This window comes from Podarcis raffonei, chromosome 8 (assembly GCF_027172205.1).
Source record: "Podarcis raffonei isolate rPodRaf1 chromosome 8, rPodRaf1.pri, whole genome shotgun sequence".
Taxonomy (NCBI): domain Eukaryota; kingdom Metazoa; phylum Chordata; class Lepidosauria; order Squamata; family Lacertidae; genus Podarcis; species Podarcis raffonei.
Window position 1 is genome coordinate 9,019,869 of NC_070609.1, and position 119,803 is coordinate 9,139,671.

The 119,803-nt window shown below is 49.0% G+C and overlaps 3 protein-coding genes across 4 annotated transcripts; 1 reads left to right on the forward strand and 2 right to left on the reverse strand.

Annotated features, from left to right (window-relative positions):
• Positions 1 to 1,054: 1,054 nt before the first annotated feature.
• On the reverse strand, positions 1,055 to 12,510 carry BCKDHA (branched chain keto acid dehydrogenase E1 subunit alpha). Its single transcript, XM_053397789.1, has 9 exons — positions 12,359 to 12,510; positions 7,584 to 7,763; positions 7,339 to 7,425; positions 6,562 to 6,670; positions 5,657 to 5,818; positions 5,037 to 5,243; positions 4,184 to 4,325; positions 3,885 to 4,056; positions 1,055 to 2,221 (listed from the first exon to the last, which is right to left on the reverse strand). Exons 1-9 carry the CDS (start codon positions 12,467 to 12,469, stop codon positions 2,051 to 2,053), a joined length of 1,341 nt encoding a protein of 446 aa, XP_053253764.1. The 5' UTR covers positions 12,470 to 12,510; the 3' UTR covers positions 1,055 to 2,050.
• Positions 12,511 to 14,201: 1,691 nt separating this feature from the next.
• Positions 14,202 to 55,895, forward strand: EXOSC5 (exosome component 5). 2 transcript variants are annotated; one of them, XM_053397791.1, is made up of 6 exons: positions 14,202 to 14,541; positions 17,306 to 17,419; positions 22,207 to 22,328; positions 32,133 to 32,273; positions 37,325 to 37,414; positions 55,314 to 55,895. In XM_053397791.1, exons 1-6 carry the CDS (start codon positions 14,346 to 14,348, stop codon positions 55,404 to 55,406), a joined length of 756 nt encoding a protein of 251 aa, XP_053253766.1. In that variant the 5' UTR covers positions 14,202 to 14,345; the 3' UTR covers positions 55,407 to 55,895. The 2 variants fall into 2 exon arrangements, with proteins under 2 accessions (XP_053253766.1, XP_053253765.1); XM_053397790.1 differs by having other exon boundaries at positions 14,211 to 14,592.
• Positions 55,896 to 63,127: 7,232 nt separating this feature from the next.
• TMEM91 (transmembrane protein 91) lies at positions 63,128 to 90,262 on the reverse strand. The gene is made up of 4 exons (XM_053397793.1): positions 89,680 to 90,262; positions 71,866 to 72,360; positions 65,172 to 65,315; positions 63,128 to 63,916 (listed from the first exon to the last, which is right to left on the reverse strand). Exons 2-4 carry the CDS (start codon positions 72,277 to 72,279, stop codon positions 63,758 to 63,760), a joined length of 717 nt encoding a protein of 238 aa, XP_053253768.1. The 5' UTR covers positions 72,280 to 72,360; positions 89,680 to 90,262; the 3' UTR covers positions 63,128 to 63,757.
• Positions 90,263 to 119,803: the final 29,541 nt, after the last annotated feature.

The window sequence follows — 119,803 nt, forward strand, 5'->3', positions numbered from 1 at the left end:
AGGCTATTAGTTGCTGCCTTTTTGGCTGCTTCTTACACAGAAATTTGAGGAAGGTTCGGATGTTTCCATGTGCTCTATTTAAAGAGCAGGGAAGACTATTTCTCCCACGCTGCAATGATTTACAGATATCATAATAAAATATGCCTCAGGTGCTGTGTATTGGTGATGTGGTTCATGTCTGCCGTGGTTGTAAGTTATACTTGTTGCTGCTCTTTGGAAAGTATTTGCAAGTGCTTTTAAAATAGCAGGCTAGTAATCTAGTGCCAAACTATTATTTTTCAGCAAGGCAGTGATTCCTAAATGATTGTGCAGCAGGGAGGCAAGGTGTTTTCAGTGTTGTGTTTTATAAACCAAAAAGTCTGCCTTTTGGCTGGGGCAAGCAGCCGAGGCAAAAAATGGAAGGGCAACAGGTGGTATCAAAGGGACAGAACGGGGTTGTAGACAGGAAAGCAGATAGCCAAGGAATCTTTATAGTGTCCTTCCACATGATGGCTGACAGGTGGTAAAACAAAGCAGTGATCAAATAACAGGTAAACTAGGAAAATACTCTGATACAAAATTTTAAGGAACGTGCCGTAAGGTGTTGAAGATGATGGATTCTGTACCTAGTACCTGTTTCCAACCAAGTTCTACTCAGACAAGAGCCTCTGAAATTAATAAATCTGCATTAGTCATGGCCATTAACTTCAGTAGGTCTACTCAGAGGAGGGCTGACATTGGATGCGACCCTATGGCGCTGTAGTGCAACTGCAGAATATTCATCGCAGTCAGGGTGAGATGAGATGAAGCAGCTAACTTTGCTCTTCCACAGTTTTAATCATTCTAACATGAATTCATCTAACATGAATCCACAGCCTGCTTCGATTTAGGGTGCAAGCCCTAACTCCTGTGAAGCGAAGGCAGAGTGTCACTGAGCACGTGCAAAGTGCCATTCTTTCCTTCCCAAGTGACTGCCAAACGGGTTCCACCCATTTTGATAACTATCCCAACCAAGGATGTGGCCCCCCTGGCTGCAGATTCTCCCTGGTCAAAAAGCAGATTGCATAGAGGCAAATGCCCATGAAAGTTTTATTAATTCCCCAATGTGCCCCTTTGTTCATACATACATTTGCCTAGACACTTGTTACTCCCAGCAGCTCAAATAGAACCATTGCTTTTCAGTGGTAAGAACTTCTGATTCAAGCGTAACAGACCAAGAGAGCTCCCCCCTCCAGGTGCCAGTTTAGATCGGGGAAAGGGCTCAGGAAAAGAAGGCCAGGCAAGACAGCCGTAACTTCTTCTTTCAGCATTACTCTCCCGGGCCTCTAAAAACCCTCAAAAAAATTAAGATGACAGTTTGAGGTTCACATCCCTTAAAAATGCCATTTATCACCCAAAAGACACTATCCAAAGAGGGCCTGGATTTACTTCCCAGACAGGACACCAGCTGCGGCCTCCCACTCTAGACAACACATCTTGACTTCTAGCGGCAGATTCCACCAAAGTGGTATTCAGTTCCGGAGACATTTATGACGGCATTAGGGATCCGTTTGACAAAAATGCTTGCCCCCCCCCCACAGGGGAAACCAAGGTGCTGCCTGCTAGCTTATGCCCAATTTCTGGCTGAATGACAGAATCGTGGAGGGAAAGGGTACCGGGAGCAGGAGAAGAGTTGGGGAAGCAGCAGATCTAAGGCAATTCACATCCACAGCAGGAGAGCCGTGGATGTTTCGTGTGCTTTGAACAGGCTCTGTGCAACTAGCAGATTCTAAAAACGGGGGCAAAGTAACAGTCTGGGCTGCTACCACAAGCTAGTTTGAAGCCCCTGGGTGGGGCCCAATGACACAGCTTACAGGTGCCAGCCCCTCAACCCCAAAGTATCCAAAAGGGATCCCCCAGTGCGGAGTCTCTTAGCAACTGATCCTTCCTTTTCACACGATCGCCACTGTGACAAGGAAGGGGTTGGCCAGAACACGAAACCTCTCTCTCTCTCTCTCTCTGCACGCTGGTTTGAGCCAGATCTCCTGCACATCCCAGCTGCTGGAGGGCAGAGAGGCGAGGGGAAGATGGTTCACTTCTCGTACTGGCCCAGCGGGTAGTGCTCGCCGTACTGCTTGAGGTGGCGTTCCAGGGATTCCTGCTGCTTCTGGATGTGCCAGGGCATCTCGCAGTAGACGTCGGAGAAGAGGAACTGAGGGCTGGGCTTCAACTTGCGCTCCGCCTCTTCAAAGGCCTCCATCACCTGAGGAACACAAAAGGAAAGCAGAGATGGGAGTCACCTTTCCGGACCTGCGATTTTTGCTTTACAATCCTGTGCGGAAGAAAAGGAGGGTGGGGCAGGTGCCTGGCTTCTCTGAAAAGGAGCACCTCAGCCAGGATGTTTCTATTTATCACAAAGCAGTGGTTCTATTTTAGAAAGCTGATCGGAGGAGCACTGGGATTTCCCTGTGGCAGGGCTGGTTTGGCTGCAGTTCAGCACAGAAACTCAGAGATGAGCAGTAAAGTTGATTCTTTATTCAGAGAGACAAAACACAATGGCGAACTTCACAGGCAGGACTAACCTGATGATGAAGTAGTAGTAGTAGTAATTTATTTATACCCATCTGACTGGGTTTCCCCAGCCACTCTGGGCAGCTCCCAACAGAATATTAAAAACATGATAAAACATCAAACATTAAAAGCTTCCCTAAACAGGGCTGCCTTCAGATGTTTTCTAAAAGTCAGGTAGTTGTTTATTTCCTTGACATCTGATGGGAGGGTGTTCCACACGGCGGGTACCACTACCAAGAAGGCCCTCTGCCTGGTTCCCTGTAACCTCATTCCTCCCAATGAGGGAACCTCTAGAAGGCCCTCGGAGCTGGACCTTGGTGTCTGGGCTGAAGGATGGGGGTGGAGACGCTCCTTCAGGTATACTGGGCCGGAACAGGGGATCTGAGCCTCCCACTTCCTTCCAAGGCTCCTCTGCAGCTGGCTGCCTTCGCAACAGTCTCAAACTCTTTCGAGGAGGGGCTCTCTGTGCCTTTTGCTCTGTTACAGGTAACACCCTTCTCGTTCTTGGGGACAGAAGAGGAGGGGAGGAGGAGACAGTGGAACTGGCAGGGGGCTGGCAATCTGCTGCAGCCTCAGCCTCCTCCTCAGCTGCCTCACTCTCACTTAAACCTACTGCTTGCTCAGCCTCCATCCCATCTGCCCCCCCACTTCCTCTGACTTGTCTTCTGCGCCCCACCACCAATCTCCTGGCTCAGAGCCTTCCCACTCTGATGCTTCGGGGGGGGGGGGTTCTCCAGCTGTAGCCTCCCACCATTCCTCCTTGCCTAGCCAGTCCCTGACACCCTGTGGAAGTCACCATTCATGTTCCTCCTTTTCAAAAGGGGTATGTACTTCTGTACCTAGGGCATGGGCAGATGGAAGGAGCATCCTGCTAAATAACGAAGAGGCAGCTGAAGAGTAGGGCATTGACACTAAGCTAGAGGGAGCAATGTTCTGGCTCAGCATTAAAGCTGCTCCCTATGTTCTTCCTAGGAGACTTCAATATTGTTGGCCTTTGCTCATATTTTGCATTGTTCTGTACATTTGCCTATTTATCGCAAGCAGGCACCCACAGAAACACAGCCAAGACGGAGAAGAGTTTGGATTTGATATCCCGCTTTATCACTCCCCTTCAGGAGTCTCAAAGCAGCTAACATTCTCCTTTCCCTTCCTCCCCCACAACAACCACTCTGTGAGGTGAGTGGGGCTGAGAGATTTCAAAGAAGTGTGACTAGCCCAAGGTCACCCAGCAGCTGCGTGTGAAAGAGCAGAGATGCGAACCCAGTTCACCAGATTACGAGTCTACCGCTCTTAACCACTACACCACACTGGCTCTCAGGAGGTTAATGTGGACACCATACATCCAAGCCACTCACCCTTTTGCGGGATTTCTTCCGCCACGTCTTCTCCTGGTCCTCATCCCACCAGCCTCTGCCCACCATGTAGTGACGGAGACGAGAGATAGGGTGGTCTTGCTTGTCCCAATAGTTGACTTCGTCCACCGATCGGTAGGCGGAGCTGTCGTCACTTGTGCTGTGGTGCCCAATCCTGAGAGGGAAACGGGCAGCTCATTATTTAGGGGGATTCTTTGGTCCCGCCCCCCCCATCAGGTCACTTCCTTCTCAGGCTATGGGACTTGTGCTCCATTGACTCCCCCCGCTCGCTCCACACCTACCTGTAGGTCATGGCTTCAATCAGGAAGGGCTGGTTCTCGGCAACAGCCCGGCGACGGGCCTCCCTGGTGGCATTGTACACGGCAAAGACGTCGTTGCCATCCACCCGGATAGACTGGATGCCGTAGCCGGGACCACGTGCGGCTGTGGGAAGGAAGCAAAGGATAAGCGCTCTGAGAATAGGGAGTGTTGGACTGTCCAACTTTCAAATTCCAAAAATGAGAGGTGCTAAAAAGTCGTAACATTGATTTGGGAATTCAAAAGATATTTGGTTAAATAAATTTAATTTAGTTTTATTTAGTACAGGTAAAATGTGTGCAAAACTGCCTAGAAATAATTAAAAATGATTGTCAAGAACATGCAGTTATATTATTATTCTTTAGCGTTACCTGACATTTTCAGAAGTTAATATTAAAATTCATGGGTTTCCCGAAAGCAGTTTACATGTTTCTTCATCAAATGCAGACTTACAGAGCTAAATGTTGTCTGATCACAAAAATAATAGCAGATTTGAATTCCTCACACCCCGAAAACATGATTTTAAGACCCCTAACTGAGGAAATTTGCAAAAAATAACTTTTACTCCCAATATGATACGCCCTACTCTGGGAAGTCACGCTTCACATTGCAGCAGGTGCTTCCAGGACAGTTGTTGAAACAATGCCAAAATAAAGATGAAAAAAGGCACGTATATTTCTGTGCTCGTTATGCAGCAGTGGCTGGTGACAGCAGAGCCTTCCAAAGTGGACTTTCTATGTTATACTTGCTTTACCCAGAATCTGGGGCAGGAGGGTAAGGTCATGTAGCCTCAGAGCATTCTCCACCCCACCCACACCCTGGCCTGACCCCCCTCACCTATTCCGTCGCCCCGGTACTGCTCAGACGTCGGGGTGGAGATGGCATAGCCATTGTTGCGGCAGAAGAAAATGATGGGGCACTCAAGGGTGGCGGCAAAGTTGAAGCCTGCGTGGGCATCGCCCTCACTGGCCGCACCCTCCCCAAAGTAGCAGATGACAATCCGGTTGGTGTTCTCCCTCTTGATGGCGTAGGCGGAGCCAACAGCTGCCAGATGGGGAGGGGAGAGAGGGAATGAGAACAGGGAAAGGAAAGAGATGGGTACACAGGCCATTCACTGTGACTGTGTCTTCAAACAAAGGATTGCTTTGTTGTAACGAACCCTTGTCATTAATAAAGCAGAGGATCTGTCCATACTAAGCAGTGCCGTGACCCGCTCAGCTCCCAGACCCCTTTGGCAACGACCCCAAAGGGGGATTTGCCAGCCTGGGGTGTCTCACACCTCCTGACTCTGCCAGAGGGAAAGAGGATCAGATGCTATGTTTACTTGAAGCTACCACAGATCAAGCTAAACCACCGATTCAGCCTGAACATACCCAGTTCCCTCAACTGTTCCTCATAAGGCCTGGTTTCCAGACCCTTTATCATCTTGGAAATTTTCAACTCCATTTTCGCCTCACCTTGTGGGATCTGCGTAGCTAGTGGGGATGATATGGTGACAAAGTGCAAATCTTTGCAGCCGTAGTGAACGGGCATTTGACGGCCTTTCCCAGTGTCGCTGGCATTGCCGTAGCACTGTGCCATGAAGAGGTCCAGAGGGTACCCTCTGTGCATCAGTACACCTAGGAGGAGCAAGAGGAACATGACATTAACCGGAAGCACCTTTTATCAGAGTGAGAAGCCAGTAATGGTATTAACAGCGCACTAGTTGATGCACAGAGTTCAGGAGCAATGCTTCTTCCACAGAGGGGGGTCATTTGATGGACGAGAGGAGAGCATTTGGGGGTGGGGAACCATCGCAGTCAAGGTTCAAAAGCCTACTATAAAATAAATTCTAGATTACACTGCAGAAAAGGAGGCCTATTAAGAACACCTATTGCAGTGGCTGCTATTATGGAATATAAAAATAGATCAATCATCCTTTAAAGCAGTGTTTCCCAACCTTTGGTCTCTAGCTGTTTTCGGACTACATTTCCCACCATCCCTGACCACTGGTACTGCTAGCTAGGGATGATGGGAGTTGTAGTCCAAAAGCAGCTGGAGACCCAAGGTTGGGAAACACTGCTTTAAAGCACATGGTACTATGTGCCTGTCTAATCAGCTCCTTTAATTGTTTATAAACAGTCACACGGTGTGCAGAACTAACCAGCCCAAGAGACAGTGTATCCTAAGGGAAAATAGGAACAAATGATTAAAAAATGGAATAACAGGAAAGAAGTATTGTTGGGGTGAGAGCTGAGGATGCAAACATGCCTAATGCTGTTAAGAGCAATGCAGTGTTGAGCTGTCATGTGCTGCCACCCAGTGGCTGAGCAGCTAGTAGCACACCACACTTTAGCAGGAGGGAGAGTGAATTGTCCCTTACCTGCTTCACGGTACTGTCCAAAGACCAGATCGGTGTCACTAAGAGCGGCTGCGCTGCCCACGTGGGTGCCTTCCTCCCCGTAGTTGGTCATGTAGAAGGAGATCCGACCCTAAGGAAAACAAACTGAACTTAGTCATGGAAGGAGGAAGGGATAGCTCAGTCAGGAGAGCAAAAGACTTTTATCTTCTGGGTTGTGGGTTCGAGACCCATGTTGGGCAAGATTCCTGCATTGCAGGGGGTTGGACTAGAGGATTCACATGGTCCCTTCCAACTCTACAATTTTATGATTCTAAGGAAGATGAAGGCCTCTAGGCCCAGCTTTGTGTGCATGTTACTCTGTCTGTTCATTAGATCAGGCTGTCCAACTTCCAAGAGACTGCGATCTACAACCACTATAAAAAAAACTGGCAGTGATCTTCTCAGAGTTGTTGAGCTTTTTTGGGGGTGGGGCACGATCAACCATGATTGACAAGGGGCATCCCACGAATGACCAGTAGATCGCAATCGACCTGTCGGACAGTCCTACATTAGATCAACCTTCCCCAACCTGCTGTAAGCCAGGTGTTTTGGACTACAATTCCCATCAGCCCCAGCTAGCAGGGCCAGCGCTCAGGGGTGATGGAAGTCCAGCCAAGACATCAGGTTGGAGAAGGCCAGGCTACATCCACACCCCCAAGTCAGGAGATACTTTGTGTGACCCTCCCAATAGGACAATTTGTTTTTTGAATGAGGGGGGCAGAATCTTATAGCATGTGTGCATGTGAAATGCGGCCATACCTGCCTCTGGGACTCGTAGAGAATCCGATCCATGGTGTTGAGAAGCGTCATGCTCTTGTAGAATTTCAGCACCTGCTCTTGGGGAAGCTGCAATAGAGGGAGAAATGCCGCTGGACGAAAAATATTTGAACAGGGCCGAAAGAAAGTATTTCAAAATTCCTTGGCTCCTGCAAGAACCTCTTGGTTTATTTTTTTCTTCGGAACTGCACTGAACTGGACAATCTGACAAGGCCCTTCTGTCTTACCTCAGGGTCCTCGCTGGGGTTGGTGATCTGCCCCTGTCGGTCCATAACTCGGTAGATGGGAATCCCTGAAATGACATTAGGCTGGATGAATTCTAGCTTGTCTACGAACTCGGCCGAGGCACCGGGGAATTGCGGCTTCTCCTCCAAAGAGGTAAACTCTTCCTGCTGTTGAAGGCATACCTGGGACAGATAAAGAGAGAACAACACACCTGTGAAAAGGTGAACAGAGTTGCATCATGCCATACAGCGACGAGGCAACTGAAATGCTATGTATTTGATTTCAGTAGAAATAATAAATAAATAACAATTATCCAGTAGCACCTTAGAGACCAACTAAGTTTGTTCTTGGTATGAGCTTTCGTGAGCATGCACTCTTCTTCAGATACGCACAGATACTGAAAAAGTGTGCATGCGCACGAAAGCTCATACCAAGAACAAACTTAGTTGGTCTCTAAGGTGCTACTGGAATATGAATACACACACACACACACACACACACACACACACACACTGCATCAGACCAACACAGCTACCTATTTGATTTCAGTTACACTTGTCATTCTGCAAAGCTATCACCACATAGGTATTTCCCCCCCACCCCCGGCTTCCATATCACAGCAGCGAGCGATGTGCCTTGGCTTTTCAAAAGGTGGTCCCACCAACCCTCTAACCCCCTTTGCTTTGCATCCCCAATGGCGATGTAGAAGGTGGCGTGTACTGCCAAGATCCCAGGGTGTGCTTGTGCATGCAGTGCGCCTCCCCTCCCAGTGGACTGCCTCTCTGCTAGGATGGGGTTGCCAGGGGTGGTAGGTAAAGTCCAGCCCTGTGTGAAACACCGTCAGCAGCTACGGGAGCTCTTCTGTAGGCTGGGCTTCGTAGGATAGAAACACAGCGATAAAACATGGTCGCCAGATGCAATGTTTTAGCGTAAGGGTATCCGGTGGGAGCAGGGGCTAAATCTGCTCCCTGCCCCAGGCTGAAGAACTGAGCACATCCCTAACATGATATCCCCATCCTCAGTTCAATTTATTATGTGCTTACTGCAATTACACCTTTTTCTCCAAGGAGCTCTGGGTGACATACACTGCTCCCCCTCTCATTCAATCCCCACAACACCCCCATAAGGAAGGGAATGCTGAGAGATTTTAAGTGGCCCAAGGTCACCCAGTGAGCTTCATAACTGAGTGGGGATTTGCACCCTGGTCTGAAACTCTACCCTAGAGGTCGGCAACCTTATCTGAGGATGGGCCGGTCGACGCTCCGTCCATCAGAGGACGGGCCGGAGCGTGTGCGCACGCATGGTCCTCCGGGTTGGAGGAGCGCCCGTGCGTGAGCGCACACGCTATTTCTGGCACTCCTGCAACTCAGAAGTGCACCGGAAATAGTGTGTGCACATGCGCACGGGTGCTTCTCCGTTCCGCATGTGTGCGCACATGCTATTTCCAGCGCACATCCAGGTCAGATGAGTGCCCATGCGCACAGGTGCCATCAACCCAAAAATTGGTCCCTGTGCCGTGCCGCACCAGTAAGAGCAGGCAGCGGGGGTGGCAGCAGGGGGCGCTATGGGCCGGTTAGGCAAGCCTCATGGGCTGCTACTGCTTAGGTTGCCGACCCCTGCTCTACCCCCTCCCCCCACCACACTGGCTCTCATTTCTTGGTGAAAAGAGTGTGACAAAATGGTGGGGGGCAGGCCTGGCTTCTACAGGGTTGTGGGTCTTTTTGGTAAAACAAAATGCAAAATGTCTCCACCCCCATCGTTCTGCCTGGACGCTGAGGTCCAGCGCTGAGGGCCTTCTGGCGGTTCCCTCACTGCGAGAAGCAAAGCTACAGGGAACCAGGCAGAGGGCCTTCTCAGTGGTGGCACCCACCCTGTGGAACACCCTCCCACCAGATGTCAAAGAGAACAACTACCTGACATTTAGAAGAAGAAGGCATTATTATTATTATTATTATTATTATTATTATTATTATTATTAAGTTGCAAATCTAGGCCTGTAACATATTACTGGGTGGAAGAACCAGAGAAAGTGTCTCTTGGATTACACACTTTAGAGGCCGTCCCTGTATGGTTCAACAACATCTGGAGAGATCAGGTTCCCTATTCAGGCTATATGAGCTGTCGAAAACAACAGTGGAATAAGCCTTTAAATCCAGGACGGACATGTTTGTTAAACAAATACCACGTCCTTGCCTGCTGCCAGGGAGAGAAGGAAAATTATCTCCACAGATCTTGGGACCTGTAAAGCTGTGACAAGAAAGCTAATTGACTTCAGTAAATCAACACTGGGGAAAGGGTGAGGGAAACTGGATGCGGTCCCAAAAGAAAGAGAAACACACGCCCCTTGAGGCGGCCCAATCAGGCAGGAGAAAGTTGCAGGGGAGACGGATTCTCTCCCTCCCTTTCTGAAAGAAAGTGTTTTCCAAGTGCTGAAAACACACAGGGTGACCTGCCACAAACACACACACACCAACCAACCACATGTGACGATGCCTTTTAAAAGACTGGTTCCCTGCTGAATGCTTTGGAAAATAGATATTTACAGCATTTCTAACACAAGCCTCCCACCTTCCATCAGGGCACAATGCAATCAACTCGCTCTCACAGCCTCATCTGCTCTGCACATGTTTACTTGGGAGTTAAATCCCACCGGGGGGGGGGGGGGGGAAGTACCGTATTTTTTGCTCTATAAGACTCACCTTTTCCCTCCTAAAAAGTAAGGGGAAATGTGTGTGCGTCTTATGGAGCGAATGCAGGCTGCGCAGCTATCCCAGAAGCCAGAACAGCAAGAGGGATTGCTGCTTTCACTGCACAGCGATCCCTCTTGCTGTTCTGGCTTCTGAGATTCAGAATATTTTTTTTCTTGTTTTCCTCCTCCAAAAACTAGGTGCGTCTTGTGGTCTGGTGCATCTTATAGAGCGAAAAATACGGTAAGTCCTACCGAATTCAATGGGGCATACTCCTAATTTAAGAGTTGGAAAGGGACCCTGATGGCCATCTAGTCCAACCCCCTGCAATGCAGGAATCTCAAGTAAACCATCCCTGCCAGGTGGCTATCCAACCTCTGCTTAAAAGCCTCTGGTGAAGGAAAGCCCACCTCTCCTTGCGAACAGCAGTGCAAAGCAGCCAGTTGTATGAACTTTTGGCTAGCATTATGAGCGTCTATGTGTTTGTGTTTGGCCACAAGGCAACAGACCACTCAAGTTCATAAGATGCAGGGAAGTTGTGGTCTTCTAGATTTTGCCGAACAACAATAATAATAATAAATTTTATTTATACCCAGCCCTCCCCAGCCAAGACCGGGCTCAGGGTGGCTAACACCAGGTACAGTGGTACCTCGGGTTAAGTACTTAATTCGTTCTGGGGGTCCATTCTTAACCTGAAACTGTTCTTAACCTGAAGCACCACTTTAGCTAATGGGGTCTCCTGCTGCCGCTGCGCCGCCGGAGCCCGATTTCTGTTCTTATCCTGAAGCAAAGTTCTTAACCTGAAGCACTATTTCTGGGTTAGCGGAGTGTGTAACCTGAAGCGTATGTTACCTGAAGCGTATGTAACCCGAGGTACCACTGTATCAAAACAATTGATTAGAATGCAACTTAAAAACAAGATGAAAATACAACATTAAAATGCAGCCTCATTTCAGTAGAAACTCAAACTCAACACACACACACACACCCTCCGCCATCATCCCATTTGAGTGAGCCAAATTAATAGCCGCAGGAATGTATGAAGACCCTTCTGGATCCGGCCAACGGCCCATCTGATCCAGCATCCTCTTCCCACAGTGGCCAACCACATGCTTGTGGCAAAGCCGCAAGCAGGATTCGGGCGTAAGAGCAACTCTCCAACGCCCCCTCCAAGCAGTTTCCAGCAACTGGTATTCAGAAGGATTATTGTGTCTGACCTTGGCACAGCCATCAAGGCCAGTAGCCATCGATACAGCCAGTCCTCCATGAATATGTCCAATCCTTTAAAAAAAACAAAAAAAACAAAACCCCACCTGCGTTATAAAAACCGGTTTTAAAAAATCAAATCAAATCCATTTAAAAACCATCTGGGCTACTGGCCGTCACTTCCTCCTGCAGCAGCAGCGAGTTCCGCAGTTTAACAATGTGCACTATTATAAGGACCCATGTCATTATTTGGGCAGAGCTCACTCAGAAGCAGTTCACATAAAGAACACAACAAATACATACATACATACATGATCAACAACAATAACAACCCCCAATAGACCAGCATGAACGATGATTTCAGGAAACATATGCCAGTTAAAAATCCCTGCAGGACACCCATTTCTGAGAAGACGGATATAGCATTTTCAACAAGGATAGATGGACCCGCAATATAAAATGCTCCACTCCTCCCCCCCCGCAAAGTTTGCACCCATACACGTGCAAAGTAGCACGTGGGGATATGCAACTTCCACATTCCCTCCCTCCCCCATCCAGCCTTTGCCTCCCAAACCCTAAAGAAGTTGGGTTTCTGTGATTTGTTTTGGTTTTTTAGGGTTGGGGGGGGCGGGAAGAGATCTGGAGGGTAGGGGGAGAGATATTACCCCACCTTTAGACCCCCAGCGAAGGGGGTCCCACCCCTATTTGAGACCCCACCCCCCAGCAAAAGAAACCCCCACGGCTAAGTGGGGCACAAGGACCTCCTTTCTCGCTGAGAGGGGAAAAACCCCCCACGTCGATCCAACCCTCCCTTTAAATGGGGCCCAAATATCCGGGTCGTGACTGCGGGAGGGGGGGCAGGGAGGCCGCCTCGGGAGACTCACTCCTGCGCGGAGCCCCCTCGCCGGCAGCCGCCCGGGGTGCGAGGGGCGTCCCAGCAGCAGGCGCCTCAGGGAGCGCAGCCCCGCGCAAGGGAGCCTCGCCGACGCCGCCATTTTGGGCGGCTGGGAAGCGCGAGGCGGGCGCCGGGCACTAGGCCTCGCCTCCTCCTCCTCCGTCGAGGGAGGCGGGAAAGACGCCGCCGCCCTCGCTCCTCCCTCGAACCTGCTTCGGAATATAACGCGGCCCTGGGAATAGAGCCCAGGAATGGGTCGTGATTTTTCGTGTGTATTGACGTATTTCAAACCATATCCTGGCAGAAAAGTTGTAGAGATGGGCAAGATGGAATACGACAAAATAAAATTAAAAAATGCCGTTTTTGAGGTGTCTCAGCGGGGAATGTCACGCGCCCGGGTTTTCCCGGACGAGCGGACGTCCCCCCGCCGGTGTTGTTCGGTGTCCGGGAAAATCCGGACCCCGCAGCAGCCCCTGATCCTCAGACAGGGAAGTGTTATGAATGTAATGAGTAATCATCTAATGTTTATGGGATGGATTTCCCCCCTAAATTGATTTTTGAATTCTGAATTTATTGTTATTCACGTTCTATGCTGTATTTTATGCTGTTTTTTTGTTGCGTCAATTAAGTGTTTTAAATTTGTTGTTAGCCGCCCTGAGCCCGGTTTTCTGAACCGGGAAGGGCAGGGTATAAATAAAAAATAATTATTATTTATTATTAATCATCATCCTAACCATCCCGATGGATGAGTCCTTCTCCCCTCCTCTGGATTTTTTCTCCCTCCCACTAGGACCCCGTTCCGTCGCTTCTACCTCACACAACGACCCTGTGAGGTAGATTTAGGCAGAGAGGGAGAGGGAAATAAGTCGCCAGCCCCAAGTGACTCGGGGTATGGATGTGGAAGCATGACCTCTATTAAGTTGTGGGTGAACATATCAGACGACACAGCAATTCTTCAAACAGCTCTTGTTTATTCACAGGCCAGAACTGAACTGAAGGGTTCAGCCAGCCTGCTTATATAGAGCTCCACTGGAATGCAACAGTAACCATTTTCTGTAACTGTCCAATCACTGAACGTCACTTTCGATCCCTTATTTGCATATATGGTACCTGAGTGAAAACTATCTACAGTATCCCCCTGCTGGCCCAGGGTGAGAACTTCAGTACATAACAACCCCTGTTTTATCCTCGCAGCAAAACCTGATCAACCTGGTCAGGGATGGACTGTGCCAATAGGCCTTCCTCGGCAAGGATGAGGTTTGGCGCCCACACCTAAATATTTCTTATTTTCACAATGATTCCCCTGGGTGCAGTTGCTTTTTTATAGATATTTTCAGCAGGCAACTGCGCAAATATAGGCTGTTGTTGTTATTTTGAGCCCCCTCTGCTCAGCGACCCCTAAACCCAGAGAGTGGGCCTTCTCCCCAATTTTTTATTTTTATTTTAAAATTTTCTTTGGTTCTGTTTATGAATAGCTTCCCCGTCTTCAAGGGACATTAAAAAATAAAATAAAGGTTTTTCCACAGAAGGACAATAAGCACAAACGAAACGAAACTTAGGCTACGGTTTGTCAGTCACATTTGGAATAGTTAAAGCGGAACAAAATGTTAATTCGTTGCTGAATTGTTTATTTTATTTATTTGATTACAACAACCCTGTGAGGTAGCAATTTGTAAGGAAGTAGGGGGGAATGCTGGGAAATCAACCCCCTCTCCCAAATTATGACCCCCCCACTCATCCACACTCTGATTCTAGGACACCCCAAATTCCCCCCTTCCTGAACCATTTTTTTCTAATTCATGAAGCTCTCTCTGTGTTTGTGTGTGTGCGAACTCTTAAAGCACATTTGAGGCACATCCTTTCCCTCAAAGGATTCTGGGCCTTGTAGTTTACCCCTCACAGAGCTCCTGTTCCCAGCATCCCTTAGCAAACTGCAGCACCCAGAATTCTTTGCGGGGAAGGCTGTGCTTTTTTGAATGTGCTTGAAAGACTTAAGAAGGTTTGGTGTGGCTTGTTGCTTTAAAAAGGAGGCGTCGGCTCCCGTAGCTCCGCCCCGTCAAACCCCGGATCCGGAAGCATCAAGGGGGAAACCACGTGGGTGGATCGGAGCGATGGAGACCGAACAGAAGCGCTTCGATTCTGGGGATCTCCCTGCGCTGCGCCGGATCCTGTGTGAGCAGGGACTGCTGTCCCGTCCTGATGGCTCTGCCTCCTGGATGCAGGGTCAGCCGTGGCTTCCTTTCCTCCACCCCCCCTTCCTGCTCCTCCATCTCTGGGTTATATCCTCTTAACCAGCGCTATTGATACTCCGTAGGTGTGGGGTCCAGACGGGCGTTTCTCAGGTCTCCCCTTCCAAGCTGAGAGCTTTTAAGGTTCTCTTTGGCTCGGGGTCTTTCTTCCTTCGATATCGCCCTGTTGCTCCTGCTTCCAGTCTGGAACTCTGTTTGGGATGGGTGTCTGGTCTTTAGTCTCATATCTCCCCGGCTCCTTTCTTAGCCCGAGTACCAGATGCTTAATACTTAATACCCTTTGCTTTCCTAACCCCCCCTCCAAAACAGAGCTTATAGATCATAGAACTGCAAAGTTGGAAGGGGCCCCAAGGGTGAAATCTAGTCCAACCCCCTGCAAATTCTAGGAATCTCAGCTAAAACATCCATGACAGATGGCCACCCAACCTCTGCTCCAGTGAAATAGAATCCAGAACCTCCCAAGGGAGTCCATTCTACTGAGCAACAACCCCTACTGTCAGAAAGTTTTCCCTGATACTTAGTCAGAATCGCCTTTATTGTAACTTGAATCCATTGGTTCGGGTCCTACCCTCTACAGCAGGATAAAAGAAGCTTGATCCATACTCCATGCTGATTTAAATTGAGTGAGGGAACCCCGGCTCTCCCCGTAAGTCAACCCTGGTAGGTTATGGTTAAATTACAGAGTTTGCTACCCCATGGTTTGGTGGTAGACAACCAACTTGTATGGTTTAAAAAGGGAATTAGGCACATTCAGGATGGATAGGGTATTGTTGGGACGCGGGTGGCGCTGTGGGTTAAACCACAGAGCCTAGGGCTTGCTGATCAGAAGGTCGGTGGTTCGAATCCCCACAACGGGGTGAGCTCCCGTTGCTCGGTCCCTGCTCCTGCCAACCTAGCAGTTCAAAAGCATGTCAAAGTGCAAGTAGATAAATGGGTACCGCTCCGGCGGGAAGGTAAAGGGCGTTTCCATGCGCTGCTCTGGTTCGCCAGAAGCGGTTTAGTCATGCTGGCCACATGACCCGGAAGCTGTACGCCGGCTCCCTCAGCCAATAAAGCGAGATGAGCGCCGCAACCCCAGAGTTGGTCACGACTGGACCTAAAGGTCAGGGGTCCCTTTCTCTTTAGGGTATCGCTGGCTGCTTGTCATGTTGGCCTTGTGTATCAAAGGCAGTGTGTCTCTGTATGCAATTTGCCAGGGATCACAAGCAGGAGAGCGCTGTTACTCCCATTTCTTGCTTGCAGGATTTCCATGGGCATCTGTCCCTAGTGGCTGGTGCCCATTGAGAAGGATAGGGTGGAAGGCAGAGAACCCAGCAGTCGGTGCTGCCAATGACAAGCACAGCCAACTAAAGCTAGTTTGGCCCCCGTCCACGTCCTTAACTGAGTTCTGTAATGGCAAAGCCAAAACTAAGGGGGAGGATCAAGGGTCTTGAAACCAAGTCTTATGAGGAACGGCTGAGTGAGATGGGTATGTTCAGCCTGGAAAAGAGGAGACTGAGAGGAGATAGGATAGCCATTTTCAAATATGTGAAGGCCTCTCACTTGGAAGATGGAGCAAGCTTCCTTTCTCTTGCTCTGGACCATGGGGAGGCAAACTAAGGCCCGGGGGCCGGATCCAGCCCAATCACCTTCTAAATCCGGCCCACGGACGGTCCGGGAATCAGCGCGTTTTTACATGAGTAGAATGTGTCCTTTTATTTAAAATGCATCTCTGGGTTATTTGTGGGGCCTGCCTGGTGTTTTTACATGAGTAGAATGTGTGCTTTTATTTGAAATGCATCTCTGGGTTATTTGTGGGGCCTGCCTGGTGTTTTTACATGAGTAGAATGTGTGCTTTTATTTAAAATGCATCTCTAGGTTATTTGTGGGCCATAGGAATTCATTCATTCCCCCCCCCCAAAAAGAATAGTCCGGCCCCCCACAAGATCTGAGGGACAGTGGACTGGCCCCCTGCTGAAAAAGTTTGTTGACCTCCTCTGGATGGTAGGACCGAAAGCAAATGGATTCAAGTTACAAGAAAGGAGATTTGGACTAAAAATCATGAAGAACTTTCTGACAGTAAGAGCAGTTTGATAGTGGAGCAAACTCCCTTAGGAGGTGGTGGACTCTACTTTCTTGGAGGAATTTAAGCAGAGGTTGGATCTGCCATGTGTGCTTACTAGTTGAGATTCCTGCATTGCAGGGGGTTGGGCTAGATGACCCCCTGGGGTCCCTTCTATGAAACTGGGAGGCAGTGCTATGGCCAGAACTGCCTGTTAATAAGAAAGCAGGCTGGGTAAGGGCATAGCTGTCAACGTTTCCCTTTTTTAAAGGGAAATTCCCTTATTCCAAATAGAATTCCTTGCAAGAAAATGGAAAAGTTGCCAGTTATGGGTAAGGGCAGACTGCAGTTGCTGAGGCAGGGCCTCATTTGCCCTAATGAACCACCTTGTGCTGGAAAAAAGAAATAAACAGAATGGAAAAGGCAACTTGTTTGGTTAAAAAAAAAAGCTGTGACTGCTTCTTTTCCCTCCCCTCAGGGCAGCTGGATAGTGAACTGTTCCTCAGACGACTTCTCTCCTCCCTTCAAGGGCAAGAGGGTCCGTCTGCTGCTTCTGTGGTAGCAGTTAGGGGAGCTGGATGGTGACTGTTTCATCACCAAATTAGGCCAAATTGTTCATGCCCCCCCTTCCCCTGTTTTTTCCCAGGGGACACTTCAGTACTAGTTGGAGTGTACGGGCCAACTGAAGTCAAGGTCAGCAAAGAGATCTATGATAAAGCTACCCTGGAAGTTCTTCTGAGGCCCAAAGTGGGTCTACCAGGTGAGAGGAGTATTGCAAACCAACTCATATATCCCCTTTTGGGGGTTCCTTTGACCCAGGTGCTTGCCCCTAGAATTTGTATAGTCAGGGCAAAGTTGGGGCATGCAGGCCTACTCGCTAATGTGGTTGTTCGTTTAAATGAATAGGTGTCGCGTTCTAATACTGTATCTGCATGCCGCGATTTGGGAATTTCTTTTGTGGAGGGAGTTAAAAAGACAAAAGGAGGGGCCGAGTGAAAGCATTTGTGGGGGGCACAGGGCTATATGGGCTCGCTATAATATTGACAGGCAGGGTAGTTGTTCCCTTGCACTAATTGCATGTTCAATGAGAGACCCCCATGTTTATACCAACTCCATGCTAGGGGAGGTCCTCAGCCAATGCACGTTTGTATATTGGTATGCATGCTGAACTACCGTATTTTTCGCACTATAGGACGCACTTTTCCCCCTCCAAAAATGAAGGGGAAATGTGTGTGCGTCCTATGGTGCGAATGCAGGCTTTCGCTGAAGCCTGGAGAGCGAGAGGGGTCGGTGCGCACCGACCCCTCTCGCTCTCCAGGCTTCAGGAGAGCCCCACTGCCAGCCCCACAAGCTCGGGGGACAGCGGGGAGGCAGAACGCCGCCATCCCGCTGTCCCCCGACTTGGCTAGAAGGCTGGCGACTGGGAGAAGCCTGCTCCTCCCCGTCGCCAGCCCCGCAAACTCGGGAGACAGCGGGAGAGGCGCAGCGCGCCCTTCCCGCTGTCCCCCGACTTGGCTAGAAGGCTGGCGGGGGGGGAGAGGCCTGCTCCTCCCCGTCGCCAGCCCCGCAAACTCGGGAGACAGTGGGAGAGGCGCAGCGCGCCCTTCCCGCTGTCCCCCGACTTGGCTAGAAGGCTGGCGGGGGGGAGAGGCCTGCTCCTCCCCGTCGCCAGCCCCGCAAACTCGGGAGACAGCGGGAGAGGCGCAGCGCGCCATCCCGCTGTCCCCCGACTTGGCTAGAAGGCTGGCGGGGGGGGAGAAGCCTGCTCCTCCCCGTCGCCAGCCCCGCAAACTCGGGGGACAGCGGGAGAGGCGCAGCGCGCCATCCCGCTGTCTCCCGACATGGTTTGGAGGCTGGCGGAGGGCTTCCTCCTCCCCCAGCCCCGCAAGCTCCCAGAGCGATGCCAAAGCTGCGCGCAGCTACGGCATGGCTCTGGGTCCCGTTCTGGGGGAGGGGGAAGCTCGGGCTTCCCCCGCCCCAGCCCCGCGCCTGGGGGGGGGGAATAATTTCTCCCCCCTTTATTTTCCCCCTCAAATCTAGGTGCGTCCTATGGACCGGTGCGTCCTATAGTGCGAAAAATACGGTAATTCATTTGTGAAATGCATAGCTGGTGGGGTTTGTGACCAGCAGGTGGAGCTAGTTTGCACAGCCCTATGATGCCCCCCACCCCATCCCTGTTCACCTAAATAAGGCATAGGCAAACTCTGCCCCGCCCCCAGATGTTTGGGACTACAATTCCCATCATCCCTGACCACTTGTCCTGTTAGCTAGGGATGATGGGAATTGTAGTCTCAAACATCTGGACCTAAATCTGCCATCGTGTAAACCATCCTCGATCTGAGAACAAAGGTGGAATGGGATGGGAATTCAGTTAATCAATTGTTACTGGGTTGGCATTGTCCAGAAGGGTGGACACAACTGATTACTCGCAGTGTCTGGGTGCAAGGTACAGTTAACTGTATTTCTAACCCAGTAAGACAGTCATAGGTGCTTGATTTCCCAGCTCTGCTGCTGAGATCCTTCACCAGAAGATGAAAGTGTTTACCTTCTGTATTCAACAAGCTACAGTGAGCCTTGGGTGGCGCGGGTCATACACTCCCTCCTCCTCTCTCCACTGGTGTGACCCCAAGGAAGAGATTAGAAACTTCTGATTTCACTTGATCACAATTTAGTGTGTCGCTTAAACCTGTCTTCCACTGCCTCCCACAGTTTGGTCAGACTCATGCTGGTAGCTTCGAGAACACTGTCCCACCATCTCATCCTCTGTCGTCCCCTTCTCCTTGCGCCCTCCATCTTTCCCAACATCAGGGTCTTTTCCAGGGAGTCTTCTCTTCTCATGAGGTGGCCAAAGTACTGGAGCCTCAGCTTCAGGATCTGTCCTTCCAGTGAGCACTCAGGGCTGTTTACCTTCAGAATGGATACGTTTGATCTTCCTGCAGTCCATGAGACTCTCAAGAGTCTCCTCCAGCACCAGAATTCAAAAGCATCAATTCTTTGGTGATCAGCCTTCTTGATGGTCCAGCTCTCACTTCCATACATCACTACTGTGGTTAAATGTCCACTATGGCTTGTTTAAAGAAGCAAGCTTCATAAAACCTGCTTTGAAGATGGCACGGTTCAAACCCAACTCATCATCTGCATTAATGACAGCTTGTTGGTTCAGACCAGTGGTGGGTAATCAAAATGGAAGTGAACGTGTTCTCCTTGTGGTCATGCCGGAAGGGTTTGGGGAATGCTTGGGGGAATGACTTGCTTTTGTCACAATAAACTATGCCTTAGTGTGATGTCATTGAGTTAAAACTGCTCTGCATGTCCCCTGAGTGGGACGCTCGGCGTGTGTCACCTTTGTTAAATCTTTCATTATATCCATTTCCAAAATGTCTCTGCATGGCAGCGTTAGCAAGTGAAAACTCAAAACTCGTCCCCGTGTTGTTCTAATTTAAATTTAGCATGTGTGCTCACCATTCATCTCCTGCCCCCACCCCCAGGAACTAGCATAATCAAAAGGTGAGATGAGCTGTTATCTTCATAACCAACTGGGCCATCTGGTATCCTGCAGTGATACCATCTGGATATCTTGTTCCCTCCACAGGGAGCTCACAAAAGAAAATTGCTGGCATCAGAGGGGAAAAAAGAATTTCTCCCTTCCTTTTTTCCCCACCCGCTGAGACTTTCAGTGCATGTGAAACCTCCAGAGGGGGCTGGCTTTGCTGTGAATAATTAAATTAAGAAACAAAAGAATTTGTTTCCTTTTCTGTGGAAACAGAAGAGCTTTTAAAAAAAATTAAATTCTGCTGATCCTATTTGCAGACTTGACGGTATTAATGGTAAAAGGAGGAAGAGAAGTGTGTCTGGACATGTGCGTGCCTTTAGGTCCTGCGTACTTAAAGAGAGTAGCTTCTGATGTGCAAGATTTTGAGTTTCACAGAAATCTTTGTTGGGCATGAAAGGTTCTGTGGAACCTGAAAGCCTGTATGGGAACATAAGAAGCTACCTTATACAGAGTCACACCACTAGGTCCATCTAGCTCACTGTTATCTACACACTGACTGACATCTCTCTCCAGGATTTCAGACAGACAGCCTCTCCCAGAAACAACCCAGAGAGGCTGGGGATTAAACTGGGAACATTCTGCATGCAAACAGATACTCTGCCAATAAGCTGGGGTCCTTCCCAGGCTCCTGACTTTACCTGAAACTATTCACCTTGCCAACAAAGGTCCGTATAGCAAAAGCTATGGTTTTCCCAGTAGTGATGTATGGAAGTGAGAGCTGGACCATAAAGAAGGCTGATCGCCAAAGAATTGATGCTTTTGAATTATGGTGCTAGATGAGACTCTTGAGTGTCCCGTGGACTGCAAGAAGATCAAACCTATCCATTCTGAAGGAAATCAGCCCTGAGTGCTCACTGGAAGGACAGATCCTGAAGCTGAGGCTCCAATACTCTGGCCACCTCATGAGAAGAGAAGACTCCCTGGAAAAGACCCTGATGTTGGGAAAGATGGAGGGCACAAGGAGAAGGGGACGACAGAGGACGAGATGGTTGGACTGTGTTCTTGAAGCTACCAGCATGAGTTTGACCAAACTGCGGGAGGCAGTGGAAGACAGGAGTGCCTGGCGTGCTCTGGTCCAGGGGGTCACAAAGAGTCGGACACGACTAAACGACTAAACAACAACAAAGCATCCAATAAAAAATAGAATTTTATCTGCATATGTACCTGCCCTTTGGGATCAAGACAATAGCCACTAATAGAATTTGTGATGTGGGCGGCTGTTTCTTCAAGTGATATGTGTCGTACTGTAGGCTCTAGGGTGGGGTCTGTGTGGTGGAATTTCCTGGATTTAACCATTTCAGGTGACAGAATGCATGTCTCAACATTTGCAGGGCTGCTTCATACAGTGCCTAGTTAAAACTGTGGAACTCACTCCCACAGGAGCCACCAATGTGGACATTTAAAAGTGGATTGGGGGAGAGGATTGGACATGGGAGATATTGTCAGTGACTGCCAGCCATAATGACTGCGCTCTGGTTCCATAGTCGGAGGCAGTAATGCATCTGAGTGCTATTCTTTTGTTGTAGAGCATTTAGGCAGGTCACCAGCACCTGCCAGCTGAAGGAAAAGCTTTCCTACTGCGTTCTGCTGAATGTATAAACCCCACTTAAGACTCCCTGTTGCTCAGGGCTAATATAAGCCTTAAGGCACAGCAGAACGTAATGCTTTGAATTCCTAGCCCCATGGACACTGGAGAATTTTCCAGCTTCCCTCAAAAATGGTGCATCATGGATAAATAGAACCTCCATATGCAGTGGCAGTGTGCAGCCGAGGTCACACAACAAGGTAAAAGGCCATCATTTTCCATAACCTGCTGCGTTGCCTAGAAACATCCAGCGAGCTGCTGTTAGGGAATTGGATGAATATTAGTCTGATCCGACAAGGCAGCCCCGGCGCTTGAGCCTCAGCAGTGTGACCTTTCAGAAGATGATTGCTTTGAGCCTCGTGTTTCGCTGGGGCTCACCTGCAGCGCTCTTTGCTTTCCTCCCGCCCAGGTGTCTATGAGAGAAGCCGAGAGCAGATGATCAAGAAGACGTGCGAGGCAGTGGTCCTGGGAACTCTTCATCCCCGTTCCTCTATTACGGTTGTGCTTCAGGTAGTCACAGATGCCGGCTCTGTATCCTTTCTGTGTATTATTATTATTATTATTACTATAACCTGCCCTTCACCCAGAGGTCCCAAGGACAGTGATAACAGCTAGATTGCTGGCTGGGATTCCCTTGAGATCACATGCAACCCCAGTTTTAAAACATCTGTACCAGTTGCCGGTTCATTTCTAGGCCCAGTTCAAGGTGCTCATATTAGTGTTTAAAGCTGTAAATGACTCAGTCTCCAAATACCTGAAAAGCCACCTCCTTAGGTGATGAGATCAACCATGGGTAGGCAAACTAAGGCCCGGGGGCAGGATCCGGCCCAATCACCTTCTAAATCCGGCCCGCGGACGGTCTGGGAATCAGCGTGTTTTTACACAAGTAGAATGTGTCCTTTTATTTAAAATCATCTCTGGGTTATTTGTGGGGGGCATAGGAATTTGTTCACACCCTCGCCCGTCAAAATATAGCCTGGCCCCCCACATGGTCTGAGGGACAGTGGACCAGCCCCCTGTTGAAAATGTCTCCTGACCCCTGAGATTGACAGAGAGGGCCCTTTTGTTTGTTGGAGGGTGGCGCCCCCTAAGTTGTGGGACTCCCGCCCCGCAGAGGTGCATCTGACACCTTCATTACAATACAGCTTTCAGCAAATGCTGAAGACCCACCTCTTAGCTCTGGCCTTTAACACGGAAGATGCATGTTTTCAGGATCCATCATATATCTGTGATGGCAAGTCGCTTCCAACTGTTTTTAATGTTGTGTAATACTGTGCAGGATATTAATATTGTGTTGCAACTCACTTTGAGGCCTTAGACGGGCAATATAATAATAGTAAATGACCCTAACAATAGTAATTTAAAATACAACTTTGAAAACGGTTTGAAGCAACCTGAAATTACCAAAATATGGTGGCTCCTAAAAATACAGTGGTACCTCGGGTTACATACACTTCAGGTTACATACACTTCAGGTTACAGACTCCGGTAACGCAGAAATAGTACCTCGGATTAAGAACTTTGCTTCAGGATGAGAACAGAAATCGTGCGGCAGCGGGAGGCCCCATTAGCTAAAGTGGTGCTTCAGGTTAAGAACAGTTTCAGGTTAAGAATGGACCTCCGGAACGAATTAAGTTCTTAACCTGAGGTACCACTGTATGCAATTCAGGTGTCAGAGGCACCTTCAGCGTTTGACCGAAACAGGATAGCGAAGGTGCTGGATCCACTTCTGTGGGAAAGAAGTTCCACAACTTAAGAGGGCATTCTCTATGGCAGCCCCAGCCAAGAGGCAAGAGTCCCTCTCATGAAAATGACCAAAGAGGCAGAATGGTGCACTTTTGCTTTGCATTGTCTGTCTGTCTGTCTGTCTGTCTGTCTGTCTCTGACACACACATGCACACCTCTGCTCAGGCTCCCATCTGACGGCGATTAAAGATAGACTTCGTACCGGGGCACCTTGTCAGATTGTTCTAGCAGTTACGGAGGTAATGAGTGCAAATTGCTGCGAGCGATCAGGAAGTCTTTATTGCTAAAGCGTCTGAGATACAGATGGCCTCAGATGCTGGATTGTTTTTCAGTCGTGGGGGTAGAGAAGCGGTTCCTGGGGAAGAAAGTCCTGAAGCAACGATTCCAGGGCAGTTGCCCTTCAGCAGAGACGTGCCAATATTGCACCTCTGAGTCAAACCGGGCCAAGGTGTCCTTGAACTTGCAATTACTGTTTCTGAGATGATTGCCAACTGCACCACAATGTGATCTTTGATGGACTTCCCACCTTCTCCTTAGTCCTGTGTCTATAAAATATGGGTTCCCCTGGGGCCTTTCCCTGCGCAAGACCTCCTCATCGGTTTTGGGAAAATCTCATCTTCTGGTGTGTAGCATTCTGGCCAGCGAAACGGTGAATGAGGCTTAGGGCAGGATCCAACCTCCGGCCTGCCTGAGGGGAAGGATTTTAAGGCAGTGGCAGGGACAGTGCTGATTCTTTCAGCCACTCATACGTTGGAGGAAGCGTGAAGTGGTTTAAGTCCTGTGCTGCTCCTTAGAAGCATTTTTCCTCTTGTGGAGGAACCTAGCTCTTCCCCGCTGTCCGAAAGCCCTTCGCCAGATGTCCAACAACATCTGGAGGGCGCTAGGTTGGCGAAGGCACTTTGCAAGGGTTAGCGCTGGTGAGGGAAATAAAAGTAAACATGCAGATGTTAAGGCCAGCAGGTGGCAGAAGCACTTAAAAAAAAAGAAGTATTATTGAAACACGGCTGTTTTAGGCTATGCAGCTCAGTTCTTAGGAAGCTCATTTCTCTGCGAAGGGCAGGGGTTGGCCAATTAACAATTCTGGGGCCAAAGGTTCCTCAGCATCCACAGATTCCTCCCCACTGACCTGCAGCCATATTCATGCAAAATTCTGTAATGTCAACATCCTGGTCAGCAACTAATTTTGCAAGCATCCAACTTGAAAGCGGGTTGGTGGTGGGAGATGCAGTTCCCTCTTTCTCCCAAACTGCTGTATCCAAGGAAGAAAGAGATGATTTAGGAATTGGGGGGGGGGGGGGAATCCACCCTTCTCTTCTTTGAAAGCCCGTTTTGAAAATGGGTGGGGTGGGGTGGGGGTTGTGGAGAGCTGTTCAGCTTGCTTGGATGCTCCCCGTTCCTCTTCTTCTTCACCCGTCGCATCCATCTACCCATTTTATGGGTGGATTGGAGGAAGACTGAGAGTGAATAACAAGGAGGACGGTGGTCGGATCTAGCCCAGGATTGCCGAGAGCCAGTGTGGTGTAGTTGTTAAGAGTGGTAGACTTGTAATCTGGTGAACCGGGTTTGCATCTCTGCTCCTCCACATGCAGCTGCTGGGTGACCTTCAGATAGTCACACTTCTCTGAAGTCTCTCAGCCCCACTCACCTCACAGAGTGTTTGTTGTGGGGGAGGAAGGGAAAGGAGAATGTTAGCCACTTTGAGACTCCTTCGGGTAGTGATAAAGCGGGATATCAAATCCAAACTCCTCTTCTTCTTCACAGATGATGGTATTTTTGGGGAGCAAAAGTAAATAAATATTATGATATTGCACATTCTACCGTATAATTACAAGTATGGTGGTACCTTGGGTTACATACGCTTCAGGTTACAGACTCAGAAATAGTACCTTGGGTTAAGAACTTTGCTTCAGGATGAGAACAGAAATCGTGCTCTGGCAGCACAGCAGCAGCAGCAGCAGGAAGCCCCATTAGCTAAAGTGGTGCTTCAGGTTAAGAACAGTTTCAGGTTAAGAACGGTTAAGTACTTAACCCGAGGTACCACCGTAATCTTTTCCCCAGCTCAGTTTAAACAAAAATCTACGTCTCAGATGCCATTAACTTAAGTGGAGTCTCTGGCTGAGGTGGTTCCTCGTGCTAATCTGCTTCTGGCATAATCGGGATGGTGAATGTGGACAAAAACTGCAATTAAGCAGACAATGGAAGTCATAGGGGCCAGGCAGAAATGGGTTAAGGAAGGAATGACATTAAATTGGTTGTCTTTGCTGGATGCACCTGCCAACTGGGTTTGTGGCTGTCGCTGGTGTTCAGTCTAATAGCATTCCAGCCAACCCAGAGCCATTAATAAAAGCTTGAGGGAGGGAGAGAAATATTAGCTTCTGCCAGGTGTTCTGCGGAAAGGAGAAATGGGGCTGTTTTCTGGCTGATCGCAGCAATTCTTCTTGGGATGCAGGCATTCTGAATTAGGGAGCGAGTGTGGGTTTTGGCCAAATGCAGGAACATCTTTCAGTCTCTCCCCCCCCCCAGCCCAAAAATAAAAATAAAAATCCCTATGGCATATATAACAGCATTTGCTTCAACACCTTTTCCTGACACTCCTGCCTCCGCTTAATCGTCTTATACAGCTCAAACCTAGCCCACTTTAAAAATCTTGGATTTTAATTTTTGCAAAATCTTGTGACATCGATAGGATGCCCTTTCTTTACATAGTTACATAAAAAAAATCCAAAGGTCCAGAAAGTTCTGTTGGAAGTAGGTTAAGAAGGGGGGTTGCTGTGATTTGGGGGCTTGTTCTTCCCCCCACCCAAGTTTCATAATTTATATCCTGCCTTGAGAACCAGGAAGTCGTCCCAGCTCTGCAGAGAAGTAATCCTGATCAGTAAACCTATCTGGCTGCTTGCTGCTGTGTCAGATATTTGAGGGATATCTAGGATTCAGTCTAGGATTATCAGCTGCACCCCAGCTATCAGTGTCCCAGGGCAGCTAGGCCACGGGGTCGTAATTGGCAGATTTCCACCCGTTTCCAAAGTGGCGCAGTTTATCTGTTTGTTTCTTCCGGTGACAAATGACAGCGCTGCCGTTTCTGACGGAGCCTCAAATGTGGTGCGGGAGAGATTAACTCCGGGTGCCGCGGTGTTTTATCAAATCTGAATATACAGGGGCTCGGAGGGAATTAATGCAGTTTCGTTTGGAGAGCGGCACGCTCTTTCATTTCGCCTGCGCCGAGGTTGCTTGCCTGGCTTCATGGCCCCTCCAGCCTGGCAGTGGTGGGGTGGAGAAACACAGAACCTTCTTCCCTGCAAACTTAATCAGGTTTCATTCCCGTATTTTTTGCTCTATAAGACTCACTTTTTCCCTCCTAAAAAGTAAGGGGAAATGTGTGTGTGTCTTATGGAGCGAATGCAGGCTGCACAGCTATCCCAGAAGCCAGACCAGCAAGAGGGATTGCTGCTTTCACTGCGCAGCGATCCCTCTTGCTGTTCTGGCTTCTGGGATTCAGAATATTTTTTTTCTTGTTTTCCTCCTCCAAAAACTAGGTGCGTCTTATAGAGCGAAAAATGCGGTGATTAAGATTCCCGACTGGCTCTGTGCCCTAATATTCGAGATGGAGGCTAATTTCCTCATCTCATTGGCTTTGAGAAATCCCGTGAGGCAGGAGGGGAGCCCTGGGAAGCGGGACTTGTGAGGAAGGCTGACTTGCCCCAGGCCATCCTGCGGCGAAGATGGAAGTTGAGCAAAGCACAGAGATGTCTGATTCTCTGTCCTTGGGGTTGCAGTAACTCTGTAGGGTATCTCTGAGGTCTCCAGAGTCTTGCCAGAAACTGCTTGCCAGATAACCCTCTTGTAAACGTCCTGCCGCAGATGCGCAAAACAACGTTACGCGCATGCGCAGAAGTGACGAATCGCGACCTGCGCAGAAGTGGATTGCGTTCCTTTCAGGTTGTGAACGGGCCTCCGGAACGGATCCCATTCTCAACCAGAGGTACCACTGTATAGTGGTACCTCGGGTTAAGAACTTAATTCGTTCTGGAGGTCCGTTCTTAACCTGAAACTGTTCTTAACCTGAAGCACCACTTTAGCTAATGGGGCCTCCTGCTGCCGCTGCACGATTTCTGTTCTCATCCTGAAGCAAAGTTCTTAACCCGAGGTACTATTTCTGGGTTAGTGGAGTCTGTAACCTGAAGTGTATGTAACCTGAAGCGTATGTAACCCGAGGCACCACTGTATATAAATCAAATAAATAGATAAATAAGTCTGGAGGGCTGCAGGTGAGCCAACTTCGAGGTAGATCTTTGGTGTGATCCAGCAAGACACTTCTGACACAGGATAGGCAATATCCCCCAGGGAGTAGGTTGGTTTGCCCCATGGCTTAATGGGACAATTCTGTGTGGCCTGTGCTTGTGTCCTCCTCCCCCCCCCCCCGCACGGCGGGTAGCTATTTCGAGAGCCCGGCCTTGCAGCCCCCTCCTTTCTCCTCCCCGAGCTCCCAGATCCGGCCTCTGATTAGTCTCTTTCCTCCCAAGGCTTTTGCCATCTCAGTTAGTCAGCGCCGGATAACAAGAGCTGCCAGCCCTCGTTTCCATCTGCCACTGAGCATCCCATACCATGCTGGCTGATTAACCTGGAAATGCAGGATGCCAGGAGTGAGAGATGCTTTGGACTTCCCCCATGGCTCAGCTATTAAAAAAAGAGAGAGGCAAAAACACACAAAAAACCACCACTGTTCGTTGGGGAGGATAACCTTGTGACCTTGCAGGGAGGATAATATTGCAGAAAGGCACCTCCATCCTTTGCAGCCTGGATTAAGCCATCATTTGGTTTCTAGGGGGAGGAGAAAACTAAAGGAGCTACCTAGCCTGGGCCCAGCTGAAAATGGGGTTGGGGAAAGGCAGAAGCAGGAAACAGATGGAAGCAGTTACTGGTTACTTGGGCACCCTGTGCAAAATCCAGTCTGGCGCTAAGGAGATCATTAGGTCAGCATGAGGATTTCAGCCTGCGCAGTGGAAAATTCTCCCCCTCTGAACCTGTCCTAGGGGTTCTCCTAACCCTTCGGAGCAGATTTGGGGGGAGGAGGAAAGGCCTGTTGTGCAGGTGTATATCCTTGTGTCAGCGGGACACAGCAGGAAAATTCCTCCTGGTCTATCTCTACCCTTTTCCGCAGCCAAGAAGCTGAGTGTTGGAACCAGGTTGCGATCAGCAGGCATTTATGAAACCAAACGGGCCTTAGAGGTCACGAAATGTTTTCTACCACCCGCAAGCACACGTGTAATGCTGAAATGTGCATCTGAGACCCTGCTTACCCTGAAACTAGGACAGAGGCGGTGGTAGGATGTGCTTTCGTTGCTCCCACCATGCTTGACTGGGCTTGGGGAGTTGACATTTTCTGCATTCTTCCAAGCAGCTTCGCCTCCCTCCACCCCAGCCTTGTTAGGTCCAGAAATAAGAAACTTGAATACAATCAATCATTGTGTTCAACTGCTTTATCCGCGCTTCTTCTCCATGCTGGTGGAATATTCTGTCTCAGGTTTCATAGAATTGGAGCTTGCTTTCCATGAGGCCTGTGCCTTCCTCAATTTCTTAGCAGTGCCTTTCCCAAACTTTTGCCCTCCAGATGTTTGCTGGCTGGGTTAGTTAGAGTGATACTTCAGAACATCTGGAAGGCACCCAGCTACAGAAGAAGGCTTGCCCTAGCAATTGGTGAAAAATATTCACTGCTGATACCGTAATGCCATTATACAGATCTATGGTGCAAGTGCATTTGGAATACTGTGTGCAGTTCTGGTTGCCTCAGAATGGAAACTGCAGAGTTGGAAAAGGTTCAGGGAAAAATTGACCGAAATGATCAAGGGGATGAAGCGACTCTCCTATGTGGAAAGGTTGTAGCATATGGGTCTTTTCAGTTTATAGAAAAGGCAAGTGAGAGCTGACATGATAAAAGGTAAAGGTAAAGGGACCCCTGACCATTAGGTCCAGTCATGACCGACTCTGGGGTTGCGGCGCTCATCTCGCTTTATTGGCCGAGGGAGCCGGCGTACAGCTTCCGGGTCATGTGGCCAGCATGACTAAGCCGCTTCTGGCGAACCAGAGCAGTGCACGGAAACGCCGTTTACCTTCCCGCCGGAGCGGTACCTATTTATCTACTTGCACTTTGACGTGCTTTCAAACTGCTAGGTTGGCAGGAGGTGGAAATGAACAACGGGGGATTCGAACTGTCAACCTGATCAGCAAGTCCTAGGTTTTGTGGTTAACCCACAGTGAAGCTTATAATATTATGCACAGGGTGGAGAAATCGGATAGAGGAAAGTTGTTTCTCTCTCTCCCCCAATAATTTTTATTATTTTTTTCCAAATATCTTAAACACAATACAGCTTAACAATATTATTCTCCTTTAAATCTATATCTTATCTGAATTAACTTCCCTCCACCCCTCTTCTGGCTTCTTTGCATTGCTCTTACTTAAGCGTGTTTACTATATATAAAAAGGTACCCCTGCCCGTACGGGCCAGTCTTGCCAGACTCTAGGGTTGTGCGCTCATCTCACTCTATAGGCCGGGAGCCAGCGCTGTCCACAGACACTTCCGGGTCACGTGGCCAGCGTGACAAGCTGCATCTGGCGAGCCAGCGCAGCACACGGAACGCTGTTTACCTTCCCGCTGGTAAGCGGTCCCTATTTATCTACTTGCACCTGAAGGTGCTTTCGAACTGCTAGGTTGGCAGGCGCTGGGACCGAGCAACGGGAGCGCACCCCGCCGCGGGGATTCGAACCTCCGACCTTTCGATCAGCAAGTCCTAGGTGCTGAGGCTTTAACCCACAGCGCCACCCGCGTCCCTGTTTACTATATATATACATTCTATAAATGTCTATAATTCCTTACTAAATTTTTGTATTATACTTTAAACATACATTCCTTATTATATTACAGCATTATGTCTTGTGGTCTAACCAAACGTTTACAATAAACGTTGAGTTTTATTTCAGTCCTGTGAGTGTCTTTATTGATGTACAGTTTTCTTTAAGTATACCATAAATTTGGACCATTCCTTTTGGAATTCCTCATCATCCTGCTGTTGGATTCTTCCAGTTAGTCTTGCTATTTCCGCATACCCTAATACTTTCTGTTACCATTCTTCAGTTGTCAGAATATCCTGTTGTTTCCATCTCTGTGCAAAGAGTAGTCTTCCTGGTGTTTGTTTCTCTCTCTCTCCTAACAGAAGGATTCGGGGACATAGAATGAAGCTGAATGCTGGAAGATTCAAGGCATACAAAAGGATATATTCTTAATGCAGTGCATCATTAAACTGTTGAACTTGCTTCTCCAGGAGGCAGTGATGGCCACTGATGTACCGTATTTTTCGCTCTATAGGACACACCTTTTCCTCTCCCAAAATGAAGGGGAAATGTGTGTGCGTCCTATGGAGCGAATGCAGGCTTTCGCTGAAGCCTGGAGAGTGAGAGGGGTCGGTGCTCACTGACCCCTCTCGCTCTCCAGGCTTCGGGCAGCTATCCGCAAGCCTTCGGAGCCCGGCAGGAGTTCCCGTCGGGCTCCGAAGGCTTGCGGATAGCAGCCTGAAGCCCGGGGAGTGCAGTGCCAACTCCCACTGTGCTCCCCGGGCTTCAGGCGGGGGGGGGGGGAATAATTTCCCCCCCTTTATTTCCCCCCCCAAAAAAAACTAGGTGCGCCGTATGGAGCGCCCTAGTGCGCCCTGTGGAGCGAAAAATACGGTATGTGGCTTTAAAAGAGGATTGGACTGATTCAGGGTGAAGGCTGTTGATGGCTTCTAGCCATGATGGCTGTTCTCTGCTTCCGCAGGTGGAGACAGAAACACTTTGGAATATCAGTTTCTGGAAAGCAAAGGAGAGGATAAGAGGCTCTTGTTTATATATAATTTTTTTATTAGTTCTTTAACATATCATTTTCAACAGTAATTAAACATACTTTTACATCTTATTCAATTTTTGTTTTGACTTCCATCAATCCTGTCTGAAAATTTTCCAATCTAATCTCTCAGTATGCATTTCTTATCTTCCCTATTACATTTCAAACTCATAACCAATATCTCTCTTTTTCTACTTTGTAACGCTTCGTATATTTCTCCTTACAAAACTTCTTGTAGTCCTACTAGCATAATTTGTTGATTACAGTTGCTGTTCAAATAATTCATATACTTCTTCCAATCTTCTGTAAATCTCTGGTCCCGCAGGTTTCGAATCCTTCCTGTCATTTTGTCCAATTCTGCGTAGTCCGTTAATTTTGTCTGCCATTCTTCTTTCTTCGGAATTTCTTCTTGTTTCCATTTCTGGGCTAACAATACTCTTGCCGCAGTTGTCTCATATAAAAACAATTTAACAGCTTGCCTATTAATGTCCTGACCTATAATACCAAGTAAAAATGCTTCTGGTTTTTTAAAAAATGTATATTTCAACATCTTTTTCGTCTCATTATATATCATTTCCCTGAAGTTCTTTACTTTTTTACATTCCTGCCCTTCTTACGTTCTTCTGTGTTGTGATGTGTGCCATTGCTGATGCAGGCTTGTTCCTGCCTCCTAAGGGACTTATTTTTTTCTTTAACGAAACCTCTTCCGCTGCAGCTGCTAGCAAGCTGCTTGAATGCCACCTGCGTGGGTCTGATGGACGCAGGCCTACCCATGAAGTCCTTGTTCTGCGGAGTGACGTGTGCTTTGGACGCGGACGGCAACATCACCCTGGACCCCACAGCGAAGCAGGAAAAGGTGGGTATCATGATGTCCCAGCAAGGGGGTGGAATGCCTTTGCTCTTTCTGGTGGCAGGGAGTTCCAGAGATCAACGGTGCACTGATTTGAGGAGAGGTGGGAGGAGGAAACATGCCTTTTTGTGCCCTTCAGCTTGAAAAAAAGAAGGCGGAATTCACTGGGTTTAGTCATCTTATCCTGGCAGGATTCAGTTCAGTCTAGTAAAAATGATGGCCCAATGCTATCTGCGTGTGGGTTCCTGCATTAATTGCATAGAAGAGGAGGTTTTTGATAGATGCATCTTTTCAAGCGCCTGTCATAGCTGTCAACTTACAGATTTGAAAATAAGGGACCAGTAGCCTCTAAAATAAGGGATCAGCAGCCAAAATAAGGGATTTTCAGAGCACAGGGAGGTTCGACTTCTGAGCCCCTCCGAGCCAGAGGCAGAAAGCCCAGCCAGCAGCCAAACGAAGCCTCAAGCAGTGGTACCCACAGCGCAGCAACCCGGCAAAGGGGATGCAGCAAGGAAAACCACTGTCACTCTCTGCTGGGAAGCAATGAGCAAAGGCGAGTCCCCAGGCAACGCAGCCGATTTGATCAGCACAAGGCATGCAAGCTCCACCCCCCAGTCGTTCTTCGACTCCTTATTGGGTGAGCGATGCAGCCGAGCAACGCAGCTGGAGCCTCCCTGGCTGGCAGGGAGGGAGGGAGAGGAGCTGCTTCCTTTGAAACCTTGTAAATTTAAGGGACATCATCAATAAGGGACAGCAGCGGGACACAGCGCTGGGATAAGGGACTTTCCCACCAAATAAGGGACGGTTGACAGCTATGGCGCCTGTATTGCAGCAGTGCAACAAGTCGCCCCTTTGAAAGATCAGGGGAAGGACGTAACTCAGTGGCAGAGCAGCTGCCTTGCAGGCAGGAGGCCCCCTAGGGATCAATACTGGGAGAGATTCCTACCTGGAACTGGAGAGCTGATTCCAGCTGGTGTAGACCATACTGAGCTGGATGGACCAATGGTCTGGTTCAGTATAAGGCAGTTTTCTCTGCTCCCGAAATTGGCCTGGATGGTAGGTGGGGACTGTATGCATTTGACTGACGCCTGGGCCAAAGCATCCCTCCAGGTGAGTGCTGGCTACTAAGGTGAAGGAGGACTGTGGGCTCCCACAGGTGGGTTCAGTACTTGTGGGCAGCTGGTTCCAAGCACGTTCTGGAGATCAAGCCAGGCAGCTGGTGCCCTTGCACCTCCCCTTTGGGGAAGAGAGTTTTGAGACTTACCTTCGCGTGTCATGGCATAAGATAGCTTAATGCTCTGGCTGGGGCTAATGGGAGAGGGAACCCAGTTGGGGAGAGACAGAAAAACAGAGCACCTACGTTTCTTTGTAATAATAATAATATTTTTTTAATTTGTATCCCGCCCTCCCTGGCCAAGGCCGAGCTCAGAGCGGCTAACATCATAAAAACAACACAATATGCATAAAAACGTACACAGGTGGTGCTGTGTGTTAAACCACAGAGCCTAGGACTTGCTGATCAGAAGGTCGGCGGTTCGAATCCCCACAACGGGGTGAGCTCCCATTGTTCGGTCCTTGCTCCTGTCAACCTAGCAGTTCGAAAGCACCTCAAAGTGCAAGTAGATAAATAGGTACCACTCTGGCGGGAAGGTAAACGGCGTTTCCGTGCGCTGCTCTGGTTTGCCAGAAGCGGCTTAGTCATGCTGGCCACATGACCCGGAAGCTGTACGCCGGCTCCCTCGGCCAATAAAGCGAGATGAGCGCCGCAACCCCAGAGTCGGCCACGACTGGACCTAATGGTCAGGGGTCCCTTTACCTTTACCTTTATGCATAAAAACAGACATCAATTAACTAAAATACACCTTAAAATTAATTCAGACAAGTTAAAATCTGGGCAGGTGGCAATTATCAGGTTGGAATTGAGAGTGGTTTTAGAAAGGGGGAATGCAGAAGCCATGAGAGCCAGACGTTTTGGGATCCGGTTTCCCCACCATTGTCAGGGAGATGAAGTTAGCCGTGAAGTCTCTAACCCTGGGGGCTTCTGGGATCCCACCCGCATCGGTGGCAGGGGAGAAGGTCCCAGGTCGTTGGGGATCTCTGGCTTTTGGCTAGGCTCCCATTCACCCAGGTTGCCTTCGCTCCCCGCTTGCCATCCAGCAGGCGCACAGTTGGCCCGGTGCCACGTGCCACAGAAGGGATGCAGACCTATCGTTCGCTCCTTTATCTGCTCGGGTGGGTAATTGCTTATGGTGACTTGACAGGTCAATAGCTCTCTTTCTCTCTCTCTCTGCCTCCCTGCCCCCTGCCGCCTGGCCCTCGCTGCCTTTCCTAATGGCTTTGCTCCTTTTTATCGGCCAGCGGATTCAATCCATCGCCAGCTGCCTTCTCTACCCAGGGCTCCCCTTAATCAACTGCAGTTTGGCTCTGCCTGCTGCCTGCTCTCTCTTGAAAGCTTTCCCCAGAAAGATCGGGGCTGGCCCCCAATTCTTAACATAGCACGTAATTTAGTTCTGTGCATTGCCAGCCCAAAGATGGCCTGTTTGGTTTGGAGACGGTTAAGAGCAGGGAGGAGGTATGCAGATCCAAGTACCGTAGCCTTCTCTGCCTGGATGAATCATGCAAGCCATTTTTTTAAAAAACGCACCTTCCAGTTTTCTGCCGTATAACCAAAGGACATTTTCTCCATTTCTCATTCCATTAATGCCTTGGGGGAAATTCAGAAGGTGAAGCCAATTAGGTGCAAGAATAATTTAATGAATAATTCCCAGTGTGTTTCAAATATCTTTATCAGGGGAAATTTATTCCACATTTAAATAGATGCAAAGTTGCATCTCCTTCTAGAATTTCGTTTGCAGGGGGAAGAATGTCTCCAGGCAGAACTGATGACCAATCCAGTCTTGAAACTGCTGTGTCTCACACAGCATCTGCAGAAGATTATATTTTTATATTCTGCAGTAATCCAGAACAGCACCCTAAGTTTATCCCCAGGCAAGCACTGAATGTTTGTTCTTTTTAAGGGGGGAAAATCCCATCCTCTGTCACCCTAATTCTGAGGACAACCAGATGGTTAACTGACCCAGATTATGCTTTGTTATTTTCTTCACTTCTCCACCATTGTATATCTGTAAATTGACTAGCACTAAAAGTTGGTTACAAATTATAAGCAGTCACAAAAACAATTCACATAAGTAAATCAATTCAGCAGTAGAAACTTAACTGAATTAAATTGCCGAACATTTAAACAACAGCAGGAAAACAGCAAAACTTAAATAGGCCAGGTCTGATTTAATCAGCCAGATTCAGACAGCAGAACATTGAACAGAAAGCTCAAGAGAATTAAAATAGCCTTCCTAGTTGCCTTAACAGTAACAACTAAGTCACCAAGTGGACATTTTTGTACAGTCACAGTTGCTACCGCAGAAAATGCTGTATCTCAAAAATGGCTTGAGATTGAGAGGTAGAAAATTAAATTTTTAAAAGTCATATATTCAGTTGCCCATCACACTTCTCAAATCTAGAGAAGCACCTTTGGCTCTGATCCTATCAGGTGGGGAATTTTCATACGCTTGAAGGGCCAAGGGAGAGGGGAAACCTTTTTTGAAAGCCTTGTACAGCTTTCTACAACTTTTATGACAGGTCCATGCTTGTCCCAGGAGCCTATGTTGGTCTGTCCCCACCCTCAGGAATACTCTTAAGTAACGGAGTAATTGGGCCAGTTGCCAATGCAGACTGAGCTGTATTTCGGCCAGCAAATCTTGGAGACTAGACTTTTGCAATCACACGCAGAGGTGGTTGTTGTAGGTAAGAAAATAATTAAGTTGTTTATGGTACAAATACATAACTTGGATAGGAAAGTTTCTAGTTCTAGTCTAGCTAGTCTAGAGAAGAGCAAGGCAGACATGCTTGCTCCTTTGTCCTCTCAGAGGATAGTTAAAAGATGACCACTCATCTTGCGGTCTGAAAGAGGAGGAGGAAGTTGTGAAACAGGATGCAACCTAAGGCATAATCAGTCTGGTTAGAGTGTGGTGCTGACAACGCCAAGGTTGCAGGTTCGAACCCCATAAGGGACAGCTGCATATTCCTGCATTGCAGGGGGTTGGACCTTCCAACCTGTGATTCTATGCAATGAACAACAAAGAGAGAGAGAGAGAGAGAGAGAGAGAGAGAGAGAGAGAGAGGTCAGCTCAAGAGGTTAAAGATACAGGGATGGTCTAGCAATCTGGAGGTCCTTAATGCTCTCTTCCAACCCCCAAGCTTCCAACACAAAGTCCCTCCTGAGTTACAATACTGTATTTCATTGTTATTATTTTTAACAAGGCTCTTTCAAAAAAGAAAAGAAAAGAAATATCTCGGGAAATGTGCAGGTAGGATTCGGTGCAACTACTTCCAAAGACATAGTAATTATGCCAGTTTAAAGTGCCTGCATTTAGGTTCTGGATGTTGTACAGCTATTCCTTACCCTCTCAGATCCCTTAACCACAAAATTTCTGACTGGGGCCCTGAGCCCAATTTACCACCTTCTAGAGCTGGTTATGGGTCACGGTAAAGGTAAAGGTAAAGGGACCCCTGACCATTAGGTCCAGTCGTGGCCGACTCTGGGGTTGCGGCGCTCATCTCTCTCTATTGGCTGAGGGAGCCGGCGTACAGCTTCCAGGTCATGTGGCCAGCATGACTAAGCCGCTTCTGGAGAACCAGAGCAGCACACGGAAACGCCGTTTACCTTCCTGCTGGAGCGGTACCTATTGATCTACTTGCACTTTGACGTGCTTTCGAACTGCTAGGTTGGCAGGAGCTGGGACCGAGCAACGGGAGCTCACCCCATCGCGGGGATTCGAACCGCCAACCTTCCAATCGGCAAGTCCTAGGCTCTGTGGTTTAACCCACAGCACCACCCGGGTATATTGTGGCTCTTATCACATCTAACCACTGGCCATGTAGGCAAAGACCGCTGGTCCTGCAATACTTGGAGAGTCAGTTGGGTTTACCCATCCTGGCTTACAGCCTCTGGATCTTGATTGTATATCTGCAAACTTCAGGGCCTTTTTTTCTTCTTGCAGGAAGCCCAGTCGGTCCTGACATTTGCCATTGACAGCACTGAGAAGAAGGTGTTGATGTCGAGCACGAAGGGGACGTGTTCAGTGGAGCAGGTGAGTCTATAATGGACCTGGCCAGGTGCAGGTGTATTTACCTGTGGCATCTGTTTGTCAGAGTCCACTTTGAATAATCTTTCAGGAGCATTCACTGCAGTTGCAAACATACAAGGAGCAATTTAAGCAGGATACACGTGCATTTGCTGCCCGCCTCTGAATGGCAGTTGCTGTGAATCGCAGGTGGGCAGAACACAATTTAAGAAGGGTGTTGATAAGCTGGAACATGGGTAGGCAAACTAAGGCTCGGGGGCTGGATGCGGCCCAATTGCATTCTAAATCCGGCCCGCGGACGGTTCAGAAATCAGCGTGTTTTTACATGAGTAATATGTGTCCTTTTATTTAAAATGAACCTCTGGGTTATTTGTGGGGCATAGGAATTTGTGTGTTTTTTTCTTCCAAAATATAGTCCGGCCCTGCACAAGGTCTGAGGGACAGTGGACTGGCCCCCTGTTGAAAAAGTTGTATGACCCCTGAGCTGGAATGTGTGCAGAGGAGGGCAACCAAGATGATTGTTGTTGTTTAGTCGTTTAGTCGGGTCCGACTCTTTGTGACCCCCTGGACCAGAGCACGCCAGGCACTCCTGTCTTCCACTGCCTTCCGCAGTTTGGTCAAACTCATGCTGGTAGCTTCGAGAACACTGTCCAACCATCTCGTCCTCTGTTGTCCCCTTCTCCTTGTGCCCTCCATCTTTCCCAACATCAGGGTCTTTTCTAGGGAGTCTTCTCTTCTCATGAGGTGGCCAAAGTAGGGGTCTGGAAACTAAGCCTTACGAGGAGCGCTTGAAGGGTATGTTTAGCCTGGAAAAGACGAGAATGAGAGGAGATATGACAGCCATCTTCAAATATCTTAAGGGCTGTCAGATGGAAGAAGGAGCATGCTTGTTTTCTCCTGCTCTGGAGGGTAGGACTCAAGTAGGCTTCAAGTTGCAAGAAGGGAGTTTCCGGCTAAACATCAGGACACTAAGAGCTGTCCAACAATGGAACAGTCTCTCAGTGGTGGACTCTCCTTCCTTGAAGGTTTTTCAGCAGAGGTTGGATGGCCATCTGTCATGGATTATTCAGTTGAGATTCCTGCATTGGGAATTCCCTTGGGGGTCCCTCTATGATTCTTTGACCTGCTTTCGGGCATCTGATTGGCTCCTGTGAGACCAGGATGCTAGCCTAGGTAGGCATCCTTTAAGGGCCTGGCCTGGGCTCTTCTTAACATCCTTCTGAAAGCAACAGCTTGGCTGATTTGCCCTCAGATGATAAAAGCAAAGCAAAACCCCGAAGTACTGTATTTTTTGCTCTGTAAGACTCACTTTTCCCCTCCTTAAAAGTAAGGGGAAATGTGTGTGCGTCTTATGGAGCGAATGCAGGCTGCGCAGCTATCCCAGAAGCCAGACCAGCAAGAGGAATTGCTGCTTTCACTGCGCAGCGATCCCTCTTGCTGTTCTGGCTTCTGAGATTCAGAATATTTTTTTTCTTGTTTTCCTCCTCCAAAAACTAGGTGCGTCTTGTGGTCTGGTGCGTCTTATAGAGCGAAAAATACGGTAAATAATAGGAATTGTAGTTCAAAGCAGGGGGTTCAGGTTGAGGGGGGCTGCCTTTAAACTTTTAAGACTGGTCTACCAGGACAACAAGTTGCCTCTCTGGGCTGCAGACAAGCAGGCTTTCTGTGCGGAATTGCTTTGCCAAGGCTTTCAGGTGACCTCTCTGCTGTAAATGGCTTCTCGCTTCTATTCCCATTCGTTCTTGGTTCAGAGTTAATTTCTCATTCTTCTGCCTTCTTTGATGCAACCCTGATTATGCTGCTTTATTTATCCTGCGCTCTTAGGCACTTGCAGAAATATTTTTAGCATCTGCTTGCTTGGGGGGTGATATTGATGGATTGCATTTATATACTGCTTTTCAGATAAGGCACCCAAGGCAACTTAAAAAATAAAATGCTGGTGTGTGTGTGTGTGTGTGTGCATTTCAAGAGCTGATGGCATGAGAACCAAAACTTGGACTGTCCTCTTCTGCCTCCTCTCAGGACACATTGAGCAGACCTGAGTTTATGGGATTCTGCTGCTATCCTGCAGTGGGAGCACTTAGCAGCCTGGGATACTACACTTGGCAGTACCTTTTCAGTGCCAGGTAAAGACTTAAAAGAAGGGGGGGAAAGAGATCACCCTGGCCTGTTTAATTGTGGCTCTAGTTAAACCTTGGTGCCCTTTCTCTCTTTGTTAAGCTGTCTTCTCTATACAGTTGCTCTGGCTCAAAATAACAAGCGGGGAGAGAGATAGAGAGAGACTGTGCTGCCTAATGGTTAGAGCATGGGTAGGCAAACTAAGGCCTGGGGGCCGGATCCGGCCCAATCGCCTTCTAAATCCAGCCCATGGATGGTCCGGGAATCAGTGTGTTTTTACATGAGTAGAATGTGTCCTTTTATTTAAAATGCACCTCTGGGTTATTTGTGGGGCATAGGAATTCGTTTATTCCCCCCCAAAAAAATATAGTCTGGCCCCCCACAAGGTCTGAGGGACAATGGACCGGCCCCCTGCTGAAAAAGTTTGCTGACCCCTGGGTTAGAGTTTTGGGCTAGCACCTGGGAGAGCAGGGTTCGAGTCCCTCCTCCGCCATGAAGCTCACTGGGTGACTTTGAGCTAGTCACCATCTCTTAGCCTAACCTACTTCACAGTGCTGTTTTGAGGATGAAATGATGATGAGGAGGAGAAGCATGTACAGTACCACCTCAAGATCCTTGGAATATAAAGGCATTTTTTAAATATAATAAATAAAACAAGGCATTAAGTTAAAACCACCAGACCCCGAAGAGCCCCATTCTGATTGTTCGTGGGACTCTGGCCATCGCTTGGCCTGGATTCTGTACACTGGGTTGATAATAATAATAATAATTTATTATTATTACAGTCGGAGACCAGCTTACACTGGATTGACGTTTGACTGCTTTCTCCTCGCAGCCCTTGGGTGCCGTTCTGTTCTTTGCTCATTAACATTCGGGCGATGGCTTTGCCGTGCCTCACCTTGTGGCGGGGTGTGTGTGTATGTGTCCATGGCACACTCAGGATGGAGGTGGTCAGTTACCATGGAAACTGTGGCTCAGGTGATATATTGCCTGGAGTCCCGGGCCCTGCTTCCCTCTCGCCCCTTTGCCGTGCCGTTTTTGCCAGTTGCTCTCTGTGGGGTTTTGCGGTGCTTCAAAAGGGAAAAATGCAGCCTGCGGGACTTATGGCGGCAAATGGCTGCTTCCCTTGGAAATTATCATATTTTTCTCTCCATAAGATGTACCTGACCATAAGACGCACCTAGTTTTTAGAGGAGGGGGAAAAAATATTCTGAACGAAACAGTGGATGTATGATTTTTGTGGTTCATGCTGTGGCCACAGACATGATATGTGATTTGACGGTGAGTTTGGGGTAGCCCAATGCAAAAATCCTGAGAATCCATGTGGATCCATGCTTTATAACCACGTTTTTGCGTCATTGCGGCCCCACGAAACAGTGGATGCGTGATTTTTTTTGGTGCAGGCTGTGGCCGTGGACATGCTATGTGATCTGATGGTGAATTTGGGGTGACCCAATGCAAAAATCCTGAGGATCCATGTGCTTTTACCTCCCCCTCCCAGGCAGCCTCCTTTATCTCTAGAGTCCTTTATCTCCCTCCCAATTGCTTGCCGATCCGCCCCCTTCCCTCTTTCTAAAAAAAAAAGCAAAAAAAGCACAATTTGCTTTTTGCCCCTGGGCAGTTCGGCTCCAGGGACCACGCATTCGCTCCATAAGACACACAGACATTTCCCCTTACTTTTTAGGAGGAAAAAAGTGCGTCTTATGGAGCGAAAAATACGGTAATGGCTGCTGTGGTAGTAAGAAAGAATATCAGTGCCACTGCCGAGGCTAGAACTGGTTCTCTCGTTGCTCTTTATTGTGTCTGAATTCATTTCAGGATCGTGCTCTCTCATTTTGGGGTGTATGGGGTTGCAGCTGCCCTTAGGTCTTGGCCGCTGAAGGCCAGCGGACCGCAGGCACGGAGCCCATTTGAATAGGCCGGCGGCCGGGCGCTGCCTCAGTCGCCGAACATCTGGAGCTCCTGCTCCAGTCTCCTTAAATCGCTCTTGACAGCCTGTTTTGGCGGGAGCCTTGGAAAGCCGTCCGCCAGTCACGTTTATTGGATGTATCCGTCTGAATTGGCCGGGCCATCTGTCCCTCCTCATCCATCACCTCTTGTTTGCTCTCCCAAGGCAGAAAAGTGAGGGGAGGGGGATTTATTCATGAAGGGGACGACGACGATACAGGTATCTGCGTCAGGTAGGCAGGGCCTGCAAAGCGGGGCCTGTGTGAATTGCTTCCTCTCTTCCTCCCCTCAAAAGACATTTAGGGAAGCCGCTTAGTATTCTGGTCGTGGGCCGCGGAGTCGTTTCTCATTACTGTTGCCGCGGCCCTGCCAAACGGCTTGGAACGCCAGCCCGTCCTGCTCTAAAGGAACAATTATGAACGCTAATGTGCTATTGAACGGAGGTGGCAGCCAGGCGCCATTAATTAGACAAGTGTTTCTGTCGAGAGAAGGGGGGGGGAGCAGAAATTGCTTTTGTTTTGGGGTGAATTCTAATCAGTTTAGTGCTTTTTTAAAAAAAAGAGAGAGGAAGATGCTGAAACAGAAAAATGCAAACTGTTATTTCCTTCTCTCTGAGGTTCATCTAACATATTGTGAGGCCTCTTTTATGGCGAGAGTTGAGGAAGCGGAAAGTGGTTGCAATGGAGTTCCTTATACATGCCCCCCCCCCTAGAAATTATATCCATATAAGCCACCAGAATAATATTTATTGTTCACAAGGAACCTTCACCAGGAGGTTCCAAGGCAGGTCAGACCAAAAAACAACTAAAAACAAATGGTGATTGCAACTCGAGATATATAAATATATATAATATCAAAAACTAGGGTAAAGAAATATGTGTTCGGCATTCTCCAAAGGGTGCATAGCAAAGCTGTCAGGTGCACTTCTGTGGGGAAGGAATTCAATAACTTACGGAAGTGATTCTCGGAGTTGTGGCCTGTCACACTGGAGAGGATGGCAAGAGTGGCAGGAAGATTCAAGGATGATCAAAGAAACATTTAAATATTTCAGAGTGGTATGGTATTACTATAAAAGTAATTTTTTTAAAAAATTGCATAATATGGATAGATACCTTTTCAAAACGAGAGCAAGAGCATCAGGTGATACTGAGAACAATCCCAGTTGTGTTTTCCAGTATATTTGCTATCAATAAAAAAATTCTTTTGACGCAAGCAAATATTTATTCTGAAAGTGTGGCCCAGAGCAAAAGGTTTGAGAACCACTGATTTAGGGGCTGCCACAAATAATGGACTTTCCTGGACTGCCACTCTCTCCCAGCTTCTGAGGGTGGCAGAGCTACCAAGAGGGTCACCTCTGCTTATTTTAACACCTGAGAAGACGGTCTCATAGAGTTGGAAGGGACCCCAAGGGTCATCTAGTCCAACCCCCTGCAATGCAGGAATTACAGCTAAAGCATCCTTGACAGGTGGCCACCCAAACTCTGCTTAAAAGCCTCCAATGAACCTTCTGAGGTGGTCCGTTCCCCTGTCAAGCAACTCTTATTGCCAGGAAGTTCTTCCTGTAAAAGAAGAAGAAGTAAAATCGGTTATGGTGCAGTGGGCGAAGGACTTTGGATATAACATACAGATGGCGGAATGGGAAAATTTATGGAGAAGGGAACTGAAATTTACGGCTTGTTTTACTACAAAAGAAAACTTTATGAAGATGCTACATCAGATGGTACATCACCCCCATCAAATTGGCCAAAATGTACAAAACCAACTCAAATTTAGGCTGGAGGTGTAGTGAGCTAGAGGGAACAATGTACCACATGTGGTGGGGTTGCAAAAAATAAATAAATATCTAAATAGCTTTTGGGAACTTGGATATAATGATTTCTAAAAAATGTTTAAAACAACGTTTATCAAAAAACCAGAAGCCTACCTCTTAGGTCAGGGGTCAGCAAGGTTTACCTCACACTGGGCTGGTTCACTCCAGTGGAGACACATCTATGGGCCGGATGCGCATCCGCGATTTCCAGCGCCACAGAAGCGAGTCCCCAAGCCATGCTGTGCCGGTTTAGCGCGGCACGCAGGGACTTGCCGAGTGGGTGGCTTGGGTCAGGGGCGGTTTGTGGGCCAGTTAAATGACCCCATGGGCTGCTTGTGGCCCATGGGCCTTCGGTTGCCTACCCCTGTTTAGGTATTACTGCATCAGCCATTCCAAGAGAGAAAAGGAGGGTTTTTTTGTAGCAACAACAGCAGCGAGGATGCTGGTTGCCAAGGGGTGGAAAGGAGATAAAATCCCATCCCTGGAGAGCTTAGCTGTCAACTTTCAGATTTGAAAATAAGGGATCAGCAGCCTCGAAAATAAGGGATCAGCAGCCTCACCTGTCCCAGGGACAGTCTACGGGATATATAACAATCTGGGAAGCAGCGGGCACTGGAATAAGGGGATTTCCCGCAAAAAAAGGGAAGGTTGACAGCTGTGCTGGAGAGCCAGAGTGGTGTAGTGGTTAAGAGCAGTAGACTCATAATCTGGTGAGCCAGGTTCGATTCCCCGCTCCTCCACATGCAGCTGCTGGGTGGCCTTGGGCTAGTCACACTTCTCTGAAGTCTCTCAGCCCCACTCATCTCACAGAGTGTTTGTTGTTGGGGAGGAAGGGAAAGGAGAATGTTAGCTGCTTTGAGACTGCTTCGGGTAGTGATAAAGCAGGATATTAAATCAAAACTCCTCCTCCTCCTCCTCCTCCTCCTCCTCCTCCTCCTCCTCCTCCTCCTCCTCCTCCTCTTCTTCTTCTTCTTCAAAAGAGGAGTGACAAGTTAAACTGCTTGAATATATGGAACTAGTGAATATGACAGAAAAGATCAGGGATAGATCAACCCAAAAGTTTAAAAAGGAATGGGAGATTTATAGGCAATATTTAAAAGAACATTGTCCCCTATTAAAACTTTAGAGTGCAGCCAATCAGAAGTTGTGGAAGTCGTGTCGGACGTTTGGGTTCCAAAGAACGTACGCAAACTGGAACACTCCCTTCTGGGTTTGCGGCATTCGGGAGCCAAAACGTTTGACTCGCAAGGCGTTCAGGATCCAAGGTACAACTGTGTAGTGACTTGAGGGACAGGGAGGGCCCTCTGGCCCATGGCTTGAATGTGGCCCTCCAAGCCTCACCAGCTGACCGATGGGACTGTGCCCAAGCTGTACCCCATCTCCCTGAGCACCCCTCCTGCGAACCCTTCTGCAACCCTTTACAAGCTTTGGCCTGGCAGGAAGGTGGAGTTGAACTGTGCTCGTTCATGCCTTTTGCTTCCCCAAAAGGGAGAGAAGAGGCGTTTGTAGGAAGCTCTTGCCTTCTGCCGCAAAGAGCCCTATGGTACGAAGAGAGCCGTGATCTCTACGTTACTCCTTCTTCTTCCTGGGAGCCACTCCAGCGCCCCAGCAGCTGGGGTGTCAGCAGCAAACGATACACAGAGCCAGCATCCATCAGCAGCTGCCGAATCCTCTGCTGGGGGAAAGTTTTGCCTCTCGCAAGAGCAACAGGCGGCAAGAGCACAGGCAATAAATAATTATGATTTACCTTCCATCGCCGGCATGAGCTCGGAGACACCAGCCGCATGCTAACGCTGCTGGCTTGGAAACCGTGCTGTGTAGAGGATGGGAAGGAAGGGAGGACAACGTTTCCCATCATTTTCAGCCGCAGCCGAGAGCTGCCTGGTCCCCGCAGTGTTCTTGTTTGCCTCCTCCTTCCCTGCGGCTCCTGAGCCGGGCGGGTTTTGCTTGGCTGGCTTCTGCAGCAGCGCTTTAAATCTACTTCATAGGTGGCTGTCTGGAAAAAAACTGGTCCTCTGCCCACAAAAGGAGAAGGAGGTGATAAGCCCTTAAGCTGTGGCAATGTTTGGGCGCAGGGGGTGAGAGACAGAGAGAGAAAAAGAAAGCAGAACAGTCCACCATCTAGCTTCAAAAAGTCACCCCCCCATTATACTTCATCTTAGTTGTTGTGTTGTATAGCTTTAATTGATGGCTGTTGTCTTCATATTTCTATGTAAATAGCTTTGTGAGGTTGCATTTAATGTGGGGTGTGTGCGTATCTTTTTCTTTTGCAGCCTCTCACATCCATCTTTGGCCATACGCCCCTTCAAGTTCTCTCCATTGTTCTTTGCCATTCTTGGTATAATAATAATAATAATAATAATAATAATAATAATAATAATAATAATAATTTATTTATACCCCGCCCATCTGGCTGGGCTTCCCCAGCCACTCTGGGCAGCTTCCAACAAAATATCAAAATAGCATAATACATCAAACATTAAAAGCTTCCCTAAACAGGGCTGCCTTCAGATGTCTTCCAAAAGTCTGGTAGTTGTTGTTCTCTTTGACATCTGGTGGGAGAGCTTTCCACAGGGTGGGTGCCACTACCGAGAAGGCCCTCTGCCTGGTTCCCTGTAACTTGGCTTCTCGCAGTGAGGGAACCGCCAGAAGTCCCTCGGCGCTGGACCTCAGTGTCTGGGTAGAACGATGGGGGTGGATACGCTCCTTCAGATATACTGGACCGAGGCCATTTAGGGCTTTAAAGGTCAGCACCAGCACATTGAATTGTGCTCGGAAACGTACTGGGAGCCAATGTAGGTCTTTCAAGACCGGTGTTATGTGGTCTCGGCGGCCGCTCCCAATCACCAGTCTAGCTGTCTTGGTAGAGTTGGAAGGGACCCCGAGGGTCATCCAGTCCAACCCCCTGCAATGCAGGAATCTCAGCTAAAGCATCCATGACAGATGGCCACACAACATCTGCTTAAAAACCTCCAGAGGAGGAGAGCCCACCAATGGGAGCCTGTTCCACTGTCAAACAGCTGTTGCCTCCACACAAGCCTTGTTGTTAGTTTTAGATCTCCCACCCATCGCATAGGGTCTTTTGAACTTGTAGGGTCTCCGTGCGAACCCAGCCTTATTCCATCAGCCCACATCACCTCTTGCCACGTCTCCTGCATGTGTCCATTTTAACTTTGTGGCCTTTCCCACTACATACGTAGCTTTCCATCTTGGTCCTATCCGATTATTAGTTTTTCCATCTTCTAATTATATTCCTAGAATTGCACGCTTCGTGGCATGCTGTGATATTCCTAAGCTGTCCTTATTTCTCTCTCTCATGGTCTAGTTCCACTACATATCACAGTGACACATCCCTTAGTTACATTCTGTTTGGATTTCTGTAATGTGCTCTACATGCGACTGCTCAGAAACTTCAGCTGGCTCAGAGAGCTGCAGCCAGAATGTTGACCGGGGCTGGTTATAGGGAGCTGTTACAACAACTCACCTAGACAGCATCTTAAAAAGCAGAGACATCACCTTGCCAACAAAGGTCCGTATAGTTAAAGCTACGGTTTTCCCAATAGTGATGTATGGAAATGAGAGCTGGACCATAAAGAAGACTGATCGCCGAAGAATTGATGCTTTTGAATTATGGTGCTGGAGGAGACTCTTGAGAGTCCCATTGACTGCAAGAAGATCAGACCTCTCAATTCTGAAGGAAATCAGCCCTGAGTGCTCACTGGAAGGACAGATCCTGAAGCTGAGGCTCCAAGACTTTGGCTACCTCATAAGAAGAGAAGACTCCCTGGAGAAGACCCTGATGTTGGGAAAGATGGAGGGCCCAAGGAGAAGGGGACGACGGGATGAGATGGTTGGACAGTGTTCTCAAAGCTACCAGCATGAGTTTGACCAAACTGCGGGAGGCAGTGGAAGACAGGAGTGCCTGTCATGCTCTGGTCCATGGGGTCACGAAGAGGCGGACACGACTAAACAACAACACAACAGCTCAATTAGCTACCAGTTTGTTTCCTTGCACAATTCAGACCTATTAAGCCCTTTACGGGGGCCGTATTCCCTCATATGCACCTGCCTGGGTTCTGAGATCTTCTGGGGAGTCCCTTATCTCGGTCCCACCACCCTCACAGACACACAAGACAGGGCCTTCTTGGTGGTTGCTCCCAGAATTTAGAACTCCCTCCTTGGAAAAGCTAGACTGGCTCCCTCTTTGCTGTCCTTCCACCTTCTTGTTCCAACACAGGCTTTTTTTTTTAAGTTAAAGGACTGGTGCTGTGCTGTTTTTATTATAATTAATGGCATGCCTTTGATTCATTTTTAACCAATTCTGTAAATGTTTAAGTGTTAGCTGGCTAAATAATGGGTGGCTAATCCAGTTTGGAACAACTAGCTCTTTGCGGTTGGCTGTACTGTCTGTGGTCTAGCACAGAGCCATGACTGCATTTCTTCCACCCGTTGAGACTCGGGTGCTTCAGAACGCTCAGCTCAGAGATGCCTGTCAGTCCAGCGGAAGAAGGCCAGGGAGGAAATTAAAACAGCCCCTTTGAACTCTCCTGATAACAGCTGCTGAACGACGCCGTGGCAGATTTCCATCAAATTTCCTTGCATTTTAACAAATGGCACAATAGCTAGATTTGGGGTGGCAGAGCAGGGGTCCAAATGCGTTGGTTGGGTGCCCTGGAAGATTCATCTTTTCATCTCCTGTTGCTCTGATTGCATCACCCTTTCCCTTAAGCACTCATCTCCATCACCCTTTAATAAAACTTTTCATCACTTGGTGTCTGTCTCTGTCACCTATCTTGCTTTTTCACCTTCGCCCTCTGCCCATCAGCTAACCTCTGTGGCGTGCCCCTCTCTCCCGCTATGTTCTCCCCCCTGCTAAGGAAAAGCACTCCTCATCCCCCACCCCATAATTTGAGGGGGACAAGCTCTCGGGGACCCCCATTTTCAGCACAGCTTTCTCTCGGCCCTCCAGTTTCAGCTGGCTAGCAGGCCGTGAGCTTGACCTACCTGGAGGCCTGTCCGGCTACACCTGTCTGAATTTAGACCAGCTCCTGGAAGGAGCACAGTAGCTGAGTGGGAAGAGAGAGGTAGTCTTGGGTGCTGAGGGCAGCGGTTGGAAGGGCACATCTTGTATTGCCTAGTGCAGGGGTCGGCAAGCTTTACCGGCCATGGGCTGGATCACTCCCATGGAGATCCTCTGTGGGCCGGACTGGTGCAGCGTGATGCTGGATATCACATCTGCGCATGTCAGTGGCGCTGGAAATGGCTTCTGCGCATGCCCAGACGCCAAAAATCGTGCCTGAACAGAAGCGATTTTCGGCATCTGGACATGCGCAGATGCGATTTCTGGTATCTGCGCGTGCGCAGACGCCATTTCTGGCGCCACTCGACAAGTCTCCGTGCTGCGCTGCTTTAGTGCAGTGCATGGGGGACTTGCCAAGTGGGCAGCTCGGTTTGCAGGCAGCTTGTGGGCCGGTAAAACGGTCTTTGTGGGCCACATCTGGCCCATGGGCCACACGTTGCCAACTCCTGGCCTAGTGTGAAAAGTTCCCCCTTCCCCGTTTCTTTATAAAGGACCCTTCCCCCATTTCCCCCACTCTTCCACATTCTCAGAATCCACCTTCTCAGAATTGAGCCCTCCCTCCACACTGCAGGGGAAGAAATAAGGAAGTTTCTATTCCTTGCCGTTGTGAAGATCGGCTTGAGAGTATGTGGGCCAATGTCTTGAGATTTCCAGCCATGAATGCCAGTGGGAAACAGGGCTTCAGCATCCAGGCACTGAGCAGAGCAGGAATAAATCGCACAGAATTGTGGAAACTGTGGCAGAAAATGAGAGTGAAGACAAGTCGCGTTATTCGGGTTTCCTTGACATGGGATTCGGGTGGCTTTGACACAGAAGAAGCAGAAGAAGCAGAAGAAGAAGAAGAAGAAGAAGAAGAAGAAGAAGAAGAAGAAGAAGAAGAAGAAGAAGAAGAAGAAGAAGAAGAAGAAGAGGAGGAGGAGGAGTTTGGATTTGATATCCCGCTTTATCACTACCCGAAGGAGTCTCAAAGTGGCTAACATTCTCCTTTCCCTTCCTCCCCCACAACAAACACTCTGTGGGGTGAGTGGGGCTGAGAGACTTCAGAGAAGTGTGACTGGCCCAAGGTCACCCAGCGGCTGCATGTGGAGGAGCGGAGACGCGAACCCGGTTCCCCAGATTACGAGTCCACCTCTCTTAACCACTACACCACACTGGCTCTCTGCTGGATCAGGCTGAAGGCCCTCCTAATCCGGCGCCCTCTTCTCCCAGCGGCCAACCAGGTGCCCGTGGGAAACCCGCAAGCGGGACCCGACCTCAAGAGCAGACTCTCCCCCTCCTGCGGTTTTCGGCAGCTGGTATTGCTGCCTCTGACCGTGGAGGCAGAACATAGCCAACATGGCTGCTGGTTTCCACTCCATTGCTTAAAGCACACCAGACATGGTTTTATAATAATATAATAATAATTTTTATTTATACCCCGCCCTCCCCAGCCAAGGCCGGGCTCAGGGCGGCTTACAAGCAATAATAAAAACAAGTTGAATGATTACAACTTAAAAACAACATTAAAATACAACATTAAAATATTGAAACATTAAAATATTAAAATGTAGCCTCATCGCAGGAGGAGAAGGAAAAGAAAAAAGAAAGAGAGGGAGGGAATCAAATTGGCTCCAAGTCAAAGGCCAGGCGGAACAACTCTGTCTTACAGGCCCTGCGGAAAGAAATCAGATCCTGCAGGGCCCTGGTCTCATGAGGCAGAGCGTTCCACCAGGCCGGGGCCAGTGTTGAAAAGGCCCTGGCTCTGGCTGAAGCTAATCTAACTTCCTTAGGGCCCAGGACCTCTAGGGTGTTGCTATTTATGGACCTTGAGGCTCTCCGTGGGGCATACTGGGAGAGGCGGTCCTGTAGGTACGAGGGTCCTAGGCCGTGAAGGGCTTTAAAGGTCAAAACCAGCACCTTAAACCTGACCCTGTACTCCACCGGGAGCCAGTGCAGCTTGAACAGCTGTGTGAAGGGGAAACTACAGCTTTGGGGATTCCTCTGGGGAAGTTCTTGTGCTTTTAAAACCAGCGCTGAACGTGCATTAAGGGTTTGGCGTGGATCACTGCAGCGTCAAAATGGGCACCATGCATAGTGGGCGAAAGAAGCAAAATGAATTTGTGGGGTGGGGGGGAGAGGCTTCTTTGCGAATCCTTCGCCTCTCCCTCCTCAGGCCTTCCTGGCACTTCGAGGCCTGCCCCTGTGCGTTACCGTGGCAGCCGAGACGCTTCAGAGGAAAGAGCAGGAGGGCGCGCTCACTTCCCTCTCCCAGCGCTGCGCTCCGTGTGGCGAGCGTGCCCGCTTGCGGAACACGCCGGAAGATTGATGTGGCGTCGTATTGAGCGGGAGGGCCGGGCCGGTTCCCTTATTTGTAGCCGTTTGTCCACGTTCCAGCTCGCCGTGTCCGTAAATCACTTGCCAAATGCAGCTGCCTCCCAGCGCACGCCTTTGCCGACAGGCGGGTTAAGATGCCGAAGCAGGAACTGCCGCATGCACCTCTGCCACTGCCACCCTGGCCCTGCCACATGTGTGCCAGGGCTGGTAATTGAGTTGGGAAGTCCTCACGAGGCACCTGACAGTCCTGAGCAGGCAGCTTGTCTGCCGTGTCAAGTAGGGGAAAAGAGGGAGCTGAGATCTCTATCCTTGTTTTTGTGTGTTTTGAGGTTTGGATACTTTCCCCCTTGCATATAAATGGACTAATTAAGACGCAAGGAACGTTGGTGGGGAGCGTGGCGGCGGCGGCTTTTGACCCCCCCATTCTTCACAGAGGTTGCTGGGGCGGCGGCGAAGCAGCACTGAGGTTTAATTGGCCTCAGGGAGCTGGCGGGAGACGGGTAGCGAGGCAGGGTTTTTTCCTTTCTTGCATCTGATTTCTTCTTCTTCTTCTCCCCGCCTTTTGTTGCTCAGCCCTTTGATAGCTCCCTGCCTTTCGTCTCCCTACTGAGATCCTGCCTCTCATTCTCTCTCTGCACCCTTTCTCCCTCGTATAAAAAAACCCCCTCGCTTTCTTCTCAGCGTAACTTTTGTTCTCTTCTTTTCCCGTCTATCCTTGGTTTGCTTTCCATCTGCCTGGAGCTGGAATTGGTAAGCCGGCTGCGGGAAGCCAGTGGTGGGCTTTGCAAGAGCAGGCTTTGATTCATTCTGTCGGGAGCTGGGCCCTGCAGGCTGCCCAGGACCAGTTCCCATCGCTGCAGAGCAGGAGGTAGGCAGAAAAACAGCATGCACAGGTGTCAAGACTCTGCCCTGACAGAGGGAGCCCAGCCCAGCCTGGAGCTGTTGTTGTTGTTGCTTAGTCATTTAGTCATGTCCAACTCTTTGTGACCCCCTGGACCAGAGCACGCCAGGCACTCCTGTCTTCCACTGCCTCCCGCAGTTTGGTCAAACTCATGCTGGTAGCTTCGAGAACACTGTCCAACCATCTCGTCTTCTGTCATCCCCTTCTCCTTGTGCCCTCCATCTTTCCCAACATCAGGGTCTTTTCCAGGGAGTCTTCTCTTCTCATGAGGTGGCCAAAGTCTTGGAGCCTCAGCTTCACGATCTGTCCTTCCAGTGAGCACTCAGGGCTGATTTCCTTCAGAATGGATCGGTTTGATCTTCTGGCAGTCCATGGGGCTCTCAAGAGTCTCCTCCAGCACCAGAATTCAAAAGCATCAATTCTTCGGCGATCAGCCTTCTTTATGATCCAGCTTTCACTTCCATACATCACTACTAGGAAAACCATAGCTTTTACTATACAGACCTTAGCCTGGAGCTATATGTAGATAAAACAGGTGCTAGGACAGGGTTGGTCCTCCAGCATCGCCTGATTGCCAGGGGGATTCCCCTCAAAGTCAAATCTAGTTTCCCTGCTTTTGATCAGCAGTGGCTAGCCTTGGGACGTAATTAGGGCTGGGCAATATATTGATACATCATCACAAACTGGTTTGGGATCTGTATCGTGATCTCAGTTTCATAATTTTTGACCTGGCGTATATTGCAAATCATGATGTGTGTGTGTGTGCTGTGCAGAAATCACAAGGCGGGGAAAACCATGAAGCCAGCCAGTGTTCCTACATGTTGTTGTTGTTTAGTCGTTTAGTCGTGCCCGACTCTTCGTGACCCCATGGACCAGAGCACGCCAGGCACCTCTGTCCTCCACTACCTCCCGCAGTTTGGTCAGACTCATGTTTGTGGCTTCGAGAACACTATCCAACCATCTCATCCTCTGTCGCCCCCTTCTCCTTGTGCCCTCCATCTTTCCCAGCATCAGTGTCTTCTCCAGGGAGTCTTCTCTTCTCATGAGGTGGCCAAAGTACTGGAGCCTCAGCTTCACGATCTGTCCTTCCAGTGAGCACTCAGGGCTGATTTCATTAAGAATGGAAGCGTTTGATCTTCTTGCAGTCCATGGGACTCTCAAGAGTCTTCTCCAGCACCATAATTCAAAAGCATCAATTCTTCGGCGATCAGCCTTCTTTATGGTCCAGCTCTCACTTCCATACATCACTACTGGGAAAACCATGGCTTTAACTATACGGACCTTTGTTGGCAAGGTGACGTCTCTACTTCTCAAGATGCTGTCTAGGCCTGTCATTGCCCTTCTCCCAAGAAGCAGGCGTCTTTTAATTTCGTGGCTGCTGTCACCATCTGCAGTGATCATGGAGCCCAAGAAAGTAAAATCTCTCACTGCCTCCATTTCTTCCCCTTCTATTTGCCAGGAGGTGATGGGACCAGTGGCCATGATCTTCGTTTTTTTGATGTTGAGCCTCAGACCATATTTTGCGCTCTCCTCTTTCACCCTCATTAAAAGGTTCTTTAATTCCTCCTCACTTTCTGCCATCAAGGTTGTGTCATCTGCATATCTGAGGTTGTTGATATTTCTTCCGGCAATATCCTACATAGCTCCATCTATGTTCCTACATAGCTCCATCCTTATTCCAGACATGATATATTGGTATATGGCAGTGATATATCACAATGTTGAAAACCAGATAATCAGCCAGCCCTAGACGCAATTGATGCCTCCCTGGCATGAGGCCAGGCTCAGGGTTCATACCAGGCAGTGTGGGGCAGTGGGTAGAGTGGGGCCACCCATTCAGGTGGCTGCAGCAGATCCGACCAGCCTCTTGGCTCTCCAAATCATCTTTGCATCATTCCAAGCTGCTGGTGTCGCAGTGGGCTTGCTTGTCGAAAGATCCAGGTCCAGATCTTTTTCCTACCATGAAGGTGATAACCATTACTTATATTCACCTGTCAACGAAAGCAACTTACATTAGAAACAAAAAAATAAATATAATCCAGAGGTAACAAAGACAATAAAACCAGGAGTGAGCGAAAGCTAAAACACTCGTCCAAAGTACGTACTTCGGGGAACAAAGCCTGCCTACCCCAGCCTAACCCAGGGGTCAGCAAACTTTTTCAGCAGGGGGCCGGTCCACTGTCCCTCAGACCTTGTGCGGGGCCGGACTATATTTTTTAAAAAAAATATATGAATGACTTCCTGTGCACCACAAATAACCCAGAGATGCATTTTAAATAAAAGGACACATTCTACTCATGTAAAAACACGCTCATTCCCGGACCTTCCACAGGCCGCATTTAGAAGGCGATTGGGCCGGATCCGGCCCCCGGGCCTTAGTTTGCCTACCCATGGCCTAACCCACAGATGGCTACTGTTAATGATGGCTGCACCCTGGCTCCGGGGCCAGAGGCAACATGCCTCTCAAGGCCAGTCGCTGGGGGAGAACAGCGAGAGAAGGCTGCTGTGCTTCTGCCCTTGCTTGCGGGCCCCCTTCAAGGACCTGTGGGAAGGCAGGGGCTGGACCAGATGGGCTTTTGGTCTGGCCCACCAGGGCTCTCCTTCCTTCCTTGCGAAGCTGTGAGTCAGAGGTTGCCGGTCACTCAGGACTCCCTGGGAAAGTGTAGCCATGACGAATAGTTAATGGGCTTACTTGAATTATATCCCCGAAGGTGGGAGGAAGCTTTTAGGCGGATTGATGCATGTCCGAGGACAGCTCCCTGCGATCCTGAGGCTGCAGAAGAGTCTCTTTAGTAACCTGTTCAGGAGCTACTGGTACTCTTTTAAATCTGTGCCTCCGGTGACATCTTTCTGGCCCCAGGTACAGTGGTACCTCGGGTTACATACGCTTCAGGATGAGAACAGAAATCGTGCGGCAGCAGTGGGAGGCCCCATAAGCTAAAGTGGTACCTCAGGTTAAGAACAGTTTCAGGTTAAGAACAGACCTCCAGAACGAATTAAGTTCTTCACCCAAGGTACCACTTTATAGGCTTACCTTCCCACTCCGAGGTGGCACTGTTTGGTTTGTGTGGCTGCTGCATGTTTTTAAATGGGCACAAAACGCTTGGAAACCTTTGGCTAACAAGTCTAATCATAAGTAATAAAGCCATGGCAAGGAACATGGGGCTCTGGTGCATTGCCGCAGGGGAGAGTCTGTGGGAAGCATCAAGGGCAAGCGTTGCCACTCGCCTTGCCACACACACACACACACGTCTGGGAGATGGGCAGGGGTTCTTTTTGCTACTATTTAGTAATTTATCATCAGGCATTATTTCAGCATCTGTTAACTTGAGATGTTTCTTTGGCCTACCAGTGTGGCGTTTAGTTTCACAGCTGTTAATGCATCGTCTTGAAATGTTGTCGTACTTCGTGTTGTGCGTTCTTGTGAGCTGTTTTGAGCACGGTTCTGCCATGGAAAAGCGTCCTACACACAAACTCATGATGATGGTGATGGCCGATTCCAAGGGCAAACCAAAATCGTAGGAGCTGGGGGAGCTGAAACGGACTACAGGTTCCCTCGCAGAGGAGAACTGATTGCCAAAATCTCTGTCGTATGCCACCTTCAACAATGCTGTCGCCCTCGAGTGTGCTACTATGGCTTTTTTGGGGGGGGAGGACCCTTTCCCCCCTCCCCCAGATCTTTAGGGACCCCTTCCCCTTCCCCTTCCAGCATAACCACCTCTCTTCCTCTCCACAGCTCCAGAAATGCATTGCCGCTTCCCAGCTAGCTTCTGACGCCATCTTCCAGTTCTATCGCGATTCAGCTCACAGGAAATACTCCAAGTGGTGACTCTTCACACGCACCCCCAAGTGGAACGAAGCAGAGACTTGACCGCTTAAAAATGACGCTACGTGGCGTTGGCTGGATCAGCACCACCTCCCCAGCCTTCCATCTCGCCCATCCTTTGCTCTGAAAGGAGAGGTGCCGTTTGATCAGGCTGCCATTAACAGAGATTGTGGAACGGGCTGTGGGTTAAGATGGCAGGATCCTGAAAAAGCTGGGCCTTCGTTGCCACGGGCTGAGTGCTGCACGCTGTGGCGCTCCATATTTGCCCTCCCCGAGCACATGGGCTTCCAGCTCTCTCACATTTTGGTAAGCACGTGTCTCCCCCCCACACTCCCCAATGAAAGACATTGTTTCCGCACAGATTGCGAGGTGGCTGTCTCTCAGCTTGGCCTAGTTGTGAAGCCAAGTTCTTCCTTTTGGATCCTCTGCTCTCTGCTTTGCCTAAAATAGTTTTTTTTGTCTGTGTGGACATTAAAGAACATGTTTTCCTTTCCTTTTCTTCCTCCCTGACTGTGCTATAAACTGTCTTTGCCTACCCTAATGAAGCAGCAGATAAAAACCTCTCCTGTTTAAAATCTGCAGGCACCTGTGTTGCCTGCTGTCTGACGTTTCCCTCACGCAGTTCATAGAAAAGTTGGAAGGGGGAAGGGACCACAAGGGGTCATCTATTCCAACCCCCTGCAACACAGAGGCAGGAATCTTTTGCCCAACGTGGGGCTCGAACCCGTGACCTTGAGATTAAGAGCCTCATGCTGTACTGACTGAGCTTGAGCATTCCCTTTTGAGCCAGTGACGAGCAGTGGTTAGAGCATCGGACTCTGGTTCGAATCCCCACTCGGCCACCAAGCTCATGGTCGCACACTTTCTCTGCCTCGCCTACCCAGCGTTTTCCTAGAGCGAGGCTCACCCTTTGCACTCCAGGTGTGCTGACCCCTGCAGTTTCCCCAAATGTGGGAAACTGGACTATATCATTTGTAAGGTAAAGGGACCCCTGACCATTAGGTCCAGTCGTGGCCAACTCTGGGGTTGCGGTGCTCATCTCGCTTTATTGGCCGAGGGAGCCGGCGTACAGCTTCCGGGTCATGTGGCCAGCATGACTAAGCCGCTTCTGGCGAACCAGAGAAGCGCACGGAAAAGCCGTTTACCTTCCCGCCAGAGTGGTACCTATTTATCTACTTGCACTTTGATGTGCTTTCAAACTGCTAGGTTGGCAGGAGCAGGGACCGAGCAATGGGAGCTCAACCCGTCGCGGGGATTCGAACTGCCGACCTTCTGATCGGCAAGTCCTAGGCTCTGTGGTTTAACCCACAGCGCCACCTGCGTCCCTATATCATTTGTGGTCAGTGATAAAATTGGGGCAAGGCGTGTGTGCTGCCGTGAGCATCATTCTTAATTCATAATAATACGAATGGCACTGAAAATGGGAAAACGTAGCCTAGCTGCTTTCAAAGTGCTACAGCTGGGATGAGCAATTGGGGCCTTGGGTGGAGAAAGGAATTGCCACCGATGGCTTCTAGCCATGATGACTATCTGGAGGCAGCCATGCTTCTGAAAACCACCTTCTGCTTCCCTGCATAATGCCCTTGAGGTTTGGGTCTAGAACTCCCCCTTCATTGCAACCGTCTTTCAAACACTCTGTGCACCTCTGTCATTGCCCAAGCCTTGCGGTCTCCGGATTTCATTGCTCCCATCCAGACTGGGATGGTGTCTGTGCGTGAGACAATGCCTGGATTTGCCCCCACCGTTCTCCATTGGATCCTGGCACACCCTTGCTGCTCCCGCTGCGTAATCCATGGGGACAGCCTGCCTTGGATGCCCATCCACATACACCAAGATGCACCCACCCCTTGCCATTCTCATACATGCCTTGGACCTGGCAGATGATGGAGACATAGAGTTCCGCGCTGTCCCCCTGCTCATTAATATTCTGCGGAACCTCCCTGCTTGTTTTTAATTTTGCAGTTTGGCAGCCGCCGGTGGGGAGAGCACAGCCCCTGCCAAATCAGAGCTTGGCAGATACTTTTTCATTGCCTTCCTCTGCCTCGGAACACAGCGACGTTTTGGTTAAGGTTGGGGAGCAGGGGCTGGTTTGGGAAAGGCCTCCTGCCCCCTTCCAAAGGGGATCCTGGGCTCACATCGGTGCTGCAAAAGTAAAGAGAGACTTTCATTGCGGTTCGATAGCCTTCCTGCCCTCAAAGGGTTGTTCCCAAATCTTGGGGCACAGAAGCGTTCTTTATTGGCGTGAACCCAGCCGACCTTTCCTCCCAGAGCTGGCAGATACTGCTTAATAACCATTTTAATATGGCACTTCGTCTTTTAATCACCCCCACTTTGTCCTTGCAAAGAGATTGCAAGGTTACAGCACATTCTTAGGAGAACAGAGTCCCGTGTTGCTGGCTCCTGAACTTTGGAGCTGGGTGTGTGGGTGGGTATTGTGCAGATTTACTTCACAGCTTCTCAGCCAAAATCTGGTTTTCTGGGGAACGGTCAGATCCCACTGCTTGCCACCTCAAGTACCTCTCCCTCATCCTTCCCTTCAGACAACTGGTGAGAGAAGCAGGGGGAGCTGCGGAACATAGAAGGGCAAGAAGAAAAAGCAATTAACGGAAAAAAGTAGGGTGGCTTAGGGAAATTGCAGGCTGGGGTTTGACCTCTCCCTCCCAACCCATCCCTTCAAAATGCCCTGGTTAGCTGAAAACACTGTTTGCAACCATAGCATTACCGTTTGCATCTCATCACATGTGTATGTGTGTGTGTGTATACGTAGGAATGCGGGTGGTGCTGTGGGTTAAACCACAGAGTCTAGGACTTGCCGATCAGAAGGTCAGCAGTTCGATGGGGTGAGCTCCCGTTGCTCGGTCCCTGCTCCTGCCAACCTAGCAGTTCAAAAGCACGTCCAAGGGCAAGTAGATAAATAGATACCACTCCAGCGGGAAGGTAAACGGCGTTTCCGTGCGCTGCTCTGGTTCGCTAGAAGCGGCTTAGTCATGCTGGCCACATGACCCGGAAGCTGTACGCCGGCTCCCTCGGCCAGTATAGCGAGATGAGCACCGCAACCCCAGAGTCGGTCACGACTGGACCTAATGGTCAGGGCTCCCTTTACATATATATATATATATATATATATATATATATATATATATATATATACACACACACACACACACACACACACACGCAGACACACACACATGCACACTGCATGTATAATCAGTGAGGACTAGAAACCTGCCTCTCTTTTTTTTCAAGAGGAGGATTTGGGCTGTTCAGCAATACAGATTGGTTTCCCAGTTATGTGCCTGTGGAACAGAGCCAGCCAACGTGTACTCGCATCGTGTGAGGTGTTGGCTCCTGTGCTTCAGGAGGCAGCTCCCACAGTGTGGCTGCTAAGCCGTATCATCCATCTCCATCAGGTCACTGTAAATGACGAACGATGGGGCTGTCCTTGGGTTAAGTTCCTGGCAAAGCCTGCTACCCCCCTCCCTGGTCTCTCTCCCCAAACTCTTCCCTCCTCCCAGAGATCCAGCCGCTCTCTTAACCTTCACCAGCTGCCCTGGGAAGAGGCAAACGGCCCGCTTTGATTAATGAGCCTAATTGAGTTGATGAAATGATCTTTTTTTTATTTCCCCCACCGGTGCTTTCTGAGGTCTTCATCGTTTCCTTATTTAAACCAGCTGTCCCTCTGGAAAAATCCCCTCTGGCTTCGAAAGGGCAGGATAGCATCACCACGCATGCATGCGCAAGCATCCTCCTCGTGTTTCTCCCCCACTGGCCTAAGCACCCTCAACCACCAACTCCTCCTCTTCCTCCTTCTCCATCTCCTCCTCCTCCTTAAAGGACGGGGCGACCTCATCTCCCCTTTCCCGGTACAAAGCAAGACTCTGTTCCCAACCGCTGCACTCTCTGCCTCCTGCTCTCCGCAATGAATATTCAATCAAGGCTGCGCTATGTATTATTTCCCACTCTTTCTGCCCCACCGCGGCCTCCTTGGGGAAAAAACACTGAGATTTTAATTAGCAGGCTCCGTGGGGCAGGTGTGCAGGGGTGTCTATGTGTGACAGATGGAAGGGATCAAAGTGAGAGCGCTGTCACTCAGCCTTCCTCCATTTGGAGAGAGGCGATGGAGCCCAGACACACGTCCTTCTTTGCTCTCTTTTCAATTAGGCAGCCTTCGTCTGAATTGGTTTCCTCTCTCTCCACCCCCCCCCCAAAGGCTCCCTTGCGCTCTTGGGTTTCGATGCCTTCTGATCTGCCTCTTATTCATTAGGCAGCAAATGCAAGAGCAACCGAAACCACCTCCGGTCTTGCCCGGGCACAGCCACGGCTGCTGCCCCCCCTCACAAAAATGGACATTGGCTTGCCACCCTGTGATCCGGCCTAGAGGCTTGTTACTGCTCGCTCGGCTCCTCCTGACTTCTGGAGCGGGGAAGAGGCTGCGAGCGATAAATTCCACCCACTCTCTTTCAAATCTGCCACATGCTTTGAGTCAGACCGTCGACTGTGCCAGCCCACGGTGGTTCTGTCTCCCAGAGATGCCAGCGTTGCAAGGGGGCACCCCCCCTTGCAGCCTCTGCTGAGGGTGAAATCCTGAGTGCCCGAGTGATTTGGGGGTCCAGCGGAGGATCCAAGCAGTAAATGTATATTTTTTACCTCCTGCAATCTTGGTTACACAGGCCCAGAATCGAGCACCCGGCCGTTTCGGAGAATCCTAGTTTTCCTTTTACCAAAGCAATCGTGTTTCTAGCCCTGGAGTGAGCAGTTGGGGTTCATGGGCCAACGGGCAGTTATCTGGAGGGAATTCATTGGCAAAAAGATGATGGGGTGCTGGCTTTAAGTGGCATTTAGAGACAAATTCAGTAGCGGATGCTCATAACTAGTGGGGTTTGCATCAAAATGTTGCAGCGTTTGGAGTGTTCCTGTTCACTGTGCCGGCCAGCTAGCTAGCTAGCTGACCTTCCTTCAGGATACTCCATTCTGTTCCCCCTACCAGCAAGTTTCTGCCCCTTCCACAATCATAATTCTGCTGCCGCTGAGCACACTCTGTCTCCATTGAGCTGTTTTGCCTCTCCTTACACCCTACTTCAATTTCCCCCCCTAAATATGTTTTTGTGTGTTTCTGCAAAGCTTGTGTTTCCCCAAAAGAAAAGCCCTGCTGGATCAGGCCAAAGGCCCATTGAATCCTGCATCCTGTTTTCACAGAAGCCACCCAAATGCCCTTGGGAATGCTCATCACTACAAAAGCAGCTGGCATACAGAGACACACTGCCTCTGACAGTGGAAAGACCCTTTCAACGGGAGCGCTGTTTTGATGTCATAAGAGGCGATAGGCACACCTGGAAGTCAGGAATCTGGTCAGAATAGCTGATTGGAACCTCCATGTACAGATGCAGTATATCTGTGTCAACAGACAAGGATAAGGAACAGGTGCCTCTAGGTGCCTCAGCAGCGCTGAGGGCAGCAGGTGGCAGCATGCTTTGCTTCTGTGCCAAGAAGGGAAGAAGCGAGGGAGGGGAACCTAAGGGAACATCAATAAATTGGGTAAAAAAAGCTCAACAAATTTTGTGTCCGGATTCTCACTTGTTGAAATATGGCAACCCTGCTCCCTCCTCCTCAGTCTCGGTCTTGCTGCTGGTTAGAACATAGCAGGTAGAAGGGCAAACTGAGGATTAGTTGGCTCTGCAGGTCATTGTCCTCTGGCGCCCCCTACTGCTAGGCTCCCTTCCTTCTGCCCTATCTGTCCCAATGGGCCCTAGCTGCAACTCAGCTACCCCATTGCTGCAGATACAGATCTGCGGGGACGAGGTGAGACATTTGCAGCACAGCCGCCTCTGCATCAGGCTGTCAATAATGGCCTGTAACCAATCCAAAAATCAAGACGCACCCCCCTCCCTTCCTCGCTCGCCTCCTTCCGGCAACTCCTGCACCCCAGGGAGGTTATTTCAGTGCTGGTCGACTTCACCCCTGGAGGCACACTCCATTGTCTCTTGAGACGGACGGATGCCAACAACAGGGATATGGGGTGCTTGTGGCCTTCTAGATGTTGCAAGATCACAATTCCCATCATCCCCGACAGTTGGCTGAGCTGGCTGAGTCTGCTAGGCCGTGTGCCCTTCCTTCCTACGAAATCTCTGCTCCTGACATTTAACAACATGCGCCAGAGTAGGGCCCCAGACCGTCTGAGCTCTTTTCAATTCTTTTTTTTTCCACCTGAGCTGAGCTGGAGATGATGGTTAATGCTTTAGAAAGAAGCAGGCCAGGGACCGCACATAAATATGTGATGGCGCACCAAGCACACTCAATAATTCATGGGCGCTTTGGGGGACAGCGAGAGAGAACAAGGGAAGAAGAAGAGGGAGGGAACGCAATGGATGGAGGGGCGGCAGAGAAAGGACAGGAAAGGGGAGAGGCACAAAAACAGCACCCCCACCCCGTTCTGCAGGCCAAGAGGAGGCTGAAGCTCTTCCCAGACTGTATCTCGGCCTTCATCAACCGGCCTGGTCTAAAACATCTGGTGGCCACCTGGTTAGAGAAGGCTGCTGTAGCATTTGAGGACATGCCGAGGGGTGTGTATCTCCTTTCTCCCCCAAACCTTGAGCGCTTTACCACCTGAACCCAAAGCCTAGCCTTGCTGGGTTGCATGTAGCCCAGTGTCTTGTTTCCAGTGGACAGCCAGGGGCACCCTCCAGGAAGCCCTGCAGGCAAAGTGTGAAGGTCCTCTCGTCCACCTGATATGCAGAGGTAGACTGCCTCTGCAGCTGGAGGTTTCCTTTTGCCCCCATGGCTAATTGCCGTGATTTTTTGTTTTCTTTTTTTTTTTTTGCACGTATGAACAGGGCCTGAGTGAGGCCAGAACAGGACCTTGTAGTGCAGGGACGTCTTGGACTGCAGCTCCCATTAGCCCCAACCAGCGAGACCAACAATCAGGGATGATGGGAGTTGGGAGTCCGAGAGCTCCTGGACGGCTGCAGGTTCCCTATCCCTCCTGTGGCATAAATGAGGGATGACCGGCTCACCAGCCTATAGTCTGGGGCTTCTTGCCCCTGTGGCAAAAGTTGCTTCTCACACTCCACTTCTGACACCGTGTTTCATAGCAAAAGAGCTGGAGCCCATCTGCAAGAGCAGGCGGGACTCAGGGCTGGGAGCCAAGAGTCGCCGCTGGTTGTGGGGAATCTCCACAACCCTGGGGTGACAGTGAGGCCCTCCAGCCATCTCTCGTCTGGCCCCCAACAACTCTTCCCCAAGTACGCCCCTCCTAGGCACTGCTCCGTTCCTTGAGACTGTTTGCCTGGCTGGAATGTGTCCTTGCACTTTAATAATGACGCTTGCCTGCCTGTATAGGGTGTGTGTGCACACATGTGCATGTATGTAGAAAGTCTATTGTACAAACGGTGAAAGTTATGTGTTGCCCCGCCCACTTTTGCCTTTGGCCCCTCCCCTGCTGGAATTTGGCCTTCGGAAGGCTACCCAGGAGGGAAAATGGGCCTTGGGCTGGCAAGGCTTCTCCACGCCTGTGGCGGAAAACGGCGCAGGACTTGGAGGGTAGGGGAGGACATTGGCAGGCCAGTTAAACTCTTCCCTCCCGCTTCCTGGTCGATTTGACTTGACCCACAGAGGCCACTGCCTTATGGGTCATGCCGCCCAAGGTGGGTAGTCGCCTTGGCGCCTCCTTTCACGGGCAAGATGTATTGGCGTTGCCGCAATATAGACCGCGCACGAGTCGTACGGGTGGCTCACGAGGCAGAGGTGCCTTGGCAGTTTATTGAGGGCGGGGTAAGGAGAGCATGACCTTTGGGTGTGGAGGCCAGGGCCTCTGTAGAAAAGGAGAAGTGACCAAGAGACACAGCCAGCTAAGGGAAGCCTGGGTGGGCGTGGGTATGAGAGAGAGGTGCCCCATTGTCCGTAGGTAACCTAATCCCCTCGCCTCCTGTTTCTTGGAAGCAGAAGCTCAAATCCCCTCCCAAATTCTGTCCCAGTCTGGGTGAACGGGCCTGTCTCCTCTTCTCCTGCGATGGGGCTGGTTTCTCCCCAAACTGGCAGGGATGTTGCTTCAATAGCTGCCACCCATCCATCACTCCTGATGCCAGGAGGGGCCCATTGCAGAGACCCTGTTTCCCAGCCTGGGGTTCCTGCTTCTTGCAACCGTATATCCTCTTTGCTCCCAGGGCTTGCTGAGTTGAGAGTTGAAAGGGTGGAGTTCGTCCACACACACCTTTGCTGGGGTGGGTTGGTTGGTTGGTTCACGAAATCAATGTCAGGAAACCGGTGCTCGCCCCATCATGTCGGCACACGCCTTTCCAACTCCCAACTGGGGGCGGAGAGGGGGCGAGGGCGTGGCTTCGGTGGGGCAGGAAGACCTAGGTTGGGGCCTTGTTGGACAGGTAAGCGATGAGCGCCACCACCGCTCCGATGTAGGTGCAGATGCCGAGGATGATGGACAAGACAGCCAAGGCAAAGGTTTGGCGAGAGGCCGTCCACGCTCCCGGGTAGTCACCCTTGGCGGACGCCTTGTTGGTCTGGGGAGAAAAGACAGCGGATTTAGTATCGGGAAAGGTAACTGCAGGGGCTCAAGTTCCTGAGCCTAGAACTTGGCAAAGACTGTAGCTATTGTTTTAAGGTAATGTGGCCTGCGGTACCTTCAGTGTTAGCTGCTATTGGTAAAACCTATTGGTGCTTCGCAATTTTCTGACTAGTTGCAGGACCTTATCCAGACCTAGCAGAGTAAACGCAGAATCCATGGATGCAATTGACGACTTGGCTGCAGACAGGATAGACGAAGTAGGAACCAGGAACTTATAGTTAGGTGTTTATTATATACAGTGGACTATTTACAGGACTAGAACACGGATCTTTAGCTTGCTCTCTCATACACGACTCACAACTCCTACACTGACACAGAACTCTGAACTCGAACACTGAACTCCCAGTTAGTAGGCCATTAATTATCATTCCCTTGAGAGAGCTTGACCAATCAGGGAGCGGTCTCCATGTCTTTGTTATCACCAGGCAGACGTACTCCTTCAGATTGCCTTCTGGCTGTCTGCCAAACCTTAATTGACTCTGTGTGAGTAGCTGCACATACACAGTTTCCCAACAGCTGCATGGGCACCAGGAGTGGTGGTCATGCCGTGCACCCATGGGGGTGGGGAGAGCCCCCTGCTGTGTGCCTTTTTGTCATCCCCTCAGGGATGACACCCAGGGCAGACCGCCCCTGCTGCCCCCCTTCCTACGCTCCTGGATACATGATGCACCAAATGGCATGCACAAACTCTGCAAGCTCTTGACTGCTGCTTCTGGGCTCCTCGCGGCAAGGATCCCATCTCACATTCCCAACACCCCCTTTCCTTCCTTCCTTGCTCTTGTACAATTCAGCGAACTTAGACAAATGACGTCTCTCTAACCAAGCGTTTGGTGGCAAGTCGATTTCTGCAGCTTGCAACCAGCCCTGCTCTCCATCTAATAAATTTTATTAGGGTTTGTAAAGAAAATTGCAAAGAGTGTTGTCGAACGCTGCCTTTTGTCCGAACTAAAACATTAATCCAGAGGCAGAGAGAGAGAGAGAGAAAAGAAGGAAAAGAAAAAGGAAGAGATAAAGAAAAAGGAGTAGAAAAAGAATTGGAGAGAAAAGAGGAGATGTTAAGATGCTAAAGAACTTCCGATTCTTTTGTCTGTCAGCTATATATAAACTTCATTCACTTCATCCACTCCAGTATAGCATCTATCCTAAACCCATCTATCCTAAACCTGCCCCCTTTGCTCAGCAACACCCACCTTTTGGGACAGGTAGAAAGCAGCGATGCCCAGTGGCCAGAAGCAGCACAGCATGGAGAAGACCGCCAGGCCCAGGTAATCTTGCGGCAGCAGCATGGAGAAGCTGCTTTCGCTCTCAGTATCGCTGTCGCTTGAGGAGTCATTCTAGGGAGGGAAGCGGAGAGCAAGCGTTGGCTTCGTTCATTCTGAGGTCTGGTGAAAGAACGCCAAGAATAGAAGAGCCCAGCTGGATCCGGTCAATGGCCGATCCTGCTCTCACGGTGGCCAACCAGGCGCCTCTTCTGGGAAGCCTGCGAGCAACTGCACTCTCCCTGCCATTTTCAGCAATGGGTTGTTAGAACCATTGCTGCTTCCAACTGCTGAGGCCACGCAGTGTGGTTCATAGATGTTGCTTAGCCTCCATGAGGCTGTCTCTAGTGGGAGGGAGTTCCATAGGTTATGTGCTCTGTAAGGGTGTGCTTTGTTTTGTCCACCCGAGCACAATTCAAAGTGTTTAAAGCCCTAAACGGCCTCGGCCCAGTATACCTGAAGGAGCGTCTCAACCCCCATTGTTCAGCCTGGACACTGAGGTCCAGCGCCGAGGGCCTTCTGGCGGTTCCCTCCCTGAAAGAAACCAAGTTACAGGGAACCAGGCAGAGGGCCTTCTCAGTAGTGGCACCCGCCCTGTGGAACGCCCTCCCACCAGATGTCAAGGAAATAAACAACTACCTGACTTTTCGAAGACATCTCAAGGCAACCCTGTTTAGGGAAGTTTTAATGTTTGATGTTTTATCGTTTTGTTTTTTTTTATGGAGTGGACGGAGCAAGCCCCTATTCCATCTGTTTTATCGTGTTTTTAATATTCTGTTGGGAGCCGCCCAGAGTGGTTGTGGAAACCCAGCCAGATGGGCGGGGCATAAATAATATATTACTACAGTGGTACCTCAGGTTACAGACGCTTCAGGTTACAGACTCCGCCAACCTAGAAATAGTACCTCGGGTTAAGAACTTTACCTCAGGATGAGAACAGAAATGGCGCGGCAGCAGCAGGAGGCCCCATTAGCTAAAGTGGTACCTCAGGTTAAGAACAGTTTCAAGTTAAGAATGGACCTCCAGAACGAATTAAGTTCTTAACCTGAGGTACCACTGTACTACTACTACTACTACTACTACTTCAGTTTCATTGGATGTCCACGAATTCTGGTGCTATGAGAGAGGGAGAAAAGGCTTTTCTCCATCTGCTTCCTCCATCATCTTATAAATTCCCATCCTCTAGCTCACTTTTTCTCTACGCTAAAAAGTCCCGAATGCTGCAAAAACTTTCTTCCTAGAGGACTCGCTCCCTCCCTTTGATCATTTCGACTGTCCCTTTCTGAACCTTTCCCAACTCTGCAATGCCCTTTCCGAGGTCAGGCGACCCAGTATTCCAAATGCAGCCGCACCATAGATCTGTTCAATGGCATCGCGGTTTCAGCAGTTTTGTTTTCAATTCCTTTCCTAATGATCCCTAGTGTGGGATCTTTCACAGCTGCTGAGCACTGGGCCAGCATCTTCGACAAGCCATCCACCACAACCCCAAGGTCGGGCATTGCCAGTTCAGAACCCATGAGCGTATATGTGAAATTAAGATTAGATAGATAGATTAGATACCGTATTTTTTGCTGTATAAGACGCACTTTTCCCCTCCTAAAAAGTAAGGGGAAATGTGTGTGCGTCTTAAGGAGCGAATGCAGGCTCCATGGCTTCGCGTTGCTTTCGCTGAAGGCAGGAGAGCGAGAGGGGTCAGTGCGCACCGATCCCTTTTGCTCTCCTGGCTTCACTTCGCTGGAGAGGTGCTGCGCAGCTTTCCCTCTTTGTGCAGCGCCCCTTCAGCGAAGCAGGAGGAGAAATGGAAGGGGTTCTGTTTCTCCTGCTGCTTCGCTGAAGGGGCTCTGTGCAGAGAGGGAGAGAATATTTTTTTTCTTGTTCTCCTCCTCTAAAACTAAGGGACGCAGGTGGTGTTGTGGGTTAAACCACTGAGCCTAGGACTTGCCAATCAGAAGGTTGACGGTTTGAATCCCCGCGATGGGGTGAGCTCCCGTTGCTCGGTCCCTGATCCTGCCCACCTAGCAGTTCAAAAGCGCGTCAAAGTACAAGTAGATAAATAAGTACCGCTCCGGCAGGAAAGTAAACACCGTTTCCGTGTGCTGCTCTGGTTTGCCAGAAGCGGCTTAGTCATGCTGGCCACATGACCCAGAAGCTGTACACTGGCTCCCTCGGCCAATAAAGCGAGATGAGCGCCGCAACCCCAGAGTCGGTCACGACTGGACCTAATGGTCAGGGGTCCCTTTACCTTTACTATTTTGGTCTTTATAGGTTTTTAGTGCCTTTCTAATGACTTTTTAACCTTTTAAACTTCTTGATGGTTTAATGCTGCTTGACGTAACTGCTTATCATTGCCTGCCAACAAACAAAGAATCCAGCTTGTTTGACTCACCGAGTCGCATTTGCCATTTTACTGCCCGCTCGCTCAGTTTGGAGAGATCCTTTCTATAGCGTCTGTAATCCCTTTCGTTTTAATGACTCCGAACTCTTTTCTCGCCATCAGCAAAATCGGCCACTTCTAGCTCTAGATGGCTTATGAAAAAGTCCCAATACCAATCTGAAGGTATTCTACACCCCTCCATTGAGGTAACTGTCCATTTATTCCTACTCTTAACCAGTTGCTGATCCAAATGGATGCATTTGTTCCACACCTGCTCATAACATCCTGCTCTGGCTCTCTGCTTGTGGAGTGGCTACTAAAATCATGTTTGGTGTGCAGAGAATGGACAGAGGGTTTTTTCTCCCTCTCATTATATGAAATGCAATAGGATCCATATTTAATGTAAAGGTAAAGGGACCCCTGACCATTAGGTCCAGTCGTGACCGACTCTGGGGTTGCGGCGCTCATCTCACTTTATTGGCCAAGGGAGCCGGCGTACAGCTTCAGGGTCAATGGCATGTTGCAGAATTTGCCTGCAAAAACAACACCAGTGTAGAGGGGCTTCAAGAATTGTCCAAAAGCGGCATCCTAAAGATTGAGAGGTACGAGCAAGGCGTGATGGCCACATCTCTCAGACTTTATCCTCAGTCCCTGGTACTCAGAGCAGCCATGTCTAATACCATTATTGGACCTAGTCTCCCAGCGTAAAGGTAAAGGAACCCCTGACAATTAGGTCCAGTCGTGGACGACTCTGGGGTTGCTGTGCTCATCTCACGCTAGAGGCCGAGAGAGCCGGCATTTGTCCACAGACAGCTTCTGGGTCATGTGGCCAGCATGACTAAGCCGCTTCTGGCGAACCAGAGCAGTGCACGGAAATGCCGTTTACCTTCCCGCCAGAGCGGTACCTATTTATCTACTTGCACTTTTGACGTGTTTTCGAACTGCTAGGTTGGCAGGAGCAGGGACTGAGCAACGGGAGCTCACCCCCTCGTGGTGATTCGAACCGCCGACCTTCTGATCGGCAAGTCCTAGGCTCTGTGGTTTAACCCACAGTGCCACCCGCGTCCCAGGACCCATATTTAGGAGAGAGTAAAAGGGTGCACTGAAGGAATGAGGTTGATTTTAATGGCAAGTCAAATATTCCCCTTTGGAGATCAGCAATTTCGCATTTCAGCTCTTCACAAACTCTTGGGTGGACACCATTCACATCTGTTGATTTGTTTATTTTTTAACTTGTCAGTTAAAGTCTAGAATGACATTTCTTGCCACCGCTATTTTCCTCAGTTTTTCAGACTCGGGGGGAAAAAAATCAGTCCAGGCACACGTATCTGACCTACATCTTCCATAGCAAGATGCAGAGAATTCATTCAACTCTCCTGTAATCTCCTTATCCTGCTTTCGCACCTTTACCTCTCTTGTCGTCTAACGGTCCAACTTCCCTTCCTAGCTGGTTTGCTGTTTCTGATGCACTTAAATATTTTCCAAAATTAGTTTTGCTGGTTATAATGCTAGCATTTTTGCCCCAATTTCTAATATTCTGTTTGCAATATGGTACCTGTTGGGTCTTTGAACCTATATACTGCCATGTCAGGCTAAATTTTGTTCCCACCAGTAAGCTTAGCAGAACATGACAGGAAAGGTCATCAGACATGTAATGCAAAAATCTGCTGTACAGGTAAGGAAGTATCAGGAAGACAGAATAAAATGTCGCCTGAATGTAGCCTTCATGTTTTAGCAATATGCTCCTGAAATTATTTTTTCGCTTCTCCTATTGCCCATCTGTCTGTCTGTTTCGTGAAAGTTTACGTTCTGTTTTGTTCTCATTTGGATAAAACTTCCATTTTTAGTGAAAGGGTTTAAGGTCACTGAGAAGGAGGAGGATTGGTTTGAGAAGATATTGAATTATTTGGGTAGGTTTGAACAATTTGGGGCAATTAAAATGTTAAAACTTAAATAAACCTTGTGGAGGGAGGAGTGTTAAGGTATATAGAATTGTACATATGGTTGATTTGAATATGTTATTATTGATTATGTATACCCAATGTATCAGCCGCTTGGGGGTTTTCACTGTTTGTGTTTTGGTTATTGGTAAAAAAAAAAAGGAAAATGGAAAAAATGAAAAGAAAAAAAAACTTCCATTTTTTAGAAGGGAGCTCCTTTGCTTCTAACAGATTCCTGGCTCACTCATTAACCTGGCTCACTCATTAACCATCTCGTGTGATTTCGGCGAGATCTTGCGAGATCTCGTTGGAAATCAGTGCCAATGCCTCACCCTACCTAATGGGAGGGCCGGCCCAAGGTGTGGATTTGGTGCTTCCTATGCCCAGCAGCTGAGCTTCTGTTATCGTGGCTGGATGCCCCATACCTTCTCTCAACTTCCCCCTATCTAAAAAAACACCTTGCAAACTTTTTAATAGTAAGCACCGCCAACTGTCCGCTTCTGTTCTGGTCCGAGGGGAGCCAAGTCTACCTTCTTCCTTATAACCTGTCCAGGTGGTGATGATACTTCCCAGCTTCCTTCTCCTTAATTTAGTTTTTATTAAACTGTGTGTGTGTGTGTGTGTGTGTGTGTGTACATATAGCACCTCCACTTTCAATTCCTATAGTCTTTTTCATACATTTGGTATGAGACACTATTGTCATTGTGGGGAAAGAGAGAAGGGAGGGGAAATAAACTTTGGTTCTACAGTGGTACCTCGGGTTAAGTACTTAATTCGTTCCAGAGGTCCAATCTTAACCTGAAACTGTTCTTAACCTGAAGCACCACTTTAGCTAATGGGGCCTCCTTCTGCCGCCACAGCACGATTTCTGTTCTCATCCTGAAGCAAAGTTCTTAACCCAAGGTACTATTTCTGGGTTAGCAGAGTCTGTAACCTGAAGCGTATGTAACCCGAGGTACCACTGTATTGCAAAGTGCTTGTGCAGGGTGTTTGAGTCAGCGTCATGTGGAGAGGTCCTTTGTTTGTTTGTTTGTTTGTTTGTTTGTTTGTTTGTTTGTTTGTTTGTTGGCACCATGGGAGATTGGAGCGTCCAGAATTTGGTCGCCTCAGCGACGCCCTTGCAGAACTTAGCAAGGAATGAGTTGGTTCTGTCTACCTTTGGTTGTGGTTTGTGGCTAAAGTTGGCCCTCCTGCCTTCTGCCCCACCAGTCCCAATGGACACCAGCCAATGCTATCCATACCCAAGCTCTCCTCCTGACACCACCCGCTCAGAGTGCAATGCGCTCTACGTGGGGCTACCTTTGAAGGTGACCCGGAAACTACCACTAATCCAGAATGCGGCAGCTAGACTGGTGACTGGGAGCGGCTGCCAAGACCATATAACCCCGGTCTTGAAAGACCTACACTGGCTCCCAGTACGTTTCCGAGCACAATTCAAGGTGTTGGTGCTGACCTTTAAAGCCCTAAATGGCCTCAAAGGCCCAGTATACCTGAAGGAGCGTCTCCACCCCCATCGTTCTGCCCGGACACTGAGGTCCAGCGCCGAGGGCTTTCTGGTGGTTCCCTCACTGTGAGAAGTGAAGCTACAGGGAACCAGGCAGAGGGCCTTCTCAGTGGTGGCGCCCTCCCTGTGGAATGCCCTCCCATCAGATGTCAAGGAAATAAACAACTGTCTGACTTTTCGAAGACATCTGAAGGCAACCCTGTTTAGGGAAGTTTTAATGTTTGATGTTTTATCGTGTTTCCTCCCTGCGAGAAGTGAAGCTACAGGGAACCAGGCAGGGAGCCTTCTTGGTAGTGGTACCCGCCCTGTGGAACGCCCTCCCGTTAGATGTCAAAGAGATAAACAACTACCAGACTTTTAGAAGACATCTGAAGGCAGCCCTGTTTAGGGAAGCTTTTAATGTTTAATAGACTATTGTATTTTAATATTATGTTGGAAGCCGCCCAGAGTAGCTGGGAAAACCCAGCCAGATGGGTGGGGTATAAATAAATTATTATTATTATTATTATTATTATTATTATTATTATTATTATGGCTTCCCATTGGGGCATCCGATTGGCATAGCTGTCAACGTTTCCCCTTTTTAAAGGGATATTCCTTTATTCCGAATAGGATTCCTCGCAAGAAAAGGGAAAAGCTGACAGCTATGCCAATTGGCCACGGTACAATTTGTGCCTTTTGCTACTGACAGTAGTGGCGATTCAGGAACGGGTCTGACGCCTCCTTCCGCAAGAGGTGAGCCACAAGCTTCTGCTCCCTGCGTTTGAGGCCTCTCGGCCAAGCCCCCCCTCAAACCCCAGCCCTTACCTCAAGGTCCGGAGACTCTGTGTCGCCCACTTCGTAGCAGACGGTGTGGATGTCCTTTTCCACAGGCACCTTCCTGGGCAGCTCCCCAGCCTCCTTGCTGTCTCCAAAGGCGGTTTCGATATAATCTTTCTTCTTCCAGCCTTGGGGGTTGCTGGATTTCCACAGCTCGGGGTACAGGGTGGGTTCCGGGGTGCAGAAGGGCTCGACTGTCCTCTGCAGGCTGCTAGGGTCCAGGAGCTGACTGGGAAGGATGTGGGGTCCGGGCTGGAGCCAGGAGAGGCTCGGGGGCATGTGATGGGACAGGAGTCCGGAGTGGTCCTGGGGAGCGACCCGACTCAGCATTCCGCCCCGGAGGGTGGCTCTCCCGGGGGACTTGGCCAGAAGTGGGTGCTGCAGTTCATGGATGTTCTCCATAGCACTCCTGGGCGGAATGTGCTGGATGCCCTCTTCTCCTTGCTGTCAGTTAAGGCCGAGTGAGTCTCTCGCTTCGGTTAGCTTGGGGAGAAGCAAAAAAACAGCAAAGCGTTTAGCGCCTTTTATATGGGGGAAAATGTACACATCGCTCCACCAAAAAGCTGTCTTAAGAGGCACACTAATAACAGATAGCAGATAGGGATGCGGGTGGCGCTGTGGGTTAAACCACAGAGCATAGGACTTGCCGATCAGAATGTCGGCGGTTTGAATCTCTGCAATGGGGTGAGCTCCCGTTGTTCAGTCCCTGCTCCTGCCAACCTAGCAGTTCGAAAGCATGTCAAAGTGCAAGTAGATAAATAGGTACCACTCCGGCGGGAAAGTAAACGGCGTTTCTGTGCGCTGCTCTGGAAGTGGCTTAGTCATGCTGGCCACATGACCCGGAAGCTGTACGCCGGCTCCCTTGGCCAATAAAGCGAGATGAGCGCCGCAACCCCAGAGTCAGTCACGACTGGACCTAACGGTCAGGGGTCCCTTTACCTTAATAACAGATAAAGCCAAGATCCACAACCCGTTCCCAAACAACTACAGTGGTACCTTGGTTCTCAAACACCTTGGCACTCAAACAACTTGGAACCCAAACACTGCAAACCCAGAAGTGAGTGTTCCAGTTTGCGAACTTTTTTTGGAAGCCGAACGTGCTGCGTATTGAGTGGTACCCTTCCGTTTTGAGTGTTAAGCTTCTGTTTTGAGTGTTACGTCGAGGTCTGTTTTTGCTATTTATTTTGCATTTTAGTTTTTGCGGCTTCTTTCTTTTGTTTTTGTGACTGTGTGGAACCTAGTTCAGCAACTGATTGATTGTGTGACTGCAGTACATTGCTTATTGCTTTCATTTTATGGATCAATGGTCTCGTTAGATAGTAAAATTCATGCTAAATCGCTGTTTTCGGGGTTGTTTTTAAAAGTCTGAAACGGATTAATCCATTTTGCATTACTTTCTATAGGAAAGTGCACTTTGGTTTTGGAACGGACTTCCGGAACGGATTAAGTTTGAGAACTAAGGTACCACTGTATAGTTAAGGGATACCAAACTGTGATCCACATCCTTCGTTCAGGAGGCCTGCATCATGTCTGTGGCTGAAGGCTGGAGAGAAAACATCTGTCTTGTTCAATATTTGTATTGATTTTTAAATTGTATTTTAATTGCTGCTTTTATTTCTTACAGATTGTGTTCTATTGTATTGTGATTTGTATTTGACGGATTCCAAATTGGAATACAATGAATACAACCGATGAGAAACAAAATGAAAGCAGTGAAAAGAAGATTAAGAATCATACAATGTCTAGTGCAGTGTATTACGACTGCTGCAACAGTAATGCAGCAGGGTCTGTTAAGACCCTTAGTGGTTTTCAAGGTGGGGGGGGGATGGTGGGGACATGGGCATAGCCAAGGCGGACCGGTGGGGGCGGGGCAGATCCACTTTTTTTAAAAAAGCATTGAAAGTACTCAATTAACTGAGGTTCTCCCCCCCCTCCCGGAGAAACCTCCCCCCCATCAAAGTCTGCCCCCTGTAATGTCCGCTAATGGGGGGTACAGTCACCCATGATTTTGCCAAAAAAACTCAACAATTTGGAGGGGGGTGATCTCCTAAAGAAAGCTCAACAACTTTGGCTGCCCCGCCCCCAACAAAAATCCTGGTTAGGCTCATGGGTGTTGGGGAGAGAGATTTGGAAACCACTGGCTTGAAACCGTAAAACAAAGATAAAAATCAGTAAAACTTTTAAAACAAATAAGGTACCCCTGACCATTAGGTCCAGTCGTGGCCGACTCTGGGGTTGCAGCGCTCATCTCGCTTTACTGGCCGAGGGAGCCAGCGTACAGCTTCCGGGTCATGTGGCCCGCATGACTAAGCCGCTTCTGGTGAACCAGAGCAGCGCACGGAAACGCTGTTTATCTTCCCGTTGGAGCGGTACCTATTTATCTACTTGCACTTTGACGTGCTTTTGAACTGCTGGGTTGGCAGGAGCAGGGACCGAGCAATGGGAGCTCACCCCGTCGCGGGGATTCGAACCGCCGACCTTCTGATCGGCAAGTCCTAGGCTCTGTGGTTGAACCCACAGCGCCACCCGCGTCCCCTTTAAAACAAATACAGGCAACAAATACAGGCAACTAAATAATGCATCGAGATAGGCTGGCTGAAACAGGTAGGTTTTCATCAGGAGGTGTCTAAAACAATAAGGGAGGATGCACTAATGTCTTAATTATTTCATTTCTATCCCACTTTGTTCTTCAAGCAGTTCAAGGTGGCAAACATAGTTCTCCCCGTCCTTATTTAATCATCACTACCACCCTGTGAGGTAGGCGAGGCCGAAAGGCAGTGACTGGTCCAAGGTCACCCAGTGAGCTTCATGGCTGGGGGGGGGGATTCGAACCCTGGTCTCCCAGGTCCTAGCCTGACACACGAACCACTACACTACACTGGCTTGCAGAAGATGGTTTACATTAAATGCTCTGAAAATTTCAAAATACTGTGCAAAGATCATAGCTGTAGTCGTTGAGGTGAGGTGGAGCAATCTCTCCTTCTCATTCTGCTGTTTTCCAAACCCAAATCAAGCCCCTTGAATTTGTGTGAAACTGAGTCCCTGTAAGTTAGAGAACTTTCTCTTCCACCACCCTGAGGCTTAGGAAATCTCTTTGTTTAGACTCGCATGGGTAGGCAAACTAAGGGATGCGGGTGGCGCTGTGGGTTAACCCACAGAGCCTAGGACTTGCCGATCAGAAGGTGGGCAGTTCGAATCCCCGCGACGGGGTGAGCTCCCATTGCTCGGTCCCTGCTCCTGCCAACCTAGCAGTTCAAAAGCACGTCAAAGTGCAAGTAGATAAATAGGTACCGCTCAGGCGGGAAGGTAAACGGCGTTTCCGTGCGCTGCTCTGGTTCGCCAGAAGCGGCTTAGTCCTGCTGGCCACATGACCCGGAAGCTGTATGCCGGCTCCCTCGGCCAGTAAAGCGAGATGAGCGCTGCAACCCCAGAGTCGGCCACGACTGGACCTAATGGTCAGGGGTCCCTTTACCTTTAGGCAAACTAAGGCCTGAGGGCCGGATGCGGCCCAATCGCCTTCTCAATCCAGCCCGCAGATGGTCCAGGAATCAACGTGGTTTTTACATGAGTAGAATGAGCCCTTTTATTTAAAATGCATCTCTGGGTTATTTGTGGGGCCTGCCTGGTGTTTTTACATGAGTAGAATGTGTCCTTTTATTTAAAATGCATCACTGGGTTATTTGTGGGGCCTTCCTGGTGTTTTTACATGAGTAGAATGTGTGCTTTTATTTAAAATGCATCTCTGGGTTATTTCTGGGGCATGTTCATATTTTCCCCCCAAAATATAGTCTGGCCCCCGCAAGGTCTGAGGGACAGTGGACCAGCCCCCTGATGAAAAAGTTTGCTGACCCCTGGTTTAGAGAGCCAGCCGCTCCTCTCAGCAGCCTACAAGACTCCTTTCCTGCCACAAAACCCACCCCACTCTTTGTGAACCAGTTAGTTGGGACAGAAAACTTGGAGCCAGTCCATTTGTATCTCTATATTTCCAAACCTGTCTCTATAGATATATCTCAGAGGTAGCCAACGCAGTGCTTTGCAGAAGTTGCTGGTTCTGAAAATCTGTTTAAAGTTCCACTTCACTGGCATCTGATATCCCTCAGGCTGAAACCTACATGCAGGCTGATGTGAGATAGTGACTTTTAGAGATGCCAGGCTGTTCCTGCTAATTTTATCTGCATCTTTTGGAATGGATTCACAAGAAGCCTTGTTGAAAGAATTGCTGAATACTACAAAGGGACATTTTGTCAAAGGATGTAGAGATAACACAAAGTTTGGCGACGGCAGAAAAAAATGCTTTATCAGTGTGAAGTGGAATTTAAGATGAATGCTCCAGACTTCCTAGATTGCTTTCATATAGTCCCTTTTATTTATGGATGGGGTTCAGCTCTCATAAACGGAAGCTGAGGCAGTACATAAATTTCTGGGATGTGCCATTTGGATTTTAGGTGGGGTTCACTTGAGTGCTCCGTACGATTATTTTTCAATCCCTGCACATAAAAAAACTAGCCTGTCGCAGTGAAGGTTACCCTAATCTTGCCCCCCTGACACCATCTGTATTCTTAAATGCGCGGATTATATTTTATTTTTGTACAACGTTCTCACATGTCAGCCTGCACCGGCAGTCTGAGATGGCAGCAATTCAGAAACAGCGATATTGTCTCATCTACTGTTTGGGTGAAATAGGCAGGGATGGACTTAGGCAACAGAGAGCTGTTAGCGAATGCGGTGCTAAATTAACGTCACTAAGCAGTATATGAATTGTGCTGGCAGAAAGTTCTCGCTGAAGGAAAAACAGGTACATTGCCCAAGATTGTTGTGCAGCTGATTGCACAGCAAAAACCAGCTGTTGCGCACCAAGAATTGGCTTTTGTGCAACAGACTTCTGCTGGCATAATTTTGTGCTGGATTCCTTTGTCGCCCACCCTTTTAATTCTGTCATCCACTACTGTCATCCAAGTACTGTTTTTGGGGGACAGGAGGTGGGCAGGTGTGGAGGACTCCCTGGTCCTGAATGGGGTAACTGTGCCCCTGAAGGACCAGGTGCGCAGCCTGGGAGTCATTCTGGACTCACAGCTGTCCATGGAGGTGCAGGTCAATTCTGTATCCAGGGCAGCTATTTACCAGCTCCATTTGGTACGCAGGCTGAGACCCTACCTGCCCACAGACTGTCTTGCCAGAGTGGTGCATGGTCTAGTTATCTCCCGCTTGGACTACTGCAACGCGCTCTATGTGGGGCTACCTTTGAAGGTGACCCGGAAACTACAACTAATCCAGAATGCGGCAGCTAGACTGGTGACTGGGAGCGGCCGCCGAGACCACCTAACACCGGTCTTGAAAGACCTACACTGGCTCCCAGTACGTTTCCGAGCACAATTCAAAGTGTTGGTGCTGACCTTTAAAGCCCTAAATGGCCTCAGCCCAGTATACCAGAAGGGGCATCTCCAACCCCATGTTCTGCCCGGACGCTGAGGTCCAGCGCCGAGGGCCTTCTGGCGGTTCCCTCATTGCGAGAAGCACAGCTACAGGGAACCAGGCAGAGGGCCTTCTCGGTAGTGGCGCCCGCCCTGTGGAACGCCCTCCCACCAGATGTCAAAGAGATAAACAACTACCTGACATTCAGACAACATCTGAAGGCAGCCCTGTTCAGGGAAGTTTTTAATGTGTGACATTTTAATGTATTTTTAATCTTTGTTGGAAGCCACCCAGAGTGACTGGGGAAACCCAGCCAGATGGGCGGAGTACAAATAATAAATTATTATTATTATTATTATTATTATTATTATTACTAGCACGCAGATCATTGGATACAGCCCAGTTTCTGGACTTAATGGTCTGAAATGGAGAGCCCCTCTTTTTCAATAGCAATGGGTCTTCCTTTGTTTTCTTTGAGATGTGGGAAGCCAGCCCTGCAGTGTTTGGGGGAGCCCCTGGCTATTCCGCTGAGTGGTGGCCTGGGCCTCTGCCCCCAAAGTCCTGCCCTGAAGGTGCCACTGGAAATAGACCTATACCATCACCTTTGGAAGACAGAGAGCAGGGGGGGAAAGTCTATTGAAAACTTGTTTATGAGCTGCGACGATAAATACCTTGAAGATGTCAATCCATATGCTGTGTTTTTTACCACATTGCACTGGGAGTCTGCTTTATCGACCAAACAATCCACTTTATTGATAAGTTGCCGGGTGAGCATTTTATGTATCGTGTATTGTTTGCAGTTTTACATTTTCCTGGTTTTTTGTTTTAAAAATTGCTTTTATTCGCCACAAGTTGCTTTGAGGCTCTTTCTTTTGTATAAGGCAACCGATAAACGCAATAAATAAGAATGCAGTTTTTAAAAGGTTTAAGTTAATCCCCGAGACTTCAGATGTAGTGGCAGGCAAATTTGGACGGCAAAAAGTGGGAATATTGAAATGGTGATGAGGGATTATTCGTAAGTAACATCGGCTTAAATTGGAGGAGGCTTGGGAAGTATGCAGGCTATATTCCTCTGCTTATTATGGCTCATTAGAATTGGCTGGTGTTTCATCCCTCCACCCCCCCTACCCCCCCATCTGCAACCTTTACACAACCCCTACAGCAGTCGACTGTTCCAGAAAAAGAACAGCGTTTGGCACTTTCCGGTGGCACACTGCCATCACGCAACTGTAGTCGCTGGATGGGAAGGGACATTCAGAGTTTGTCCTTTTTTAATTCCTGTCAGGGCTCCCACCAACTCAGAAATCCACGCAGCGTGAAATCCGGTGCAGGCACATGGGATTTCCGTAGCAGGAACAGATTGCTCAGCCAAACATGCGCAGAGGTTCACGCACTGCACAGATGCGTAATGCAGAACCCCAAAACGATCTTTTAAATGATTGGGAACGAGACAAGCTGCCCGCTCCACACAAAAAAAAACCCTTTACGTGAAAGCGGGATCGTGTAGAACAGGCCCTGATGCCATCAAAGGCACAAATAGCGTTGGTGCTGAACTTTAAAGCCCTAAACAGCTTTGGTCCTGTATACCTGAAGGAGCGTCTCCACCCCCATCGTTCAGCCCGGACACTGGGATCCAACACCGAGGGCCTTCTGGCGGTTCCCTCATTGCGAGAAGTGAGGTTACAGGGAACCAGGCAGAGGGCCTTCTCGGTAGTGGCGCCCGCCCTGTGGAACACCCTCCCTTCAGATGTGAAGGAAATAAGCAGCTATCCTATCTTTAAAAGACATCTGAAGGCAGCCCTGTTCAGGGAAGTTTTTAATATTTAACGCTGTAATGTTTTTAACACTTGATTGGGAGCCGCCCAGAGTGGCTGGGGAAACTCAGCCAGATGGGCGGGGTATAAATAATAAATTATTATTATTATTAAATAACCATGAATGAACGTCTGGAGGGAGCCTTGGTCTTAATAATGTTAAACATTTCCATAGCTGTTTCAGTTGTAATCCTTACAAGAACCCTGTAAGGTAGACCGGTAGTATTATGCCCTATGTTGCCAACTGAGGCTGAGAGAGTTAAGAGTGGCTGGCTTGAAACCACCTACTGCGCACACGACAGAGGCGAGTTTCACACTGAGGGCTTCCTGAATGGTACCTCTGCCTCTTAGGCACTGCACCACAATTCTGGAAATTTGCAGGTAAGCAGAAACGTCGTCCACATGGAAAGGGCATTATCTACACGAGTTTCCGCCTGTTTTGTTTTTGTATGTTTTGGATCCCATCTGAGCTCGGCTCCTCCCATGCGCTTTTGCCTGACAAAGAGCTGTGTGTGACTCAGAAGCTGGCACACTGCTTCGCATCCCCCGACACACACACTCGACCAGATCTGAGCTGCTCTCCACAGCCCTGGCTCCATTAAATGGCATCTTTGGTTTAGGTGACTTGCAGAAACGATGGGTCAAATTTCTCTCGATAATTTGTGTCAGGGTCAGAAGGAAAATGGGCTGATGGGACTGTAGCCTAATCCAGCCAGGACCCTGAGCCCAGACTGTGACTCTCTCTCTCTCTCTCTCTCTCTCTCTCTGTGTGTGTCTGTGTGTGTGTGTGATAGAGAGAGAGAGAGAGAATAAATTGGGGGATAGGGATGGAGTCAGAATTCATTCTGGATTTAAGGAGACCAGACTGGGTCCTTTGTATATCTTCATCCCAACTTACTGACAGAAATACGGACAGTGTACAGAGAGTGACTTACAGAGCAGTGAACTGAAGCAGAATACAGTGGTACCTCGGGTTACAGATGCTTCAGGTTATGTACGCTTCAGGTTACAGACTCCGCTAACCCAGAAATAATACCTCGGGTTAAGAACTTTGCTTCAGGATGAGAACAGAAATCGCGTGGCGGCAGCGGGAGGCTCCATTAGCTAAAGTGGTACCTCAGGTTACGAACAGTTTCAGGTTAAGAACAGACCTCCAGAACAAATTAAGTTCTTAACCAGAGGTACCACTGTACATAATTGTACGGGGTTTTATGAAGCACTGTGCCAAAATTTATTGAATAGTAAATCTGCTTCAGTTGTATGGTTTATAGTCATTATGACGGCTACTGTGAAGCTTGACAAATTACTTTACCTTCTGTTCCTTCAAACTCTCCTGTTGCCTGATTTATCTCCACCTCAGAGTCCCTTGTCTTGTATTCCGTTAAGGGTTTCCTCCCTCATCTGAGGAAATCTTTCTCATTTCACGGGAATCATAGGATGGCACAGTTGCAGGGTCATCCAGCCCAACCCCTCTGCAACGCAGGAATCTTTTGCCCAACATGGTGACTCTGAGATGGGGGATAGATGGGGATCCAGTTTCCTTGTGCTCTCTCAACAACAGGGTTCAAAGCCAGACTTTCTATGAAACTGAGCAGCCTCACTGACTCTTTGTGTGTAAACTTGAACGACCAAGAGTAGCAACTAGGCTAGGATTGGTTCAATTTTAGAGCCACGGCACTTGGATTTATTTTGCATTCTGTTTCGACCTGCCTGCTTTTTCATACAATACAGTGGTACCTCGGGTTAAGTACTTAATTTGTTCTGGAGGTCCGTTCTTAACCTGAAACTGTTCTTAACCTGAAGCACCACTTTAGCTAATGGGGCCTCCTGCTGCTGCTGCGCCGCCAGAGCACGATTTCTGTTTTCATCCTGAAGCAAAGTTCTTAACCTGAAGCACTATTTCTGGGTTAGTGGAGTCTGTAACCTGAAGCGTCTGTAATCTGAAGCGTATGTAACCTGAGGTACCACTGTAATAATAATACAGCGGTACCTCGGTTTCCGAACGTTCCTGTTGACGAACGTTTCGGTTTTTGAACACTGCAAACCCAGAAGTAAACGCTTCCGTTTTCGAACGTGCCTCGGAAGTCAAACGGCTTCCTTTGAGTGTTTGTGTTCTTTTTCTCAATTTTCTTTATTAAATTTGCAGACTGTCCTTTGTGCCTCAGTTTTCGAACGTTTCGGAACTTGAACGTTTCTTCCGGAACGGATTACGTTCGAAAACCGAGGTACCACTGTAATTTAATAATGATTTTATTATTTATACGCTTCCCATCTGACTGGGTTGCCGCAGCCACTCTGGGCAGCTTCCAACAAAATATTAAAATAATACGGGGGGGGGGAATGAACCCTCTACAAGAAAAGATTGCTACAAAGGATGCTGCTGGCTCACTTGTGCAGGGACTGCAGGACTCGGAGACAGTTCCCACATGACACGCAACCCAGGGAATGCCTTCTGAGGGGAGAGAGAGTGTTTCTGAAGAGAGGGAACGAAACCTTTCCCTCAGTGCTCAAACAAGCGCATGTTGGCATCGAAAGATCTCGGCTCTGTTTGGCAACATTGGCTCTGACGTGGGGAACCTGCAGTGCGCCACAGCCTTGCCAAGATCTGTCGAGCTTGTTTGTTTGGTTTCTTTAAAAGTGAAAAGGGAAACCAGGGTGTTAAAAGCCCAGAACTTGCAGGAGTCACTTCCGCCGGAAGGAGGACAGCAGCTCAGTGGCAGAGCACCCAGAAGGTCTGGGTTCAATCCCTGCAGGCTCCAAGTAGGGCTAGACAAAGCTCCTGCCTCAAACACTGAATAGCCGCTGCCGGCCAGTGCAGGCAGTATGGGTGGTCTCTGTGCTCCTGTGTTCTGGTTCTCAGCATCGTCCTAACCCGCGGAGCAGGCAGCATAGGGCAGCTGTCCAGGGCAGTTGTGTTATTGGGCCTCCATCCTAACTGGGAAATCCTTCAAGAGGTTAAAGGAATCTCCCCTTCTCTCTCTTGGGCAACAGAGTCTGATATGGGGGAATTGATCCCACCTGCTCCATTCACTCAGATGGCATCTCCCTGACTCTTTGCTTCCTGCAGGAGAACAGAACGGAAGTCTCCTGTTCACCCGGATGGAGCCGGACAACAAACTTTCCACGTGGAGAAAATAATAATTTTCCCCAGCCACTCTGGGCGGCTCCCAACAGAATAATAATAATAGCAATAAAAGATAAAACATTAAAAACTTCCCTAAACAGGGCTGCCTTCAGATGTCTTCTAAAAGTAAGATACAGTGGACCCTCTGGAGATGAATGTAATTCGTTCCAGGGGTCTGTACATATCCTGAAAAATCCGCAAGTAGAGGCGCTGCTTCTGTGCATGCGCGCGGTGCGATAGAGCACTTCTGCGCATGCGCGCATGGTGAAACATGGAAGAATACACTTCCGGGTTTGCTGCGTTCGCAACCCGAAAGTTACATTACCTGAAGGTAACGTAACCAGAGGGTCCACTGTAGTTGTTTACTTCCTTCACATCTGATGGGAGGGCGTACCACAGGGCGGGTGCCACTACCAAGAAGGCCCTCTGCCTGGTTCCCTGTAACCTCACTTCTCGCAATGAGGGAACCGCCAGAAGGCCCTCGGTGCTGGACCTCAGTGTCCGGACACCCTCCGTCTTCCCAGGCACAACATCACATAAAGGTAAAGGGATCCCTGAATTAGGTCCAGTCGTGGCCGACTCTGGGGTTGCGGCGCTCATCTCGCTCTATAGGCCAAGGGAGCCGGAGTACAGCTTCCAGGTCATGTGGCCAGCATGACTAAGTCGCTTCTGGAGAACCAGAGCAGCACACGGAAACGCCATTTACCTTCCCGCCGGAGTGGTACCTATTTACAGTATCTACTTGCACTTTGATGTGCTTTCAAACTGCTAGGTTGGCAGGAACAGGGACCCAGCAACGGGAGCTCACCCCGTCGCGGGGATTCGAACCGCCGACCTTCTGATTGGCAAGTCCTAGGCTCTGTGGTTTAACCCACAGCACCACCCGCGTCCCACAACATCACATAGTAACTAGCAAATTCATTCATTGTGTTTGTATCCTGCTGCTTTCCATTACGGGACCCCAAGTCACCACACACGTCTGTGTGGTGAAGTGGTTAGAGGACCTGGGAGAGCAGGGTTCGAATCCCCACTCAGCCATGAAGCTCATGGGGTGACCTTTGGGCCAGTCACACTGCCTCTCACCTCAACCTACCTCATAGGGTTGTGGGGGATTGAATGAGGAGGGGGAGAACCATGATTGTTTTGGAGAAAAAGGTGGGTTGTAAAATATAATATCAATGCAGTCTCCATGATGGTCACCTCCCATTTAGGCACGAACCAGACCAACAACCAGGGAGGTGGAAGCCTCATTTTCCTTCAGACCATAACTTGGGACCATATTTTTTTGCGGGGGCTGGGGGAAAAGCAGCCCTGGAAATTAATCTTCTAAAGCAAAATAGTTTGCCTGCTCTGCCACCTCGCCAGCCTCTTAAACGGATCTTCCCTTCCCACTCGCTGGGCTTTGAACCCAAGGCTCCCATCACATGAAGGCCGCCTCTTGCGCTAACCACTGAGCATCCCTTCTCCTCCTAGGAGTTGGAATCGAACTCCCAACCCTGGCCACATTCCTGCTCTGAATCTCCTGCCACACGTCCCGAGTTCCCGGTTAAATTAAATCGGAGTGCCTTCACGCATCTGCACTGCCTCGCTCTCTTGGGAAACCGTACAGCAACGGAAATTATTTTGGGATGGAGAGGAGGAGGAGGATGAAAGCAAGTCCCTGGAGATCTTGGTCTTGACTGTACTTGGATGGCGGTGCCAGCAAATGCCCATGAATCACCGCCGCTTTCCCAAAGCAGAGGCGGCACAGAGAAAGCGAGGAGAAGAGATTCAGCTTTTTATCTTCTTCTCAACTTGGATGGCGGGGGAGAAAATTGGCAGAATGCTCCCCGTCTTCCTAACCCCACACGGGGAGGTAGGCAAGCTACAGTCTCCTGAGCCACACAGCGGGGTCAGGGTCAGGGTCAGGGTCAGGGTAACTGAAACAACAGTTCTGAGGCCTTAAGCATTTGCAGAACATGTTTCCAAGCGCTCCTAGGAAGGGCCGAAGAGCCCGGCTAGGTTTCACTTAAGCATCCAGCGAAGCCCCAGTGTCCTGTTTCCAACAGAGGGCAGCCACAAGCTTTCTGGGAAGCCCAGAAGCAAGGGTGTGAAAGCCTCGCTCAGCAGCAGGGCACATGCTTTTGGGGACAGAAGAGTCCCGGCAGGTTCAGCCCTGGTAAAGGTAAAGGGACCCCTGATCATTAGGTGCAGTCGTGGACAACTCTGGGGTTGCGGCGCTCATCTCGCTTTATTGGCCGAGGGAGCTGGCGTACAGCTTCCGGGTCATGTGGCCAGCATGACTAAGCCGCTTCTGGCGAACCAGAGCAGCACATGGAAACGCCGTTTACCTTCCCGCTGGAAGGTATTTATCTACTTGCACTTTGACGTGCTTTCGAACTGCTAGGTTGGCAGGAGCAGGGACAGAGCAACGGGAGCTCACCCCGTCGCGGGGATTCGAACCACCGACCTTCTGATTGGCAAGTCCTAGGCTCTGTGGTTTAACCCACAGCACCACCTGCGTCCTGGTACCTCCACTTAAATAACAGGGAACAGGGTCCACGTGAAAGGGAGGTTTCTGCTGGAGAGCAGTTGCCAGCCCAAGTTGGCAATGTTGGACTAGATGGAGCAAGACTTTGACTCAGTGTAAGGGAGGTTATACCAAGGCTGGGTGGCCTTTGACCCTCCAGATATTGATGGACTACAAGTCCCATCATCCCTGATCATTGGTCATGCTGGATGGGTTAGGAATCCGAAAATGTCTGGCGGTTACGGCTAGGGCCGGTGAGAGAAGGCATCCAAAAAGAGCCCTGGTTTATTCAGTCATGAGAGTTACAGCCCTACAGCCCTCGTTTGTCCCCAACGTCTGGTAAATCACAGGTAGAGTGCCTCTGAAGAGAGAGGCTCCATTTAGCCGCTAGCTTCCACCAAGTCATTAACCTGCATTATATCAAGCTGCTCAATAAAGGAGGCTGGCATTGTTTTACGACCTCCACCCCAAAGTGCAGCTCAGTGGGGCAGACAGTGGAGAAGCTGAGGGAATAGGTGTTTGCCTAACTTTGGGGCTGAGCCTAAAGTGAGGTTTAATCTGAGGTCTTCCCACCTCTTCCCCACGCTGGCTCTCACACCGAAGTTTGGACCTTAGGCTCTGTGTGTGAAATACCTGTGCCCCTCCAGATATCTGCTAGACTCGGTCTCTCATCCTTACTATAATTTATTGCTTTTATATCCCTCCTTTTTCTCCCAGGAGCTCAAGGTGGTGTTCTCCCCTCATTTAATCCCCACAACAAACCCTCTGAGGTAGGTGAGGCTGAGAGGCAGCGATTGGCCCTAGATCACCCCGTGAGCTACATGGCTGAGTGGCAGCAATAGAATCCCGGCCTCCCAGGTCCTAGTCCAACATTCTAACCATTGCACTGTACTGCCGTGAGCACTTCCTGACCATTGGCCTTGCTGGCCGGGTCTTCTGGGAGCCAGGAGGACCACAGGTCTCTCACCACTGCCTTAGGCTGCATCAGAGTTCACCAGGATTTTGCCCCAGAACCTGTTTTCTACCCAAGGCGTATAAACCGAACCCTGATGCCATGAAGCAAGCAAATATTCCTATAAAACATTTAGACTGTCAGTCTTCCCCAGCCCAACCAGGAAAGTGCAAGGGATGGAATTTAGAAGATTGTGCATGGAAATCATGTGCTCTGTTGCTGAGCTGTGGCATCTGAGCATGTGCAGAGTGCCTTCCCTTTGCTGCTGAATAATCGGACATAGCTCCTATGTCCCTTAGAATTTTGGCAAAAGGCTTCGGGTCACAGGGCAACTATTATAAAAGTGTTGGCATTTAACACCAGCCACTGGCATCTCGGAAATGAAACGCTTTGGCCAATTATTCGCAGACCATCAGTCTCAGCCAGCATGGCCAATGGTCAAGGGTGAGCCACAGGCCTAGGAGGTTGTGGCTTTCTGGATTCCTCATGTACGGAGCAAAAACTGGTGGATCTGCCCCAGGCCGGAGGTGGCCAAGTGACTGGAGCACTCATTCCAAACGCGAGGAGCCATGGGTTCAAATCCTGCCTGGGCCGCTGAATTTGCAAAGCCTGATTTTCACCATATGTTTCAGCCCGAATGAGAAATATACTGATCGGTCGATAAAAAAACGCATTCCCGGTTTCATGGAAACGGCCCCCTCCTCCTCCTCTCCCCGATGACATGCACATATGGCTGAAATCGACAGCAATATGCGAGGGGGTGGTGAAGGGCCTAATTGGACAGATTCCCTCCGGTCCAAAGCTGAAGCCAAAACGATGCTTCGTTATATGTGCAAGCAAAATAGACACACATGTTCAGCCCTCCCTGTCAGATTTCATGCATACGTTTCTCTTCGTCTTGTGCTGTTGCTGCGCGCAGGTTTTGCACATGGAGCGAAGGTGAGCCTGAAGATATGGAGTCCTACTAGATATGGATTTTTTGGGGCTGTTGGGAGGGGGGTAAAACTAGCCTTCCTGGGTACCCAAGGTGGTTCAGCACCTGTTGTGCCATGATACCCAGGTGATGGGCTAGATTGAGTTAGTTTGGGTGTCCAAGCCACCATAGGTAAAGGTAAAGGGACCCCTGACCATTAGGTCCAGTCGTGGCCAACTCTGGGGTTGCAGCGCTCATCTCGCTTTATTGGCCGAGGGAGCTGGTGTACAGCTTCTGGGTCATGTGGCCAGCATGACTAAGCCGCTTCTGGCAAACCAGAGCAGCGCACAGAAACGCTGTTTATCTTGCCGCTGGAGTGGTACCTATTTATCTACTTGCACTTTGACGTGCTTTCAAACTGCTAGGTTGGCAGGAGCAGGGACCGAGCAACGGGAGCTCACCCCGTCGCAGGGATTCGAACCGCCGAACTTCTGATCGGCAAGTCCTAGGCTCTGTGGTTTAACCCACAGCGCCACCCGCGTCCCTTTTCCAAGCCACCATAGACATCCCATAATCCATCTTCAGCCGTGTGTGCCAAGGAGTGAAGGGGTTTGGGGTAGGGGATCAATGAGTCATAAAGACCCATTTTCGCTCCCCCAGGAGATTAAATGCGAATGCCGAATTTCTGGTCTCGCTCATGGCGTCCATCGCTTGCCCGAAGGCATCACTGACCACTTAATGTGTTTTTCGGATTTCCATACCACCCTTCGAGACGCAATTATCAGAGCTGCGGTGGCAAATGTTAAAATAGAGCAAAATATACAATGGGAAAATCAGCGACGTCATAAAAACCAGCAGGGTTCTATTATTCCTTCCCAGCCAAAGCATCTCTTTCTCTCTTTCTCTTTTGCTGCCTGTTGCTGGTGAGGAGGGAGCAAATAAAACAAGCATTTTAATTAACCGGGCAGAGCTCCAGAATTAGCATATAAACTGGGCGTTCCGTTTTGGCACTCGCCAGAGATCAAGCCCCCCCCCCCAATTATTGATGGAACTGTAGGACCGTTTCACACCTTGTGCTGAAACCAACCCAGGTTTGCTGCATTCTGTACACACTCCTAGCCGGCAGGGAGTCATAATCGACCCTGGATCTGAAAGGAGTGTGCTTAGATAATGCACTTGTTTTCGTCACAACCGCACATTACATAATGGGGACCCCACGAGAACCTCCATTTTCACACGCACGGGGGCGAGAAATTCGCTCGTTTGTTCTTCCCGGGTTCTAACGGGAACATGATACAGAGTAGTTCCCCAAACACATTAAGCTATACAGTAAGTCACAGGAGACTGGAGAAAGCTTACTTTGCATCAGATCAACTTGGGGTTAATCAAAGACATCCGTTTGTGACTCAGCCCGATGACACTTTTGGTGCTTGCCACGTGGGGATGGCGTTACGTGCAAAAGGGAAACCGAGTGTACATTTGGGGCAAGGAAAGCTGTACTGAAACTGAGTTCCTCAACTCTCACATGAGAAAAACAAGCTTATTTTGATGTGCTGTTTCCCCGAAACGGACAAAAATGAAGTAAATTATGCAATGCACTGTTATCTTTCAGAAAGTCGTCGCCCCAGAGTCTGAATATGGCAGCTATTTCAGATGCCTTTAAATGAGAATGGAAAAGATAATAATTCAGAACACAGCAGTTGATCTGCAGCTGTAATTATATAAGGCGTGATGGCTTAGAGAAACCTCAATGTACAAGGGCAGTATACCCCTAAATGCCAGGGGGCGGGGGACAAGCAAGGAAGGGCTGGGTCTTTGGGCCTGTGAGGTTCAGAGAGGCACCAGCTGGCACCAGCTAGATTAGATCTCCACTTCTCTCTCCATATTGATCCCTTTCAATATCCTTGCACCTTGTTTTGCTCCCTGGGCCCTTTCTCTCAAGAATCCGAAGAGGATCTGGAGAGGTAGTCTGGGGGGGGGCCCTCTTTCCAGAGAGCCACAGTCACAGGAGCAGCAGCAGCGATGGGTCAGCCCCCACAAAGGAGCTAAATCTCCAGCAGTCTTTCCTTGCACATTGACGGTCTCTATCGATCTCCTTCCTCCTTCCTGCTCAGAGCTCCCACACGAAAGAAACTCTCTCTCTCTCTGTGTGTGTGTTTGAGAAAGAGAGAGCTCTGGTTCCTTTGCCCTCGGTTCTCCAGCCCACACACCTGCTGTGTAAAGACTCGGGCATGATGCATCCCTTCTCCATCCCAGGGCTGGCGAGTAGAGAGAATGTCCCCAAGCTGGGAGCCGCGAAAGGGGGCACCCTCTTGCCACCAGGGGCTGGCAACCTTTTAAAACACACGCACACAAGAAACCCACTCTCTGGCCAACTCCGTTTCACAAATCCTTTGCACGCTTCCCTGAGACTCCAAAGATGCGCTCGGCTCCCAGCGCTCCTGGCCCGACCCCTCTCTCTCGCCCCCCCCCAACAACAATAAGACAGAGGCTACGGTTAGGGGGCTCAGACACCTCTCTGGGGGTTGGGGGGGCTGTGCTGTTTAAAGGGTGTTAAGTGGAGTGGGAGCTACCTGCCTGCCTCCCTGCCCATCACCCTAGGACGCTCGTCCTCTTGGGTACCCAAGGCTCACCATAAGAAGCCCTGCCCTGGTCTGGAGTGACTCCGGCTTCACCCAATTACCCCCTCGCTTCGCCACCAAGCTTAATCTCATTAATTCCACCATCTCGCCGGCTCAGCTGTTGAGAGTCAGAGAGAATCTCTCTTCAACTTCCAGATTTAGATTTGAGAACAGCGAGGAGGGCAGGAGACCTAAGTGTTGTTTTTTTGGTGGGGGGCAAAATACAGGGCCAATGGGGCACTCCAAGTCTGGGATGGATAAGAGTGGGCAAGAGGATTGGCTTTGGGCTTCTCCTTAGGGGGGGTTGGACTAGATGGCCATTGGGGTCCCTTCCTATTCTACGATCTGATGAAGACTTGCAGTCAGGGAGGTTGGCACCACCTGGGTAGCCCAGGCTGAGAGGGTCTTGGGTTTGGCAAAGTCCACATGAGAAAGAGAGAGAGAAAGAGACCCTTACCGTGCTCACTGCCAGCGTCCCCGTGGCAAGCACCTGTTTGCCACCCTCCAGACCTCCGCGGGCTGCATCCTCTGCAAAAGGGTGCCCATCTCTGCCCGGCCCAGACACGATGATGCCCGGTCAGGGAGAAAGTTGCTCGGCTTGGGTGCCAGCCAGAACACGCAGACCCTCCTCTCCAAAAAATGCCAGGGTCCCGTCAAGAACTCCTGCGGTGAGCTTTGGCACGATGCCCTTGCCACCCTCGGCGCTAAGGGTTAGGTTTGCCAATCTGTGGCAATCGGCGGCTTCCCCAAGGCTTGCCACGAAGAAGAAGGACCAGTGGCACGAAGAGGAGGCGGAGGAGAGAGGCAGAAAGTCCCCTCCAACGTGGTGGCTGGCCGGCTCCTCTGCCTTCTGCGCGGTGCCAAGGCAGCTGCCCAGTCGCCTACAGCAAGGCTGCCATCCAGCGCTCCGGGAGCAGCTGTGCGCCTGCTGCCAAGATGCGGTGGCATGAGCGGAGCCCCCCTTCTCTCCCCCCTCCCTCCTTCCCACCCCCAGATCTGGATGGAGGAGGGGGGGAGGGAGGAGGGGAGGGGTTGTCTGCGAGCTGACAGCCACACACAGGCAGATGCCTCGCCTCCTCGCAGAGATGGATTGCGTGGCAAAATAATAATAAAGAAGACACCCCCCCCTTTTAAAAACACACCCCTCCCTGTGGGCATGTCTTTGCAATTTAAGACCCCCCACCCACCCTCCACGCCAAGCTGGCTGATGTAAGGAAGAGAGACCAGATGCAAGAGGGGGGAATTGATTTTAGGACTCTGGCACCACCCCACAAGCACCTTTCCCCCCCTCCATAGGTGCCCGCAGGGTTGGAAGGGGGTGAGGTGTCACAAATGGGGGGGCAGGATGCTCCTGGCTCCCTTTAGTCTCCTGGGAGAGGGGGCCGGGGGGCGCTAGCTTTCAGACTCTGATCTTGGCCTTACACGCAGCCCAGATTTATTTGTATTTTGGGGTGTGGGTTACTTGTAGCCTTTCACTTCAGCAGCTCCCCCCGCCCTCCCAAGCTATATTTTTACTCACGGAGTCAACCTCCTCTCACAAAAGAGTTTGCTGGTCCACCTGCAACCTGGGAACGGTCAGCTGTATCTTTCGTTGCTTTTCAGTGCTTGCAGATCTTCTGAAATGGCTTTAATCGATTAAAAAAATAACTATTTTCAAAATTATTTAATGGCTGTTGTTGTCTGCCACCCTGGACTTCTTTGGAGAAGAAGGGCGGTGCAGAAACTGAATCGCCCCACAAAATAACACCGAAAGACCCCAGTCAAATCAAACTGCCGCCCCCTCCTTTGCACCCAGAGCATATATTTGCTGCCTATCTGCCACCCAAATAAATGCACGTTTCTTTCAAATCTCCAGAAGGCCTCTGATCGCGCCAGCGGCGATTATAATAATTATAACGTTTTATGTTTCTGTAGCGGCCTCTTGAGCTTTCCAACAGTTTCGAGTGCATTATTGTGCTGTAATCTCTGCAGCAATCCTGTAAGGAAAGCTGATATCCCTGTCTCGATAGTCCTGAGAAGTCTATGCACCATACATTAAAAGCACATTCCACCACCACCCACTCCCCAAAGAATTCTGGGAACTGTAGTTCGTGAAGCGTGCTGGGAAATGTAGCTCTGTGAGAGGTAGACTACAGTTCCCAGGGTTCTTAGAGGGAGGCGGAGGAGGACATGTGCTTTCAGAGAGATTATAGTGCATGGTGTGTACACAGCTGGTAAAGGTAAAGGGACCCCTGACCATTAGGTCCAGTCGTGGCCGACTCTGGGGTTGCGGTGCTCATCTCGCTTTATTGGCCGAGGGAGCTGGCGTACAGCTTCCGGGTCATGTGGCCAGCATGACTAAGCCGCTTCTGGCGAACCAGAGCAGCACACGGAAACACCGTTTACCTTCCCGCTGGAGTGGTACCTATTTATCTACTTGCACTTTTGAAATATACTCAGAGTCGAGAGTGGATTTCATGCTCTTTATTCAGCTCATAGTGGTGAGGAGGAATGGAATGTTTCCCCACAGTATCCGCTTTATTTACATTATTTACACAATGGGCTGCACGTGATTGGCTAATTCTGGAATTCTCCTGTAAGCCAATCAGGTTGTGGATTCACTTTCATCTGGAGCTGGATTGGGTGGCTCCTGCAGACTAATCATACTGCTGCATTGTTCTAGGACCAATCAGACTGCTGCATTTTGGATCCTATTCAACTCAGTACATAACAACTTTGATGTGCTTTCGAACTGCTAGGTTGGCAGGAGCAGGGACCGAGCAATGGGAGCTCACCCCATCGCGGGGATTCGAACTGCCAACTTCTAATCGGCAAGCCCTAGGCTCTGTGGTTTAACCCACAGCGCCACCCGTGTCCCACACAGCTGGTACGCAAAGCAAAATTATTTCATAGCTCAATTCTGCAATTCTGTGATTCCAGAGGTATGTTAGACTCCAGCTCCCATCAGCCCCAACTAGCAAAGCCAGTGATGATGGGAGCTAGAGTCTAACATACTTCTGGGGGGGGGGCATGCTCTCCCCCCTCCACCAGTGTTTCCCAAACTTGAGTCTCCAGCTGTTTTCGGACTACAATTCCCATCATGCCTGAGCACTGGTCTTGCTAGCTAGGGATGATGGGAGTTGTAGTCCAAAAACAGCTGGAGACCCACGTTTGGGAAACACGGGGAAATAATTCTTTGGAGCAGGTACAGAAAAACAGGGATCTTCCCAATACAGTGGTACCTCTGGTTATGTACTTAATTCGTTCTGGAGGTCCGTACTTAACCTGAAACTGTTCTTAACCTGAAGCACCACTTTAGCTAATGGGGCCTCCCGCTGCCGCATGATTTCTGTTCTCATCCTGAAGCTAAGTTCTTAACCTGAGGTACTATTTCTGGGTTAGCGGAGTCTGTAACCTGAAGCGTATGTAACCTGAAGCGTCTGTAACCCGAGGTACCACTGTACCGATATTTGCCATGGCATAGATCAGGGGTCAGCAAACTTTTTCAGCAGGGGGCCGGTCCACTGTCCCTCAGACCTTGTGGGGGGCCGGACTATTTTTTTTTGGGGGGGATGAACAAATTCCTATGACCCACAAATAACCCAGAGATGCATTTTAAATAAAAGCACACATTCTACTCATGTAAAAACATGCTGATTCCCGGACTGTCCGCGGGCCAGATTGAGAAGACAATTGGGCCGGATCCGGCCCCCGGGCCTTAGTTTCCTTACCCATGGCATAGATAATCAGGACAACATCCCTGTTTCTTCGATGGACACAGCTAATGGTAGCACATCCTCTGTTAAGGGTTGCTGGCAAAAAAGTGAGGGCTATCGCCAGGAAAACTGTTTTGCCTTCTTGCCCAAATCCCACTCTCTCCCATCCTTCCTCCTTCCTGGGCTCCGTTGACTTCCTAATCCTCGCATCCTGACCTACTTTCCCGCCTGCGCTGATGCCCACAGTGTTTCAGATCTGTCTTGTGTTCTGTGTAGATACAGAGGGAGGTCACTTTAGCTGCAGCCAAACTCGCGGAGTTTGCTTGCTTGCTTCGTTTTGTAAGCCGCCACTCCAATTCGGGCTGTTGTTTCATTGAGATGTGGTTCCTGTATATGTGTTTTTTTTGTGTGTGTGTCAGGGTCAGGTTGTGTGCATAGGAACCAACTCCTAGGGGCCAAGGTCCCTTCGCCCCCACCCCCCAAAGTTGATGGGCTTTGTCATTCAGATAGTGTGCATGTGATGCGTCTTTTGATCGATTATGCAGGGTGGGTCAACAATCTGGGCTCTCTCTCTCTCTCCATACTATCCAGATTTTTGCCTGTCAGTGCATCTCTGTAGCTACTGGCTGGATTGCTGTGATGTCACAGAATGTTCGCAATTAACTCTCCACCAGTGGTCTGTGTAGACAATACTAAGCTAGATGGATCAAGAGTCTGACTATCGCTATTACTAGAATAGAACAGACTTGGAAGGGACCCATAGGATCATCTAGTCCAACCCCCTGCAATGCAGCTGTCCCGTACAGGGTTCGAACCCACAACCTTGGCGTTATCATCACCGCCCTCTAGCCAGCTGAGCTGCCCATCTGATACTATTATTAATTTTTTATTTATTTAACAAAATGTACACACTGCTCAACTACAAACAGGACCTCTAAACAATTTACAAAACAAAAAACAGAAGCAAGCATTAACATCATCAATGAAATTGCCAATTATTGCCAATTAGATTCCCCACCCCACATACCTCCTCCCAAATTTGTTCAGGGCATCTCAGTTTACAGCAATACAGAGTTTAAATCAATTTATTCATTCCAAGGCAACCTCAGAAATAATACTTTCAGAACTGCCCAAATCACCCAGATGGTTGGCCGCCTCTGCCCTTCTTGGTTTAGCTAGGAGGGCCTTACCCTGCCCCCCCCCCAGCTTCTGAATATGACACTTATTATAGCCGGTTTTGGCTCAGACCTGGGCAGAAGCATGTGGAGGAGACAGAAAGAAATCAGGTGGGTGGAAGGAGCCTTCGTGAATGAAGGCGTGCAAGATATGTGTTATGAAATAAAATGTCCCTCACATGGACATTATAACCAAGATTTGGGGCAACCTTGCCAGCTAATTCCTGGCAGTGCTTGGCCAGGAGCCACACTGCAGAATTGTTGTGTGGCTTTTACCTGAGCGAGGAGATTTATAAGGTGTGATGCAAGCTTTTCTTTCTTCTCTTTTTAAAATAAATTTTTATTAGTTTTTTAACATATCATTTCCAACATTCATACAACATAACTTCTTATCTCATACAATATTTTTGACTTCCGTCAACACCTCTGATGATTTTCCGTTCTTTATCACTTATTCTGCATTTCTTAATTTCTCTGTTACTCTTAATTATCGTCAGCTAATAATTCTCCTCATAGTCTTACTTGTAATATTTCAAATAGTCCTCCTTACTAAACTTCTTGCAATCCTACTAGCATAATTTGTTCATTACTATTACTTTTCAAATAGTTCATATATTTACTCCAGTCTTCTAAGAATCTCTGGTCCCTCTGGTTGTTTTTGTTTTTCTTGTTTAGTACTGTATTGTGTTTTCTTTTGTGTGTTTTCTTTTCTTTTTTCTATGTTACATCTGTTATAATTGTGGAAAATTTGATAAAAAAATTTTTGGAAAAGAATCTCTGGTCCCACAGGTTTCGAATCCTTCCTGTTAATTTATCTAATTTTGCATAGTCCATCAATTTCATCCTCCGTTCTTCTTTCATCGGTAGTTCTTATTGCTTCCATTTTTATGCCAATAATATTCTTGCTGCCGTCATTGCTTATATGTCAAAGCAATGCAGGGATGCTTTTCAGGAGGATGAGTGAAAACCCGACCCACGTTCCACTGCTTCCTTCAGCTGAGACCCAGAAAACCCAGGCCGACGAAGACTTCATGGGTGTCACTGAAGGACCCTCTCCTGTCTGGGTTTCAGAGTCCCTGGTTCTGTGCGCCGGAATCTCAGGGGTTCTGTTATGTACTGAGTTGAATAGGATCCAAAATGCAGCAGTCTGATTGGTCCTAGAACAATAGGATCCAAAATGCAGCAGTCTGATTGGTCCTAGAACAATAGGATTCAGAATGCAGCAGTCTGATTGGTCCTAGAACAATAGGGTCCAGGATGCAGCAGTCTGATTGGTCCACAGGAGCCACCCAATCCAGCTCCAGGTGGAAGTGAATCCACAACCTGATTGGCCTACAGGGGAATCCTGGAATTAGCCAATCACGTGCAGCCCATTGTGTAAATAATGTATATAAAGCAGATAGTTTGGGGGAACTTTCATTCCTCTTCAACACTATGAGCTGAATAAAGAGCATGAAATCCACTCTCGACTCCGAGTATATTTCAGGTTCCCTCGGCTGTCCGATAGCCTCTTTTGCAGCGCTCTGAGACCCATGAAAGATTCAGGAACACAGGATAGCAAAGAGCTGCCTTTGGGAGTCGGGAGCCAGCACTTATTGGCTGTGAACGGTGGTGTGTTTGTGTCATCTGAGGGGATTAATCATTCAAAAGTGTCGCTGGAGAGGGAGGAGCGGAGGCCTGGAGTTGCATGGGCATCTAGGTGGGCAGAAGGGGCAGCGCAAGATCTGAAGGGGGATGAGAAAGAGGGCAGGAGTCTGGTATTATCGGCCAGGACATTAATAGGCAAGATGTTAAATTGTTTTTATATGCAGCAACTGCGGCAAGAGTATTGTTAGCCCAGAAATGGAAACAAGAAGAAATTCTGACGAAAGAAGAATGGCAGACGGAATCTGTTAAGTTGTGGGTGAACATATCAGACGACACAGCGATTCAACAGACAGCTCTTGTTTATTCACAGGCCAGAACAGAACAGAACAGAACTGAAGGGTTCAGACAACCTGCTTATATAGAGCTCCACTACAAAGCAACAGTAACAACTTTCTGTAACTATCCAATCACTGAACGTCACTTTCAATTCCTTATTTGCATATGTGGACCTGAGTGAAAACTATCTACAGTATCCCCCTGCTGGCCCAGGGTGAGAACTTCGGTACATAACAAAATTAATGGACTATGCAGAATTGGACAAAATGACAGGGAGGATTCGAAACCTGCGGGACCAGACATTTACAGAAGATTGGAAGAAGTATATGAATTATTTGAATAAAAGCCTTACTTTGGAATTACCCAGAGGTCCGGCGGTCCGCCAACCCCGTGGCCAGAGGGGAAAAACAATTCCAGAGACTTCTTGGTCAGAGAAAAGAGATTTATTGAGATCTGCGCAGAGGCAGCCAGTGGAGTCCTCTCCAAAGACTGGCTACGCCCAATTTCACATTTGCAAACTTTCTTATACCTTGAAAACACCCTTCCCTCCCCCAAGCTTCCCCAAAACCTTCTCCAATCAGCTGGCAAGTTTTAGCTTACTCCCTAATATGGCATATGGCTAGCTAAGCCCCCTCCCTCCCTTGTTTGTGTGCTCCTTGTCTCTTGCGTTTCTGCAGCAGGAAGCATGTGCAAAAAAAAGAAACGACCGTCTGGCCAAATATAGCAAGCAACAACTGCAGTTGCTGCTTAGCTGAGCTGCTAGCCGGCAGAAAGAGGAAGTGGGCCTCTTCCCTGCCAGCCGGCAGAAAGAGGAAGCTGGCCTCTCAGCAAAGCCGCTGCTCTCTCTGCTAGCCGGCAGAAAGAGGAAGTGGGCCTCCTCCAAACTCAGCAAAGCAAGCAATTTATCAGAGCAATTTATCAGAGCAGAGCAATTTACTTTAGAAAACAATTTATCATAGCAATTTACTTAAATATAAAATACAGGGAATACCTTCCCTGTCCCTTCATTCCCTCCTCTTCTTTTGGGACAACCTATCTCCTAGGTTCGTCCTGGTCTCTCGGGTTTATAATCCTGGGGAAGAGCAATAAGGGCCATGATTCTTTTTGCATCACACCTTGTAAGCATTGCACGAAGCAGGGTATACAGAGGCAAAGAAGCAGAAGGATTAACAGCGGCCCTGCTAATAATACCACAATATGCCTGAGCCAACTGCCATGAGGCAGCCAAGAATATAACCAACCCCATAGATCACCTCCTGTAGTTTTCAGCGGGTTCCTGGCTATCATTGTTTCCATGTGATCAATGGTGGCTGAAATGCTGACATTATTATCTGGGACATATCTATTTTATTGCTGAAGGGCCCACTGATACTCGTGCTCTATCAGCTGCCTTGCTTCTTAGGAGGTTGTGTCCCACCTCTCTGAGGAGGAGCCTATTATCTTAACCAATTTTCCCACCTGTCCTTGTGGATGCTTAATACTCTCATGATTTCCTCCCAACATACTGTATCCGAAAGGGGCTTCTCCCTCTACATATATTAACATATACCCACAGGAATATATATATATCCACCCTTGCAGGGGCCTGACACACGGAGTGACTATATCAAAGAGTTCTGGCCCCAATATCAAAAGTCCTGGCGGTGCCTCAGAATTTGCTGGGGGGAAAAAAAAGTCTCTACGTTGGGGACGCTGCCCGCGGGCGTCCCTCCCATCCACTTGTCCAGCAGGGCGGTTGTCTGGCGCTCTTCTGGAGATGGTTAGCTTCAGAGGATCATCAGGATTTGGTGTAACTGTCCAATCTAAAATAGCCTTCTTCACTTAAGTGTGGTGGACCCAAGGGGTGAGGTCAGCAACTTTAACAGCAGTGGGCCTGGGTCCACCTGTTAAAAAAAAGGAAAGAAAATCTCGGGAGAATGACTGCACATAATTATCAAACTGCACATTTTGACTAGCATGGGGGGTTATTGCAAAACTGAGTGGACAAAGGCTGGTCCATTGTCAGATCCTATTGACCTAGGTAGTCCATAGCGGGGAATGATCTTCTATAACAGGCACCTGGTTACTTCAAATGCCTTTTCAGTTCTGGTAGGCCAGGCTTCAACCCATCCTGTATACGTGCAGATCGCCACGAACAGGTAGCGGTATGGTCCACAGCGGGGCAATTTAGTGAAATCCACAACAAGGTCTTCCAAGGCTACCACTGCATAGCCTGCTTTTCGCTGTCCAGCCTTAACAAAGCTGCTTCCATCCACAAACCATGAAGGCCAGTGGGGGTTTGCTTCATCTTTGAGGTCAGGCCTGCTAAAATATTCTTCATCCATTACTTCAATGCAATCGTGCATCTGTTCCTCACCTTCTCCTACCGGCAACAGGGTAGCTGGGTTGAGGGCGGTGGTGACCTGAAACTTCAAACGCGGGTGCAGCAATAACATTTGACATTTTCTCATTTTAGCCTGGGAGAGAAAATAGGTACCCTTCATGTCAAGCAAAGCTGGGACTGCATGCAGGGTCACACAAATGGTGTCTTGGCCAAAGGTGAATTTGTCTGCTTTGTTCAGTAGGGTGGCTACTGCCACAACTGCTCTCATGCACGGCGGTAAGCCTTGTTCTGTAGGCGTCAGGCGCTCAGATAGGTATGCCACTGGCTGTTGCCAGCTTCCCAATTTTTGGCACAAAACCCCTTTCGCTGTCCCTTGGTCCTCATCCACGAATAGAGTAAAGGGTTTCTCAGGGTTTGGGATGCCAAGCGCTGGGGCTTGCTGTAGTGCCTTCTTCAAATCCACGAAGGCTTGCTGTTGTTCTGTGCCCCAAACAAAGGGGTCTCTCTCAGTTCCTCTGGTTGACTCATGTAGAGGCTTGGCAATGATGCTGTAATTAAATATCCATATCCTACAAAATCCTGCAGACCCCAGAAAGCCACGGAGTTCTCTGCAGTTCTTTGGCTCTGGTATCAGGATAATAGCCTGCTTCCTTTCTTCACTGGTAACAAAGGGGTCTTCCACTGTGATTGGCATTGCCTCAAGATCCTATGTTGGAGCAGTCGCTCTAGATGCACCCACACTCCTTCAGTCGCCCTTCGTGGGATGGGATACTTATTTACTGCAACAGGATTGACAAATGGCTTGGGCTTCACAATTATTGGTGGGATATTCTTTGCCATTCCTGGGGGGTTACCTTCAGCCCATACTGCGGGGTTCACTTGTTCCAGAATACTGGCGGGGATGGGTCCCTCCTCTTCTTTTACCATCATGAGGCGCCAGTACTCTCTCAGGGGTGCCTCCACAACCAGTTCCCCAAGTGACATAGTGGACAATGTGGCTTCTCCCGATGGCTTAAAAGTAATTTGGGCTTGCAACTTTACCAACAAATCTCTTCCTAATAATAGAATAGGGCATTCTCTCTTCCAGTGCCCTTCCTGTCGGCAGATGGCGCACTGATTCCGTCCGAGACGGCTTCGCCCTCCTCCCCGGGCACTTCCTCTTTCCTGAGGGGTGGGTGTGGTAGCCTGTAATGCCATCAACTTCCTTGTTTGATACTTCTCCTTTTTTCTCTGGGCCTCCTCATCTCTCTGATTGTAAGTGGTTTGAGCTATTTCCAACATCCATTGCAGCCCATGGTCGATGAACCCCTCATGCTTCTGGATTTTTTCTTTTGGCGAATATCGGACGCTGCCTGAGCTACAAAGGCAGCCTTTATAATGGGGCGTTGGCAATATCATCTGGGTTCTCCTCAAAGGTAGGGTTCTAATTTCTCCAATTGCACACATCAGCACTTGAAAAAGGCACATGTTGGACTGTATAAGTGCATGGTGGTGCTTCCCCACCCTGTCCTGGGGGGCTGGTGGGTCATACACTCTGCGTAGAGGCATCATTGCAGTCCCACCCTTTTTCTGTGCCTTATGGGACTTATGGAGGGACGCCCTGGTTGCTGCTTCTATCCATTCCTTCTGCCATTTCTTCCCTTGTGTTGGGGAACATCCTGCTGCTGCCAACAAATGGGAACTAACATCCACTTCTTTCGCATAGGGTTGTGCATACTGTTGCAATCTCAATGTAAGGTACTGTGTCCACCTTTTTTCCTTTCTTTGCTAACTCAATTAGTCCCTTCATAAACTCCTCATCATTCTCTTCCTCTTTGCTCTCTAATTCATCAACCTTGGAGGGTTCAGGCTGAGGGCCGGCTCCTCCCTGGTCCTGGGGCCCTGGGCCTGGGGGATTCGCTAGAGGGGCAGTTGGTGGAGCATAGGGTGGCGGCGGTTTAATGACTTCCCCCTCTTCTCCTTCCTCTCCTTCCGGCTCTGATATCACCGGGGGCTTTTCTGACTTCCCTGCCGGTCAGACTGCACAAATTGTATTTTGTGGGGCGTCGCCTCGGCAGGCTTTCAGCCACGGTGGATTCTTTTCCACATTGATTTTCCAGGTAGAAATATAAGGGATCTGGTCTGGGTGGACGTTCAAGATATTTTGATATAGTGGGTTGATTAGTTGCAAATTAAATCTGCCCTCCAAGGGCCAATTAGTTCCTTGGGTGGGACAATCAACCTCACATAATGTCCTCATCCTCTCTCTTCTCAATTTGAACCCAATCATCATGCTTCGTAGCTGCTTTCCAGTTGGTTAAAAAGCATTTCAGAGGACTACGTTAGCTTGCCCCAGACCCCATTTTTTTCAGATACTCCGCTCCTAACCGGGCTTAAGATCCTTTCACACACCACACACTACAGACTGTGACTTGGCGAACTCGCGTTGCTAAGAAATGCACAGCCCTGCAATCGCTCGGCCAAGGGGACGCTAAGCCCCGGCCCACACTTGACAATTCAGCCACTGGAGTATCTGACATGCAACATACAAAACACACCCCAATATAATTCCAACATGCAACACACAAAACACATCAAAATAATTTTCCCTCTGTTTCCCCTTTTCCCTTTTCCCGTCCCTGTCTGGCAGGGCGGCACCTTATTGCCACGGCCAGTTCCTTTGTTCCTTTTCTGGCGGCACTCTACTGCTCACAGCCAGTCCCTTTTCCCTTTTCCCTTTTTGGGCTTACCTGTTCCGCTGCGGACCCCTCCTTCGGCCGTTCTCTTTTCTCCCCCGACTGGGTGTCTCGGCTCAGGCACAGCGTGGCGATCTCCCCCTACGAACTAGCAGGGTGCGCGCTGGAGATTGCGAGCGCTGGTCCTGGTTGCTCACCCGGTCGAGTCTGGTCCCTCGGCTGGGGGTGGGGACCTCTTCCCGGCCAACGCACCAAATAAAAGCCTTACTTTGGAATTACCCAGAGGTCTGGCGGTCCGCCAACCCCGTGGCCAGAGGGGAAAAACAATTCCAGAGACTTCTTGGTCAGAGAAAAGAGATTTATTGAGATCTGCGCAGAGGCAGCCAGTGGAGTCCTCTCCAAAGACTGGCTATGCCCAATTTCACATTTGCAAACTTTCTTATACCTTGAAAACACCCTTCCCTCCCCCAAGCTTCCCCAAAACCTTCTCCAATCAGCTGGCAAGTTTTAGCTTACTCCCTAATATGGCATATGGCTAGCTAAGCCCCCTCCCTCCCTTGTTTGTGTGCTCCTTGTCTCTTGCGTTTCTGCAGCAGGAAGCATGTGCAAAAAAAAGAAACGACCGTCTGGCCAAATATAGCAAGCAACAACTGCAGTTGCTGCTTAGCTGAGCTGCTAGCCGGCAGAAAGAGGAAGTGGGCCTCTTCCCTGCCAGCCGGCAGAAAGAGGAAGCTGGCCTCTCAGCAAAGCCGCTGCTCTCTCTGCTAGCCGGCAGAAAGAGGAAGTGGGCCTCCTCCAAACTCAGCAAAGCAAGCAATTTATCAGAGCAATTTATCAGAGCAGAGCAATTTACTTTAGAAAACAATTTATCATAGCAATTTACTTAAATATAAAATACAGGGAATACCTTCCCTGTCCCTTCATGAAGAGCAGCTGTAATCAACAAATTACGCTAGTAGGACTATGAGAAGTTTTCTGAGGAGAAATATACGAAGTGTTGTTGTTGTTGTTTAGTCGTTTAGTGGTGTCCGACTCTTCGTGACCGCATGGACCAGAGCATGCCAGGCACTTCTGTCTTCCACTGCCTCCCACAGTTTGGTCAGACTCATGTTTGTAGCTTCGAGAACACTGTCCCACCATCTCGTCCTCTGTCGTCCCCTTCTCCTTGTGCCCTCCATCTTTCCCAACATCAGGGTCTTTTCCAGGGAGTCTTCTCTTCTCACGATGTGGCCAAAGTATTGGAGCCTCAGCTTCAGCATCTGTCCTTCCAGTGAGCACTCAGGGCGGATTTCCTTCAGAATGGATAGGTTTGATCTTCTTGCAGTCCATGGGACTCTCAAGAGTCTCCTCCAGCACCAGAATTCAAAAGCATAAATTATTTGGCGATCAGCCTTCTTTATGGTCCAGCTCTCACTTCCATACATCACTACTGGGAAAACCATGGCTTTAACTATACGGACCTTTGTTGGCAAGGTGATGTCTCTATACAAAGTGTTACAAAGTAGAAAAAGAGAGAGATACTGGTTATGAGTTTGAAATCTAATGGGAAAGATAAGAAATGCATACTAAGAGATTAGATTGGAAAATTTTCAGACAGGATTGATAGAAGTCAAAACAAAAATTGAATAAGATGTAAAAGTATGTTTAATTACTGTTGAAAATGATATGTTAAAAAACTAATAAAAAAATTATATAAAAAAAAGAGAGAACGAGGGTTGGAGTCTAGAGAATGGGAATCGAGGGCTGGTGGGGCCCAGGAGGTAGAACACCTGCTTGGCATGCAGAATGTGTCAGATTCAATCCCCAACAGCATTTCCAGGTTGGGCTGGGGAAAGAAATTTCCTCCGTCTGAAACCCTGGCGAGCTTCTGCCAGACTGTGTGGACCACACAGTGTTAGGCGCACCAATAGCCCGACAGCAGCATCCGAGGTTCCCACGGTAGCAACACCATTAATTAGATTACAAATCATTTGGCCTCGCTCAGAGAACTCGGGTTCCCCAAGGCCTCCGGGGACGAAAGCCGTGAATGAAAATTAGGCAGCAAGTGAGAATATTCTGCGGAAATAATAACGGCCAACTTGTAAGGCACCGTTCAGGTCTCCGAGGACGTTGTTAAGGCGAGGACATTGTCAGTGGTGGTGGGGAGGGACTGTATCGCATTAAAGGAGCAAAGCAGGAGAGCAAAGGGGCCTGGTTGGATTAAAAGTGCTTTAAATGGGTGGTGTGGTTGTAATGTCAGAACTAAAAGTAATTTCGGGGGGTGGGGGGTGGAATCTGGCGACGTTGCAATTGTTGTCGCTCAGAATGTGAAATCCCAAACAGGTGTTTCCTGAAAATAAAGGTAAAGGTAAAGGGACCCCTGACCATTAGGTCCAGTTGTGGCTGACTCTGGGGTTGCGGCACTCATCTCGCTTTATTGGCCGAGGGAGCCAGCGTACAGCTTCCGGGTCATGTGGCCAGCATGACTAAGCCGCAGTGCACGGAAACGTCGTTTACCTTCCCGCCAGAGCGGTACCTATTTATCTACTCGCGCTTTGATGTACTTTTGAACTGCTATGCGGCCCCCTAAAAGTGAATTGTGTAGGCCAGAGATCCTTAAGCTCATACATTTCCGAGCACAATTCAAAGTGTTGGTGTTGATCTTTAAAGCCCTAAATGGCCTCGGCCCAGTATACCTGAAGCAGTGTCTCCACCCCCATCATTCTGCCCGGACGCTGAGGTCCAGCGGCAAGGGCCTTCTGGCGGTTCCCTCACTGTGAGAAGCTAGGCTACAGGGAACCAGGCAGAGGGCCTTCTCGGTGGTGGCACCTGCCCTGTGGAGCACCCTCCCATCAGATGTCAAAGAGATAAACAACTGCCTGACATTTAGAAGACATCTGAAGGCAGCCCTGTTTAGGGAAGTTTTTAATGTGTGACATTTTAATGTATTTTTTATCTTGTTGGAAGCCGCCCAGAGTGGCTGGGGAAGCCTAGCCAGATGGGCTGGGTACAAATAAATTATTATTATTATTATTATTATTATTATTGGGCTACAGGTGAGCCGTAAAACACACTCACATGGTCTGTGGAAAGGTTGCAGAAAGCTTGGGAATATGCAGTGGCAGCACAAGAAAAAAGATTTTTAGGGAAAGTGCAAAATATATTTCTAGGTGGGAGAGCTGTGCCCCACATATTAAGATCTCTTTAAAAAAAGAAACAAATGGTCTTTGCTCCCATACAGCAATATTTCCTTCTGCTTTCACCTTCAGCATTCAGAAATGTGTATGCCATCAAATTTATTTGAAGGCTATGGGATAAAGAAAAAACTAAGAGACTGGTGAGCATGAGGACAACAGAAGAACCTTCTGGATCCGGCAAACGGCGCATCTATGCCAACATTATTTTCTCACAGCAGCCACCCAGATACCTGTGGGAAAACCACAAGCAGGACTGTGGGGGCAGAGCAGAACCAACGTGCCTAGGAGCCACTGATATTCCACAAATACAGCAGAAATCAGGAAATGCCTGACTGAAATGTTGTCTCTTCCTTGAACACGTTAGTGACCGTAGAAGGGAAGAATGTCCAACCGTGGTGCCCGTGAGCAGCAACTTGCCCTCCGATGTCCATTATGGCACTCTTGAAAATAAATACACCCTCAAAAATCCACAATTTGGCACGAGGCCATTTGCTCTTCCTACTCGATTCCTGTTTATTCATTTGTGGCATATTATATGATCTATGGGCTACTTTTAAAATGAGGCTGCATTTTCAATTGCATTTTAATCTGTATTTTAAATTGGTTATTTTTATATATTATATATATAGTTGGACCTCGAGCTACATATGCTTCAGGTTACATACGCTTCAGGTTACACACTCCGCTAACCCAGAAATATTACCTCAGGTTAAGAACTTTGCTTCAGGATGAGGACAGAAATCGTGCTCCGGCGGCGTGGCAGCAGCAGGAGGCCCCATTAGCTAAAGTGGTGCTTCAGGTTAAGAACAGTTTCAGGTTAAGAACGGACCTCCAGAACGAATTAAGTACATAACCTGAGGTACCACTGTATTTCCTATTATGTTTTTATTGTAATTTTACTGGTGTTAGCCGCCCTGAGCCCGGCTCTGGCCGGGGAGGGCGGGGTATAAATAAAATTTATTATTATTATTATTATTATTATTATTATTAATTTCCCATTTTTTTCCTCCAAGGAGCTCAAGATGGCATACATGGCTCTCCCCTGAATTTCCTCATTTCATTCCCACAAACAGTGGCGAAGCTGCATGCTCCGGCACCGGTAGTGGAGAGCAGGCGGGGGCGTGGCATGTTGCCCGTGGGGGTGTGGGGTGCGTCCTGGGGGCATGGCGCCCGGCGCAGTGGGAGGGTGTGCGGCATATGTCTGGGGGGCAGCCACAATGGTTCCCCCCTCCCCAATGGTGTCGGGGGAGGTGCGCTCCCCCCCGCAGCCCCCGTTCCTCCGCCAGTGCCCACAACAGCCCTGTGAGGTAGGCATAGCTGTCAAACTTACAGATTTGAAAATAAGGGGCCAGCAGCCTCGAAAATAAGGGATCAGCAGCCAAAATAAGGGATTTTCAGAGCACAGGGAGGTTCAACTTCTGAGCCCCTCCGAGCCAAAGGCAGAAAGCCAAGCCAGCAGCCAAACGAAGCCTCAAGCCGTGGTTCCCACAGCGCGGCAACCCGGCAAAGGGGATGCAGCAAGGAAAACCACCGTCCCCTCTCCGCTGGGAAGCGCTGAGCAAAGGCGAGTCCCCAGGCACCGCGGCCGATTTGATCGGCACAAGGCATGCATGCTGCACCCCCCAGTCGTTCTCAGACTCCTTATTGATGAGCAATGCAGCCGAACAACGCAGTTGGAGCCTCCCTGGCCGGCAGGGAGGGAGGGAGAGGAGCTGCTTCCTTTGAAATCCGGGAAATTTAAGGGACATCATCAATCCAGGAGAGCAGCGGGACACGGCGCTGGGATAAGGGACTTTCCCGCCAAATAAGGGACAGTTGACAGCTCTGAGGTAGGTGGGGCTGAGAGATGCAGTGACGGACGCAAGGTCACCCAAGACAGCTTCCTTGCCGAGGGGGGGATTCGAACCCTGGTCACTTTAAAGAGAAAGGCCTTCCCCACCAAAGAATGATGGGAGCTGGAGTTTGTTAATGGTTCTGAGCATTGATAAGAGACCCCTATACCTCCCCCGGGAACTATAATTCCCAGAGTTCTCTGTGAAGGGGAATTGATATTTAACCTGTACTGGGAACTGTAGTTCTGGGAGGGAAATGGGGGGGGGGAATCTCCTAACAAACCACAACTCCCAGAATTCTTTCGGGGAAGCGATGATGGCTTGAAGTCGTATCACGGTGATTTAAATGTGTGATTCAACGTGGCCTTTGTCTGAGGCGGAACTTGAACCCAAGCCTTCCAAACGAAAGAGTCTCATCTGCCGACCTAATTAAGTGATTCTTCCTGAGCCGGGGGCTAAAGGAGGTTATGTTTAGACTTTCGGTGCCTTTGATGCCCTTCTGTCCCAAAGCGGGCAAACTCTCTCCGCTCCTGCCAACTCTTGTCCCCCTCAGTCTGCTCCCACCCCCTGTGCCCCCTTCTGTGTTCTGCCAGTCAATCCTGACCCAGGCCTTCGTTCTTCTTTCTGCAGAGAGACTGTCAGAAAAGCAGCCCAATTACTGCTAATTGCGACGGCAGCTTTTCGAAGGGCCCCGCTGGGAAATTTCAGCCCGCCAACAAGCACCAAATGAGCTGACTAGCAGCCGGAGGAGAATTCAGCAGCGGGTTTTAATTTGTGGGAAAGGTGAGGCACGCCACGCCACTGGTATTTGTTCGTCTGAGACCCATCTTCCAAGGAGCTCAGAGCGCTACATCATTCATGAATTAATTTGACGCCCCCCTTCCTCCCCATAGGAGCCCAAGGCCCCACTTCCCACGAAAAAAACAAAAGACCTCCACATTTCCTTTTTTAAATTCTTTTATATATAATTTTTATTAATTCCAACTGTCAGCGCTGCCCAAGGTCCCAGCTCACAGAAGACCAACGCTGCTTCGTTCTTTAGTATAAAAGTCTTTATTGAAGTTCAGTTTCACTTCCACACGCGCAGCGTGCAACGCTACGTCTCTAACCTTAGACCGCCGAAGCTCCGTCTGAATCTCCTCCCCCCTGACACCAGTTTAAGACTCTAGCCTTACTCCACCTCTTCCTCTGTTCCTTCCTCCTCTGGGTCCGCCTCCTCGCCGGGGTCTCACCCTTCCTAGACTCTTCTGACGCTGAGTCCCCTGACTCTTCCCCCTCCCTCCTTCGGGCTTTAGGACCTGGCTCCCAATCCGGGTTTTCTGCTGTCCCGCGCTCCTGCACATTTGAACTTGGCGCGCGCGCGCAGCCTCCCACTTTCCTTCTGACCGTTACACTTGTGTCACTGCTCCCTCCTTCGGGGAGGCTAGCTGGACCTGACCTCCCCTCCGTTTCCCCACTTTCCGATGGGGGCGTGGTCAGCCCTGACTCATCTTCTCTCCCCGCTGGAGGAGAGGCTGGTCCTGACTCATGTGACTCTTCCCCCCCACTGCGCTCTGGTGGGGGAGCTGGTCCTGATCCTCCGCTGCTCCCTTGGGAGTCCCCGCTGGCCCCTTGCTTCTGGTGCGTCCTCCCTGGGATCCCCCTTGCCCTTACCATAGGCGCCCCCTTCTGGGAATCTTCTGATTCGCTGGAGAAGCTCATGGAATCTCTCAGGTCACTGTCATACTCCCCTACGCTCCCCTCGGATTCCTCTCCTTCGCTCTCCATTTCCTCTCTCCCCTGTGCTTCTGCTCCTGAGCCTCTGACACCAACATACCAATTATTATACATTCCACAGAGCTTCACATCTTAAAGAGTCTTTTTGGACTTCCATCAGCCCCTCTGATGATCCACCATTTTTATCATTTCTTCTGCATTTCTTAAATTCCTATTGCCTTTGATTATCTTAACTCACAATCCACCTCTTTAACCATTTTTGCAATGATTCAAATAATTCACCTCACAAAACTTCTTGCAAACCTACAAACGTAATCTGGTCATCACAATTACTTTTCAAATAGTCCGTAAATTTACACCAGTCTTCTGCGACTCTCTCGTCCCGCAGGTTTCGAATTCTTCCGGTTAATTTATCCGATTCTGTGTAGTCCATCAATTTCATCCTCCATTCTTCTTTTGCCGGTAATTCTTCTTGCTTCCATTTTTGTGCCAATAATATTCTTGCTGCCGTCACTGCATATAAAAACAGCTTACAATCATTTCTGTTTATATCATCTCCAAGACCTCCACATTTCCAACCAGCTCAGTTGGCAGAGCATGAGACTCTTAATCACAGGGTTGTGGGTTCGAGTCATACGTTGGGGTGGGGCTAGATGACCCTCGAGGTCCCTTTCCAGCTCTACGAAGCGATGATTCTAAGAGTCTGCTTTTATTGCCAGCACACTGCCCCCTGAAGGCGTCCAGGGGCTACTGCGGGCCATTCCCCCAAGCTGTCGTTAAAAGGGGATTTAAATTTAAAACAGTAATGTTTTCGGTGTGAATCTGCTGACGGGGCTGTCTGTGTTTTGCCACTGCGGCAGCTGGGCTGGCAAAGCAGCCGTTGGGGAGGTTGTCATCCAGAAATCCGTGGAGTCATCACAACTCCGGCGCTGTTAATGATTTTTACTAACTATAAAGAGAAATTGGAATCGCCGGGGTGACGGCTCCGAAAGAGTAAGACGCATAAAGCGAGCTGGATGAGATCAATCGAGGTTGGGAACAAGCTTTGAAGCAACACAGCGCTCTTGCTCAGAAGAGGAGGTGGCAATAGCTGCTTTTACTGGTTTTACTGCTGTTACTGGTTTTAACCTCGGAACGTTATGAAACGGTTAAAAAAAAGGGCACCTTTTACATGTTCGGAGTGCATTTTCCACAACACCCTGATAAGCAACAGCTGGACACCTGTGCACATGAATACAAATGACAGAGCCTTTCTTTGCATACCAACCAATGCTCACCCTGAATTCAGCATGTGGGGGGAGGCTGTTGCAGCCCCATCCCTGAGAATGCAATGCACCTTTCAAGGTGCTGCTGAGAAAAGGTTTTCTCCCATCGTATTAGCAGGGGATTTGCTAAAATGATGGGGGGAGGACCCGTCTTTTAGCAGGAGTTTCTAAAGCATGGGTAGGAAAACTAAGGGCCGGGGGCCGCATCCGGCCCAATCACCTTCTAAATCCGGCCTGCGGATGGTCTGGGAATCAGCATAATTTTACATTAGTAGAATGTGTCCTTTTATTTAAAATGCATCTCTGGCTTATTTGTGGGGCATAGGAATTCGTGCAGCCCCCCCAAAATATAGTCCGGCCCCCCACAAGGTCTGAGGGACAGTGGACCGGCCCCCTGCTGAAAAAGTTTGCTGGCCCCTGTTCTAATGCATGCCCCTTCCCGATTCAAGGAGGCTTGTGTCTCAGAATCCCTCGCTGAAAGGCAGGTTTCCCCCAACATTTTAGCAGGAGATGCCACACAAACCTGTCCAGTTTGCCCTACGAGACTGATCCTGTCTGGCCTGCGGAGCCCAAAATATTGCATTGCACCCAAACTCATTGTTATGTACTGAGTTGAATAGGATCCAAATTGCAGCAGTCTGATTGGTCCTAGAACAATAGGATTCAGAATGCAGCAGTCTGATTGGTCCTAGAACAATAGGGTCCAGAATGCAGCAGTCTGATTGGTCCACAGGAGCCACCCAATCCAGCTCCAGGTGGAAGTGAATCCACAACCTGATTGGCCTACAGGTTAGCCAATCACGTGGGGCCCATTGTATAAATAATGTATATAAATCAGACATTCTGGGGGAATAAAGAGCATGAAATCCACTCTCGACTCCGAGTATATTTCACTCATAAAGGGAACAGTCGGGTCATTGCAAAAGTTGGCAAGAAGCAGCTGCGTTTAGTGCCCATTGGGACTGGTAGGGCGGAAGGGAAGGAGCCTGACAGCAGGTGGCGCTAGAGCCAAATGAAATCTGCTTTTGCCCCCATCCTCCTGCCTGCTGAGTTCTACAAGGAGCAACACTGAGACTAAGGAGGAGGAGGAAGCTGAATTTCCCGGGGTTCTCCAAAGCAAAGCACTGAAAGCATGCTAATTTCTCACATGAAAAATAGCGCCTGTGCTTTGTCACATTTCAGGCACTGCAAATGCTAGGAACTTGCCCTTTAAAATGGAAAATGGGGGTTATGGTTCATCTGGGGAAAGGAGCAGCCGTCGCCCCCACCTTGCCCAAATTATCCCTGCCTCCTGCATGGCACAGGCCCATTCATTCCAGACTCCGCTGGCTAAAGGTGACTGTGTAGGTGTTCGCCAGGGTGGCATCAGGTGGCGCACGGACTGGCGGCTGGAGCAAAGCCAGCTCAAAATTAAGCGCACATTGTTAAGAACCCAAGGTGATTAAGTCCTATCACTGCCCACCTAGAAAAAAGATTAAGTGTGCATGTCTCCATCTGTTACCTTCCATGTACCGGATAAAAATTGATTGCCCTCTGGGATTGTGTGCATAACCTACATGCCGTAAGGTTTAATAGTCCCTTGGAGCCGATGAACTGTCAGATGGCAGTGGTGTTGAGAAGGAGGCTTTTGGTGGGCCAACCCCCTCCTGTACGCATCTAGCGGACCCAGCCGCCTCAAATACTACCCTTACTTTTCTGGGCCCTTAAAAAGCAGAGACATGACCTTGCCAACAAAGGTCCGTATAGTTAAAGCTATGGTTTTCCCAGTAGTGATGTATGGAAGTGAGAGCTGGACCATCAAGAAGGCTGATCGCCGAAGAATTGATGCTTTTAAATTATGGTGTTGGAGGAGACTCTTGAGAGTCCCATGGACTGCAAGAAGATCAAACCTATCCATTCTGAAGGAAATCAGCCCTGAGTGCTCACTGGAAGGACAGATCCTGAAGCTGAGGCTCCAATACTTTGGCTACCTCATGAGAAGAGAAGACTCCCTGGAAAAGACCCTGATGCTGGGAAAGATGGAGGACACAAGGAGAAGGGGACGACAGAGGACGAGATGGCTGGACAATGTTCTTGAAGCTACCAGCATGAGTTTGACCAAACTGCGGGAGGCAGTGGAAGACAGGAGTGCCTGGCGTGCTCTGGTCCATGGGGTCACAAAGAGTCGGACACAACTAAACGACTAAACAACAACAAGAAAGCCCACTCCCCACATCTGACCCCACCAATATCCCACTTTCCCACCTGCCCACCCAACTGTCCCTGGACTCCCTGCCCCCTTACGCTGATTGACTGTAAGCTTAATGGGGCACAGGCCAGTATTTTTCTTCTTCTTCTTGTGTTGCTCTGTAAAAACACATTGTACATTTTTTTTTAATGAAGGGGAGGGATCCCTGTCCATTTGACGCCATAAGAACGATGTGCTTTCCCCCTAATTAAACACTTGCTTCCCATCCAAAACAAACATTAAGCACTTTGACATTGAATGAGTAGTAATGGGGCAGTCGTGCTTAAAGAGATAAGTGCTTGGTGCTAAATAATTTTTCTGTGAAGGGTTGCTCTGAATAGATATATATATTTTTATCGGCCGCTGTGGTGAATGGGGCCACCCGCCACCCACAGCACCCACGTCACGCTCACTGGTGTGGACAGAACACCATGAATGCAGAATCATAGGATTACAGTGGTACCTTGAGTTAAGAATTTAATTTGTTCCGGAGGTCCGTTCTTAACCTGAAACTGTTCTTAACCTGAGACACCACTTTAGCTAATGGGGCCTCCCGCTGCCGCCGCACGATTTCTGTTCTCATCCTGAAGCAAAGTTCTTAACCCGAGGTACTATTTCTGGGTTAGCGGAGTCTGTAACCTGAAGTGATTGTAACCTGAAGCGTCTGTAACCTGAGGTACCACTGTATAAAGTTGAAAGGGTCCCTAAGAGTAATCTAGTCTAACCCCCTACAATGCAGGAATTCTCCCCACGGCCATCCTCTAGTGGGCTCGAACCATCAACCTTCTTTCTGGTTAACAGCCAGACACACTAACCCATTGCACCACAGGAGCAACAAAAGTTTTGAATAAAACACATTCATGCAACAGGGCCACCACTCCTGGTTATCAAGGGCCTGGGAATTGGACAAACTGGCTCCAAGGCATTGGACTGCTTTGGGGTCTTCTGATGGCTGTTTCCCAGAACCCTTGGCAACTATGCACACGGTGCCAGGAATATATTTTTTTCAATTATATTTTATTAAATTTTCAAAAAATAAATCACCAATACATTCCAACACATAATAGATTTTCCTTTTGTTTTGTCAACTTCCCATCCCATTTCCCATAGTGTTTTTTTAATATCTCCCCCTTGCTGCACCCTATCTTCTCTCTCTTATATATCATGGCAATAATACAACAATCCCTAATTCCTTCTGTTGCTCACAGTTCGAATCCTGCTCACAAATTCACCATACTATAATATTTCTTTAACTACAGTGGTACCTCGGGTTAAGTACTTAATTCGTTCCGGAGGTCCGTTCTTAACCTGAAACTTTTCTTAACCTGAAGCACTTTAGCTAATGGGGCCTCCTGCTGCCGCTGCACGATTTCTGTTCTCATCCTGAAGCAAAGTTCTTAATCCAAGGTACTATTTCTGGGTTAGCGCAGTCTGTAACCTGAAGCGTCTGTAACCTGAAGCGTATGTAACCTGAGGTACCACTGTAGTCCAAAAGGGCTTCCGTTCTTCCGCAAATCAATCATCCATAGGTTCTCTTATTTTAGCTGTTGACTCTGCTGATTCCGCATAGTATATCACTTTGATTATCTATTCTTCTTGGGTAGGAATGTGTTATGTACTGAGTTGAATAGGATCCAAAATGCAGCAGTCTGATTGGTCCTAGAACAATAGGATCCAAAATGCAGCAGTCTGATTGGTCCTAGAACAATAGGGTCCAGAATGCAGCAGTCCGATTGGTCCTAGAACAATGCAGCAGTATGACTGGTCTGCAGGAGCCACCCAATCCAGCTCCAGATGGAAGTGAATCCACAACCTGATTGGCCTACAGGAGAATTCCGGAATTAGCCAATCACGTGCAGCCCATTGTGTAAATAATGTATATAAAGCAGATACTTTGGGGAAACTTTTATTCCTCCTCCCACTATGAGCTGAATAAAGAGTGTGAAATCCACTCTCGACTCTGAGTATATTTCAGAATGTATTCCGATGCGCTGTTGGGGCGGCAGGCCAGTTCATTGGTGCCCCTCGATATGTTACCACCCCCCCAAAAAACAGCTTAGGTTTTCTGTGCTGCCAGGCTGTTCCTGGGGGCAGCTTTTCCTGGCCCCGATACATTCCCCTTGCTTTCAGAGGTTTCCCTGGGCACAAGAGAAGAAAAGGCACCTCTCTTGCTCCTTCCTTCCATTCATTTCTCCTCTTCTTTTTCATCCTGTCTGTTCAGTTCTGCTCTGCAGGAAAGCGCCCCTGGCAGCATTTTAGCAGGAGATGAGAGAAACACTTACGGAGCCATTTATCAAAGCACCCAGCAGCCAGCCGTTTCCAGACAGGTGAGGAGAGCTGGAAAGCTACAGCAGGAGGAAAGTTTAATCAACACCAGGGGGCTTTTAATTCAGATGATGGGCTGCTTCTTTGCTGCTTTCCTCCTCTCCTCTCTCTTTTTATTATCTGAGTTGATGCCGTTCGTTCCAGCTGTAGGCAGTGTGTCATTATTATTATTTTTAACAGAAGAAGCGGATGGCGGTATATGGCCAAATTTTGGGAGACACACCAAACCACAGCCATTTATTTATTCCTCTCCTGCCAACGGGATTTGATTTAAATATATGCAAGTTTTCAAACTGTACCGCACTGCGGTTGCAGGCATACAGATGGCCAGGTGCAGCCCCTCCCAAGTTTCCCTATTTTCCAGGGACAGTCCCGGATTTACAGAAGCTGTCCCAGTTTCTGATTCGATCCCGAAATGCCCCGCTTTTCCTTAAAGGTAAAGGGACCCCTGACCATTAGGTCCAGTCGTGGCCGACTCTGGGGTTGCAGCACTCATCTCGCTTTACTGGCCGAGGGAACCAGTGTACAGCTTCCGGGTCATGTGGCCATCATGACTAAGCCGCTTCTGGCGAACCAGAGCAGTGCACAGAAATGCAGTTTACCTTCCCGCCGGAGCGGTACCTATTTATCTACTTGCACTTTGATGTGCTTTCAAACTGCTAGGTTGGCAGGAGCAGGGACTGAGCAACGGGAGCTCACCCCATCGCGGGGATTCAAACCGCCGACCATCTGATCAGCAAGTCCTAGGCTCTGTGGTTTAACCCACAGCGCCACCCGCGTCCCCGTCCCTATTTCCATCGGAGAAATCTTGGAGGGTATGGAGTTAAGCAACCCCCGAGCCAAGGAGATAAGTCACTATAGAACCTTTAGAAGACATCTGAAGGCAGCCCCGTATAGGGAAGTTTTTTTTTAATGTTTAATGTTTTATTATGTTTTTATATATGTTGGAAGCGGCACGGAGTGGCTGAGCCAACCCATTCAGAAGGGTGGGTTATAAATTATTATTATTAATATTATTATTATGGAATAGGGCATCCCTATTTTCATCGCAGAAATGTTAGAGGGTATGCAGGTCTACTGGGTCTGCAAAATCTTTCAGAATATCTGAATTTCTGGCTAAGGCTCTACAAATCCGTGCTATTAAACTAAGGGGGATTAAGGTTAAGGAGTGGAAATGTAAATCTCTATTATTATTTCTGTTCTCATTTTCATGTGTATAATGGCTGTCTGCTAAAATGCAATACAGTGGTACCTCAGGTTAAGAACTTAATTGGTTCTGGAGGTCTGTTCTTAACCTGAAGCTGTTCTTAACCTGAAGTACCACTTTAGCTAATGGGGCCTCCCGCTGCCACCGTGTGATTTCTGTTCTCATCCTGAAGCAAAGTTCTTAATCCGAGGTACTATTTCTGGGTTAGCAGAGTCTGTAACCTGAAGCGTCTGTAACCTGAAGCATCTGTAACCAGAGGTACCACTGTAAACTGATTTGACTTGACTTGACAGTGCTGTAGAGATTCAAAACCTCTCCATTATCCCTCTTTCTTTCTTTCTTTCTTTCTTTCTTTCTTTCTTTCTTTCTTGTGTACCCCACCTTTCTGCCAAGAAGCTTAAGATGACATACATATGGTTCCTCACACACCCATTTCCATTCCATCCTCATAACAACCTTGCAAGGGAGATTAGGCTCAGGGACTGTGACTGGACTAAAGTCACCCAGCATGTTTTCTGGTGGAAAAAAGGGGTATTTGAACACTGCCCCCCCCCCAGGTTCTAACTGCTATGCCACACTGCATCATCTATTTGAGACACTGTTATGTACTGAGTTGAATAGGATCCAAACTGCAGCAGTCTGATTGGTCCTAGAACAATAGGATCCAAAAGGCAGCAGTCTGATTGGTCCTAGAACAATAGGATTCAGAATGCAGCAGTCTGATTGGTCCTAGAACAATGCAGCAGTATGATTGGTTGGCAGGAACCACCCAATCATGCTCCAGATAGAAGTGAATCCACAACCTGATTGGCTTACAGTAGAATTCCGGAATTAGCCAATCATGTGCAGCCCATTGTGTAAATAAGGTATATAAAGCAGATACTTTGAGGGGACTTTCATTCCTCCTCACCACTATGAGCTGAATAAAGAGCATGAAATCACTTTGCGACTCTGAGTATATTTCAGACACGATGATCTGCTGTGCTTTCGGAAGGATGCCGACGTGATTTCTCTCACAGAAAAGGCATGGCTGGTGGGCCTTGTGCTTTCCTGTGAGGAGTGAAGGGAGACATCTAAAACTGATGATGCTTGTTAACAGTTCCTTGGCATACTGCAGACGTTTCATTAAGGCTGTCCTCTGTTGTTGTTTTCCTGACTCTGCCTCAATAATATTTAATGATCTGTTCCTTAGGGCTGTTTTGGGTGGTTTTGCTTCTTCTTCGTTTCATCCAGGAGAGACAACTGACATGCACGGTTTTCCATGAGAGAGCAGCATTACATGCTGCGTATAAAGAGGGACACGGGTGGTGCTGTGGGTTAAACTACAGAGCCTAGGACTTGCCGATCAGAAGGTCGGCGGTTCGAATCCCAAAGACGGCTGTTGCTCGGTCCCTGCTCCTGCCAACCTAGCAGTTCAAAAGCACGTCAAAAGTGCAAGTAGATAAATAGGTACCACTCCGGCGGGAAGGTAAACGGCGTTTCCGTGCGCTGCTCTGGTTCGCCAGAAGCGGCTTAGTCATGCTGGCCACATGACCTGGAAGCTGTACGCCGGCTCCTTCAGCCAATATAGCGAGATGAGCGCCGCAACCTCAGAGTCGGCCACGACTGGACCTAATGGTCAGGGGTCCCTTTACCTTTATACAGAGGAGCCCAGGCACGAAGCCAAAATTGGAGAGCCTGTGGCCCGACTGATGTGGATGCTGAACTCCAACTCCCATCAGCCCCCAGCTGGCATGGCCAACACACAGGAATGATGGGAGTTGGAGTCCCAACAACATCTGCAGGGCCACAGGTTCCCCCAATGTCTTTTGCCCCCTGAAGCGAACCACAAAATGGTGCCCTCCTTCCTCGCCAAGGAAGAAAGGGGCCAGTGAAGATCTGCATCATGGACAAACAGGGAATAGACATCATAGACCACATAACACTGGTCTTGAAAGACCTATATTGGCTCCCAGTACGTTTCCGAGCACAATTCAAAGTGTTGGTGCTGTCCTTGAAAGCCCTTAACGGCCTCAAAGGCCCAGTATACCTGAAGGAGCGTCTCCACCCCCATCGTTCAGTTCTGAAGGCCTTCTGGCGGTTCCCTCCCTGTGAGAAGCCAAGTTACAGGGAACCAGGCAGAGGGCCTTCTCAGTAGTGGCACCCGCCCTGTGGAACGCCCTCCCACCAGATGTGAAAGAGAAAAACAACTACCAGACTTTTAGAAGACATCTGAAGGCAGCCCTGTGTAGGGAAGCCTTTAATGTTTGATGCATTACTGTATGGGGGAAGCCCAGCCAGATGGGCAGGGTATAAATAAGTTGTTGTTGCTTTTCTTGTTGTTACCTCCAGACACACTGCCCAGACTTGCACCCCGGGGTGGGGGCATCATTTTGGGGCTTCTATTGCAGCCGTTTGGCTTCACCCCTGGAGGTACACTCTGTTGCCTCTCGAGACAGATGTCTCTCCAATGTCTCTCGAGACAGATGGATGCCAACAAACGGGTTTGAGCCCCATCCTGGGCATTGCAGGGGGTTGGACTGTTTGACCTTCACGGGTCCTTCTATCTTTAACACTCTTTGATTCTCTAATGCATGGGTAGGCAAAGCAAGGTCCAGGGGCCAGATCCGGCCCAATCACCTTCTCAATCCGGCCCGCGGACAGTCTGGGAACCAGTGTGTTTTTACATGAGTAGAATGTGTCCTTTTATTTTAAATTTATCTCTGGGTTATTTGTGGGGCCTGCCTGGTGTTTTTACATGAGTAGAATGTGTCCTTTTATTTAAAATTTATCTCTTGGTTATTTGTGGGGCATAGGAATTCGTTCATTCCCCCTCCCAAATATAGTCCGGCCCCCCACAAGGTCTGACGGACAGTGGAGCGGCCCCCTGCTGGAAAAGTTTGCTGACCCCTGCTCTAATGTATGCCCAGGACCTCTGAATTACTTCCTGTGACTGTGGTTTTTCTGAGCATGGGCTACCTTCTCCACCCCCCATATATAATACTTTGGTACCTCGGGTTAAGTACTTAATTTGTTCCGGAGGTCCGTACTTAACCTAAAACTGTTCTTTACCTGAAGCACCACTTTAGCTAATGGGGCCTCCTGCTGCTGCCGCGCCTCTGGAGCATGATTTCTGTTCTCAACCTGAAGCAAAGTTCTTAACCCGAGGTACTATTTCTGGGTTAGCGGGGTGTGTAACCTGAAGCGTATGTAACCCGAGGTACCACTGTATAACTGTAACTCAAGATAACACTTCATGGCATTTGATTAAGTGGACTGTAGTCTGTGGAAGCTAATGCCGCAATGCATTTGTTAAAACGGAGGAAGATGGAAAAGAGCTCCAGTACATTGCTTAGTTATTTATAAGATTTCCTACTTGCCTCTTAGACCGTAAAGTCCCAGGGCAGATTACAGCAATGTAATGATGCAATTAAAAGCAAGACGGAGAGTAACACGTTTTCAGTGCAATTATGAAAGGTAAATAAAACAATTCCAAGCAGGAGCAACTCAGTAAATAGAAGATGTGGGTCCCTCAAAAATACTTGCAGCTGTCCAAGGCAAGGGCGAAGAGGTGAATCTTCCGCGCATGGAGGAAACTGATGCTCAGTGCACCTCTGTGGGGGTTGCATGCAAAATGTTGAACATGTCAGCAGGTGGACATGGTCAGCCCACGAAGCAGTTAGGTACTTTTAGACTTCGGACAGACAAAATCACCTGCTCCGCTCTTTAGATGATAATAGAAATCACTTCACTTGCTTCAAAACATGGTATATTAGCCCCGTTGCATTGGTGGTGCCCTCCTGCTGGGTGAGCCCTCAGACTTTATTTATATATTTTTTCTATCCCATCTTTCCACTAAGGAGTTCAAAGTGGGGCATGGAGGCTTCTCCACTCCCTATTGTATCCTCACAACAACCTTACGAGGTAGATTTGGTTGAGAAAAAACTGCATACTGTGATAAGAATTTTAAGGTCTTAGATATGTAATAAATGTTCATAAATGTACCAAGCAAACACGTACATAAATATATAAACCACATGTCTGAAACCCCACAGAAAAAAGTCCTGATCAAATTGACCTCAAATATTTCTCTGCAAGGTCAAAGTGGGAAACCTCCACGTTGTCTCTTTCCTCACAAATCCTGTCTTAAAGGCACATTTAAGATATGAATAGGGTGTGAGCCTCTGACCTGGCCAGGAACTAAGTATTTATCATTACAAAAGACTGCTCAGGCTCCCCAGGCAATCCAATCAAGTGACCATTAAACAGGTAACCTGCCAGACAGGAAATAAACAACGCACTCAGATTTCTGCTGTAGACCGCCCTTTCTGTGATGTATGTATGATGTATCTGGGGGTGGTCTTGGACTCCAGGGCGGGCAATTTAAAATGTCTATATAAAGGCAGACACACCTTTGTTCTGGGTCCTCCTCTGTCCTCCTGCGTTTGAGGGGAGCACCCTGTTGCAACAGATCAATAAAGATCAGGCTTACTAGCTGCTTTGCTTCTCAATATTCTCTGTTTGGCCTCTGTTATTTTCTCCTACCAATAGGGAACCTACGTAAGGACTCTATATGGGCTCTTGGATACCCCATAAGGGGAAAAGGGCAGTTTATTTGTTTAAAACAATACACACCATGTGTTTAAAGCACACGACATCTCACAAAGAATCCTAGCAGCTTGTGGTTTGTTAAGGGTGCTGGGAGCTGTAGCTCTCTGGCGGGTAAACTGCAGTTCCCAGAATTCTTTGGGGCAACCAATGTGCTTTAAATGTACGATGTGTGAGCAGCCATCATGATCGGCCCGGGGTCACGCAGTGGGCTTGATGTCTGAGTGGAGATTTGAGCCCTGGTCTCTCAGGTCCCAGCTGGATATTACCTCACACTGACTGTTATGTACTGCAGTTCTCACCCTGGGCCAGCAGGGGGATACTGTAGATAGTTATGCAAATAAGGGATCGAAAGTGACGTTCAGCGATTGGATAGTTTTAGAAAATTGTTACAGTTACGTTGTACTGGAGCTCTATATAAGCAGGCTGACTGAACCCTTCAGTTCAGTTCTGTT

Coding starts and splice junctions, on each gene's coding strand:
- BCKDHA (XM_053397789.1), bottom strand. CDS start 12,469: ATGGCGGCGTCGGCGAGGCTCCCTTGCGCGGGGCTGCGCTCCCTGAGG. Junction 7,426..7,583: donor ACCCCAGCGAGGACCCTGAG/GTAAGACAGAAG, acceptor CCTCTATTGCAG/CTTCCCCAAGAGCAGGTGCT. Junction 6,671..7,338: donor TCTACGAGTCCCAGAGGCAG/GTATGGCCGCAT, acceptor TGTTTTCCTTAG/GGTCGGATCTCCTTCTACAT.
- EXOSC5 (XM_053397790.1), top strand. CDS start 14,346: ATGTGCTTGAAAGACTTAAGAAGGTTTGGTGTGGCTTGTTGCTTTAAA. Junction 17,420..22,206: donor GCCCAAAGTGGGTCTACCAG/GTGAGAGGAGTA, acceptor CCTCCCGCCCAG/GTGTCTATGAGAGAAGCCGA. Junction 22,329..32,132: donor TAGTCACAGATGCCGGCTCT/GTATCCTTTCTG, acceptor CTTCCGCTGCAG/CTGCTAGCAAGCTGCTTGAA.
- TMEM91 (XM_053397793.1), bottom strand. CDS start 72,279: ATGGAGAACATCCATGAACTGCAGCACCCACTTCTGGCCAAGTCCCCC. Junction 65,316..71,865: donor CAGAGTCTCCGGACCTTGAG/GTAAGGGCTGGG, acceptor TTCCCTCCCTAG/AATGACTCCTCAAGCGACAG. Junction 63,917..65,171: donor CTTTCTACCTGTCCCAAAAG/GTGGGTGTTGCT, acceptor TTTTCTCCCCAG/ACCAACAAGGCGTCCGCCAA.